Genomic DNA, 101,940 nt, shown 5'->3' with positions numbered 1-101,940 from the left:
CTATCAAAAATATTAAAATTATAGGTTTATGAATTTTAGTTTTGTATGCTCTTCAACTTTTTCTATCCAAAATATTCAAATTATAGGTTTAAATTTTTTATTTTTTATGCTCTTCAACTTTTTTATCTTTAACATAAGACTTAAACTCGTATATAAATTTCTTAACATCAATTTATTTAGATTTTCCTTTAAATATATCAAAATTATTTACTAATATTTTGTCATACAAATTTATTTTAATTATACTTTCAAATAACTTTATTATCATATTTTAAAAAATCATATTTACACAAACTTATTTAAAATTAAAAAATAAAAATTATCTCAATATTTATGGATAACTACAAATTGCAAAAAAAAAATTACAAATATTTTTTCTAGATAACGAAAGAGTAATGGAGGACATTTTTCTAAACAATATAAATGAAATCATGGTATTTTGTTGACATTAACAAATAAAAAAAAAATGAAACATTAGAGATGTTCCGAATCGTGTATATAAAATGTCAGAAAATAAATACAAAGAAGATGTAAGTATATAAAAATTGAAGTCTAGATCTCCACACCCAGAAAATTAATCTTACAAAAATAAAATTATCTCTACATAACAAACCATGAAAGTATGTAATACACATAATCGTTTTCTCCTATTTTCGCTAGTATGAAATAAAACAATAACACCCTTTAGATTATTGAGGAAATGTTGAAGATTACATTCAAAGTGTAAGAACGGCTAGATAAGAAAACCAAGTACTTTTATTCACCAATATTTTTCAATTTTCACATCAGAAAAAATTGATATGAGTCTTCTATCTTTATCTTTACCTGTTCATCTTATTATCAATTAGTTTACGCAATGGTTAATTACCTTAATTCATTCGTTATAAATTGAAATTATGATTAAATATTGTGTGTACACGAAATCTAGATTTTTTACTGGTTTTGTTGGTGTTGTCATCTGCTGAACATTAAAAATACACTATATTGATATTTTAAATATCTTTTTAATATATTTTAAAATATTAAAATTAATAGTAATCAATGTATTATAGAGATGCAATAGAGAAACAACATAAGAAAAATCAACAGAGAATCTAAATTCGTACACAGGGATATTCTACGTAACACAAATTCGTGTTTGACTTTTATGATATGCACACACAAAAAATCATATTAGTAAGAATTATAGGATCAATAAATGAAATTAATGTCCAAATTAATCTAATAGATTTTGAGAATCATACAAAAGAGAGATTAATACGAATCCATAGAGGAATCCGATTCACTCCTCCACTACTTTGTGCATCAGCTACATACAAGGAACAAGAAATAATTGACGGAGAAAAAAGAGAGATTAGACTATGTGGGTTGAAAATGGGCACTTCAATTTTTTTTTACTTTGTTGGGTCAATCGTGAACAAAGAGTTAGAACTAATAGCATTTAGGTTTAATTGCTTTCTACCAGTTCACTTCATTTTTTAATTCTCCATTTGCTATGCATAATAATAGTTGTTTGCACTTACATATAAAAAATAATGGTAACAATAATTGTTTGCACTCATAATTTAATGGGCGTGCCACTTCATCCACAAGTCGCAATTACTTTTACACTCCAAATTTAAACAAGAAATATACATTTGAAAAATATTTTCATAAACAGGTTTAGAAGAAAAAATATCATCCAATTAGGTTGCGGTTATAAAAAATAAATTATTTACTACATATCTTTAATTGAATTATTTTTAAACAAAGATACACATGCGAAACAAAAAAAAAAAAAAACAATGTTCAAACTTTCTTTTTGAGAATATTGACTGATAAGATATAAAGATTCGTATAAATGTTTGTCAAAAGAATCTCCAACCTACATCTACCACATATATACTAACATAAATTAAGATGTAATTACGACTGTGTATATATTTTTTAAATATATGTAATATTATATTAGTACGTGATGATATTGTAATGTTATTAAGTTAAAATATAAAATAAATTATATTTATTAAAAATAAAGTGAAATATATTAAAAAAGATGAGAGAACAACTATTGATAAATAGAGAAAAAGAGAAGAATTGAGATAAACAATTTTACAAAAATATTTGTAAAAATAACGGTCAACTTTTAAAAATATAATAAATAATTATATTTTGAAAGATAAAATTGATATTTTAAAATGTGAACATAAAAATAATCTAAATATATATTATATATTATTATAGATAAAGCCTTCTGCGAAAGTCCATTGATCCAATAACAAACTAATTGAGAATTGGATAACAGGGTCCCTCCACAACAAATTCTTTAGTGGGCTCAATCGGCTATTACGAGGCCCATTAGTAGAACAGCGACCCTTGTGTTTGTGCATTAGAAAAACAAAAAGGACAAAACAGGAAACAAAACAAAAACTATCACACAGAGGATTATAGATCATAAAAGTTTTTTGTATTAATTATACACTTAGAGCAGCTTTCAAACCCACAAAAACATTACAATATTTCACTAGATAAGTTGGTAAAAAAAAAAAGAAAATAATTGAAGAGAACGTAAAGACTTTCTTCAATGACCTCGCCCTTTGTGACTAGGCCCAGAATAAGCCCGATTGATGAATAAATCAATGAAGGAAGGCGAAGAATATTGATCTCTAAGAGATTTTCTGGCTTCTACACAGTTAGAGTACGAGAGCAAGAACATGAAGATGATGAAAAAGGTTGCGTTAAATGCCACTACAACACAGTAACCCTTCATTTTTCTAGGTGCTAGATATACCAAATGACATGGTCTGAACCAAGATTAGTGCCATATTTATACATAGGACGTGTGCGTGAGAAGGTTGGAAAAAAAAAGTACGTTTTTGTGTCTTACTTCATTATTGTGGGGACCTAGGTACGGTAGCGGAATTTGAATGTTATTAGTATTTGCAGTGCATTGAATTAGATATCAGACAAAACATATAAAATACTTCGGTCTTCAAACAAGACTCAGTAAAAGGTATGGAAAATAAAATTAATTAAAGGAGTTAACATTGTTTTAAAAACTGTATATATGTTTTCTTTTTTTTACAAGAACCAAGAAAGTTTTTACTATATCAGATATGTCCTCTTCTTTTAGGTTTGAATACATGCCTAAAAACAATATTACTCTCTTTATCACATAGCCATGCATTTATTAAGAATTCAAATGTGATACTAAGTCCCACAATGATTAGAAATGAGAAAATAAAACACTATACAAGAATAAAGACCTATAAATCTATTGTCTTAGAATTTTGAATTGAAAGTGGTATCAATGTTTTATGTGGTTGAACTCAGGTCTCATCAGTATTGTATCTCTTCAATGAACCCCTCTACAAATCTAGCAGTATTGATCTTATTTTGTGACAAAGCGTGGTACTCGAGTATTGAATTGAAATCCTTAGTTACTATTTTGCTGAGACTAAAATGAATTGTTAATTAGTATTGGGAAAGACTGGGAATTGAGTTTGAATCAGTCTGCAGTTTATTCTCAGAATTTTCATAGATTGATGAACATCCCTATTTATTGGTCTAACACCATCTCAAAGTCTTTTAAGTCATGCTCATCAATACATTCTCATTCTTCATATATATATATATATATATATATATATATATATATATATATTGTGATATTGAGAACAATTCTTTTAAGTCAATTCAGTATTCACATCTGCATTTACACACAATGAATTGGTTAAGAGCACGCCAATCCAAATTGAATTAGCAGTTGCTGACTCGTGAAAATGGGTCAAATTTCTTGGCTTGACGTTGCTACCACTTTCTGATGCATGCACGAGAAATGTATAGTTATTATTGCAACTGTAGCAGAAATCTCAGGAAGAAAACCACTTTTTTCTGTGCACATGATTTGAATTTGAGTATAAGTTGTATTTATGGTCCAAACATTACTGGTTTTTTTCACCGATTGAATTAATCTTCGGCCTTTTGTATCACTAATCCATTACAAAATACAAAATGGAAATATTTTCTCTGTTCACAAAAAGATTATAAAAACAATATTCTTATATATGTTTTATTTATTTTCCATAAATTTCATCTCTTTTTCTGTATAATTTTTATTGTTGTGTTCAAGAATGAGTAAATTATATCTTTATGGGAATAAGGGAAGTGACTTTATAACCTTCATTACAATTTTTATTCTTTTGTTTTTTATTTTAATTAGCCTGAAATTTAAAAGTATTCCGGGAAATATAAAAAACTAACCAAAAATATTTTTAGACGTGCTTAGGAATAAATTTTAAATTATGATGTTTCTATCAATTACATTATCAAGAATATAGAATATTGAAACAAAATATTTTACCTACACAAAAAAAAAAGAATGAAGAACGTTATTATTTACGTGCTTTAAGTTATAATATAAAAGTATATGAAAGATGGACTCGGTCTCGTAAAAAACGATGGGTTTATATGGGCCTTAGGCCCATATCAAAACATTAATGGGTTTTACCGCTAATGGGTTTTCGGTGTGGTAAAGCAATGATAAAGGCACCATCCCGAATTGTTTTGAATTATTTAAAGAATGTTCACAAATTATTTACAACGATTTATAATTCATCTTAATATCGTGATTAAAAAGATTATTTAAAGCTAACTAATAAAATTGTAGAGGTTCTCTTTGCAGAAAAAAGTTAGTGTGGCAGTGGCTGTGATTTTTCAAATGTTTCAACTAGATTAGTAATTTTTTTTTTATCAGCAGATTAGTATAAATTGTTGGTTTACACATATTAACCTAATTCAACTAAAAAAGCTTACTTAAATTGGGTTAACCTGAATTGAAAACTCTAATGCTCATCTTAACTAAAAACATTTAATTATAAAATATGTTGATCTATTTACATCACCGACGACTTTTGGCATAATACGACTTCTTCAATCTAATTATCTTTGTCTATATTTACTAATGGTGTGAAATGTTTATCAAATTTTGAAAAATATAAATACATGATTGAAGAATTTTATTTCTATATATTTTGAAAGTGTGTAATACATCAATTATGTAAAAAATAATAAGGAAGAAACCATTATAAGTTAGTATGGAATTTTTTAAACAAGATCTATATGAGAACTTTCAAATTTAATGCAACTGAAGTTTTTTCTGATAAAATTATTCAATAAAAAATTGAAAAAAAAGGTGAATAACTACAAAAATCCCAATACAAAAAAAAAAAACATATATTTAGCCAATTCTCCTACATGTGAAAAGTAAATGTTTTAGAATTATAACAACGATTGGAATTCGAATCTTTAAAAGAATAAATAAATACCAGAGTAGATTTTAGTATTTCTCATCTTAGGATTAGAAAATTAGAAATCTGAGATAAAGAAAATAGAAAAATAAAGGTTTAGATAATAAAATCAGAAATTTTTTAATAATAGATTTTCACAAAATGTTAGTTAAAGAAAATTTTATATTTTGGATACATATATGAATAAGGAAAAAAGTACAAACTAGAACTAAGATGAGATGACAGTATGTATGATATCGAAATTTTGAATAAATTAGAAGTTATTTATTAGAGAGGAACTTATATTGCACAATCTTATCGGATATGCATAAAAATAAAGATAACAAGAAATGTAGAAGATATGTAGTGTCAGACAACGCTTATAAAGGATAAAATAGTTTTAACCTTCAATGTAGTCTTTAAATACATCTTTCTCAAAGTGTTTTCTTTCAGAGTTGAGTCAAGAATCAGTGTTGTTAGTGATTAAAGATTATGCATTTATTTGTTGCATATCATTTGTTTTTATGCAAAGATAAGAGATACCCACTCGTATTAACTTATGATTATTAAATAATGAAATTTTATAATTTGCATAAAAATTGAATATTAAAATTACTTTTAGTTTGAATATATTATTTTGATCTTTCAAATTATTGATCAAAATCCACAAATAAACATGTATACTTTGGATGAAACAATATATTATTATTAAGTTAATTTTGCATATAGATATATAGTAAAAAAAAAAATTGAAACTAAAGGTAAAGATATTGACATGGAGAGTAATGTTAAATAGAATACCAAACAATGATAATAAATAATGTTTATGTTGGGTTTTTTCATGGAAGATGTTCCTTGAAAAGATACAACATTAATGAAATTTAATTTACATTTATTTGAGACCCTCTCACAAAGTGAAATTTTATATTTGAATCTTCAAAATGAAAAAATAAATTAAATTCTCTCATATGCTAAAAAAGATATTGTAAAACTTACAAAACAATTACTTAAAAGTGAAATCTACGTAACAATTGATTAAATAGGTGTTAGGAATGCATTTTTATGCAAGTCAATTGACAAAGCATTCTTCTATAATTGCAATGAATTGTTCCATTACAAAAAAACACGCGCACCCAGGTCGAAAAACAACGTAATTAATAACTCCAACAACATGCTTAGTTTAAAACAAATTCTGCAGATTCATAAACAAAAACACAGACAATTAATTTCCCCCAAGTTACAACTTCCCACCATCTATTACTACGCTCTCTTCAAATAATTGTTTTGATGTTTGAAATTCCATTCTTTTCACCAACTTTCCACATTCCTAATGTTAACCATTTTATATACAAATCTAGGGAAATTCTATCACTTGTTGCTAACTCAGTTTTTTTTTTGAAGAATACCTTCAAGAAATCAATAAATTTAATATATTTTTAGTAGAAGTTATAAGGGTTTCTATTTTAGCTTCCTTATTTTTATATTATAATAATGCTTATGTTTAAACTGATTAAGTATTAGACGAAGAATAAGGGTATAATTGAGAAAAAAATAAGTGATTAAGATAATCTTGTTTTGAATTTTGAAAATAATAGCTAAAGAGGAATATATCTATTTTTAAATCCAACAATTAAAATGAAACTGAGAAAATATTTTCTATTTACAATTTGGGATGGAAATGCATTCCATATCTGGACTTAAGATCGAGTTAATTTATTTTCATCATCTTTTGTCATCATATTTTAGAAACAATAACATAGATAGTTGTGTTGTGTCACCTATTTTATCGCCTACCTAACTTCTCGATTAAATATTTTTATTGTTTTCTTTCTTCCCTTTCTAGAACTGTATTTGACATATTACCTTTCTTCAAATTATCCCAAATTGCCATTCTTTTTTCTCTTCTCTTTTTAGAAGTGCATTTCGTGTTATCTTATTACCTTTCTTTCAATCTTCTCAAATTTCCATTCTGTTGTCTTTACATGATTAAAAATTAATATAAGACATAATATAATGTACAATGTGAAGCTGAAAATTCTAGAAGAAACGAAAGCTAACTGCATAAAACCAAACAAGAAACTACGTGAGTGTTTAGATAACAAGAAGCAAACCAAAGATGTAAAAATTACAAATCGAGATTTGCCCTTTTCATAATGTTGGAAGAAAATTGCTATGTAACTCGGATATCACATTCATACCCTGTTACGAGTGCTGTCAACTGGTGTCATAATATCACGCGTATTTGGATATTGCACCACCATTATTTTGTACAACACTCCAAACACAACCTCAAAAAACCCCGTCACATGTGACGACACCCACAATAAAATACCTTAACACGATTGTTTCAATGGACACATTCATACTTGAATGTCGTGGACATGCTATGTGGTTGATGAAGCGAAATTTACAGAGAAAATATATAATAAAAATATAAGGAATCCTAGAGTTGAAGGCCTACATAAAATATTTGGTTGCTTCCTTGTATAGAATAATGATAATATATAGATATAGTTGTTGTCCTGAGAAAAGGACCTCCAAAACAGATGTTACATATTTAAGGACAAAATCATGACCTCTGAATTGTACCTCATGTGTGAACTTTGAACCACTCTTGTTAATTGTTAACCCTCTTTGCCATTTCCTGCACTTTACCTCCTTACCCATCTATCTCCAGATAAGCTGTCATATTGAGTACAACTCCAATTTGGGCAGACATAGGAACCCATTTCCCAAAAGCCTACAAATTTTCAAAATCATTCATTCATCTTCCTTTCTTTTCACTACTTCCCTGATGGTGAAACCCTCTTCCCTATTGCACCAGGTGACCAGAAATCAGCACCGTTGCTACTCGCCACGTGTACGGTGCATCCCACAGGGATCAGGCACAGACCCCTACTCCTCAAGTCCTTCTTCACTTCCCCTTCGCTGTTTTCTCCTTCTTCTCCCTGAAATAATGCACACACACCAAATCTCTTCAGTCATCAATACCTACCTTATATGGCAATGTGTCACACTGTTCACTCTGCTCACTCACTACAAACAAGGATCAGCATTTTCAAGTAAGCTATAATATCTGCAGTATTGTCCCCATCAAGCGGGCCCTGCAACTCCCACCTTTGCTACTTATACATTTTGTTTACTTCTAATAAATCAAGCTTTTCAATTGCATCCACAATATCGGGGTTTTGCAACCACACTTGTGACTGCTTCGTACTACGTTTGTCTACGGTTTTTCACAACATCAAAGGTTTAAGGTTGTGACAAAATTGCATGTAATTGTGACATCAGTTGCATTTATCAACAGTCTCTCGTAAAGTCAAAGAGACAGAAGCGTGAATCGAATTAAAAACCTTGCACGATAAAGAAGAATGCGAGAATGATGAAAGATGGGATGGGACTCACGTGCTGCTGTTGGTGGTGTGAGGAAGACAGGCTTTGCAAGTAAGGAGAGCACAGGACCTGAACTTGGTCATGAAGAAATCTTATATATCCCATGGCCTCGTGAAGCACCGATGCTGTATCTGTCTGCACATGCAGTTTCGATCAACACTCAAAATCTCAATTCAATCAACCCCTTTTCAATTTACAAAACTCCAATTCTGAAAACACTCACCTTGCCGAAGGGAGAAACAAGCTGTTGTAACGCTGCGATTCTTTCCCCGAGCTTCTCCTTCCTCTGATATTCCAAATAACTCGTTAAACTACATGAAACTATGACAATAACAACCTTTTTAAAAACCATGCGACATTTTTTTTTATTAGAAAACGACAGGCCGTGTATCTGTGACCGAGAAAAGTTTGAGTTCGAAGTGAAGACAGAGAAGAAAACGACATGCAAACAATCCACGGTCGATTATTTTCCTTACCTTTGCATGTCCGGTTGAGGTGGGGTTCTCTGCTTTGGTCTTTTTAGTTTGTCTCTGGCCTCCGACACCCACCTTGGCCACTGGTTCTTGTCCCAACCCATTCCGCTTTTTCTGCAAACTCTTGAGCAAAAGACAAAATGAAAAACGAAAAAAAGAAGATAGTAGCCAGAAAACACACAGAGAGAGAGAGAGAGAGTGACATACAGTGGACTTGGGTAGGGAAGTGAAGGCGGTGTTGGTGTGGTTGGAGGATGAAGCAGAAGAGGAGTCACTGGAAGTGATGACAGATTTCTGAGGGGTGACGGGAATGTGGGGTTGGGTTCCGAAGCATAGCATCTTGGGTGGCTTGTGAAAGGAGAAAAGAGGCGAAGCGGAGAGGTTGTGTTGATCGTAAGAGCAGTGGTGGTGAGGGAGAGACAATGCAGGTGTTGTTGCATCATGGTCATCTCCGAATAGTAACTGAGAAAAAGTGGTCCCTGTGAGTTCAAATTCGTCCTTGGGGTCCATGGTTGGGAGTTGGAAATGAAAAATGAAGGGGAAAGAGAAAAAAAGAGGGTTGTGTTGTGTTGTGGGAGAAAGAGAAAAAGTGGAAGAAACAAGTGTCGAGTGAGAAAGAGTGTGGAAGGGACATATGTAAATGTTAATGTCTGTCGTGGTGAGAGTAGTAATTGGTGAGAAAATGTTGGGAAGAAAGAAGAATAGAGCGATGGGCTGGGTGGGGTGCGGTGTGGTGTGGGAAAGTGGGCTCTTTCCGAGGACGGCTTCGGTTTTCGGCAACCAATGGTCAAACCCACCTGGCCCGAGAAAACCGTGTTTGAGCCCTCCAACGCGTTTTTGTTCCTCTCACCGCTTCTTCTTCTTTCTTACCTCACCAGATTACCAGTGTTAGTTACTGCTCTACTGTTCAATATTTGTACCAATTCATTTGTCATCATTTTGCAATAGAATTTCCTTCCTAAACTTTTTCTAGTTTTACAGTTTTTTCAATTCTTTTATAAAATGGTTTTAAGACTGTCTTTATAATACACAGGAGTGGTTTTAATTTTTGTTTTTTATTACAATTGTTTAATAATGAATTAATAAAGTTTTCCGAATTGTGCAAATGAAACAAAAGTTTAATTCTTTATATTCATATTTAATTATATGATTCATTTATATTTTTATATACATTTTAGTATATATTTTTTATACGATTGAGTTTTCTTTAACCGAGTGTATTTTGTCAAATATTCTGACATCTAACATCTAATAATTTAATATTAATTTTATTTTAAATGTAAAGGTGAATTATTGATTTAAATATAGAAATTAAATTACTTAGATATTACTAAAATCATTTATTTTCTAAGTTTGTGTCTCGATTATAATATCAAAATCTAGTAATTATGATTATGAATCTGTTACTGAGCCTTTCTTAAATCGACCATTGATTAAGAAAAAACTTGATATGGGATATATTAATAAATGAACTCTAAATTTAATTTAATTATATAAAAATTATAAAAATTGTAACGTAAGATTTGTCCTTTATTTATATATTCTAAATTAGTTTTATTATTAGACTATGTGGTACTTTTGACACACATCTCTTACAATAAAGTATATATACTCGATATGTAAGATTATGTATTAATGGTTGATCTCATAACGGATTGAATAATATATCCAACAAATAACATAAGATGGTACAATAGGTCAAATAAAAGACAAATCTTGTTATAATAAACTCTAACAAATATAAATTTTAAGACTAACTCAATATCATAAAACTAAATTATAAATATATTTCTCCACCTCCAAAAGATAGAATCTCTTACGTTAAAATTAAGCGTGAAATTTGTTTTGTGCGTGTGAGAGTTATAGAATCTTCAAATCTCCTTTATTTTGGATAGTGTGAATTGATTAATCAAATGGTGTGGCTTGTACCGAATAAATTTATCTTGGATACACGTGTGGTTTAACAATACAAAGGAAGTTGAACTTATTATATCTCCTATTGGGATTTTTTTTTTTTTCTTTATCAACATGACAACTAAGAACTGGGGTGAAAAGAAAGCAAGGACAAGAGAAGCATTTGATGATAAAATTATTTAGTTTTGTTCTATATTAAATAGACTTTATCTTTTATTTTTTATATTTTATACCTATTATCTTAATTTTTTTTAGTATATAGGGCTTTAGATAATAAAGACTAGAGAGATTAAAAATATGTGTATACAAAAAAATATATTTACACACGATAATTTATAATTTATTTTATGAATTAATAGATTATACACTGCAGACTATTTTAGTTAGATTATAGGTTTTACTGGGTGATAACTGTCTTGAGCTATTCAATGAATCAACATAACTAGATGGAATCCAATTAAATGAAGTTGATTTTAATTTATGATTAAAATAAATCCGACATAATCGATTTTTATCTGGGTTTAATAAAGTGACTTTTTATTTTACTTTAAATTTTAAATTAATTATATTATTTTTTAATAAAATTAATACTTAAAAATAAAAAAATTTATTAAATAAATAAAAGTTTTTAAAAATATTTATCTCATTAATTCAACTCAATCTAATCATTCATTAATTTGAATTGGTTAGCTTCTGTATAAAAAAAAGTTAAATACCTATTTAATTCATATTTTTGTTCATGTAAGATCATGATTTTTTTTTATAGCTTTTTCTTTTTAATTTGAAAAAAAAATTATTTTTGTGTCAAATTACTATCGTGTCATGTGATAGTAGCATAATTATATTAGTATAGTGTCGATTGTTAATTTCTTATATTATCTGTGGGTGTTTTAATATCAGTTTATAAATGGGTTGGATGTAAATATCATACCATCCTTACTCGCGAGTGTTTTAATATCAGTTTATAAATAGTTGGATGCGAATATCATGTTATCCTTAACTGAATGTATATGTTACCCACAAAAAATTAAAAAAAATTAATTTATATTTTATTAAGTTAAATTTATAAAATTAAAATTTAATTTATATTATTTTAGATTAAATTTAATGAAAATGAAAATTTAATTTATATTTAATATAACTTATATTTTTTTGTAAATTTAATTAAATTTTCTTTTGAAATTTTATAAAATATTTGTTTTTTAAATATTAGTAAGTATTCACGGGTATCCGCAAAAGACCCGCAAGTATTTTTAAACGGGTTCTCGTGTGGGTAACGGGCGGGTAAAGGGGCGGGTAACGGGGCGGGTAGCAGGTGGGTTCTTTTGTTACGAGTCGGGTTGCAGGTATGCATTATTTGCACCCGACCTGACCCGACCCGACCCAACCCGTTGTCATCCCTATTAGTTAATATTAGTGACCAATTTAGAGATCAATTCATAATAAAAAAACTATTTTAGTTACCAATTTAGAGAGAATTATAATTTTTTGAAACTATTTTAGTTACCAATAATTTATAGCTTATACTTTGGTATATAAATTTGTCAATCCCTGTATGGATTGGGCTCATGCTCATTGGTAATGTATCTAAGTAATTCTCTCTCAAAAGATCCAATAGTGGTATCAGAGCCTAGTTTGTGGACGACTTAGGTAAAACCCTCTATTGAAAGTCTTGCTGACAGTAAGTCAGGTAAGCGTGTCCGTTAAGAAAAAAAAAATGGCGGTACAAAAAAGGGGTACTTCGTAGTTAGCTCGAGAGGGAAGTACCAATGTGAAGGGACTCGTACTTGATGGGAGATTGTTCGAAATTCAAGTGTGAGTCTAAGTACGACATTGAGTAAAAATGAGAAAGTTGAACATCATACAATGATGAAAACCCATAAACTCATCGTCTTAAGATTCTAGGTTAAGAATAGTGTTAATCCCTTGTGTGTGGGTCGGACTCATGCTCATTGATATTGTATCTTTCCAATGATTTTCTCTTGAAAGACCCAACACTAATTACTAATTCACAAAAATATATCTAAACTACATTGAACAAACTCAATAAAAATAGGACTAAATTATTATTTAAATTTATAAAAAATAAAACAAAAATTCAAGCCAGACCAATTAATCATACATTTTGTTTATTTTTAATATATTTTACTTATTATTATTATTATCTATTTTTAAAATTATATTAATGCACCATTTTGAATATTTATCAAGATATTTCAACTTTCTTTATGTAGCTGTAATCGAAAAAGGTTAACATTAAAAATTTAAAATTAAAGTAATATATTATTTGTATGATAATATATAAAATTATATTCCATAAAAATTTGTCAGAAAAAACCTTATTGTAACATTATGTTAAGTTGATAAATAAAAAATTTCTCAAAAAAGGAAAACAATTAATACTCATTAGATATAAAAGTTCACATAACATGACATATTCAAATAAAACGCAAATATAATTAAAAAAAAGTACTTATTTTATTAATAAGAGTTATTGAGTTTTTAAAAATATAAGATTGCAATTATATAATAATATATTAGAAGCTAACTTCATCAAAAAGAACCTTAATAGTGGTAGGAGTTAATTTCGTCCATCATGAAAACAGATGACATGATAATAAAATTTTAAATTTTATTTTTATATATAAAAATAAAAACTAATAAGACGATCTAAGTGTATTGCATTTTATTAATTTGTCAATATTCTTTTAAAATGTCTTTCTCTCAAAAATTAAAAGATATATAAATGATAATGAATGATATAAAAGGAGTTGGATGGCCATTAATAATTTTAAAAAACGAAGAAAAATAATTAAAATTTGTTTATATTTTATGAAATTTTATAATTATTAAAATACTTACAATAAGTAATGGAGGATGGTAGAAAAGACAATAAATAATTTGGTTTATATGTATGTTTGTGTGATTCATAAAGCTTGTTGGAAACTTCACTGGGCCACACGTGGCCCATAAACTAACCATGACAAAACCTGAGTCTACGTATGCAGTTATCACATGGACAAGAGAAATTAGACAGAATTCTATAGCCATAGAAGAAGCAGAACATGAGGACAGAGAAAATGAAAGAAAATTGGCGCCATCAATGAATCCAACCTACAACCTCAAATACGACACAAAGCTGCACTTACAACCACCAGTTCCTCATCCCTCCGTGGCTTAAACTGCTTCCAAGTTGGCAACCCCGTTATCATTCGTTCGCTCCTTAAAACCCCGTTCCCTCTTCCACATAACCTACACTAACATTTTCCCACACACTCCACAACACACAAGAAACACCATGGATATTTGGTCATGGATATGTGAGCTCCCAAACTCTGTGGAGTGGACCGAGTCTGACTCGCCACTCATGTTCGAACTGGCGAGTGAAGAGAAGGACGAGTCAGCTCGTTCCATCCACCTCAAAGCTGAGAGAACCTCCGGGTCTGACTCGGAAGCGGTGGTCACCTTCACCGTATGCTTGCAGGGTTTTCACCCTCACAACGCCCACAAGCCTCTGTGGGTCTCCGAAAAGTGCCACCTTTCATCACAAAACCCCTTCCTCCCTCTCCTCCTCCAACTGCTCCAAGAAATCATATCCAGCTCTCCCACGGCGCACGATAGCACCTGCCCCCGCTCCCAGCTCCAGAAACTCAAGCCCGAACCCATCGCATGGATCATGGACTCTCACACACCCGAGTCCCTCTCCACCTTCTTCAACCTCGTCTTCACCATGCGCCTCTTCTGGCTCTGCGCGTTCCAAGCGCCCCCCGAAGCCGGCTCGCTCTACTTCCACTCCCTCCTCACTCCCACCCTCGAATCGGCGTCGTCCAAACTCGCCTCCGTCCTCCGCACCTTCTTCATCACCGTCGGCGTCGACACCGAACTCTGCTTCATGCGTACCCTCGGTTACATCATAACAAAACTACACATGATAAAAGAACTGAGCGTAGGGTTAGGTTTAAAAACGCTCGTGCCTTCCCCCAGATTCTCTTACGCGACGGAGGCTCACGGTCTCTGGATCCTGAAGGGTTACTCCCCGGTAATGAATATGAAACTGGTGCGAAGCAACGCTCAAAAAAGTCAATTCTGCGGCATCGACGCGAAGGAGTCCATTCTCCGTTACGCTCTGGCGCACCACCAACTTGAGGCACACGTGCAGATAGAGTACACCGTTGGATTCTGCGAGGGGTTCATCCAGGTTCGTGCACGTCTGGATAACATACGCCTCCAGGTGGCGAGGCTAGGTTTCAACCAAAACGACGAAGTGGATTTCATCGAGGAGAAACACTTTCCGTCCCGGGGTAGGGTGTGGGTTGGCCCGGAGATCGGAGCGACTTACTGTGGCGGGCTGAGCTTGGGGCGGTCGACGGAGAACAGAGAGAGCGAAGTGGAACTCCAAAAGGTGGTGAAGGGTAATTTGGAGAAGTCGGAGGGTTCTAACGTGACAGCGTCGGCGAGGTCGTCGAGGAGGACGCGAAGTAGGAGTTGGAGAATGGACCAGGACGCGGAGGGCAACGCAGCCATATTCGACGTGGTTTTGCATGATAATGGTACGGGCGTGGAAGTGGGGTCGTTGAAGGGCACAAGTGAAACGGGTGATGAGCGTGTTCATGGACTGAGAGGGCGATACGTGAGGGGAAACAGAGCGTTTACCAAAAGCGGATCGGTGGTTATTGCAGGAGATGAATATGGAGAAGAAGTGGGGTGGAGGCTGAGCAAAGAGATGGAAGGGAGTGTGTTGAAGTGGAGAATTGGTGGAGAGTTTTGGCTTACCTATTTGCCCAACCTAACCAAGGGTTCTTATTATGAAACTAGGTATATTGAGTGGTGTGATGAAGTTGACTTGCCTCTTATTCATGCCAAAACACCATAGCCACGCATTTGTGAGCAGCAGAAGTTTGGGTGTAGATGTATGTACAATAAACTTGGAAATTAGTAAGGTTAGTTAGTGTGTCTGTTGTGGTTAAGAAATATATGTTTCTGCATACTTAAACACAAACGTCTTATGTGTAAGACTCATTTCCTAGTTCCATAGCCTCTATGTACATACAGTAAGGTCATATTCATGGCAAGTAGTTGTAAGACTCATTTCCAAGTGCTTTTATAATATTTAATTTCTACGAAATTTTAGTTCATTTTTTATGATTAATGGTATTATTTAACTAATAATGCAAAATAAAGATATTACAAGAGATATTATATGGGTTTTTGAGAAACATTATGATAAATTGTCCGATAGTAATTTGGTATGGAAAATGATTTTTTGATTATTAAATTTTGACAACTTTCTCTTATAATATGATGTGTCATTTTTTTATTTTAAATGGTTTTTTATTTTTTTATTTTTTCATTCTCTCATTCTCAATATTCTAAAACCACTTAAAAGATGACACTTCATATTATAAGAGAAAGTTGTTAAAATTTAATAGTCAAAATATCATTATCCATTTGGTAAATACTCAAAATTATATTACTGGCTAAGGAGTGCCAATATGAGGGAGTTTTTTTTTTTTCGTATTTCAGGTTGGTTTCAAGTTTGAATTTGTAAATATGAATTATTTGACTTTTTTGGTAAAGCAGGAGGAAGTCAAGAGGAGTGTGAACGACATTAGGATTAAAGTCGTCATTGTATTAGAGAAGTAAAATCATTGTGATTCATGACAATTTCAATATAAAAGAAGTGAAGTCGTCATGAGTCATAATAACTTTACTACTCTATATTAAACTAAAATCGTCATAACTCATGATGACTTTATTTTTAAAAAAAGAAACAAGAAAGACAGTCCTGTATAACAATTTCACATGTAAAATCGTTCTTGCTCGTCACGATTTCATTATATTTTACAAAAAAAAAATAATAAACCGATCCATATATACAATTTTAACTTCGAACAAACCTCCAAATAAATAAAAAAAACGTATAAAGATAAATGGGTCTTCCGTTCATGACAAGGCTTGAGGGAGAGTTCTTCTCTTCTCCAGCTCAACTAGTTTTTGTTTAGCATTTGAGGGTTTTTCTCTCCAAGTCGATTAACTTTTAAAATATGAATTTTATATTTATATTAATTAAAATTTAAAATGATTACAATTTTATTTCTGTTGCAATTTGTTCGGGCCCTACCTAGTGTATATATATAAAATAAAATAAATTCAATCTCACTTTTGTTTTTTAATAGTAGAACTTGGGTTTTATAGTTTTTAACTATATACGATCTTTCTGTTTGATCTTTGGTAATTTTCAAAACTATTTACTTTAAAATTTACAGGGATAGCTTTTAATCTCGACATCCAAATTTTAAAGAAATAAAAGAAAAGATAAAACATATTTTTAGTTTCTGTTATTAAATAAGTATTTAAATAGTTATAAATTTGTCGTCTAAAAACACGTATAAAATAAAATATGAGTATATCGTTATATGTATATTACATATTTTTTCTATTTTTATTACTCTTGACTATTAATTTATATATTGGTCGATAATTTACTCTTTGCTATTATCTTGATAAGATTCTTTAAAAGAAAAATGTTTTTTTTACCAACTAAATCTTGATAATTTTTTCTTATTTTTTGAGGTGTCATCTCCTAAATGATTTTTTTTTTTATATTTCAAAATCACTTAAAAATATTATTTTATAAAAAAATTATCAAAATTTAATTATTAAAATATCATTTTTACATTTGTAATGGTTGTTGGTTAGTATAAAAAATTGGATAACAAGCGTAATGTCATATATTACAGTCATAGTACGACTATTATACACAATAATGGCTTAACTAAATTTCTTTATACGGTTATATATATTTTAATTTGATAATACAACTATAAAATAATTAGTGTCTATGTATTATTTTTAGATGTTAAAAAGTATTAACATTTGATGTCTAAATCTAAGAGTTAATGGTTCTTAATACTTACTGCAAGATTTTTTTTATATGGGCGATGAAGTTCACTTGAGGTATGTTGTAATAGTTGAATACATCATTTAATCAATTTTAAGAATTATAACATTATAGTTAAAAAAATATTAATTGGTTATATAATATGATTAAGTTTAAATGTTTTTCTTAACTATGTTGATATACATTTTTTTTCATATTTACATCGATTTATTTACTTATACTTAAATAAATCATAAGTAATGTATATACATGTATGACAACGACTAAAATCAAAGATTAAAATAATTGTTTGCATAATTAATATAGAAATACAGATATATACTACCATGTTCAAACACAAAGGATTAGTACAGTACTCTTATCCATTATTAAATGTTCCACGATTTTGTGATATGATCAATACCTTATCCTGTACCCATAGTTAAACCTACCACGAGTTAAAGCCTTTAATTATGATTGATCATTAGTAATTATAATTTCCATTATCACATTCATGCTACCGGATTCTATTCTATTCCTCAAGACATTACTTTATATATATATATATATATATATATATATATATATATATATATATATATATATATATATATATATATATATTTTTTTTTTTTTTATTTTAATAAATTTATACGTGATAACAAATTATTGACACAAATAAAAGATCAAAGTTCGTAATAATACATACATAAAATTATTTGAAAAGAAAAGGAAGAGATTATGTATTAAAATACATAATATATTATGTATTAAAGTAAATAATGTAATTGACAAAACAACAATATTACATAAATAATACTGGTTTTATAAAATGACACGACAATTCACAATTTAATACATCTTCTATTTAATTTTTCCAAACATGAGTTAGTTGAGTATTGACTTGTTGCAAATGCAAAACTGGTATATAGTGTGTACACGTCCTCTTGTTCCTTATAGAATTTATAATACGGCAAACATTCATAAAGAAAAAACTACTTTATCAATACTGCGAGTAAAAAATAAATTATTTTGTCAATCCAATTTAGACAAAACTTTTTAATCGATTATTTGAAATGAAATGCTCATAAAATAATTAATTTGATTTAAAGATTCATAATTTTATATTGCATCTCAAACAATAGGAAAAAATTAACATGATTTTATAGAACATGTGATGGAGTATCCCTCAAAAAAAGACACGAGAGTGAATATTGGATAGCTGTCATCGCCCACACCTTTCTCCACTCACATCACGTGCAAATCATAAAATATCCCATTTTTAAGCCAACAACAAAGATAGAAACACCATTTTTCGAGGTTGATGTCATATTATGTATCACTGTATCAAACTAATTTTTTTATTAGTCCCAGTGTTGGACTCTAAAATGTGGGAATTTTTTCTAATCACCCATTATTAAATTTAAAATTCAAATTTTGTTTTATCTGGTATTTTTTACTGTTAAAGTTATTTTAGTCGTTTTTCTATAAGACTTGATTTTTTTATAAATTATTAGTTAATTAAATAAGACATTTTTAATAACATATAAGTCAGATTTGTTAGGTTGAGTAGTTGCTTTGTAGGGTGGGTTCCAGGAAAAAACGCCGTCAGCGTGGGCCTGCAAATGCGTGTATAATTTAAAGCGGTCACTGTTACTTCTCTTCATTTACAGCTAATTTTGATTAGTTGCTTTATCATTTCATACCATATTATTAGCTATTAATGTAACATATTTTATTTCAAACAAAGCAATTAAAGAAAATAAAGTCGATTTTAAATGTGAAAAAAAGTATATTCAAAAGGGAATACGATATTGTATATTTCTGATTGCGAATAATCTTTCAATCAAAAATATATCATCTAGACAAGTAATAGATATTTTTATCCTTTATATTTATACTTTAACATCATGAAATGCTTTTCTTTAATTAAATTATAGGAACTCTAAACAAATTATTCACCTAACAGTCTAAACTTAACAAGATAAAATTTTATAAATTTACTATAAATAGCATTGTTTATGAGATAATCAATTACGACACCATAGTATTTTTATAGGCATACTTTTTCTTATATGGGAATTTAATCTAATCCTTATCGCATCTCTAATTAAATACTAAAGAAGCATAGAAAAGTTTCTTTAGTCTTTGTACTGTGGTTTAAGTTATATAAGAACATAATAAAAAGAATTTTTATTTCTTAGAATATATAAATTTTTATAATATTTATATTTTAAATGATTGTTTTTGAAAATTTAATTATTTTTTAATTTAAAATGATTATTTTATCTCTTAACTACTTATTTATTTAAATTAAATATTTATTTTAAACTAAATTATTATATGCAATAAAAAATAAATATAATATGTATTTTCACTAATATGAGTAAAAGATATAATACGCGGAAAAATACATTATATTATTTATGAAAGTTTGATCTATATAATTATTTTAATTTTAAATTTTATTTTGCTATAGGAAGTTACAATTTTAGTATCTATTCCCGATTTAAAATTTATTTCTAGTCGTCATTGGTAATCTTGAATAAGAAAACAAAAAATTATTAGTCTCTAAAACGCGTAACATTATCATAATAGTTTTTAAAATAGAAAATTGAAATTAATTATTTTAGTTCCCAGCATATGTGCATAATGTTTATTTATTTTTTCTTAGAAAAAGCTTAAATAAATTTTTGTCCTTCAAAAGTTTGAATTTTTGTGATCGAAAATATTATTACGATAAAAAAATCGAAGCACGTAAAGGAAATTTAAAAATATTTTAAAAATCAACATAAAATAAAAATGGAAGGCAAGTAAATAAATATTTTTAAAAAATATACAAGTTATTGGCCTGAGCGAGAAAATAATTTATTTTTCCTAAAGAAAATGTTATTTTAATTCTAAACATTGAAATAAAAAGCGTACATAAAATAAATTTGCAATTTCCTGTGTCTGGGGGAATGAATGTTAAAATAGTGAGAAAATCTGTAGAAGTAGATGACAAGGTACAATAATTTGTGGTATAAAATAGTATGTAGAAAGTGAGTGTGATGAGGTGCATTCAGAGTAGAGATGCCAACAGCTATGAGGCAGAGCAATCAGCTTCTTCTCCACCGACTTCTTCTCTACTTTGTCTTCTCTTCCTCACTGTGTTGGGCAAGCCAAGATGGAGAACGGGTTACAGTGCGCAACACCCCACAGAGTACGTGGTGGACGCCACTTTCAGGCAATGCAGGGGATGATGATGACTCTCCTCCAAGGCCCTTGAAGCTTACTTTCGCTGGGCCTGCGACGCACTGGACAGATGCCATCCCCATTGGCAATGGCCGTCTCGGTGCCATGGTTTGGGGTGGTGTACCCTCCGAACTTCTCCAGCTCAATGGTATTCTTGCTTTCAAACTCTAATCTGGCAAACCTTCGCTTTTTTAATTGCTGTTACTTCGATCCAAAGGCCAATGAAAGTGATGTTGTTGTTACATGGTAGTTGTAAGAGTTATAAACTACATGTTTTATTCCCCGTTTGATAATTTTTTATGCCCTTTCTCACTAACTCACCCTGTATAAGTTGCATTCTTAAAATTCACCGAGTTTGTACCCGCATATTGTCCTTAATTCCTTCAAGATCTTTGTTGGGATCCAATTGTACGTTTGGGACTTGAGTCCCGATTAGAAGTATGGTATTCTGGTGTGGGGTTTGCTCTCCACCTAGAAAGGGTTGTTTTTTCTGGTGTAGTTTTACTGAGGTTCTTTTCTTTGGATATATATATATATATATATATATATATATATATATATATATATATATATATATATATATATATATATATATATATATATATATTGTTAAAGACTTGTAAGAATAAAAAATAACGAAGAAAAGTGATTTAAGCTTCTTTCATGAGCTCAAACTAGCTATCAATAAGTTAATTTATAAAAAATTTCTTATTAGTTTTGCTAAAAGTTTTAATCAGGTGGAAACTAGAATTAGCTTATGAGAGGAACTTAGTTATTTTTTTTTCTCCTTATTTTCTTCTTCTGTAAGTATTTTTTTTTTTTTCATCAAATGGGTGACACTATAGCCATTTGTACTTGTGAACTTGTATAAGTGGGACGAAATGTCGAGGACATGGTCATGGTTTACTTTTTTTATGCAAGGTGAAACCAATCAACTATGTCTCTCTCTCTTTCGTGAAGCATTCTAATGTGAAGATTTAAATTTTCTTGTAGAGGACACACTCTGGACTGGGATCCCTGGAGACTACACCAACAAAAGTGCTCCACAAGCGCTGGCTGAAGTCAGAAAGCTTGTTGATGATGGAAAATTCTCTGAAGCTACAGCAGCAGCTGTCAAGTTGTCAGGAGAGCCTTCCGATGTATGTAATATGTCACCATTCATATAACCATCCTTGCTCTAAGTTTCGAAGAACTATACTATTTACTAAACTGATTTCAGGGGTTGACAACCCGGTAATATGATATATGAACAAAGGGATCTGATTAGGTGCTATTTTTCTACAATACAAATCTCATAATTTTATTATTCAACTTGTATTCCATTCATTCCCCCAGGCCTTCTTTTAAATTTGTGCTTATTCGTGCTCTCATTTGGACTATGGATTGGTGCATGAGTCAAGGAAGCTTTATACAAACTTGGTTTTCATTTTCCTGACTGTTATTTCTTTATATGAAGGTATACCAACTTCTCGGTGATATCAAGATAGAGTTTCATGATTCCCATCTTAAATATTCAAAGGAGTCTTATTACAGGGAGCTGGATTTGGATACTGCTACCGCAAAAGTAAAATACTCTGTGGGTGATGTAGAATTTACTAGAGAGCATTTTGTTTCTAGTCCAGACCAAGTAATAGTGACAAGGTTGTCTGCAAGCAAACCTGGGTCATTATCATTTACAGTGTATTTTGATAGCAAAATGCATCATGATTCAAGGGTAAGTGGACAAAATCAGATAATAATTGAAGGGAGATGTCCTGGTAGTAGGATCCGACCAAGACTGGATTCAATTGACAATCCAAAGGGGATTCGGTTTTCTGCAGTTTTTGATATGCAGATTAGTAACGGGGTTATACAAGTTTTAGATGATAGGAAGCTAAGAGTTGAAGGTTCAGACTCGGCTATTTTTCTTTTGACAGCTTCTTCTTCCTTTGATGGCCCATTTACTATGCCTGAAGACTCTAAGAAGGACCCTACTTCTGAGTCCCTCAGTAAAATGAAGTCTGTGAAAAGTTTTTCTTATGCTGATCTTTATGCACGACACTTAGATGACTATCAAAATCTATTTCGTCGTGTCTCATTGCAACTCTCCAAAAGCTCCAAGACTGTTTTGGGAAAATCTGTTTTCTACAAAAGGCAATCGATTTCCTCCCAAGCAAACCTCTCTCAAAAGGAAGGTGACACCATTCCAACTTCAGCAAGAGTCAAATCTTTTCAAACTGATGAGGATCCTTCCTTTGTTGAGCTTTTGTTTCAATATGGTCGGTATCTGCTAATCTCTTGTTCACGTCCTGGATCTCAGGTGGCAAACCTACAGGGTATCTGGAACAAAGATGTTGAGCCTGCATGGGAGTATGTTTTTCGTTCTCTTTTCATCCCTCAGCTAGCAATAAATAAATAAATAAAAAGGAAATTGTATACTATAGTTTCTTGTTTATAAGGTTGCTTAGAGTTTTGACATGGATATGGAGTATTAAATATAATATGTAGAAGTACTTTCACGAAGCATTGCTGAGAGTTTGTAATTTGTCTCCTTTTGTACGTCATCCAGTGGTGCTCCTCACTTGAACATTAATCTTCAAATGAATTATTGGCCAGCCCTTTCTAGCAACCTACATGAGTGTCAAGAGCCCTTATTTGATTTCATTTCGTCTTTGTCAGCCAATGGTAAAAAAACTGCAAAGGTATTTTTTCTTTTCCCTCTTGCTTTCATATTATTCTTGGCATTGTATTTAAGAAAGAGATCCATCCTTTCTGCTATCAGTAACTTTATATCTTGTATAGCAAAACAAAAAGACAAGAAAATATAGTCTACCATATTACCATTTGCTGTCCTGAATTTTATGTGTTCTATCCATATTTTCCTTTGATCTTTTGCATACAGGTGAACTATGAAACAAATGGTTGGGTTGCACATCAAGTTTCTGACATATGGGCTAAAACATCACCAGATAGAGGTGAGGCTGTTTGGGCTTTATGGCCTATGGGTGGAGCTTGGCTTTGTGCCCATTTATGGGAGCATTATACTTATACAATGGACAAAGTAAGTTCATATTTTTCTGAAAAATATCTAAGCCATGATCAACCGTTATACTTGTAAAGTTGCCTATTTCGTGAGTGCAATTGTCTGCTTCTATTTTCATGGCATAACTATGTGTTGGACCTGAAATATTGAATGAGGTTATTCATCTTCATGTCATGATAGGGTTCTCTATATGACCAGTTGATGTATTTTTTGTCATTATGATTTATGAACTCAATATAATTTCAAAATTGATACAAATCCAAATATTGCCTTGTTCAGCTATGACAATTAATAATTCCAGGGAGCAACATAATGTTTTCAAATGGATTTTCAAACCCCAACCAAAAACTTCAATTATAGATTTCAAGTTTCATCTAAGGATAGAACTTATTTACTGCCATTATTACCAATGAACCTTTGAGGTTATAAATATAGACTAGTTATTAGGTACCCATACCAAGGGATGGGGAATCTAATGTTTTATCATGGCACATACAGCTATATTTTTACTTGTAAATGCTATTTTCGTAAATTGTATCTGTTTTGTGTAGTATCTTTTGTGTGTATTAATTACTAGGTAAGTGATGGTTGAATTTTCTTTTTTTATATTAGGATTTTCTTAAAAATAAAGCATACCCTTTGTTGGAAGAATGTACATCATTTTTGTTGGATTGGTTGATTGAAGGCCGTGGTGGATTATTAGAAACTAACCCATCAACTTCACCAGAGCACATGTTCACTGCACCAGACCGAAAGCCTGCTAGTGTGAGCTACTCATCAACCATGGACATTTCAATCATAAAAGAAGTTTTCTCCATAATCATTTCTGCTGCTGAGGTGAGAATGATACTCACACCAATACTAGTTTCATATTATCCCAATTTTGCCTAGTCACTAAATATCTGAAAAACAGGTTTTGGGAAGACACAATGACACAATCATCAAAAGAGTCACCATGTATCAGTCTAAGCTTCCTCCGACAAAACTTTCTAGAGATGGTTCCATTATGGAATGGGTAAGTAATTATATTTATTATCTGTATTCCTTCCCTCCATCCATTTAATATCCATTTGGCCAGTTCTTGTGATCTGATATTTTGTTCTGATTTGCAACGACCAAGTTTGACTGTTTGCCAGCAATTCCATGTTAACTATAGCGCCTTACTTATTTTGCAGGCAGAAGATTTTGAGGACCCAGATGTACATCATCGACATGTTTCACATCTGTTTGGACTATTTCCAGGACACACGATTAGTCTTGAGAAAACTCCAGTCCTCTGTAAAGCTGTGGAATCTAGTCTAATTAAAAGAGGTCTTTTAGGAGAACTTTAATCTTTCAAGAGATAACATTTTTTTTTTCCATGCAATATGTCTGGAACTTATTCATTATGTTGAAATTTCATATTCTTAGATAAGTTGGAACAGCCATATATAATTATTAATAGGTTTAATTACTCATTTTTTTCCATAAATTTACAACTTTTAGTCTCTATACTTAAAAATGTTTCCATTTAGTAACTAAAGATATCCTTTTTAATGATCATTTTAATTATTTTTAGTCTCTAAGACTAATACGGATTAAAAATGGTTGTATAGATATTAAAATACTCTCTAATGGTTGTGTTTTTTTGCTTATGAATAGCTGAAGTGATCTTTTGTGTTCAGACTAGAGAGAGTACTTTCAACTATGTGTCAGCTTATAGCCTCTCTAGTTAGTTTAGTTGACGACTGTAATGGTTCTCCAGGAATTATTTTTACTTCTACGAAAGCAGGGATTAGTATGTTTATGTTCAACCTTATATATGACAACATACATAGTGTAAATCTGTATTCTTTTTCGTTCAACAGTAGTTAACATTCTCACTCTGTATTACAGGAGATGATGGCCCAGGATGGTCGACAACTTGGAAAGCGTCATTGTGGGCACATCTTCACAATAGTGAGCATGCGTATCGTATGATAAAACACTTGATTGTCTTGGTAGACCCTGATCATGAAAGTGATTACGAAGGAGGACTTTATAGCAACCTGTTCACAGCACATCCCCCTTTTCAGATTGATGCTAACTTTGGGTAAGGCTCAATTTTTTATAAAGACTGTAAGGTATCTTGTCAATTTCACTTTCATCACTTTCATGCGTTCACTGTTTTTTGATAAATCTGCTTTCTGATGCTAGTTTTTTCCCTGTTTTTAAACATTTTTGCAGTTATCATATCTTGTTGAATATATTCCATTGCATCTTATCAACATTATAACCCAGGACTTCGGCTCTTAATTTCTTCTATAACATCTTACACAGCATAACTGAGCAATTCCATAACTGTGAAAAAAACCATTACATTCTAAGTATTGAAGTGGACCCTCGGGAATAGTAGTATTTTTTTTACTTCACCCATATTCTTGGTAGTTAAATGCAGAAATAGAAACGTGGCACGAGATTAAACTATTGCTTTAGCTTTAACGACGAGGTGTGCTCCTGATAATTCCTTGGCTGAAAAAAAAAACACTTTTTGGTGGCAGTTTTTCTGGAGCAATAGCAGAAATGCTTGTTCAAAGCACAACGAAGGACCTTTACTTGCTTCCGGCATTGCCACGCGATAAATGGGCCAATGGTTGTGTGAAAGGATTGAAAGCTCGTGGTGGGGTGACAGTCAACATTTGTTGGAAAGAAGGAGATCTTAGTGAAGTTGGGCTGTGGTCAGAAAGGCTGAATTCTCAAGTAAGACTACATTATAGAGAAACCGTGGTCTTAACAAGTTTATCACCTGGCAGAGTTTACTCATATAATAACCTATTGAAGTGCGTGAAGACATACTCTCTCCCTCAGAAAAGTTAATCCTTGAATATTCTTGCAATACTTCTAAGTAAGAGACATTGTTTTTTGCAATTTGTCATGGGTTCAATGTTGGATGCAGTTTGCGGGATCAAGATACATTTATCTTGCTTCCTAAGATTATTCTTTTCATATAGCTGCTGAGAATGTAATTTAACCAATAATTTTGTTTTCATTGATGCATTTGTTTTACGTTTTTATGCGTAAAACCTGTGTAATGCTGTTGTCATTTTTAGTATTCAACTTCACTCGAATTCAATGGATCATAGATATTCTGCTGATCGAGAATATGTAGAGGGATGTGGTCTAGGTGTTTATGTTTGAATATGAATTGGGAGAATTAAAAAGGCTTTATTTTCAATCAACATATTTTCTTTCTTCCTCAATGTGTTTTGGAATTTGCTGCATGGAAGTTTAATAAGAACATTTTTTTTTTTTTTTATCTAAACTAAACACAGGTCAGGCTTTCCAAATTAGAGTACAGGTTGAGCAATGTGACTTTGCCATGGCTCTCATTTTCCAAAGAGCATAGAATGTTAAATAATAATAAAAGAAAGATTAGAGTGAGCTTCTACCCATGCAAATAATATATATGGAAGTATAATAAATGAGAGGTTTCACAAGAAAATTGTGGAATGTATTGTTAAGAAATAAATTTAGACTTAATTTTACAAAATTAGTTTGAAAGATAAGATTATTATCTATTTATATTTTACAAAATGATGTATGACTTCCAACATATATAATTAAAGTTTTTTTTAGATATTAAGTTAAATAGATTAAGAAAGACATAATTTAAATGCATGATAAATCTCTCATAATTTTTTAGTTTTTATATTCATTATCCTCATTTCAAGAAACATATATACTCAGAGATTTTATTTTTAGATGTTAAGTTAAATAGATTAAGAAGGACATAATTTGTCCCTTTACATTTTTCATTATTGCTTTATATTTTATACTTATAATTTATCGTAGAAAATATTAAAATAAAAATTAAAAACACTAACCACCATTCGTTAGTAAAAATTCTTTCTAGTAGTTTTTTCAAAATTATATTGTAATTTATACATAAATTAATTTAGGTTATGAAAAAACTTTATTTCTTTTAAAAACATTTATGTAGTTTATAAAAAAAATGTCCAAAAAAATTACAAAAAACGGTTACATACAATACAGGTTAAAAATTGGAAGCAGCTAAAAGCGACATCGTTTTATCTGCTCCATGATATACCTAAGCAAAGCAAAACCTACGATTCTCTCACTTACTCAGTAGCACCAGCCACCAACACTAAACCCTTGCAAAGCCCTAAAACAGCGTTCCTCGTCTCTCAGATTGGATTGCAATGGCTTGGCGTTCTGGTTCTCTCTCTCGTTCCTTAGTATCCACAGCTAGGGCTTCTCTCCGGCCGGCGGCGCCGTCAGCACTTCCCCGCATCCGTCCGCCACCGGTGACTGCCCCTCGCATCCAGTCCCGCCGCTTTTCCATGCCGGCTACCAGGTCTCGATTTTCACCGTTTTTCTGTCTCTGATTATTTAACGATAGCTAGAAAGACATCGTTTCAGAACGAATTGCTAATCTGCCGTCGTTTTAATTTCTCTAATTTAAAATTATTTTTGTAATTTGTTGCATTCTGAATTATATTGAGAATTTGTATTTTCCTTTTTACCAGGAATCTGGGGCAATTGGGCTGCACACAATCACTTTTACCTCTACAAAGTACAATGGCTATTACCTGCATGACGTCACACATTGTTGTCAGTGCTCGTGCCTGTTGCGAGCTGTCCCATGGTACCTTCCGTCGTTCTTGTCAAGATCGCTAGTAGTCTCTTTGTGAGTCTTGCTGGTTCTAGGATGCATGAAAATTGAGAATGTGAAAATGGTTTATGCTGTTTTGTCTTTAAGCTTATCATTCCATTGCCTCACCCAAAAATCCCTTTTAAAAAATCTTACTAATGTGCTGGATTGTATAGAAAAACCTTATATTATAGGCATGATAGATGGTGAATTTAGGTAGTCCTTTGTTGCTTTATGCGAAGAGATGAGTTGGGTAGAATTTGTGAGTTTGTCTAGCTTGGCTCATAAGAAGGTATTAAGATTTAAATTTATAGGGATGAATGGAAAGGATGGGTGATGCGCCAGGACATTGATCATCTTCCAATGGCGAGAGAAGAATGCTGCATAGTAGGTTCCTTTTTTGTTTTCCTTCGTTCAAAATTATAAATTCAGTAATGTTTTCGGTTAAACCATATATATAACCAAGTGATTGGTTATTCTTAGAGATGAACTGAACCAGTAGTCAGATAAGCAATTGTTTATTTTAATTTAAGTTATTTTCCTTGGCCGTGCATTTTGTCTATCTATTGCTTGGATAATTAATTATTAATTTCAGTATTGAAAAATCTCATGCTTTGAGCTGTTATTGTATCCCCTCTCATTCTACTTTTGCTGGCTTTTCATTTTCATTCAACTGTATTTAACTTGTACATTTTTACCTAAATATAAAATATTTTATGGTTTCCAACAAGATTTACGGGGCCTTCCCAAAAAAAACTCACTTGAATGAACTATTTGAGCATTTTAAATTCCATGCACACATTTGCTTAGTTTACCAGAAATAAAATCCATGCCAGAGTCATCCTTGAAATGGCTGTATGTCCAGCCCTTTCATCAGTTTTATAATGCTACTAATGAGTAAACTACATTCCTTTCACAGGTGATCCTGATTCCTGAGGTGAGGTTCTAAGTCCCCATTTATTATTTTGGTTAAAACTTAAATACCTCCTTGACCCAACTTCAAATCCTTTGCTCTGAAAGATGAGATTTTTATGCTAAAGAGGTTACTGCCTTGAAAATCTTCCTACGAAGGCAATTTGAAAGTCTCGGCAGCCAGGCATGGTTGTCAAAAACCACATTCTGTCCTTTTATGTAAAGGGTGATTACAACCTTGGCTTTCTCCTTTATATGACAAGTGTTCTACAAGTGTTCTACAAGTATTTTTATCAAAAAAAAGAACATGTCGAGATTGTTTACTGTACTACTTTTAGTGTTTGCATTCTTAGTCTGTCAAAGAATTTGCTGGCTATGGTTGTACGTTATTACCACTCAGGCCTTTTTGGATATTCATGCTATTTTGGTGGTTTCAATATAATTTATACAATGCATGCACGTGGATATATAATTTCCGAAAAAAAAGTCCTCTGTGTAAGAAAACTTGTGAGCAAATAATCTGAATGTCTGGTTGAGCAATATTGTCCAAAATCTTTTTAATGCCATGAAATCTCATGCTTATGCTATTATGATTTCCTTTGCTGTTGCAGGTACGTGAGGAAGCTGTTGGATTTTCCCAGTTGGCTGTTTTGGATACGAGTGACCAATAATCAGGAATAGTGTTTTCTGCTAAGTAACAGTTGTAGGAATGTCGAATTAGACTCATCGGTCATGTTCATCATTTGTGCTACTTATTCAACAGAGAAAACTATTTATCTTCCCTAACTCGGAACAACTTTCGTGATTAGTTCTTGATTCTTCTTGCATCTGGCATTGTTTAAATGCTGTACATTTGTGGTCTTTCTTAAAAATATTTGCGAAATAATGTCTGTGGTTTGTCACTTATCAATCAATGCACTAAATTAGCCCATGAATGGGTTTTTCTGGTCCTTATTATTGCAGAAAACTTTATCAAATTATAAACAAAGTAGAAGTTATGTTGCTTGAGGTTATGGTAAGATAAATGGTAGTTTACAGCATTGAAGACTTGTAGTTATGCAAATTTTTAGAAGGGAGTTTATCCCTTTATACAAATTTACTTTGAGTTGTACAAATGTTTTTCATTCTATGTTTAAAATTTTGGTTGGACATGTATGTCATTTGTGTCAATTGATTCTAGTTTCAGACATGAATTATTTTTTTTCTTTTGAAATTATTTAGTTTAATTAATTTATATTTAATAGAACATTGGCATTTGATCAATCAAGTATAAGTTTAATACATAAAAGCATACCAAAGATGTTGATTTATAAATATGATAATTTGTTTTTAACTTTATTATGTTTTCACTTTGCAAATTTATACGAATAGTAATATGGAATTAAGCTGCAAATAAGTATTATAGTTTGCAGTTAAGTTTACTCTTAATTGACATTGTGACGCCGCAATTGTCTCTTTTTGATATTTGTATTTTAAATGTGTCTACGTATATTTGGATGGGTAGTAACTTTGAATGGGACAAGTATTTTGACATCTAATAAATATTTATGCATTCTTTATATTCACTATTTTACTTTTGATTCTTTTTATAAATGTAAAATTTAACTTTTATTTAATAATAAAAATAACTCTAAAAATGGGTTATTGACATTGTGTATGAATAATAAAATAAATAAAACAAAAAATGAATTATTAAGTTATAATTAATGATCATTGATTTTATTATTTTTATATTAAAAATTGGAATAGTTAATTCTATTAATTAGTATTATTATAAATTTATATAAAAAATTGTATAAAAGTAAAAAAACTTTTTGAATTTCTAAACAAATATCTCTCTAACACAAAATAAATATTTTAAAAATTTAAAATTTCCACTAAATAGTAAAAAAAGAAAAATCCATTTGACACTAGGGATGGCAACTGGGCGGGTACGGGTATCATGATCCCATCCCCATAATAAAAATTCATCCCCAATCCCAACGGGTATACAACTTTTGACTCATCCCCATCCCCACCGGGTAACGGGTATTTTCTTATACCCATACCCATACATTTTTTTATTGTTCCATATATCAATTAAATATTTTTTATAAAAAAAATTTAAAAATCACACCAACGGAATCATGATACTATCAAAATATTCAATATTAAAATAACATACTCTTTTTTATTTTCATGATGTCAAATATTAAGAAAAATATTATAATAGTATAAATCTCAAATTAAAGTATCAAATAACAACTAAATAAAATTCAAATAATTATATAAAAGCTAAAAAATTACACATTACTAAAATTTTATAATAACCAAAATATTTATTAATTTTACAAATGATCAGTGATTTCATTTGCATTCGATCCACCTACACATAGAAAAAAAATGAAAAATTAGATATGATATAATAATTGAAATTGAAAATTTTAATTACTAGAATATAATGTACCTTCTTCATCAGATTCATTTTCACTCATGAGAACATCTTTTCCTTTTAATTTTTTAACACCTACAAACACCAAATGTAGAATATTAGATGAGAATTCACAAAAAATACTAACAAAAAATATTAATAAATTTGAGTAACTTACCTAGATGGTTTGAGTTCCATATCCAACTTCTTGTACACATCAAAGCCTCTATAGTAATATGATGAAGTCGACTACGGTGAGAAGTTAATATCTGACGCAGATTCAGAAGCTACAGTTGTTATTGGAATAGCTAAAACATCCCTTGCAATTGCTTGAAGGGTTGGAAACTTTAACCCATTTGTTTTCCACCATGATAGGATATCAAATTCTTGTGTAACCGGCAAATTATCTTCTTCCAAGTAATAATCCAACTCTGTTTTCATAACTGTAGTTCTTGATTTTTTCTTTTTTGCCATAAACTCTAAAAATTCATTCGCATCATTATCAACATCCTTTCCCAACTCCAATGATGTAGCTCTATAAGAAGAAGTTTCATTCTTTTTTGATTGATATTCCAAAACCAAATCATAGCACATTTGACGAATCCTACTAAGTTTCAGATCAAAATCATTACCATACAATTTATAAAAATAATATTCTAACATGTCCATCTTGTACCTTGGATCTAAAACTGAAGCAATTGCCAATATATCATGAATAACACTCCAGTAACTTTCAAATTTCTTTAACATTTGTATTGCCATATTTTGAATGGTTATCTCAGGAGATTTAACCCAATCATTTATTGCAATCTTGATCTCACAAATCTTTGGGAAAAAGATGTTGGCAGTTGGGTATTTGGAGCCAGAAATGATTTCTGTGATGTCATTAAATAATTTTAGCCTTCGACAAACATCCTTTGCAAATTCCCACTGCATATCAGTTAGCAAAGAAGTGTATTGAGCTTCACGTTGCTTTAACCTAAAAAACACATCCTTATAACATATGGCAATATCAAGCATCTTGTAAGTAGAATTCCATCTAGTTGGGCAATCCAAACTTAACTTTTTAGTGAAAGAAATTCGCAATTGTCTAGCTGTTTCCTCAAATTTTTCCATTCTTTTAGGAGTTGCTGTCCAATATGCTACACTTTCTCGAATTTTTTCCACCCCTTCTTTTAGGACGGCTAACCCTTCTTTCACAATCAAATTAAGGATATGTGCTGAACAACGCATATGAAGCAAAGACCCTTTCTTAATGAGTGTGTCCAACTTCAACTTATCCTTAATTTTTTCAATCATGCTATCATTTGTGCTGCAGTTGTCTAAAGTGATAGTAGACAATTTTGTATCAATATTCCAATCGAACAAACAATCAACTAATACATTGCAAAGTCGATCAGCTGTGTGAGGTGCAGGAACATAAATGAACCTATAAATTAAGAAATATTTTGTAAGACATATAATCTTTCTAGAGGTGCATAAAAAAAATTACTGGAAAATTTATAAATTAAAAAAGGTGTACCTCAAAATTGTATTTTGCAATGTCCAATTGTCATCAATATAGTGAGCTGTGATAGACATATACCCTTTCTTTTGATTGCTTGCAGTCCACATATCCGATGTAATTGCTATTCTTCCTTTATTTGTATCTATCAACTTCATAACAACTTGTTTTTCATGTTCATAGATGCCGAGTATCTATTTCTTTATCGTATTTCGTGAAGGAAGTTGAAATAATGGTTGAATTGTTGTCACGAATCTAATAAAACCAATATGGTCCACTATTGACAATGGATATTCATGCAATATAATCATTGTTGCAAGTTCCCTCTTGGCATTTTCTTCATTATAAGCTCCACAAGCCAATTCCTTTTTGCCACTTGAAATCTTAGAAAAAAGTGTTTTTTGTCCCCCTTTTCCTTCAACTTTTATCTTTTCAAAGTGTTCCCACACAACACTTTTCAATTTCCCTTTCTCAGGCTCTACTTGTGTTGTTGAATGTATTTCATCATGAACTTCTGAAGGTGTTTGCGTAGATGAATTCAATGGAGATTGACTGTCATTATTGGAACTTTGAAAGGGAGTTGGTTGTTGTGAACACTGTGGTGGACTTGGTACCTGCAAATCTTGATCTCTTGTGCTCATTTTCTCTAGAAACTAACATACGTAACAAAAAAAAATCAAACAAAGTAAAAAGGTTAATTTCTTTTTTAACAAAATATAAAAGGAAAACCAATAATCAAGTTTAAAAATATTTCAAATATTTTTTATACTATTAAAAATTTATATTATACCACTTAAACGAAATAGCACAAATAACAAAATTAAATTAATAATAATTCAAATTTAAACATAGATTCTTCATCTTTTGATCTTGAATTAAATTAAGGATTTATGCAATTGAGCACTTAAAATTGAGAATTAAACATTATCATGAAACAAAAAATAAATAATAAATAAAAATTATCATAAAGGAGTAAAGATAATTAAATGTGTGACCCAAATTTGAGAATATCCATTTGAACATAACATAACGGAAAAAAAAATGTATAATTAAGATTATGATAAAAGGAAAAGTACCTTGAAGATCTGCTTAAACCTTAAAGAACAAGTCAAACAATTAAAAGAGAGTAAAAAAGTGTATAACCAAAGTAACAAAAAGAAGAGCTACAAAATAAGAGTCAAACATTTTCATGAAAATAAATAAATAAATAAAGATAATCAAATGTGTAACTTAAAAATTATTTCATAGAATGAAATTGAGGAACACCTATTTGAACATAACCATGTACAGAGAGTAAAAATTATGTAATAAGAAGAAGAAAAATTACCTTCAAAATTAAATCTTGAAAAACAAACCAGACAATTGAGAGAGTAAACAAAGTGTATAACAAAAAACAAAGAGAATGAGAAATATGTTATATATATATATATATATATATATATATATATATATATATATATATTATATTATATTATATTATATTATATTATATATTATATTACTATGTATATATATTATATGTGTGGATATCTTATGTTTATATATATATATATATATATATATATATATATATATATATATATAATTATTTATATATATTATATTATATTATATATTATATTATTATTACTATGTATATATATTATATGTGTGGATATCTTATGTTTATATATATATATATATATATATATATATATATATATTTATAGATATATATTTATTTTAAGTATATATTATATTATATTATATAATAATATAAATATAATAATATATATTATATTATTTTGTATATATATTATATGTATATGCGTAGATATTTTATGCTTTTATATATATATATATATATATATATATATATATATATATATATATATATATATATTTCTTTTAAATTTTTATAAATTTGTAATGTTATAAATTTGTTTATAAAAGATCTCACTAGTTAAATGATTAATTTGTTTTATACGTATATATTATATATATTATATTATATTATTATGTATATATATTATATGTATATTATATTATATTATATTATATTACATGTATATGTGTAAATATATATATATATATATATATATATAAAAGTATATTTTATTTATATGTATATATACTATATTATATTATATTATATTATATTATATTATATTTTATGTGTAAATATATTATTTATTTATATATATTTTTTAGATTATTTAATAAATTATAAATAGTTTAGTAATTTAAGCTGGGACGGGTATTTGGGCGGGTATATATATATCCCCATCCCCATCCCCATCCCCAGTTGAAAATTTCGGGTATTACCCATACCCATACCCATATCCAGTCAAAGCGGGGATTCCCCGTCAAAACGGGGACGGGTTCGGGTGATACCCACGGGCACGAGTTTATTTGCCATCTCTATTTGACACCTGAAAAATCTCTCATTTGTGAATATCTTTGAAATGTTTCAAAAGTACAAACTTTTGTTTTTCATAAAAGAAAAATCTTTTTAAAATTTCTCGTAAAAATAAAATATAATTATTTTATTATTTAATTCATATTTTAATTGTTCTTTTATAAATTTTTTAACTGTTTAACATTATGTGTTTGTTAATTTAAATTCTTTTATGTTTAATTATATTTTAATTTTTTAATAATATTAAAATATAATTATCTAATTATTTTTCAACCTTTTATTGATGTGTACAAAATAAAATATTAAATAGAACTCTAAAATGTTTGTGAACATTTTTTTTCTCTAAATAAACTAAAAGTATATTAATAATTATTAGTCAAAATTCATTTAATATTATAGTTAATAATATTTTTTTATAAAATTTAATGTGTATTAATTATTTTAACATGTAAATACAGGTCAGCATGACCCCATCAAATATTAATTAAAATGACACAACTCAATTAATAAAGCATTCTTAATTATCCAAATATCCTTACAAAACATTAAGTGCATAATTCTAATAGTACAACTAATGGCAATAACAACACACTTGTCAAATTAGATGTCCAAAGAAATGTTTTTTATTTTCAAATTTACCGCACACAACTAGAGATGGCAAATAAATATGTCCCTGTGGGTATTGTCCGAATCCGTCCCCGTTTTGACGGGGAATCCCCGCATTCACTGGATATGAGTATGGGTATGGAAAATCTCCGACTTTTTCAATTGGGTATGAGGATGGGTATGGGGATGTACATATCCCCGCCATAATACCCGTTTCCGTTTAAATTATTAAAATATTCTCAATTAATTAAATAACCATATATATAAGTATATTATTTTTTATTTCTTCTAATTATTTGGTTTGTCATGAAATTCATTCATATTTCAATTATATTTTTCATCTTATCATAACCTTTATGTAATTATGTTAAAAAAATGTATGTCAATTAAAAAATTTTATGTCTCACATTTGAATATTTCTATTATTTTTTAATATTTTTATTTATTGTATATTTTTCTTTCACATGAGAATGTTTAATACTCTCAATTTAAGTATTTAATAGCACACAAACCTTTCGTTTACTAGGTAATATAAAAAAAATCATTTACTTATTATTCTTATTATTAGTTTTTGTTTCATTTGAAGAACTCTTTTGTTTTACTAACACAATTTTTGTTATTTGTCAATCACTGAGTATATATGTTGATATTTGAAAAGTTTTTTAAGATCTCAAAGATATTTTTCAACTTATCATACCCTTAATTATACATTTGTTTTTCTTTGTGTGATTTCTTTCAATAGTCTTTCAAATTGTTTGTAAACATTTGTTAATTTGTTAATATTTTTATTTCTTGTTTATTTTCATTATGTAGAATACTATTTCAATATATTTTATCTAATTATTTTTTATTTTCTAACTCATTATCAATCATACTGTAATGTTTTTCACTATAATTGTATAAATAAATTTTATTTATTACAATATAAAAATTTAATGTAATTGTCATGAATATTTTGTTATCACCATCCAACATAATTGAAGTTCAAAAGATACAAGATTTATGTTAAAATTTTATTATTATGATTATTATTTGTTCTTTGTATCATTTTGATCAAGTAATGCATTATAACTTTTATTAGTGTATAAAAAAGAGATTCATTAGAATTTAAAATATTGAAGTAAACAAACATTTAAAAAATATTTTAATTTGAATATTTGTTTTCCTTTTATATTTTTAAAAAAATATTTTTAAATCTTATCAACTAGGTTTCATTAATGTTTGTAAATTTAATAAATGTGTTGGTTCTCATGAAATTTTATTTGGTATTATAATCTAAAATGTAAATAATTATAATTTATTTTAAACTTTTATTATGATTATTATTTGTTCTTTGTATCATTTTGATCAAATGATGTATTATAACTTTTATTAGTGTATAAAAAATAGATTTATTAGAATTTAAAATATTGAAGTAAAAAGACATTTAAAATATATTTTAATTTGAATATTTGTTTTTCTTTTATATTTTTTAAAAAAATATTTTAATTTGAATATTTGTTTTCCTTTTATATTTTTTAAAAAATATTTTTAAATCTTATCAACTAGGTTTCATTAATGTTTGTAAATTTAATAAATGTGATGGTTCTGATGAAATTTTATTTGGTATTATAATCTAAAATATAAACAATTATAATTTATTTTAAACTTTTATTATGATTATTATTTGTTCTTTGTATCATTTTGATCAAATGATGTATTATAACTTTTATTAGTGTATAAAAAATAGATTTATTAGAATTTAAAATATTGAAGTAAACAAACATTTAAAATATATTTTAATTTGAATATTTGTTTTTCTTTTATAATTTAAAAAAAATATTTTTAAATTTTATGAACTATGTTTCATTAATATTTACAAATGTAATAATTGTTTTGGTTCTCATAAAATTTTATTTGGTATTGTAATCTAAAATATAAACAATTATAATTTATTTTAAAGTATTTGATATCGAAGAAACAACCATTCTTCTAATATTGAATATTTGATAATATTATGTTTTCTTTATCATAATTTTTTTATTATTTTATAAAAAATAATAAAATTAATATTGAAGTAGTAAGAAAATGGGTAAGGGTATGGGTACGAGATTATACCCGTTACCCGGTGGGGATGGAGATGAGACAAAAATTTAATACCCGTTGAATTTGGGAATGAGGATGAATTTCTTTTACGGAGTTGGGTATGGGATAGCAAAACCCGTGTCCACCCCGCCCCGTTGCCATCCCTACACACAAATAAGTTTTTTGCAACGCCAATTAACATAAAAAAATAAAAGAAAAAAAGACAAAGACTAAAGATACAACTTAGAACAACGTATGAAAGTCTAAAATATGACATTAATGTCATAAAAAATTGTAATTATTGAAAATGGCAACTTAAAATTTGATATTTCAAAGAGAATTTCAAAGTAATTTTACAGGATAATTAGTAAAACATATTAATCATCTAAAATATTCAATAAAATATATACCACGCAAACTATATTCTTGTTTGCATCCTCAAAACTATCTATCACTCTTTAAAAGAAAATCATTGTCCTAAAGTCGAAGATTAGTTGTGTAGCACATATACTCACATGTATTTGTCACTTCACATGGGGAAAGCAGGTCATGTTCATCTTTAAATAATTCTAATGAAACCTTTGATTTTTAGCAACATTAATTCATCTAACTGAACATCAACATGTGCTGCTACACTAACATGTAGTTGTCATTTAGGAGATTTTGTGCTCATTTAAATATATTCTCATTTTAATGAAGCCTTCAATTTTTAACAACATTAACCTCTCTGCTCTTTATTTTGCTCCTTTATTGCTAAGAATGTTTTGACCTTGAGGAAGGCAATTATTGAAAGTGACATTGATCTAGGACAATTCTAAAACCTTTAAATGCGAGTATCTCTCTTGCTAGAAAAAAAAAAAAAAAACTTATTCATCAAACTTTAAGAAGTGAAATTATCTTAAACATCGTGCCTAATACACAAAGATAAGTGAAATAAGATAAACTCGAGAATATAACTCGTCATTCACAACAATGTAATAATTTTACCTTCGTGAATTTGTCACAAGGACAATAAACATCTTATACACCAGAAAATTCCAACAAACATCGTTTATTATTCATGCATCACAGCATTCATATTAAAATCAAAATGCTTTAAACCATAATCTTCTCTTTAACTACAATAAACCGTTAAAGGCATAAACACCGAAGAGTTTACCTTTAAAAAGGGAGAGATGAGAGATGAACGTATTAAAAGCTCATACATTGTTCTTTATAAATTCCTGTTCTTTATACTTGTACCTTAATTGAGAGCAAAACTTTAAACTATCATTAAATATCATTAACCAACAATAATTCTTAGTTCTTTTATTACATGTCTTTGGTGAGTAATGTCTAAGGTGCCTAAAGAGAAGAGGGTATGAATACTTTAGTTGTGAATAATGGGTTTTCTTAGTAACCACTCTTTGGTATGATGAAAAATTTAGTGATTGCTAAGGACTGGACTTAAATGTCATATTGTACAGTAAATAAGTATTCAGTGTTGTTATCTCATTCCTTTACCTCTTCTACCTTCAAATATCAAAATTTAATTTTGTATAAATTGTATTCTAACTTCGTAGGACCTACCATAACCTAATTCTTCATCTTACAATCTGGAAAACCTTTTTCTCGTATTCTTTTTAAAGCTTCTGAAAAGGCTTGTGTCCTTCTTTTATGTGTAACAGATAAAGGCAAATATTTACAGTTTAAAATCTTCCGTTTTTTTATTCCTGTCTTTACACAAATCTTTTTTATGTAAAGTTCAATTAAACTTTTCTTAGAATTTTTTTTAATTTATTTTCAGCATTATCAATATAAAAATCTTTAAATAGTTTACTAATTAGGAAGTATCGCGCGTGTATATATATATATATATATATATATATATATATATATATATATATATATATATATATATATATATATATATATATATATATATATATATATATATATATATATATATATATATATATATATATATATATATTCAATTACTACAATTAAAATCTTTAAAATTTGTGAACAGAATATATGATTTAAGCTTGAGGTTAACCCTAAAATTTAATATGATAATCTGAGAGAGAGTGAAGCAACAAAATTCCTAAATTTTGGCCTAAGTCTGAAATTTAATATGTAGTTCTGTTATATTCAATCTTTCAGCGTGTAGGGTAAGTATCGATGAGATTGTTATGAAAAAGTGGTGTCTTCTTTTATCGGATCATGATTAATGCGGACAAAAGAAGCAGTGGTTTCTTGCATGTTTAAGCAGACAAATCTATCTCATCTTTTAGTTTACACAATATTTGACATCTGTACTATCTTGTTTGATCAATTTAAGTTGGACTCTGTAAATAAGTATCCATCCGAAAATCCGAAGATAGAAATTATGAGACGTAAATATGTGTAGCGAGAAACACAATCTGGAAATATCTCTTGCTACCCCAAGTTGTTATCGAAAGTGGATACGAGACAGAAACCATGACACTGTTCCATGAATTCGGTGTTATGCAATGCAGGACCAAGGACCAAACACTTTTTATCTTCAATCTACATACACTCCACAAAGCAGAGCTGGGATTGGTTGGTGAGGTGTCTTTTTCCATGATCTGTATCAGAGAGAAAGTGTGGTGAACTGTGGGCAACTACCTTTACAAAACAGGGAAACAAAACAATGGAAATTTCCTGTTATGACTCGGTTTAATGAGGGAAAGACCAAGTACAAGTGGCTTCTTTTAGGACCATTGAAAAAGATAAAATAAGTGCATGTGCAAGTGGAACTTGGTGCAGTTCTTCCAAAAAGCCCCAACAAGAAAACACCCACGTAGATGCAGTGGTTCAACAGGGGAAACTGTTCTGAAATAGCAATGGACCTAGCTATGTACTGTTTGCAACTTTTTACAACCATTATTGGAAATAAGAAGGGTACTGTTCTTCCCCACAGAACATCAAATCCAAAAGCAATGAAAAGCCAACCCAACCCTACATGACATATGCTTAAACTCAGAAGTCAGATCCTACTTTCACTATCAAAAGGAATATAAAAGGTGGGAAATAAAGAAATGAATTAATATAGCAGTGAGCTAAGTGGATAACCATGACATATGCTTAATCATGAATGCTTAAACCCCATCACATCTAATACCTATCCTACTAGAGGGAAAAGTATAGCATATAGGATGGTGTTAGGAGCACACATGGCAGGCAGTTCAAATAAAATGAGATTTGATTTTGACAAGAGATGGAATGATTTAGCATTGTCAAACTTATATTTCTATGGGTATTCCTAAGATAGCCAAGAAATGATAGAACTTTGTAAGGAGAAAAGAGGAAAAAGAAAAGATGATAGTGGGGAATCCGAAGCCTGAAGGGAGCCAACAGTGAGATGACATAAGCATTGTTCCCTACAGAACCAAGCATCAACAGGTGGGGTTACTGATTCGGATGACAAAAAATTAAAAACATCCCATCTCACTTCCATTACACTTTGATACCCCTTTCGGTTAGTTTTTCTGCTTTTGATCTAAACTTAAAAGGACTCCAATGAGCCTTTTTTCATGTATTCAAATTCAACTCCCCTTGGTCATCAGAGATATCAGAGAATTTAGGGGAAATGATGATCGGAGAAGATGAAACAATCGTATCAACAGCCAAAGAACAACCAGTTGAAGTGATGAACGGAGAAAAGGACAACTATGGAAGTGAAGATGACAACCCCAAAGAGTGGTTGAACCTGAACATAGGAGGCACTTCACTCTCAACTTTTGGAGACCCCGATTTTCAATCAAGACCAGCCACTGCAAAAGTTTTTTCATGCAACTTCTGCATGAGGAAGTTCTTCAGTTCACAGGCATTAGGAGGTCATCAAAACGCTCATAAAAGGGAAAGGGGAGCTGCAAGAAGGTACCAATCTCAGAGGTCGATGGCAATGATGGGCTTCTCCATGAACACACCAACTATGCTTCGATCACTCGGTGTCCAGCCCCATTCACTCGTGCACAAGCCATGCAGAGGTGGTACTGTGGTGGCACCCAGCTTCCATGATGCACGTGCAAGGCTTGGGATGGCTTGGACGCCTTTCTCGTCAGAGGATCAAAGAGATCTGGTGTGGCCAGGTAGCTTTCGCTTGGTTCCACAACAGCCACATCCATCACAGGAGCCACTTAAGCTTGATTTAGACCTCAGACTCTGATAGTTGTTGGCCTCACCTTTGAGCTTTATCATCTTTTTTAGCCTCTAGAGCCTGATCTTTAACCTAAGGAGGGGAAAAACACAGGTAGAAGACACTTGACCTGGAAGAGTCGATAACTATTATGATGGTACAGCATAGTATGTGCTAGGAGATTTGTAGTTTCCACTGTCTATATTTGACATGTTAAGCACCCGAAACCCAAATTATGACACCCTGGCTATCTATTTCACTTCTTTTTAGTTTTGATATAAATCCCGATATGCAGTGCTCACTTGCCATGTTACTGACAGATACTCTGCTTTTCCACCTTAAAACTCATTTTCATCCTGCATGTACCACAGACACTTTGTGGGCGCTAGGTACGTTCAATATAAGGATGCTTCCACATATTTAAAGCCTCAATTCCTAATCTTAGATTTTAACTAAAGATGACAAATTCGAATGAAACTTTCCAAAACAAGACAGTCGTTACTACCAACGTCCTTGTACAGAGAAAATTCAGGAGATTTTCATTCAAACTTTAGAAAACGCATTTTTTAATGTCAAAATTAAAATATGAGATACTCCAGCTTTGCTCACCCTACGTGATGATTTATTACATCTATCGCATACTTACTTTGAAATAACAATCCAATTGGGTAGAAAGGGACATGTACAACAACCATTTCTCTTGTTTAAGAATGGTATTTCGTGAACAAAATTCACGAAAGTGAAACAGCCAGGAAAAGCTTAGTGAATGCTAGTGTGAGCGGCTGCTCGGTTCCCAGCATTTCCTTTTTCCCAGGGAGTTTAGCTTCTTTAACATGAAAGAGAAGAAAGTGAAAGTTGTAGCTGTTATAAATATAATAGTTAAAAGTGTGACCAAATGCACAAGTTTGAGTAATAAATTATAAAGTTGCTTAAATGTCAACCTATAAGTAATAACTATAACATCTCATTTTTTTTTTTCATGTGAAATGGGTCCTTCACATTGGATCCCCACCTTTCGTACAAAAACTAAACACCCAGAGCTTATCTCATAAGAAGCAATTTATGGTTTCTAACAGCCAGGTAAAACCATGAACAAAATATGAACAACATAAGAATTTATCAGAAACCCTTATCCGCTACGCGAATTTACAGTCTTGTAACTTAAGAGGAAATTACAAGCTTTTTGGTCGTATGCATTATGATGGGGAGCTTCTGGCTGATGAAGCTTGGATCACCATACGCACCAGAATCAAAAGGGTGTTCTTGCTGCATCAATAACAGAATCAAATGCAATGAGAAGGCACTCAACACTAAGTTGTAACTCGTAAATTACAGCCACGCCAAAGAAAACTTACAAGATAAAGGCAGTTAAAGAATATGAGGAAAGCATGGGAACAAAAAGCTAAATCTAATTTGATACAAGAAAAAACTAATCAAAGCAACTAAAACAGAGTCTATCACAGCGACCAGTCACTAGCTGGCTGTCATTGTCACAAGGCTTGAAAATAGACACATATAGGATCTTGAAAGTTTTTAAAAGGAAGGAGAAATAACTGATGAGATATTACATGTTTTCTCAAGGGAAAAAACCTCTATAAAGTAAATAAGAAGAGATATATCCATCCTTTACATTTAATTGATCAAGACAATGTTGTATTTTAAAATAAATTATGACAGATACACCCGTTGCTCACTAAAGAAGAGCCTATTTCGAGGAAAAAAATACCACATTAATAAAGATATTTCGAGGAAATGCATGGCCACGTATAATCGTATTCCAATCTGTCCAGACAAACAGGGCCATGACAGAATAAACAAGAAAAAATGACAGTCAACGTGGGACCAGCATTTTCATTTTATTTTACTATTTTCTTTAACGAACAAAATGATGATTGTATAAGCTTGACGTTTCCCTTCTATTATTTACACATCTAACAGAACTTAAAAAATCATCTTTCGTTTTTTATACTAAACCAACAATAGGAAAATTTACTTTGCATTTCTATTTCATTCCCTTCTCCACACAAAGTAGCTTGCCCTCGAAAGTAGCTTCACAGTATTGCTCTCTCCCAATTAGTTATTTATTGCATTCTACGTGGTTACTTCTTTGACAGAAGATCCACCAGAAGATACCATAAATTCATTGGAGGGAATATTATCTCTTGGAAAAGCAAGAAAATATGTGTTGTCGTTTGGTCCAGAGCAGAAGTTGAATATAGATCCATGGCTTTAGAGACTTGTAAACTTGTATGGATTAAACAACTCCTTCAAGAGTTGTAGATTTGTGATTTAAACAGATGAAATTGTACTATAGGCAGCCCTTAATATCACATCCAATCCAGTGCTTCATTAGAGAACCAAACACATAAATCAGTTGTCATTTTGATAAGGAGACACTGCTGTCCAAGGAACTTAAAACTAAAATTTTCAATTCTAACTAAGTTTTTGAGAGGGCCTAGAGTTCAATTTATATGTTACAAGCTTGGTGCATACAATTTGTATCATCCGGAGAGGTGTTAAACATCTGTTTATTGTTATTGGTTGTACTACTTTTATAAATATACTTTTCGGGTGTACCTAGCTTAAGGGATTAAGTGTCATAGACTGTAGCCTTTTTTTTTAGCTCGTACTTGTACTCACTATACACACACACACACACGCACACAGAATATACATCAGCTAAGAAAGTGAACTTGCTGATTTTTTATCATTAATTAAATTCGAGGCAAACACTTTCACAAGAGGAAGATTTTTCAAAGAATCTTGGCTTCACAACCAAATTAACCCTCCTTTTGAGTTCTTGAAGCCATTAGGTTAAATATTAGCACTTCATCTAGAATCTCAAACAACAAAAGAAAGAAACATAGTGAAGTAAAAAAAGAGTAGACAAACAACCTAAAGTCCTTATTATTGACTAGATCAGCACAGAGCAATAGACAAGCAACCTTTTTACTTTCTTTACTGTGGCCGCTATCAACAGAAAAAGAGAGTAATGTTCAGAATTAATGTAAAGAACGAAGCACAAGTGCATAGCAGAAGCTTACTGCAGACAAAGCTTGAAATGTAGATTCTCTCCAGCAGCTCTCTCGAAGTATAATGGGACTTCTATTTCCACTAAACACACAATGCATACGTGTTTCTCTCAATCTAATCAGCACTCCATCAACTCTAAGCTGCATCAGTACCAGAGTATTCAGGTAAAATTCAAGTTTAGGGAAAGTGGTGATGATGCTAGAAAATGGGATGCTGACACAAGGACCCTAATCTCAATGTTTATCAGAGGTATAGGTATTATAGATATTTGGCAATAACTTCCTTATTTTATAAGACCAACATTACACTATCAACAATAAGAGTACTAGTAAAAATGAAATAACTAAATTGCTAGCGAAACATCACTTATGACTGAAGGAAATTTCTGATTTAGGATACAAACAGAGTAGCTCACCCAGAATCGCAACAGAAGAAACCAAGAGCTTGGCATTACTCTCTGTAAAACCAAGAAGCAATATCATCAGGCATTGGTAATCATATTAGTTTGCATAACAAAAATCAAATCTCGTATCAACAGAAGAAACCAAATTAGTGATTACCACTTTTACAGTAAGAAGTGATACTCCATTATCAGCAAGTTCATCCTCGTATAACACCACCTGTTGTTCACAATGAGGATTCATTTATTTAGGATGGAAGTAAATAACATCAAGGAAGATAATATCGATAATTTGTTATATGTAAGGCACTCAGAGAAGTAAAACAAGAGCATATTCATTTAGGATTTTTGTTTTTGACTATCATTAATATATAGCAGATTTCAGTAAACTATTTAACATGTGCAGATTAACAGCATGATCAATTTCTGAAAAAGAAGCACTATAGTAAAAGAACTAATAAGGATGTTATTTATATGTTTTTCCTTTCTTTCACTTACGTTCTTGCCTCATGAACCACGAAAAATTGTTTCTCACAGAGACATTACAATGCAAAAGCAATTCTGTCACAGAAACTTGCTAAGCAATCATTCAATGTATTCATTACAGACCTCATCATAGAAAAGTATGGGCTCTTTGGATGCAAGTGCTGCTACATCAATTTGATCCTTGCAGTCTTCCCAAAGGATATCACTGGTTTCCTTCGAAATCTCTCCCTCATTCTACCATAAATAAATATATCTTAAATAAAACATAAATAAAATATTAATTCAAGTTTCCAGGTTTTCTTATAACAAAAAATATTCAATATCTAGCTGTGGGCATGAAAAAAATCATGTAGAATTGTACTCGTGACTCCTATATGAAAAATGGCATTCAGGATGACAGATTAGTCTGTAGAAAAACAAAGCAAGAATGCGTACCACATCTTTATCAATCTCAATATTGCCACTTCCACAATAAGGTGTTGTAAATGTGTAGTCGTAATCTAGTATTACTTGCTGAGAGGGCTTGCTGCACATTTCCCCCAAAAGAATGTGAGACTAACTAACACAACGGTCATTCAGACATTTACACATCCTATTCAATGGGAGGGGTAGACTGCACAAACAATTACCAGGCAGTTTCATACTAGATACAAATCTCTTGCAAGAAAGAAAAGACCAAATGAACCTAAGCAATGTCATTTGAATTTTGAGCAATACATAACCATGAAAGTAAATATGCCAATAGCTTACCTTCTAAATTTCCACTTAGCAGCTGCAGGAACTTCAACTGGCGGCAAGGCTTCCTGTTTCCAGCCACAAAGAGCATCAAATGCATTAAAATGAATTCTGGTGCCACTGCTCAAGTGTCTCAGAATTAAAGTGTTCTCCCCGAAAACCATTTCCGGTAAATGAGACGTGTTGAGTTTCTGTTCCCACCTGCAAGGCACACATCCATCATCAAATCGAAGTTCTTTGATGTTTCTTCCAAAATATCAACGGGCAAAACATGATGACGACGCTGAAACTTGTAAAAGCAACACTAAAACACAACTTCTTCCATAAAATAAATTACTACGGAATAAAAACGCTTTCCGAATTAGAAATTACAGAAGCTAGGGTTAAGTGTGATGCGAGAATCACTCACTCCTGGATGGTGGAAGAGTTCAGTATGGAGTGCCTCCGAGTCTCGATCAACCAACCACTGATGCGAATGCCTCGCCGGCCATCTTCGGCGAAGAGTTCGGCGCCGGCGGTTTTCAAGTCGTTCTCGTCGACTTCCAAATCCATCTTCGCCTTGGGTCTCAACTCACCGGGTAATTCCCGAATTACAGTCACAGAGACTCTCTTTTAAGAATTGGGTATTACATGTGGGCCTTCCGGTCAGCCCCATAGGCCTTTTTGTACTTCCATAATTTCTTGCTATACAGAAACACAATCAAACTAATTTTTTAAAATATGGTATTTTCTGAAAAATAAAACCCATAATATTTTAAAAAATTTAAATTATTCAAAAAAATTTTAAAAATGATATTTTAAAACAAATATTCATAATTTATTCCAAAATACACGTAAGAAATTAATTTTTAAACAATCCAAATCTAAATAATGGAATGTGAATATCCAACCCCAACCCATCTATGTTCACTCATAAAATTAACTATTTTGTTACTACTACTGAAACAAAAATTGAAGTTAAGGAAAAAATAAGTATAATTTTAAAATAAAACAAATCTTCTCTAAATTCAATTCAACAAATAAAAGTATTTTAAATTTTTTAAGTATAAAATATATTATTTTACAAATTTGTCTCGCTATAAATCTACACCCCAATGATATAAGCCTCATCAAAATTAATTTGTATAAAATAAATAAATAAATTATAAGTCGTCCATATTTTACTGATTCCACAAATTAATTTATACCATTATATAACACGAACTCATCTTTTTGTGCCACATTTTATTTTTTAATTTTATCTAAATAATATTCTTAAATTAAAATGATTATCATATTCTAAATTTAACCAAATTTGATCGTTTTTTCACTTACCAATTTTTTTAAAAGTAAAATAACTATTCACAATAAAAAAATACTTATAAAAAATAAGAATTGTTTTTTATTATACTAATTATTTATATTTAGTTTCATAATTATAATTTAATTATTTAGAAAAATATAAACACATATGTGAGAGTGAATGTATTTTTACTAGTACCAATAAAGTCAGTTTTTTTATATATTTCACCATGAATTTTCTTTGACTTAAAAAATATATGAATGAATTTAATTAAAATACATAAAAAATAAATTATCGTCTCCCCTAAAATAAAATTTATAAACTTCTATAATAATCGCTTTAAGTTATACATAAATATCTCCAATAAGTTAGCAGTGTAATCAAATTCTAACATTGCATAAAATTAAACTAAAAAAACTGGATCTTTGACTAACTCATTGTAAATAAACTAATATTAATAACACTGTTAAAAATACTATATAATATCAAAATTCTGAAAGGTATCTTATTAAACCAAATTCATATATTTAGTATTTAAAATGTATTCCTTTCATTATTTCTTTATTTTTAACTAGTACATATTAACACTTTTATAAAATTCTATAATTAAACAATTGTAAAAATACATTGTCTAAAATATATTTTCATTAATCTTCTTTATTTATTTGTTTAATATAAAAGATATTGAAAAAAAAATTAAATGGAACAGTTCCCAACAAATTAACATTACAATATGAAACGTATAAAAGTTAAACTATCTGGAAAAAATAATGTTTAAGGACAATCTTGAAAAAAATTATATACACAAAAAGTGAAAGTTTATCTTAATTTTTAAATTTCCACGCCCAATATCAGTGTACAGTAGAACCCATAAACAAGTTCACACCACTTTTAAATTGAAGGCATAACACATCTCCATGAGGCAGTTTAACTCTTGCCAACATCATCAAGTTCGTAATCCTCCTCCCCTTTGATGTTGGCTCATTCCTAATTTCCACAACTACAATATATCACAAATCCAACTTCAGCTCATACAAATCACTACCTAAATCAATTATCAATCACTTGTCCCTCAATGTCTCATTCTATTTCCATTCCTCTTAGCATTCCCCACATATACACAACAGTCCACCAAACAACAATTAACAGATAGCTTATCATCATGCGTCAGTTCCAGGGCATTCATTTGGACAGGAAAAATAGCTTCCCAACGTTATAAGAAGCCTGCAGCAATTGAAGTATACGATGCCCCATCCCGCTATAAGTAACAAAACAAACATCTTAAAGAGACTGGGATTACCAAAAAAAAAAAATCAACCCTGAAAATCAATCAAAGATTAGCATCTTATCCATATATCCTGAGAACAGTCAAACAAATGAGCAGCTATATTTACTAGAGATTGCCTGCAGGTTAATTAAGTGATGACATTGAATGCTGACGTACAAAGATAAATAGTTGCCCTATTCTCATTGTGTTTTTTTTTTTAGCTTTTTTTGCACTGTAATGGAGGAAAAACCATTGGAACAAGTAATTGAGTCTCTGTAAATAAATAAAAAATCTAAAAATTGCAAAACTACTGAGTGAACTATTTTAGTGCTTGCATGAGGAGCAACACTAAAACAAAATCACCAGAGATCAATACCTGAAAAGCTATCCTTAAAAAATACAAACAATATAACACATCTTATGATTACCTGCCTGAATGGAAACAAATCCATCGAGATCCGAGTTGATCATCTCATGGGATCTCAATCTCACAAAAGATGGACAGTTTAATTTGAGGCCTTAAAGAAGGTTAAAACCGTATTAACATGTCATTTCCTTCTCCTGGTCTTCATTCTCTTGCCCCTTTGGGTTTGATGAGCATTGGGTGAACTTGTTTCCAAGCCATTGATATCTAGCTGCGTTTCAGATAGTTGGTGTTCTGACAATTTCTTTCTTTTTCCAGAGCTTGGGGCTTTTGATTTTTCTCCGCTGACCTCCGGGGACATTAATTCACATTCACCCCCTTCATTTCTCCCTGAATTGGTTTTCATTAGTGATGAGTGCCGGAAGCTCCATCGTGTATTGTCAAACCATTTGGCAACCTGAAAGTGAAATAAGAATGAGAAATTCAGAAAGTCACAAGCGAAATTCGGAAAGGGTTTCAGAAAGTTCACTGTTAAGCGTAAAGCTAAAAGATATGACCTGCTGACAAGTAAGTCCAAGTTCTTGTGCCAAGCTTTCTTTAGTAGCTCTATCTGGATACTGATTTTCTTTAAAAGATATGTGAAGTCTCTGAAAATACAAGAGTCGTCAATCTTAAGACAAACCCTTTACCAGACAAACAGATTATTTTAAATAAAGAGATGCAGGGTTCAAAGCATCCAAGAAAAGGTGGATGATGGCTTGGTGCAGCATAGAGGTGGCTGATTGCAGTTTGACTTTAGGAAAAGATTATATACACACTGGATTGTCTATCATTTTTCTTTCAAGTCTGGACAACACACTTGATTATAAACCATTTTCTCCACTTGTTTGCACTTCACTTCCCAACACTTTATCTATCTACCATTAAACAAGAGTAATTATAGTTATAGTTAGGTAAAACTTTCCATGGCTTTGATAGCCACTTTGAAAAAAGTTACACCCGAAACCCTTCTTCATTTCATCCACTCAACCTTAATCACATGGAAGAGTGGCACTCTTGATACTTCATAATAAGAATCTAAACACACCTAAAAAATGTAACTTCTGCAATATTGATAACTCGTGTTACTATATTTACATAGAAACTGAAATGAAAGATTCTCGAAACAGAAATTAAATTTAAAAACCAAATCTAGATGGAAATGCATTACCTGAACTACTGCTTCACCTAGTCTTTTACAAGCTGGAGATCTAGACTTTTGTTCACTAGAATCAAATTTCACAAGGCCATTGAGTGATTTGGCAGGTGAATTTTTTGTATTTTCAAATTTATTCTGATGGCCATTCCTCTTAGGAGTGTGCATGGAATTATTTGAAGCATTTCTATTTGGTGACACAGGATTCACATTCCCTTTCTTCTTTCTACTAGGAGTAACAGTCGCTGTCCAATCTTCATCCTCACTAGTATCACTGTGGTATGTCTCCTACAAAAGAAAATAGCTGCTTAAAATATTGGGAGAGTAAAACCAAATAATGGGACAATAAAGATTGTTGACTCTACACACTCACCCTATTTAAACTTCAGATACAAGCATTATCATGTTTCAAGTTTTGCAATGTATATGTATAACCTACTTCAAATGGGAAGCAAACCATACATTTAGAATCAGAGTAGTATTTTAAACCACGTCATTAAAATGAACTTACATCATACAGCTTTTTGTAGTCCAACCTTTCCAAATTCCTTTTCCCAGAAACAGGTGTAGAACCTTCTTGACCAGCATCTGGCTCTAGTAAAGACGACAGTTCATCAGCCATAGATAGCTTCTTACCAGCTTTACCCCTTTTTTTGACATAACTTTTCAAGTACTTAACATCATCCAAGGATGCAGATCTGATTTCATCATCCTGTCCAGGGGACGTGCTATCCACAATTGCAGCAGCAAGATCCTCAGAGTCAGATGTGAAGTCAGAGCTTGAACTTTCTTCATTGACTTTATTGTCAGCATCTGGAGCACCAGGGTCATAATCACCATCATCAGAATCTTCAGATGGAAGGCCCAAGTATTGATCCCCATGCGAACCCTCCAAATTCTCAGAAGCAGAAGCATAGTCAGATTCCTCAGAACTTGATTCGTCTCCTTCACCTTTCACATCCTCTGGACCATTAGGATTGTAATCATCATCATCAGAATCATCAGAAGGGAGTCCGAAGTTGTCATCCTTATTATTTCCAGCAGCTGCTGCTTCAGGAAAAACCCTCTAAACAAGGATCAGAGACATGATCAGGAGAGAGATCCAAAACATTAATGATTTACAGAGAAAACACTAAAATTGCCCACTGACCTCCCAATTGTCATTAATAGTGAGACTTGTTCCAAAGGAGTCATTAATAAGGTCCATGCAATCATCTTTGCAATCACATCCAGGGCATAACCAACCCTCGTCACCAGGTGGAACTGTAATTCACAGAAGTAAACATAAATCATAAATAACTAGGAAGAACAAAGCGACTAATCAATTAGGTAGACCAGGGATTACTGTCTTCGGTTAACAATGGAGGATATAAACAATGCTGGTGAAAGCCACGGTCACAGACACCATCACAGAGAATTATATCATTATTAGAGCTCAACTCTTTGGAGTGGCATTTTGCACAGAATATCTGCACCATAAACTTCAAAGTATTCATATCTCCTAAACCCTAGAAAAGCAATCCAAAATTCAGGAACTAAAGATAAAAAATTAACCTACATCCTCACTGTCAATCTCTCCCTCAGAATCGAATAAAGACTCTGGTAGCTTTCCTTCAGCACACAATGAATCCAAATCTCGAAATAGATCCCTAATGTTCAATTTGCGTCGAAGAATTTCAGACTTGGCCCGTTGAAGTTCTTTCTCAGGCTTCAATTTTTCCATACTACAAAGTAATCACAATCAAACCAATAGCCACAAATTACCCATATTGAAAACAAAAAATGAAAACACATTTCTAGCATTTGAAGGTTCACAAATGCATGAGAAGACTTTTTTAGCAGTACAACTAGCAATCCTACTCAGGTTTACAAGAAAACAGGAGTGAGCAAACTCCTAGAAAACAAGAACAAACAAACTCCTGCCAAAGACTACAACAGAAGTTACAGAATGGTCTAGCACAATATCTTCAGCTCTACAAATACAGAAAGGGTAGGAATAAAGAATATAACTATAAGAAATACTGAAAAAGAGGTCATTCAATTACAAATGCAGCATATGAAGTGTGTTTTGATTAAAGTGCGTACAACAACACAAATAAAATGTAGCACATAGGTAATAAGCTTTGAATGACTGATCTACTAGCTCAGTTGCTTAATCCTGCAGTAACGTTGTGAGATTCCACAAAAAACTAGTTTCAGGACAGTCTCGTCAGAGATAGAGAGGTGAGAGAAGAAAACAGCAAGGGACCAAATTGAATGAATCCCAAAGCACACGAAGAATTAAAAATAAAATAGAAATCATACAAAGTTGTTCATCATGATAGACATTAATAATTGTGTAATTAAGATAAACTTCAAATGGCATACTTTTGTCAATCTCAGCCAAACCAGCCATGGATTGTAACGTTATCAAAAACCATATCCATTGAGATCAAGATGGGGTGAATCATAGTAAATAAAAAACTTGTAACATAGAACATAAAACAGACCATGACCTCCCAGAAGATGCAAAATTAGACGTAAAGATAAACACGTGATAAAAAAGACATAGATAAGGAAAAAAGAGGCAGTATCAACAATGCAACCCTACCTGCTGAAATATTTTGTTCAGAAAAACATAGGCAAACTGAGTTCGAACAGAAGCAGAAGAAGAATAATGTCCCAGCACAGTAGGCACAGAACACTGTTAAAGGAATGAGAACTACAACCAGCGCAAATAAAAATAGAATCCCAGCAACCCAACCAGAAGATTGGAGACAATGTTGGAGCAAAGAGAAAAAGTTTTGGACAAAAGAAGACGAGAAGTGAGAAGAGACTTGTCAAATGTCAGGCAAAAGAAGACAAACGAATACAGGGAAAAAAATATTAATTCTAGGGTTGCAAAACAGGCTGGAATCTCAGGTCCAAATATACTGGGCAAAAAATCCAACCCAGAGAACCACTGCCTGGGACCAGAACAAATGGAGATTCCTTGATTACAAGATGAAGATTGAGATCACGCTTTTTCCCGATCATTTGCCTGATTCAGCACACAATTACAATCTTAATCGTGATCCTGACAAGTTCACACGCCTTTTAGCTGCAAATTTATGTACCAGAAAAGTAAGGAATTCGTAAAATTAATTCCATTACATTTATTTTTGGAAAGGATTTAATAATCAAAATAACATTTGATATAATATCTAAATACAAAGTCAAATTCAAAGATCCCATTAAACTGTTTTATCCAAATGCAACAAAAGGAGAGTCTTCGTTCAGCACAAAATAGCATACTGCTTTAGAACTCATAATGAGACTTCATGCAATAATAATCCTGATACCCGAATACAACAGCTTACGGAATACAATCATTTCCCTGTAAAAGGTAAGTTATAGAGCATCTTGCCATGAAATTTTATTGTAAGGCCTTTGACACACTAATGACCAGAATATTTCAGATTTCCATTTCAATTTCACACCGATTAACCAACAGAAATTAAATCTATAAATATAAGCTAATATCTAACATAGATCAGGATGCAAATGCAAATATGCAAATATAGATTACAAGTCAAACAAGGCACAAGGTAATGATAAAATCTACACACCTGTGTCCTTTCCAGCCCTCGCCTGAATAAGCATCAATCAAGCTTTTCTCGTAGCCTATTCTGTTTAATAAATATTTTAAGCGAGATTTGATTCTGGAGAATTGATCAGTAATTCCAACCTCTCCACTCTTTCTCTTCTTCTTACGAGCTTTCCTCTTCCCTCCATCATTGCTATTATTATTATTATTATTACAATCAACCAAATTACTACTTGGTTCAGGTGTCTTGGGATTTTCTTTTGTTTTAGACCGCAAAGCTCTGTCACTGCTTCCTACCGATCGTAGCATATATGTCTTCTTCAATAATTTTGAGTTTTTTTTACCCTTGCGCCTCAATTGCGAATTAGTGGGGCTATTAGACACTTTTTCTGAAAAATTGGTCACAACATCTCCAGAAGGTGGATCCAACAATTTATTTACATAACTTGTATTCGCTTGAGCTGGACTAGATTGCTGTTGGCCATCCTCGGCAGAGGCAGGAACGGATTCCACGGGTTCATTCTCAGACAATGGTTGGGATGGGTTTTCTGGCTTATCGTTAGATAACTGTAAAGAAACTTCTTTATCAGTACTTTGTTGCAGGTGTGAACCTTCTACAGTTTGACAATTCTTTTCTGAGTAATGTTGAGGTGGTGCAGGCAGTAAAATAACAGAATTCTCTGTCGCATTAGCATAAACTTGATTTGATTTTTCATCGATAACTGAACGGGTTAACACAGTGCCAGACTCCCGTTGTTCCTTTAGTAAATGCTCAGTCCCTAACTGTACTTTTTCAGACAATTCAGATTTTTCAGTACGCATTTCTCCGGCGGTACTTTTGTTATTGCTTGTCAATTCTCCAACTGGACTAGTCATATGTCTGAGGAAAAAACGCACACCGCAGCATCCACCACTATAGTCTAAATGTGAGCCAAGTAACTAAAAAAAAAATAATCTTGACATTATCCACTAAGTATCTGGAGCAATAACATAAATATACATACGATACGGAAGTGGGAGAGTGAATCAAACATTAAAACTAAAAGGCACAACCAAAATACTCATTCATGCAGCACATATACGCCGATTAGCCAATTGTTAATAGATTTTGACTACTAATAAAAACCAATAGCATTGGCACAGTGTAAAAAAATTTCAGTTCCAAATCTACTTCCTAACTTCAGAAACAATACCTACAATAGTAGAACAATGTCACAGAACATTCAAGCATTTGGCTCCACAGAATGAAAGAAACAAAGCCCTTGCCTAAAAATGAACAAAAAAGAGGGAGCTGTTTGGAAATGATTCACTTAAGCTATGACAAGTTCAGATAAAATATTGAATAGGAGACGGAAAGTTCAAAGAGGGAAAAGCAGACGAAGTCAGAGAAGCTGACGGTTAATACGAGATGAGAAGAAAGTTGTGCGGAAGAGGAACTTACTCTTGGTAGTGAAGATGAGATAGCAGTCACCACAGCGAATGGTAAAGGGTGGAGGAAGAAGAAGGGCTCGATCTGAAATGGGGATTGGCTGCAGAGGGAAGAGGGTGAAGGAGAGAGAGAGAAAGAGAGAGTTGAGTTTCGTGAGAGTTCCCTTTTCTCAATCTCAGCGCCAAAGTGAGAAAAAAACGGTGCTTCGTTTATATTTCTTACTCCTCCAAATATGGGCCACCAAGCAAACAACGGCGGGTACTGGACCTTCGTGGATTTCAACTATGGGTCTTCCTTATTGCACTCCCATTTTTTCTTTTCTACACCTCCATAGTCATCGATAAATTTCATTTTACTCAGAGAATGCATATGGAACCTAGTGTTAGTTTGTTTGGAGATTTTCTCCATGGTTGTGGGCTTTATTCTTGATTTAAGATGGGGAAGTAGGTATTAAGAGAATATTGGAGTTACATTGAGGGGATATGTCTCAAAATTTGAAGCAACATAGGGAGGGACAACTATGGAGGCCATATGAGAAAGAGACTTTTGCATTATGAATTTTACAATTAAAAACGTAATTTGTATTCTTATTTTACAAACTTGTATTATTAATTGTATAATTAAAATATAATTTACATTTTGAATTATCTTTTAAATTTTTATTATGGATTTTACAATTTAAAATATAAATTTGTATTACTAATGCAAAATGTAATTTATATTTTGGATTATATTCCAAATTTACGTTATGAATTGTATAATCTTAAATATAAATTTATATTACAGATTGTATGATCTATAATACAAATCTATATTTTGAATTATACAATTCAAAATTTATAAAAATAATATTTTTGAATTTAGTATTGTGTAATATAAAATATCTATATAAATTGCATAACCAAAACTATAATTAAAACACGAGATAAATTTACGGTATCCTTTCATATTGATTTCAATAGGTATGTAATTTGAATTTTAAAAGGTATGGGTGCAGGAAGAAGACATGGAGGTCCAAAAAGAAATTATCTTTAACTAATGGGCCATTTCGGGGACTGACCCACTGTTGTCACTGAAAAAGATATATACAAATTAATACACCATAAAATAAATAAAAATTTATAATTTTATGAATTAATATAATATGCTAACTTATTACAATAATACAAATTAACACGACAAAATTTATGAATCGTTAAAATTATTATCTTTTAAGAGGGTTGTAACACATGATATTAAAAGTAAGATTAAATATGTTTTTGTCTTTTAACTTTTTGTGAGAATTGAAATTAGTCATTTTTTTGTAAATCTTGAACTAATTTAGTTCCTAAATTATGTATATGCATGGATATAGTCATTTTAACAAAATTTTATATGTTTCAAACACATTTCATTATAATATTTTAGTTTGTTTACATCATTTGACACATTTTTCTCTTCAATGTTAATCGAAAAACATGTTTAAAATATCAAATAAACTTTTAAAAATTTGGTTTAAAGGACTAAATTAGGGATGACAAAAACACACGTGCCCATGGGTATTCGCAGATAAAAGTAATGATGGATAGTTGGTATCTGCGGGTTTTTGTTACCCACGGGTAGCGGGTAATGGGTATTTTAATACCCATTTATAAACAGATTGGGTGTGGATATCATACTATCTGTACCCGCGGATACCGGTTACCCGTAAAAAAAATAATAATGTTTTATTAAGTTAAATTTAATGAAAATTAAATTTTAATTTATATTTATCAGATTAAATTAAATTTAAATTCAATGTAATTTATATTTTTTTGTAATTTTATTGAAATTTAATTTTAAATATTTATACATTTTTTTAATATTTGCGGGTATCCACGGGTATCCGTGGTTTTTAAAATATTTGTGGGTCTTTTTTAAACGGATACCTGTGTGGGTAGCGAGGCAGGTAGCAGGTAAATTTTTTTGTCGTGGGTTGGGTTACAAGTAGGTATTATTTGTGTCCGACCCGATCCGTTGTCATCCTTAAACTAAATTTACGCATTTTTAAATATGAAAGACTAAATTGGTTCAAAATTTTCAAAATGAACTAATTCTAATTTTTACTAAAAGTTAAAAAACCAAAAATATATTTAACTCTTAAAAGTTTGCATATGTATTGTTAGGGTAACAAGCGGACAATAGATAAATTATTTTAGACTAGGTAGATAATAATAGACACCACGTGTCCTCAACTTGACTCATTGTCATTTTTATATGCTTCAGTGGTCTCAAAAATAACCATGATCTTAATAGAAAAAATATTTCCATATGGAATCATAAATACCTATGAAAGTGAAGTTATATATATATATATATATATATATATATATATATAAATCAAATGTAGCTTTTCAATTTGAATCAAATCTACACTAGTGAAAAGTTTAAGAGAAAACACATTACTTTACTAAAGTAAAATTTGGAAGAAAAAAAATTGTTGTCACTAAAAAAAGAAATTAACATATTTATAACAAAATATGTACCATCAAATTATTTATGACAAAGTATGTGTAAAACTATACAATTATTTTTAAGGAAGTTTTTTCTTTCTCTTGAATTGGTTTTATGGGATTGGGTAGACGTTTAGAATTAAGACTTTGCATGTAAGGTTTGTGAGTAAACATAATCTTTTATTAGTTTAAAAAGTGTAATTGTATGTTTAAATTATTGATCAAAGTAATTCATATACAAGCGTAACCTTTTCATGAGACCAGTGGGTTTGGAAGTGAGTTAGGAGGTTAAGGCTTGGTTAAGCAAGTTGTTATAGTGAGAAAAACTAGTTAAATTTGATAGTACTTTAGGATAATATGGATGATGAATATAACTTGTTAGAATGTTGAGTTTTATTATAAAAACAAAACTATATTTTTGGACAGTATTTAAAGGGTTTTTGATTTTGTGTGGATAATATATGCGGTGATTATTTTTTAGATATTTGTCACTGTGATTATGTATTTGAAATATAGTTAATGTTTGCCATAAACATTAGTAGTTAGTAATGTATTGTATAAGTGGGTATTAAATTATTGAAAGTTGTGAATATGATACATTTGTACCAATTTGTGTGTATCAAGTTCTGAATTATTTGTAATATCACATACATGTTGGTAAATAAATGAATTTTATGATAATTCTCTTTGCTATTGTAAATAAAACTACAACAATACGTGAACTAAAAACATGCATTACTATAATAGTGTTTGACTGTGATAATCTTTTTAATTAGCTGGGATATGTTGTAGTTTTTACAGTTAAAATGTACAGTGTGCAAGTGTGTCAAGCTGTACGAGTTGGGTTGGCTGTGATTTCAAGAATGTGTCAACTCAGTCAATTATTTTTTAAAAATTGTTTTTCTTTTGTCACAAAATTACAAAATTTAAGTATCAATTTCATTAAAAATTAATAACATATTTTTTTACAAAAATTAAAGGTCTCAAGTAAACCAATAAAACAATTTGTAAAAAGTTTGCCTAAACTAATTTAATACGTGAAGAAAAAAAAAAAACATAACACACTTGTTCATAATATAAGTATCAGAGTGTGTTTAACATTACTTAGGTTTGAGGTTACTAGTATAAAATTCAACACTCAACCCATATAAGAGTGAGCTAGTTTGGGTTGGATTGGGTTTGACCCAATCATAAGTGAAACCTAATCTAATTGGATAGGATTAGGATGAATTGGGTCAGCTAGTATCTTAAAGTAATGAATATCTTTGGTCAAATTAGTTCAATAGGGTATTATTTATAAATCTTTGGATTATCAGACTTTTAAGTAAGAAACCATACTAGTTAAGTAAGCATACATGGTGGTTGAGCCGAAATATTATTTTTTTACGTTTTAAATAACACATTCTTAAGTGTTATATTTATCACTCCATTACACTTAAATATTATCATAGTGGAATTATTGGAAAATTGAAATTTACTAGTAATTATTTTTATGATGGAATATATGAGATATGCAAGTATATAAGTTATTATATGATTTGCAATGTAGATAGGAATTACAACAAATTGGGTTGGGTAGAGATAATGTTTACCTGAAACACTATATGCAACGAAAAATTTAAAAAATCACTTATTATCGGCATTGTTATTCATTGAATACTTACTTGCTTAAAAAATATCCACAAATTTATTAAAACTCATGGGTACCCGAGATATCCGTGGCTATTTAAAAAATAGATATTTTATATTTTTTAGAATAAAATTTAAATAAAATTATAAAATATTAAATATCAATAGAAATTTAAATTAATTTTGAATTTTAGTTAAGTTTAATATAGTATAATATAAAATATTTTTTAATTTTAATTTTAATCTTTTGTAAGTAATGAATATTCGCATATATAGATAGTACGATACTCTTACTCGACTCATTTATAAACGATATTAAAATACTTGCTTTGTGAGTACCATTTATCCACCGTTGATTTTATCCGCAATTACCGTGGGCACAAGTATTTTTGCTATTCCTATATGTGGACAATGAGATATGGATTTTGAGATGTATGATGTGAAATGAAATGTGAATTGAGTTAAAAAGTATATGGATAAAAATTATACAATTAGTATGTTGTGATATAACATAGGTTAATTTATAATTGTGGGTCATTTTTTTCTAGAAATTACAAAACAAGGTTAGCTGACAAAAAAAAATTATAAAATTGGGTGAAGTCGGCTGGACCCATAATAACATTTACAAAGAGGTCGCTATAAATGATATTGTCTTCTGTCAAAAAGTGAAGTCGTCATGTATCATGACGACTTCTAGATTTGATAATAAGGAAGTTATCATGACTCATGGAGACTTCATCTCAAAGTCGCTAGGACTCATGCCGACTTCATCTGAAAGTCATTAGAACTCATGACGACTTCGTCTTGGCCTAGGAAAAAGAAATTGTTAGGACTCCTAGCGATTTTGTCTCTTTCATGATTCATGTAGAAACCGTTTTCATTTATAAAGACATCATAAGTAAATTCGTCAAGAGTCAGTCCAACATGATCCTAATTTGTAATAAGCTGGTCAAACAATCCTATTTTATAAATTAGTGTTCAAAAGTGATTGAGAATTGAAAAAAAAAAAAAAAAACTATTACATACGTGATATTAAGATATTTAAGTTGTATATTGATTATGAGATTTTGAAGGACATGTATTGATTCTAATGATAACATACCATATAAAGAAAATTAGTAGGTGATAAAAGCTAAATGGGATTTTTATGACATGATATTTGATGTGAAAAAAAAGGATATATGTATAGATATCATATGAATTTGACTTGTTATAGGAGGAGAATGTGATTTAATTTCCATTTCAACCTAACCATCATATATTTTCATACATCTATTTTTACTCCATTGTTACATAAAATAGACATGTTAAATCAAAATTTACTGCACATCTATTTAAAATTTCAACATATGTGCATCGATTATATTAACAATCGGTTTAATATTTATATATTACATAATTATTCAGCAGCTAGTTTTTTTCCAAAAATTTATAATCAAAACAATGTTGTGAAAATCCTTTACGAAGCAAGTGAAAATAGGAGAGTTGTTTGTGACTGGTATAAGTGGAATGGTACAAGGGTTTCATTTGCTTTTCCCCAAAATAGCAATGGTTTGCTTTGTACTTCACTCCATCACAATGATGAGATGGTACTCCATAAGTACCTTCTGTCAGTTAAACCATGCAGATTTGGTAACACGTAATTGAACCTGCTCGTGATCAGAAAAGATTTTCTGTTATTTTTTTCAGAGTTGAAAATCTCCAAGATCATGAGTTCAACAAATTAATGGCGTGCTGGGTTTCTCTTTACCGTCAATATATTTTCTCTTTACCGTCAATAAGGTGGGCCATTCTCTGAGACAGAAGAAAAGAAAAAACGGTTATGCTGCACAGGGTCACGGCTCTGAGAAAAGAAAATGCAGAAAACGTGTTTGTTTCCTACATTCTTCGAGCATCCAGATTTTACACACAGAATTGAAGAAAAAGAGCAAGCTCAGAGGAGAAAAGTTGTTTCATCTTCAAGGTATAGATCTCCTTCTTAACCTCTTTTAACTCCATGTAAATTGTTTGAGTTGTGTTTTGTTTTAGCTGCATTATGTGTTGTGTATGATCTTCGCATGAAATGATTTGTGCACCCTTTCAACGCCATCATAATCCATTCTTCCAACCAGATTCTCACACACATAGAAAATACCTCCAAATCCGCCATTCCATCTTTCAGCTTCTTCATTAACCCTCATCTCCTGAAACCAATCATCACATTCGTCATTTTTCTTCTCTATTTCTCCTCCATTCGATCAACCACATTCATGAGTCCAGCCTTCATCCGTTGTTCATCTCCAGCATCGCGAGCTGTGGTTGAAGCTCGTTTCGCGAGCGAGAGAGGAGAAAAGGGGAAGGTTCACGTTGACGCCAGCAAAGCCGCCGGTAGTGACTGGCGTCGCCGGCGATGACCATGGCTGGCAAGTGAGCTGCGGCTGGTTCGGCGTCGCTCGTTAGAGGGAGAACGAAGGAGAGAAGCTAACGTTGACTGGCGACACTTCCGACGGTAACAGCGGGGCCGGCTACGGCTTCGAGCGGTGCGGTGAGGAGGAGGCTCGATGTGGGCTGCGGCTGGAGTGTGGGGAGGAGAGAAAGGGTTGAATTAGTCCTCGGTTGCCTTTTTGATTGAAAAGAAATTAGGGCCGGATTAGGGGAATTGCTTCCTGCACCCTAACAAAATTCTTCTGTTCACACACCTCTTTTACCCTATTGGACCTGGACTTTGTTTCAGCTTCTTTTACTTCTTTTACCCCTCCTTACTCATTTTGTTTTTTTGGACCTTTACATCGCGCACACTTGTTTACGTGATGCACACCCCATCATGTTTTTGGGCTTTCTACTGCCTACATCCACTTTTCCACATACACCTCTATTTTAAATTTTTCTCTTTTATTTTTTCTTTTTTTAGGCCTTTATTTTACATTTTTAACGTTTGCTTCTTGATACTTAACTTTTTCCCATACACCCTTTTTTCTTAAAAATAATAAAATCATAAAATCATAAAAAATTAAAAAACCAAAAAATAAAATGAACATAAATGATAAAAACTTCCTTTATTTTGTTATTGGTGTTTTGAATAATTAATTAAATTAAAAGTAATTTAAATATTAAAATAACACAATTGAATATTGGAAACCAGCTCATAGAATTGGAAATCGAAAACATTATCTTAAATAAGAAATTTAAAATAAAGCAAAATAAGATTATTAAATATTTAAATACATGCTTTAAAGTAGTTTAAAAAGTATCGAAAATATATTAATTAAAATAACAGTATATTAATAATTGAAGAGATAAATATAATAATAAAATTCATATGAGAAAAATAAATTTATTCTTTTGAAAATAAATACTAATTTAAAATTGATTGACATTATTTTTTATTACTGATTATTAATATAAACTAAAAATAAATTTATTTTGATACTCGACATGATATTAATACAAAAACCTGATAAATGTATATGTTATGTTAGTTAAATGCAAAATTAACTTTACTTAATGTAATTGAATTAAATTTACTATTAGGCATAATACTTACAATCTATTTTCAAACCTAAAATTTATATTTACCACCTAAATATGTATTCGATAATAACAATAATAATAACAATATCCTGGAAAATTCAAATTCTTACTTTATATCATTAATTCTACATTAATTTTTAATCATAAATAAAATTAAGTAGGAATAAACATCAATCAAATAAGATACGTAGAAAAAATCATGGTTAAGAGTAAAACTTAAAGCTAATATATGACAATTTGTTAGAAAAAAGGATTTAACATTTGAGACAGTTGTTTAATAAAAAGAGAAAATTAAAGTTAAAAAATAAAATAGACATATTAAATCAAATTTCACTTCCATCTATTTAAAATTTAACATATGTGCACAGATTATATTAATAATAGTTTTAATATTTATATATTACATAATTATGCAGTAGCTAATATTCTTAAAAAAAATGATAGTTTATCAAAGTATTTTTTTTACAATTTTTGATAAAGTATCTATTTAAATAAAAAATACTACTTTATTACTTCATTTTAATTAAAAGATAAAAGATTAATCTATTTTAATTTTATTTATGAAAATTTTGTCACATTTATAAAAAAAATTGTAATAAAATAATTTTTCAATTCTTTATTAAGCATCAAGTGAAAACACAACACTTGAACAGTTGTTTCTCTGTCTCTGACTAGCATAAGTAGAATGGTAAGAGGGGATTCATTGGTCCTCTTGCTGTTTCCCAATGCTGTTTTCCAAAAGAAAGGAAAATGAGCTTTTGTCATTTTTTTTTAACAAATACAAACTTTTTATAAATAGAATTAAAGTAAATTAATTTTTTATTTTTAAATAAAAATTAAGTAATAATTTTTTTTTTTTTAACTTATGTAATAGTTTGTCAAATTTTATTAAAAAAGACTCTGTTAATATATCATTTTCCTTTCCCAAAATAGCATAAGTTTGTTTTGTACTTCAAAAGTAACTCCACCACAATGATGAGATGCTACCCCTTCATCGGTGCCCTCTGTCACTGTTAAGTCATGCATGCAGATTACACTTCCACTCGTAGTTGAACCTGCTCAGGATCAGAAAATATTTTGGTAAGAGAAGATCATCATATCAAATTAATGGCGTGCTGGTTTTGCCTCACACAAAGGCTGTGTTTGAATTTGAAGAAAATGAGACCATCGTATGAACCGATAATCCTGTTAATCTTTGTCTCACAAAATCCCCAACTCCTCAATCACAATTAATTTATATTTCACACCCATGGCCTCCTTCTTCTATTTTCTTTCCTCCATCAAATCCTTCACTACATGCAATAATTTCCATAGTCACCTGCAGCTACAAAATGTTCAAGTACTCCAATAGAACCCGTCTCCGCAGCAGGCCTCTCCATCGGACATCAAGGACGCATTCTCCCTCTTCGCCAAAGGCGCAGACTCCATTTTTGCCGACCAGCTCCTCTGCTTTATGCATAAACACCAACACCACCTTCCTGGTAATCCGATTCTCACCAAGCTTTCTTTTTATGCAAAAAAAAAAAATATATTTCATGCTTACCAACTCACAAGCCAGGGATTCCAACAACACCAAAGCACACGAAGCTTCTTCAGGAACCAAAGCTACTCTCCACAGCATAACAAAAGTCTCCGGTTTTCAAGATAAATGCAGTGCAGGAAACAATGAAAATAATCAGTTAAAATATAAGTCCAAGACTAGTCTTTCTTCCCATATCTCCTCATTAGAGCGAGAAGTGAATGGATGCCTCTTCTGCATTTCTCCGCATTCAAATCCACACAAATTGGTGGAAACAAACGCAATCATTGCTTTTCCTTCTTCGTAAATAGTAAATAGGTGAAAGCAAGCATAACCTAAGAAGAGTGATGGATAAATGCATAATCATCATAAGATATTTTCTCTATTTCCTGTCAATAACAATGCTTTCTGCTCTCACCCTATTTATTCTCTTGTATAGATCACCGAACAGTTTGGATTAGTTATGTAAGGTCCTGCATTGCATTGCATTGCATTGATGTCTTGTTATTAGCTTCTTCACTTTTATTTTTATTTTTCATTTCTTGAATTTATCTTATGTTCTATACTTGGTTTAATTCTTGAATCGATTTAATCGTTCTATAATTCCTCCTCTATTACCAGTTATAGTTTTCTTGAAATTCTCGTTGTTTACATTTATGTGAAAACAGTGGCTGGTGATTAATTGTTTTTTCTTTTGCATAAATTTGTGATTGGCTAAACTTGTTGGTTGTATTTTTATTTTTCTTCTTAGGCATAACCAAATTTCTAACGGAGGACCAAAGAATGCCCAATTTTAACTGACGATCAAGACAAAGGGATTGAACTATGATCTGAAAGTTTGAATTTATGCTAGTGTCTGTGCATTTTGGTGATCTTAGGTGTGAAAATAATTAATGTTTCTGAATTGAATTTGTTTCCATTTTTCTGCTTTACAATGAATGTGGGTGCCATCTCTATGTTAGGTCTACCATTTTCACTCTACCGTGCTAGCTGTTTTTGTGATTTTTATGTGTTTTTCTTGGCGACTGATTCATTGTTTCTGATTCCACTAGTGCTAGCTACCTCCTCAGTTGCACGGAACCTCTTAATCCAACCAACTCACATCAGTCATGAGTTCCACTTGCCCAGAAATTGATCCTCTTTCCTCTGAGATCAGCTTCTTCAAGATTATTGTGCATACTACTCTTCAAGAGGGAAAGATTGTGAGCATTATTTCCTTCACCTACACTTTCTCTATGTTCCTTTCCGTTTCCGTTGAAACTTTTGTCATGGTATATAAATGTAGGAAACTTGTGAATTTCTTCGTGTGTTCTAACATAAAGTTTTGCAGATGATTCCAAAGAAGTTCACTATGAAATATGGTGCTATATTGTCAAACCCAGTGTTTCTCGAGGTTCCCAATGGCATTGAATGGGAAGTATGTTGGACTAAAGACGGTGCTGGTCATGTTTGGTTGGAAAAGGGTTGGAAGGAATTTGCCACTTATTATTCCCTCGGCTACGGTCATCTTGTGGTATTCAAATACCAACAAACATGTACATTGGAGGTACACATATTCGATGCAAGTGGCACAGAAATAAATTATCCCTCCAACAGCACTCCAACATCACCATCTCTTCCTGGGCCTTCTAAAAAACGAATGACACACTCAAGTGGAGTTGTTGGGCAAAGCTCCAGTTTACCTCAGCACGTCCAAGATAAAGTTGATCAGGTTCAAGGTACTAGATTTGTAGATTTGTGGAGTTATTTAAAAAGGAAACGTTCATTATCTATTTCATGATCATCCTTTTCTTTATATGGATCTTTTGAGCTTTCTAAGTGATTTTTTCATTACATATCATGTTCATTTGTTTCAGAGAATAGTAGTTGTTCTATCAGATCTGAAACTCCTTCTTTTATGGTTGCCATGAAGGATTCAAACGTGTATGGATATGTGTTGGTGAGATAACAAGCTTCTTTTTAACCATTAAAATAGTTTTGAATGTTTTTGTTTGAAGCAGAAAAAAATTACATTATGTTTATATTTCCTAACTTTTTGTGAGAATAAACTCAGGTCATTCCGTCCGTCTTTGTTAAAAAGTATTTGAAGGAAATGGCAACACAAGATATCCTCCTCCAAGTCTTAGATGGGAGAACTTGGCAAATGACATTAAAGCATGGCAGAATTATCAAGGGATGGAGGGCTTTTGCATCAAATAACGATTTGAATGTTGGGGATGTTTGCATTTTTGAGCTAACCGATAGCCAAACTCCATGTTTTAAAGTGTCAATAATTCCAATTTCACAAGGTAATGTTAAGTTGTTCATTCTTTCAAATTACTCTGTACTATTTGTGTAAAGTAATGACTGTAGTTTTCTTCCTTTGAATCAGGTAGAGAAGATGTTGACCTTACGAAAATCCGAGGCTTGAAATGTATTAATACTTTTCCCATCAATGGTAAAGAATAGCTTTAAATACTTTTATAACATTTTCCAAGATATTTGAATATTGTGTAGGGTTAGGGTTCATTCTAAATTCATGTGGTTTTTCTGTCATGTCATTCACAAATGGAGCTATGCTAGAAGCAGAAAATTTCGCATCCGAAAATCCCTTTTTCGCCCTCCATATAAGGGCAAATGATAGGGGAGATTGCAGACCGGTAAGGTTTAGTTATGAAGCAAATTAAGTTGCTATTATCACCATATGTGATCGGTTATAGTTATTTGTTATAGTTTTGCTGATAGTTATAATTGATGTATCATATCGAGCTGATGAAAATATAATTTGATGCAGCGTGTACCACTTGATTTTGTGGAACAATACTTCAACAAGAAACAGGTTGTGATGTTACAATTTAGGAATAAATTATGGCGGGTAAAACTGATCGGTGATGTTCCAACAAAGCTGTCTAAAGGTTGGGGCCCATTTGCGAAAGCATGTAAGTTGCAAAATGGAAACGTTTGCGTCTTTGAGTTAATAAACAAAGAAGATTTAGTGTTTGATGTTCATATTTTTAGGGGACAATCTTAGAGAATTCATTTTAAGCATTTATTGTAAAATTGTCCATTCACTGTAACTTTTATTCCTCAAACTTAAATAGTGCTATGAATATGTGAACTTTCGTATTTTTGGTACAGTGCTATGAATAATCTTAGAGATGAAACAGTGATTATTCTATTGAACCTTCGTATAATTTTTTAAACTAGAAATTAATTGTATTTACAAACAGATAGGTGAAGACTTTGAATGTTAAATCTTAGATGCACCCAACTTGCTTGGTTTGTAAAAGGGAAGAAAAGTAAGCACTGAAGCTTTTACTTTTATTTTTTCAGATGAATTAGTAATTTGAAGCACGAGTGTTGTTCGTTTGAATATACGAAACTTGACTTTAATTTGTATAACTTGTTTACAGTGAAAAGTAAGTAAACAATTTTTAAATGAAGACGTGCCTCGATCACAGGAAACATTCTGTCTTCTACTGATGTAAAGAAAAGTAAAAATTTCAATAAAACACTAAAGCTTTAAAATTGGTTTGCCATTTTTACACAATTAACATAAAAATTGTATCTTCTGGTATAGCTGATATGTATATAGGGTAAGAGACAGTCGTGGGGAGAAGTCTATACAAGTTATGTGAATTAAATAAATTAATATTTTCTGTATTATTGTTCTGAATTAAAAATAATCATGTAACATTTTCAGTCCCCATAACTTAATAGTTAAATGTGTTCATTAGTTTTGGTAGGTGGCTGAAGCTTTTTTCTTCTGTGAAGTGTTACTAACAGACAAAGGTGCAGTAGCAGAGAGATCTTCCAATTAATTCATGAAATGAATATGCATACAAGTGTAAAACAGTACCTAACTAAAGTGCAAGACCTGGAAACTAAGAGCTATATCTATAATTGAATGCAGAAGCATGAATCTAATGTAGAAACAATCATGAAACAGTAATTGGAACTGGAATTTTGCAGCAGAAATCAAAACTCAACATTCAAAGCAAAATTGGTGTTTCAAATGTTTGGAATGAGTTTCAAATGATTAAATTGCATGGTTGAAAGTAAAAACAACTTAGAAAGCAAGTGCTGGAATTGAAATCAAATGCAGAACTGAAAATTTAAAGAAAGCATCTAAATGCAGTAAAGAAAAGCATGTAAAAGCTTAGAAAACCACTCTCAATTGATGTCATTAGGTTTTACTTTTGACGGCCAAGGATCATTGTTGATTCCTTGGTGTATAAGTGGTCACTTTGTACTCACTAAGCCTCAACATGAATCCATAACTGAGTTTAGTATGCTACAAAAGTAAAAACCACATGATCATGAACAGAAAAATGAATTCTGATGTAGAAGCGAGAAAGCATTGTAAAAGCCTCAAATGTAAATGTGCAAGAAAGCAAAAGACAGTAACGTAAAGGCAAAAGCAGTAGAGGAATCTGTAAAAGTTTGCAAGAAAAGTAAAATTACATGTAAACTAACTTGAATTTGATGTAAACTGGTGTGAAAGTACAAAGATTCTGAAGCACTTGCTAGCTAGCTCACTTTGGGATCTAAGGCAGCAAAAGAACTTCAATAGTAGAGCTTTTACTACTATTGAAAACTATACTAAGGAAGCTGTATTGCAAACAAGTAAATCTGTCTATGAACAAGCCTTGTATATACTGCTGTGATTTAAAACCGGAAAACCTATAAAACTTCCTAACAACAGTCATAGCAACTGCCAATGACAGGTCAAAAGTATATACAATCTGTTAGACTAGTTAAAACACAATTACAAGACTAATAGGTAGCAAGTAAAACAAGTTTCTTCAGCTCCGCTCCAGCCTACTTCAAGTCTTGTTCACACTTCAGCAATGACTACCCTTAACTGTACTGGACTGGAACTACAGGGTTTATCACAGCACCGAATTACACAATCTTCTCCTCTCAAGTTCACTGCACCAGCCAGCTAAGAAAATGATCTGCACTAAACTCTAAAAGGTTAGCACCTCTGCAAACTGTGTCGCATTTTCAAAATTAAACTGCAATTACCAAAAACCTTTAAAAATTACGTTCTTACACTCAAGAAAGATAACTGAATCAAGAATGTAATGCAAAAAGAATCAAATCAATTGAATAACTGTAGATAAAGTTACGGACTAAACATGCAGCACAAATCAAAGCTGTCAGAATTTACTTTTACACTTGTAACATAAAATCTATCTAAAAACTCAAAATTAACACATTTTCACTCAAACAAAGATTTTTACAAAGACAAAATCTGAACAAAAAAGAGAAAACTAGAACTAAACAAGGGTCAAAATGAATGCTATTAGCTTTGAAAAATACGACAAAATAGAGACTTAACACACTCTCACCCTTAAGCCTCTGCACTCCTGGACAAACATAAAAGAAAACATAACTAAACTATTCAAAAAGCATTTTACAAAATCCGAACAGAATCACTAATATACTGCCTAGAGGACCAACAAGTAGGAACTTTTAAAAAAATTGCCTAACCACAAATATAACTTTTTCAATCGTTATTTAAAAAAAGAAAATATTGCAAGCACGAAAATAATTCAACTCATATTCGTAAGTGAGTATATAATGATCATATCATACTCTTATCGTGTTTCGTAAGCTTTGTAATGGAAATGACGAAAATAAACCATTTTACAGACTTAACATGGACTAAATTGAAATGTGTAAAAAGTTGAAGAGCCAAACTCAATATATAAAATAAATTAAAAAACTAAAAGTTTAATTTTACCTTCAAAATTTTATAACTAGTAAAAATTATGTTGGCACTTGAAAGTATATGTATTTTATGGATTATTTTAAGAAATATTTTGATAAATTCGACAAATTTCATACTACCTTCTAGTAGAATGTATAAATAATATCACACATTTTTTTAGTTGTAATTTTACAGCTTTATTCACTTACCAACATTGACAAAAAACTGAATTTTTTTATATATATATGAATGCAAGATATATATAATTAATAAATTATTCATAAATGAAAAAAAAAAAAAACTTAGTTACCTTTAAATGGTCGCGTATAAGTGGAATGTGACCATAGAATGAACATCTCATGCAGGAGGATGCTAACTAATTACTTGTTATTCACAACAGAATCTACAACCACCCAGGGGTTTAGTCTGAAAATTGTCGTCACGCTGATAAATGGTCAAAGATCAAAAAAACCAAAATTGAAGTTCAATTCCCACAAAATATTCCTTGCACAGATAACCAAAGGTGCAAGCTTTGACAAGAAGTTACTTGCGCAATTTCCTGTTACTGCAATCACAGCTTATTTAACAACAGCACACAAGCTGGCAATGGCTTGCTACTTTCATATGCTTCACCAATCCACCCAATGTATGATATATGCTCTCAATTTTAGGATGTGACAAATAGCCAACGAGAAACTCATGCACAACTCCATCCACAACAATCCAACTACTTCCTGGTTGCTTCTTGATTCCCTTTTCTTTCATTTCTAGCCGCAGCTCCGAGACATCACTCCATTGATTCTCAGATGCAAGTGCATTTGCCAACATAACATAGCCTGCAGAATTGTCTGGGTCTACTTCAACAAGCCTCCTGGAAACCTCTTGGGCCAACTCCACTCTAGAATGGAGCAAGCAGCCTCCGAGCAAAGCACCCCAGACAAAATTGTTAGGCTTGAAAGGCATGGAACTCACAACCTTCATAGCTTCTTTTATGCATCCTACTCTTGCAAGAAGATCAATATAACAAGCGTAATGCTCCAATGTTAGACTAGGGGAAAGGGACACTTCTCTGAATATCCGGCGTCCACTTGCCAACAGTCCAGAGTGGCTGCATGCACTTAAAGCACCAAGAAACGTTCCAGCATTGGGTTGTAAACCGAATTCTGGCATTCTGTAGAAGAGTCTCAATGCATCCTCTGCTTCACCATATACTGCAAGACCCATGATCATCGCATTGAATAAGACCACATCTTTGCTGACTGTATGCTCAAAAACTTCCTTTGCCTTATCCAAATTGCCACATTTTGAATACATGTCAATTAAAGATGTGGCAAGAATCTTGTTTGAGGCAATGGTGTCTTTATGTCCTAGAGATATTAGGTGATCGTGAACCCAACTTCCAAAACTCAAATCACCAATTTGAGCACATGCTGAAAGCACACTAACCATTGTGATATGGTTAGGTGTAGTGGGTAGTTCTTCTACCATCATACGGAAAAGACTTAAACCCTCCACAGGATAACCGTTTTGAACATATGTACTTATCATAGCATTCCAAGGAACCACGCTTCTTTTTCCTATTGCAGAAATTCGATCAAACCCTTCTCTACTCTTCTCAATCTTCCCCCATTTACCGAACAAATAAACCAGCGCCGTGTTAACTGAATCACAGGAAGTTTCTCTAGTACTCACTCCATCACCAATCAATTCTGAAAGAATGTTAATCCACTTCTCAATTTTTGGCACCTCAAGGCTAGAACAGGCTGATAAAACACTGACCATAGTATCACTTTGGGGAAGCAAGTTCTGACTAATCATCACATGGAAAAGCCGCAAAGCCTCCTCACTCTGTCCAGACCGAGCAAAACCAGAGATCAAGCTAGTCCAACAACTGACTACCCTTTTGTCAGGAATTTCATCAAACACTTTTCGGGCAGATGGCAAGTGGTTGTACCCTTTCGCGTACACAGAAACCAAGCCATTGCAAACAGAAGAGTCAGAGAGGAAACCCATCTTCTGAATGTGGACATGAATCTGTTCTACGTGACGGAGATCTTTAGACCGAAAGCACGCCTTAAGGAGGAAAGAGAAAGTGAAGTCGTTGGGCGAAAGTGGATGCCGTTTCAAATCGTTGAACAGCGAAAAGGCGTGAAAAAAGTTACCCTCTTGGGCGAGGACTCTGATGATGGCATTGAAGGGGAAGATGTTTGGATTTTGGAGATGGTGAAAGACGCGAAGAGCAATGCGTGATGGGTAGTGCCCAATGAGGCGCGTAGCAACGAGGTTGTCTTGGTGTGCACCAAGTTGGAAGATGCGTGTGTGGATTTGGTGAAGGTAAGAATACGGAAGGTTGCCTTGTAGGAGGTCGGCGAGGTTGGTGGGTTCTGCAATGGAACATGAACAGCGAGAGTGAAGAACTGCAACGATGGGTTTGAACTTTTGGGTTGTGGGAACGACCAACTCGTGAGACAGGGTGAACATGATGGTTTGATTCAATTTTCATTTCAAGTACGTTGCAATTGTTACATGTTTGATGTCAACAAATTTTGTGTTAACATATGTTCCTTTTAAGAGTCTTCCTCCATCGTTGCAAGCTTGCAGCAGACAAGAACATATATAGCAGTAGTTTTGGACATTTTTAAGGTGGTTCTGTTCAAAAGATATCAAGATAAAATGTGTACAAAGAGAAATATGAATGATAAATAACAGAATGTGTCTATTAATTCATAAATAAATTAATTTATAAAAACTTTTTCAACTAACCTCTATTTTTTTAATTTATATGTATATTAATTTTAACTTAAATAAAATTCATAATACACATTTTATTTTAAAATCAATACGTAAAAACTTATCAGAGTAAAATTTACAGCTCCACACAGGAACTTGAGACTTTTGACAAAATGTTACCATTGGCATGCGTACCTCTTTAGACGTATTTCCAAACACAGAAAGTAGCATTTTGATCTTGCCAGTGAATTTATTTTTCTCACTAAAACAATTGCAGAAAATTTTAAACATTTGATCTTCGCAATGTCTATATTACCCGGACAAAGACTCAAATATGAGACAAGTAGAAATATAAAATCTAGATCACCTAACAAATAAATTGGTACAGCATAACAGCATTTCCATGTTCTATAACATATCACCCGGCCAAAACAAATGTCAACCCTCTTCGATTCTACTATTGGTCTGATGACACTGGAAGAGACTGAGATTTGGTAAGTGCCAACGTTGTACAGTAAGCATAGATAACTCCTTAGCAGAAGTGATCAGTACTTGAGTCTGTATCATAATCTCCTGGTGTTGAAAGCAAAACTCACATCTATATACAGATCGAACCACTGAATTTCGAACTTCATTCAAGCAATTGGTTGACTTCCAGAGGCATCATTCTCAGCATCACTTGTCAAGGAAAGCAAATCCATCAATTCCATTCTACACTCCAGACCTCTTAGATAGTGTCCCAGCAGCATGCACCTTTAGGAGGAAACAGTAAGAAAATGTTAGTTTCGGTTCATAACTTGTTAAGATTCCAAATATCGAAACCATTCTTTGTCTCCTTTACAGCAGTATTAACCCTGATTAGTCGTTCTTGCGAATAAAAAAAAAGATAGATGTATGAAGGAATGTGATCAAAAGCGGGGAGGAACTAACCAAAACAGCAGACGGGCAAGATAGTCCCGAGTCAATGAAATAACAGGCTGAAAATGAAGAGCAGAGTTCTCAACAACCTCAGCACAATCCTCACTCCTAACATTTGCTGGCCCAACTGTTGTATTTTCTGACATGGTGGAAGGTTTAGAATGCATTTTAGGAGAAAGGGTAGCAAGAAGACCATGGACAACGGAGAGGATGATTTCCTTCAGCTCAGGGGACGAAAATTCTGAAAGCTGAGCTACCTGCTCATTAGCCACACACCCAACTAAATTAATAACATAAATTAAAAAAAAAATGAAAATATAGTTAAATGAACAAGGCATGCACAATTCAACAATGTCATAATTAACAAGGAATAATGTGATCTTCAAATGTTTTGAATGAAAACTTGAATTCATCAAACGTCCAGTGTCGCAATGGAAAATAATGCAGGTATTGAGGACTAAGGCACAAAGCTATGAGAATCTTACAATTCAAGATTAGAATCCTATAATTCAATAAATTCAATTAACTATTGTGGATGAATCTCACGACTCTGTATCTTACTATACAAAAATGAACCTAATCAATTTTGTATCATGGATATGAATTACACGATTCATTTTCTTTTTTTCTCTCATGAAAATGAAAAGTTTTATAAGCTAAAATTGTAAAATGAAAAGGAATTAAAGGAGAATTTTTAAACATACAATATTTCACTATTATTCCACTGCTTTATTTGTCATTCATTCATTCAATGCATGTGTTCTACTGAGCAATTTCTTTGCTTTGTTTCCATTCTTCTAAAAGAAAGGCTCCACAAAATCAAATATACTAATAATTTTGTTCTACCTGTTTCTAGTTTAAAATCATTAAACATCACCTATACGATAGACTTAAAGTAAATTTTCATTATCTATCTCTAAACATTACAATTCGATTAGATCAAACTCCACAGATTATGATTGAAAAGTTAGTTTCACAATTAACAATTTGAATATCAACTTGACAACCTTCAGAACAACAAAAAACCTTCTCACCACTTAGGTTCGGTTAAATGAATAAAAGATTTCCAAATATCATATCATTGACAGCATTTTAAAATAAGCAAGAAAAATAACTTGATTAAATATGAAAATAATTATATTAGAAAAAATCTTGTTCATGATTAAGAGAATGTGCCACAGATGTAACATAGCAAAAGACACTAAAGGGGAATGGGACCAAATGCAAGGAAATTCGGAAATTCCAGAAAAGGGGAAAACCTGTTCAGGTTTAAGAGATCTCAAGTAATCCAATAAATCATTCTTTTCCTCTCCGACAAACTGTTGCATTTGAAGAGCAGCACTTTTCCTCTTTACTTCATGTAGCTCCTTTAAAAGTGTCCCGAAAAATGGAAAAGAAATCCGAATGAGAAAAATAAGTTAAATATATTGCTGACATATTGCAATTAAGGATCTTGAACGCAAATCAACATTATCAAGCACAAAAAAAATCATGAATCCTATGCTTAAACTCTTTCAGTTCAAATATCAAGAAACCATCCCTAATTTTACAATGTACCTTTTTCATGGAAGACAAACGAGATTGCAAATCGAAAATATATTGCTGAGCTTCTGCAGATATTTCACCAAGGTCTTGATTGTCAACATCCTCATGATGCTTTTCAACTTTGGAAGACAAATTCTTATTTCTACCAAAGTCAATTACATTTACACTGTCATGCATTAACCCTTGTAAGTCCATCTTCGTAGTTTCTGCCTTTGGCTTCTCTATATCAAACATATCAACATTTTTCTCAAGGAAAAGCCTATATTCAACGTTGCGTAGTGTATACCTGCAATAAAACATTACTAGGTCATGCATAAAAACTGAACACAATAACATACTTTAGAAATCTCAAATAGTGTGGGACACTTGTTAATGTATATTCATTCAAGCTGTTGGAAAATATCCCCACCCCATTTTTCAAACTGCTAATCCATTTATGTACACAAGTTGTTGGATAAGTGACACTAATTACAGGTTTCAGGAGACTAAAATAATACGAGATTTGAAGACAAACAATAATGCAAAAACATAAAATAATAGCCAAACGGATTCCACATAGAAAATATATAATTGAACATACCCAGTCATCATTGAAGAAATCAGCAACTTGGAGAGGGGTTCCCACAAGGCCTCAATGATAACGTGAAATTGATCAGATGGAAGCAAGCCCAACATTCCAGATATAGTCCTTTTCATGGCATCCGCTGTTGTCGGCGGAACATCTTTCTGGATGTTGCTAACATCCAACGGTTCTATCTCTTGTATCAACTCAGTGAGCACTGATTTCTACAAGTACAACACTCAATGGTCAAATTCGTTATTCTACTTGCCAAACATCCCGAAGCAATTTACACTTTGTACGTCAAATGCTAAACAATACATATAGATATATCGGATGAAATGCCACAAGGTAAAAAGTTTACACTAGATTATTGCAAAGAAAGACTCTTTTTCAACTCTAATTGTTTTTCACAGCACCTGTGAAAAGGGCTTGTGTAGAAAATAGTTCACGCCAGGAAATTAAAAACAAATTATTTAAAAATTGAACTCGGTAATAAAAAACGCACTCCGATAGAGGGGAGAAAGAATAATCAGCCACATCAAGAGAAGCTATGCTAAGAATAGCAAGAAGAGAAATATTTATGGGGGGAATAAAGGAATGGAAAAAGGGTACCTTGGATTTGGAGGTGAAATCGTCGAAAGAGTGGGCAGAGGAAGCAAGAAGGAGAAAGGGAGAACGAGGTTTTGTGCGAGAGAAGGATAGAGAAACAGAGGGGTGAAAGGGTGAAAGAGAAGGGTGGCGACGGAGAAGAGGAAGAGAAGAAAGGGAGAGGATGGAGGAAAGGGTTGCCATGAGGAAGACAACCACCAACACCCACTCTTCCTTCCCTTCTCTCTCTGTGACGTTGTCTTGCAGCCACAATAAACACGAAAAACAGAGTAAATGTATGTGGGTGATAAAAATAAGGTCAGAACAACACACGATAGCGATGGATTCCTCCTCCACCAATTGAAAACCTACGACCACATTTTCCTTCTCTTAGGTTTAATTCTCTTATCTATGATTTTTCTTATCTCTGATAACTCTGTCCTAGTTAATGTGTGAAGGTTTTGTTTGGGTTGATGACAGTAACTGAGGAGTTAAAACTGAGAAAATAAAGTAAAATAAATAAAAATTCAGATTGTGATTGAGATTGTTTGGATGAGATAACAGAAAATGAACTTAAATAAATTTGTTTGCAATTTTAATATTATTTGTAAATTTGTAAATTAATTATTATTATAAGTACGAAGTAAACATAAATAATAATAAAATATTTATGATTTTTGTAATATAAACATTAAAAGAATATTGATGATATATAATCAATCATAATATATGAATATTGTTTAGATATATGATTATGTTAGATAACACTTTTTTTAACTTTCTTTTTTATTTTTTATTAAGTGAAAGATATTTATTTTTTAAAGTTGTGCTATTTTCTTATCTTTTCAAGAATAAATCAATAAGGAAGAGAAAATAATTTTTCATGCACAAACTCACTTTTAATAATTAGATTTAGTTATATATTTTGTCCTCGTAATTTTTTTTGTTTAACTTTTGTTTTTCTTTAATTTAGTTTTCCTACTTTTTATAATCGACTAATTTGTTGATTTTTATTAAGTTAAAATTAATGTTATGTTGGTATATATCACATGTTAATTAGTAAAATTTTTATTTTTTATTTTTTAATTTAAAAAGAAAAAACATAAATTGTCATATTGATTGTTTTTAATTTAGTTTATATATTTAAAATTTTGATTTAATTTAATCTTACTTTTTTTTTCAAAAAATAAAGTAATTTTGTATTTTTTCTAATTTGAAATTAAATTAGTTATTTTTTATATAAGTTGTTATAAACTTAATTACTAATTTGATCTAAAATTAAAGTGGACCAATTTGTTATTTTGATATAAAAAAAAGTATAAAAGGAATTATACTTATAAATATTAAGATGGTAAAAATCGAGTCAATCTCACTCATTTTGGTCTATCTCGCATTTTGGTTTGCAAAGTGTAGGTCAGGTTGGTCTGTCCCACAAATTGAAGATGGATTTCCTTTCCTGACCTGTCCCGCCATGTTGATTGGTCCGTATTTATAATGAGAAAAATAAAAACTTGTTTATTTTTTCATAATAATTTATATTCATTTTCTATCAAAATAATTATAATTAGTCTATCTAATTAAAAATAATAAAAAACAATAACGTAAATTATAGTTAAAATATAATAGTAACATATTACCTAATAAAAAAATATGTACACATTTGTTAATCTAAAAATACATTAAAAATATATTTCATAACAACTAAAATCTTATAATAATTAGAAGAAAAAAAAAAACTTACATAATAAAAATGATGAATTGTGTAGGAATTGAGAAAAGAATATCAGATAAGTTTCGTAATTTTTTTACACCACCACCACTAGTGTCTCGTTAAATCTATTTAACTTTTAAATATCCAATTAAATTATTTTATCCAATCTCGTTTTATTTTAAATCAATTACACTTTTTCTTTATAAAAAAAATCATCTAAGTTTTATTTTAAATAAATTTTAACTAATTACAATTTATTTCTATTAATTTTATACATAAGAGTAAATATATAATTTTACCGAATTCATCCTATCATTCAAACATTAATCTCAAAATCTACCACTTCTCACTTTCCAAATCATTTAAAATAAACAACTCTAATTTATCCTATATTATTTTTCAAATCCATCCGGCTAGAGTCCCTTAAATCATCTACGAAAAATGAACATACGACAATTGGATGCTAGAATTCGGCCCAAGCGGAATTCTATGAATTTTTTTAATCTGTTTTAAATATAAATTTGCATTTAACAAAGTATGGAAAATAAAATGAAAAAATATTTAAATTTTTTTCTTTTAAATATAACAAAATATGAAATTTTTTTATTTTAATTTATGAGATTTTTAAAATAGAAAAGGTATAAAAATTGATTACAGAAATTTTATTTATAGAAAATACAAAATAGATGTCGGAGCTTTTAAAAAAATAAATCAAAGATGTCAAAGTAGATATAATTTAGTCTAAAAAATTAATATTTCCGGAAAATCATTCTATTGTTTTTAGTTAAGTTTTCTATTAAATTATTATTTGGGGGAGAGATGAGAGTCTAACTTTCCCAAATTGATTATATCACTATAAAAATATCATATTACCTTTTATTAAATAATTTAATGTGACAAATAATAAAAATTTATGATCTAAAAATTCACGTTTCTCTTTAACTTCCAGGAAAATTTACATAACTATTGGAGGATTTGAGTTAATAATTGATCAAGAGGAGGACAAGGGTAAGACAATCTATGGCCATTGAGAACAAATGCACAGGACAAAATAAAAAACAAATTTTCTTTAATGACAAAAATAAATAATATAAAGATTGTAATGATTTTCTTCTAAAAAAAATATAAAAATATTACAAGAGATTTTAAAATTCAGTTTTGTTTATCTAGCATAATCTCTCTTTTTCTCTCTCTCTCTCTCTCTCTCTCTCTCTCTCTCTCTATATATATATATATATATCAAGAATAGGGTAGATACAAAAAGACAATTAATTAAGTGTAAAATTTATGTTATATACATAATTAACACGAAATTTAATGGTATATAATATAACTTTTAATACATTGAGAGTATTGATGTTTATTAAGGGATTAATTTTTTTTAATATACATTGTTATTTTCAGTTGCTAACTACATATTTAATCTTTTACAAATATTAATAATATTATATCTAATAACTGTTTTTGAAAATGTGTGTAAATATACTTTATTAAAGAATATGGTTATTTAGAAAAAAAGAAACTAAAAAAATCACAACTATGAAGAAAAGATAAAGATATTTGGTTATCTATCTAAGCACATTAAAATTTAAATTGAAAAATAACAACAGAAAATATACACTAAGATACCCCATCAAAATATACTCTTTGAGATGTATATATATATATAGAGAAAGAGATGATGAAAGTGATTTGAATTGAGTTTGGATTTTGGATGAGAATGGCGCAGAAGGAGGAGGAGGAGGATCATCCTTTTCCCTTCATGCAAGAGCAACAGGAACAGAGTGGTGAAAGAAATTCAGTTTCTTCTTCTTCTTCAAGAAACCTGCAACAGTTGAAACTGGGTTGGGTGAATCGGCATCAGAGTAATGTGCGACACCTTCAATTTTTAATGCCTTATGGTATCCGTTATAATGAAATCAACCATACGCATCAACCTTCGTTTTCTCAGGTATCACTGCACCATTCATCTCTTATTTCAGTATTTCTTACTATTTTTTTATTTTGTTTTGGACTAGAAAAACATCAAAAATTAGTTTATGATGATTTGAAATTGGAGAAAAAAAACAATTTAATTAAGATGTTTTATAGTTAATTTGCATATTGTTATAAAAACTCTTTAGAAACTTTTAGTTAAAAGTGTCATAAATTTTGAATATAATATGTATATATATATATATATATATATATATATATATATATATATATATATATATATATATATATATATATTTAAAAAAAAAACAATTTTTGGATAATTTTTTAAATTTATGAATGAAGTTTAGTGGTGCACTCTTTAAAAAAAGTAATTTGAAATTTTTATTGTTTTTAATATTATTTCTTTATCGTGTTTTTACGACATGATATTAATTTTGATGTTTTGAAACATTAAAAAAAGAAGAAGATTTAATCAGTAAATTTGTTTTTACACTTAATGTTTAATTCATTTTGGTTTTAATATATATATTTTTTTTATTAAGTTTCATTTAAGAAAAAAAAAACTTAACTTGTTATTTTGGTCAAATTAACGTTAGTATCTTTTGAAAGTATTACAAAATTTTGGATTTATTTAAAAATGACATGTGTCAAAATTAGTTCCATATATAACATTTTATAACAATATTAAAATTAATTTGACTTAAAACACTAATTTTTTTTCAAAAATAAAAATATAATTAATAACTAAATTATTAATTAAACCTTAGATGAGATCACAAAATATTTTCAAAAGACATACCATTTTCAAAGAATATTTTATCCAACGGACATTTTCATAGTCTTGGTAGCTTTTGTTTATTTTAAAAAAAAAATCAATATAACATATTTAAAAAAAAAAACTAAATTAAATTAATAATAAAATTTGAAAAAAAAAAGAAGATAAAAGCTCACAAAGAAAAAATATTTACTTGAACTACTACGAATTGAAAAAAATATTTGGTATAATTATTTGATATGATGAGAAATAAACTGAAAAGGGAATCTATATAAGAAGTTTGTTACAAATTGTTTTCGTGGTAGTCTCAGTTGTTTCTTGTTATGCAGGTTCAGATGGCAAGCTCTTCTTCTTCCTCTTCAATAACGCAAGACTCTTCTGAAGTCGAAAACCTTGCGTCTCGAATGGAATCACTCACCTTCTCCAATCTTAATGCTTTCCATGGTTACCATGAACCTTGTTTGCAGTGCGTCAGGAATATTCACTCTGCCAACGCCACGCTTCCCACGCGCCATCACCATCACCATCACCATCACCATCGTCGTCTTCATGCTATCGGAGTATGGCTTTCAATGGCAAAAGACCCACGTGGATCTCGTGTAGTTCAACAGAAGATCGACGAGGGCACACGCCAGGAAAACTTCCACATAGTCAAAGAACTCGAGCATCATTTCCACGAGTTAATAAAACACCCTTATGGCAGCTTCGTCATTCTCAAGCTTTTTCAATCAAGAAATATCACCGTTGCTCAAAAGAACTATTTTATCTACTTGATTACCACTGACCTGTCAATGCTCAGAGATTTGTGCATCCATGATCTAGGGTACAGCTCTTGAAACTTCTGCACTTTAATTTTATGTATTAATTGTTGTTTGCTAATGAACCTCAATTTCTTGTTACAGGGGTCGGGTTATTCAGCAGATTCTTGAGATTGAAGATGTTCTGATCGCGATAGATCAAATAACATATGCTATGAGCCGTGTCACTGTTGCACTTATGAAAAATAATAATGGTGGTTATGTTATTCTACAGTGCCTGAAGGTTTTCCCACCCGAGCATAAAAATGTAATTCACAATCTTGAGTTTTTACTAATCAAGAAATAATGAATTTCTTGATAAATTTGCTCACATTTCTTAATGGAAAACTTTCTTGCAGGTTATTTTGGAGGTTGTAGCGCGTAACTGTTATGATATTGCAGTTAACAAAAGCGGATGCTGCAGTATTCAAAAAGTTATCCAGCACGATGATGTTCCAGGTTTCTATGCTCTGATCGACAATCTAATCTCAAATGCTGAGAACTTGGCAAAAGATCAATACGGGTTTGTCTCTTCATACTCGTTTTCTTGATTTGAATTATTTTTTCCCTTTGATCAATTTCTAACGTTTTGTTTCATTTTATTGTTCACAGAAATTATGTGGTGCAGTTTTTAGTTAAAAAGAATATATTGGAAGTGAATGCAATGTTGGTATCAGAACTTCAGTATAAATTTGTTGGTTTGTCCACAGACAAGTATGCCAGCAATGTAGTGGAAGACCTTTTACACTATTCGAGAACTGAGTATGCTGCTATTATAGTGGAGGAGATAATGGAGAGCCCTAACTTTATACAAGTTGTTCAGGACCAATACGGAAATTACGTTCTTCAGAGAGCTCTGCAATACACTGAGGTTTGACATTGTTGCACACAATCTTTTTTTTTTTTTCTCTCTGGAAGAACATTTTGAATATCTGTCAGATAAAAAAATAACATATACAACTCCAAACTGCTATGATGTTTCTATTTAAACCTCATTTATGTATAATTGTCGAATACAAATATACATGGTTAAGGTTCTGTTTTCATTGCAGGGCCTTTTGTATGAAAGTCTTCGTGCCATCATTTTATCCAATCGTGACAAACTGAGTAGCTGTCTCCATGGAAAGAAGGTTCTAAATGTTGCCCAAAAGGGCAAGTGAGAGGATAGAAAACAGCGTCTGAAGAATTTCTGTGTCTGGGTTGTTGTTTTGTTTTGTTTGATTGAGTTTTAATTATGCTGGGTTGTTATATATTACTATATTAGATATGTGTTGTTGTCAAAAAAATGATCGGTGCTTGGCCATGATAGTTCTGATGCTGCTTTGTGTATTTGTTGGCCTCGTCTTCTATTATTATCAGTGTGTTTGTAGTAGTTGTGTCTTTGCACAGTGAAACATTGAATCTATGTGGTGGTTCTTAGTGTCTAAGTCTTATTCGTAGAACAATTATATCTCATTTCTGACTTTATCTACCAGAGTTTTTAGATTTTTACGTTATCTGTTATGATTTTTTGTCTTATTTCTCGCTCAATATTGTTATGTTGACGCTATTCTGTTGTAATTGAAATCTTTAGTTACTTAACTAAGAAAATAAATTGCGAAGTGTTTCAAATTCTTATTTATTCCACATTTTAAGATGCCGTTATAACAAATAATTTAACACAAATATTTGTAGTTATGATCACGAGAAAATTCACTGAATAATAGTATCTATAATAATATATACACATAAATTACCTTTTTTTCTCATTAAATTTGAATTTCAATATGTGAGTCTAGGAGAGTCGAAGCTTGCATATAAGAAGGAAAAATATTCAAATATACTAAGAAGGTTGACCAAACACTTAATATACATTTAAATATATGAGAGGAATGGTGGGTTACATCGTGAGGTAAGAGTTGATAAACAGAAAATCATAGGTTGAGAAGGAGTTTCATGATTATTTAGTGGTAAAATGTGATTGATTTTGTAATTTATATGATACAATTACAAAAAAACAAAAGGTTGATGACAAAATTAATGAATCAGAGTTAAATGGTAGAATTGTAATTAAACAATTGAAACAAATCTAACCGTTAGATAAAATAGTATAATGATTATAAATTTATATCGAACCGTGAGAGTTTTGATTAGCTAATATATGGTAGCATCTACCATAGCGAACTAATAAGATATTTAGCTAAGAGATTTTAGAAAATGTAATATGTAAATTTTGATTTTTGATGTGCCATATTATCACTAAAAGTTTTATCCTTAAATTTGCTTCAATAAAAGAAATTTTTAAAACTTTAATCAATTCATGATTTTTTATTTTTTAATTTAGGTTTATTAATTATTGTATATAACAAAATTTCTTCCTTCAATGAATGCAAAACTACTTTTTTCTAAAATTAAAGTTGATTTGCTTAGAGTTGATTGAGAAGTTGTTTAAAAAAAAATTAAGTGTCACATAAAACCTCTTAAATGGAAAAATATCTTTAAACAATTCAAAATAACTGCTAAGCATCTCGTATTGAAGATGCTTTAAGAACATACCCTTAAGACCTTTCTTGCATAGTTTTTTTTTTCCTTCCAAGTTTAACCCATTTATTTATGTTTAATTAAAAACATAAGTTTAAGCCTGAAAAAATAATTAAGTTTGAATTTATCTTGTTTGACTTATTTATAACTTATTTAATCTTTTGCTTTTATAATTTTTTAAAAACTATTTCATAACTTTATCGATATAATATCTGAAATTAATTTAATATTAATCTAGTTATAAAAAGTTATGAAAAATGATTCATATATTTCTTCAAAAAATATTATTTTGTACAAATAGTTCTCAATATTACTTAACATAATCACACTGATTCATATATTTTTGAAAAAACGTAAGCTTTGTAACTTTAAAACATGTGTGTTAAAAACTTCATTAAAAAAGCTACTTATTATCCATAAAAGCTTTTAAAATTGCAAAAATACCTAAATAAGTAATTATTAATTTATTAACCCTAATCGAAAATCCAAAGTAATTGACTAATAACTCATTTTATGTGAATATCATGTTTCTTTCATGATTCGCAATTTTACCATCTTATCTGTGTACTGCATTAGGTGAATTTGATAATCAATTTCGAACCATTTTATCCAAGAGTTAAGGAGAGAAGGCGAAGTGATGCACACCCAAGTCAATATTATTGATTGAGGTCTTAGATGATGGTTTTAGGTTTTCAAATTTGTTTTTCTAAATGTATTTTACCTTAATTTGATTTAGGTTTTAAGAAGCCTATGAAAGTAGCATGGAGCCATCTATAGTTGGCAATTCGGTTTTAATTTATTGGAATGTGTTTGTTTGTAACTATGTTTTAACTGATTAAAATTTGTTTTAGTATATTAAAATATAATTGATTAAAATGTGTTTTAACAATTTTAGTTTTGTAAGCGCTAGAGACTAAATTAATAGATTAGAATGATGAATTAATCGATTATGATTATCTCAAAAACAAAGATGAATGAAGTTAGCATAAACAGGGAACTATCTCAAAAACATTATACTATAAAAAGGGTTGATCTCAAGAAACATGTGCTAACTAGAATCAAGATGCATTCTTACAGACAGAGGTACACACATGGCGCGCAAGACTGAGTTTAGAGTGTAAATCAGAGTGCTCAGGAGAACATGGGAAATAAAAATCATCAGGAAATGCATGTTACTCAGAATCTGAGGAGTCTGCTCTTGAGCTCTGCCGAACACTTCTTGTAGTTTTGGCACTGGGCCTTAATGATGATTCACCCTCATAAGAGATTACTTGAGCTTTAGCTAATCTTTCTTCTAGCTCCTCTGTGCTAAACTCGTCAGTCCCACCAAGTTCATCAAACCCAACCTAATACCACACAAACCACCATTATTATATTGCTTCTGCAAAAATTGAATATACAATTCAAAATTCAATTTTTGTTCAGTGTCATTGTAAAACCTTCTAAATGACCGACAATTCACAATTCATGATGAGAGTGCAATTTTTAAGATAGTGAGGATAAAATTGAATAAACTTGTTGTGATAATAGAAAATCTCTTCATACTGTTAATCACAGACTATTTACTGAAATAAGTAAACAGACCATTTAAAAAATCCCCAAAGCTTGTTGAACAGGAACCCTACTCGAACCATGGATTCCCATTCAGGGTGCTCTGACTTAGAAACAAACAGCACATTAATAGTTTAACCTTTATACAACTTTATTACATGACTACTTTAAGTGTCAAACAATCAAATTTCATGATAGATATGATTTTTAAAACAATCAGGGTGATATTCAATAAACAAATACATGACAATTGAGATTGGAAGGCATCAACAAATAGACTAATTACAGACGAATAAACAGATAGCAAAAACCCTATCCAACACAGCATTCCCGGCAAACACATCACAGCCCTCGTATATACACATACCACATAATCATCGACTTTGGCATTCTTTATGAGGGCAAGAGTTGGAAGAACGATGATCTTAAGCTTCTCAGCCAGAAACGGACTTTTCTCGGCGTTGATTTTCACAAACCGAGTCTCGATATGTTGCTTAGCTAACAAATTTAAATGTTTGTCCATAACCTGCAAGCGAATCGCGAACAATAACATTAATGTTCCTTTTCAACTCGGCTTAAATTCTGAGGAAGAAATCAACGTAATAGGTAATTCAAATTCCAATGAATTGAAAATGAAAGGTGAGTGAGGATGTATCTATATATGTACGAACCTTACAGGGCCAGTTTTCGCGGTAGAAGTGGCAGACGACTCGTTCGCTGGCCTTGACGACGGAGAAGAAGTCTTTCTCGGAGGGAATCTCGGTATATTCGGAGTGGCCGAGGGAGATCCAACGGGAGCGATTCTCCGCCATCTTCTTCATCTGCTGAAGGCGGCGCTCACGGAGAGCCTCGATGTCGTCGGCGTCGAGGCGCTCGAGGGCGGCGATCTCGTCGTCGATCTTGTCCTCGACGGCGCGCGCCACCGTGAGGACTTGCTGCTCAATTACCTCTTGGATCTTACCCTTCTCCATCTTCCGCTACCACTCTCACACCAGATCTCTCTCTAACCGATACGACGCCGTCTCAGTTCGTCGGCACTCCCTTCTCCTATAATCTTTTGAATCAATTCAAGATCTAAGAATTGCCGCAGATTTCACTTAAAAACACCAACAAGGGAAATATCGATGGTGTAGGTTACTGCAAGATCCAACTACATCAACGTTGCCTTTTAGGATTTCAAAACTATCTACTCATTTTTGGAGGAAAGAAAATTTTGAATTAATTCATATATTTAAAATTAGCTTTTTATTTTATCATTATTTAAAGAAAAAAGACAATATACTTATATTTTCTATGTTCTTTGCCGTAAGAATTTTAATAATTGTTTTTAAGAAATGAATATAACACTCCTTGATCATTATCCCTAACTTTGACAAATTATCCAAAGCTGTGTGAAAAAAGAGAGACTATAATCAAAAGAATCACGGTATAAAAATATATGTGTGGCGGATATTCACAAATAAAATCTGTATAGTTGATATTTGTGAGTATTTATTATTCTGTGAGTAATAAATATCAGATTTTTTAAGACTTATTTATAAATAGATCGAGTGTGGATATCATATCTGTATCTATTATTTGAAAAAAATAAAATTTATATTTCATTAAATTAAATTAAATTTAAATTTGTTAAATTTAATTTAATTTACATTATTGTTATATAATTTTATTTAAATTTAATTTTAAAGAATTATAAATATATTTTTTAAAATATTTGTAAATATCTACGGCTAGTTTTAAAATATTTATAAATATTTTTAAAATAAATATTCACACGAGCGACACTGATAATGAATGAATTTTTTAATCCCTACTTCAGCTTCTATTCAGCACTTAGAATTTACTATTTATCTTAAAATAATTTATTTCAAGAAATACATCACTTAAATATGGCCTGGATATTATTTATTTAAAAAAAAGTTAAACAGTGTGTTGAATTATCCTTTGTTCTAAGTTAACGGGCTTTTCATGGGCCTTGGGCTTGGGATTTCTGATCGTTTTCTTATGCACCTCCATTATTTTTAAAATATCCATTTTACGCTGTGTTTTATTATTTATTTAACCTTCACTGTTGTCTTGTCTTCCTGATGAATGACGTTCTTACTTCTAAGATCTTGCTTTGCTTTGGACAAAAACACTTAAACTTCTCAACAAATAGCATAAGCAAGAAAAAAAAGTTTTCAAAAACACAATTCCCATTACCAAAACCACCTAACACGCATCATTGCTACCTCCACTGCTGCAACACTCACATCATCCCACCACAACACACACCAATACCAGCCCAACACCTTCTGTACTTGTTCTCTGTTTATTAACACTAAACTCAATACCATTTTTACTAAACAGTCCAAATCCTAATTCAAATTAACCAAATTTGGAGATAAATTGAAATTTCAGGTGAATTAACTGAAAAAAAAAATTTCATGAATTGCATTTTAAACTAAAAATGTCCTTTTAGCAAGATGCATGGCAAGTATGAGCGGTACTGGCACCTTGTTTGGGTAGTTTTTACTATAATGTTACAGACATGTCACATGCGTGCAAGTGCGCAGTGACATCATGACATCATGACGGTGCTTTAAATTTTGAACTTCCATCTAGGAATCACATGTGGGAGAATCCGAGGTATTTTACCTTAAGAAAAATATTTCTTTGACATGTCAGTAGTTGTAGTTGTGTACATGCATCATCACTTATATCTTAAAAAATATTAATGGAGTTCATTTTCTCGGTATGAATTTTAAATCTCCATCAACCACATAGATTAATTGTCATAAAATCTAAATCATAGTTTTAACTAATTACATTCATCCAGAAGACAGTTTGCGCGGAATGTCTAATTTATTCGGATTCAGATCTAACATCCAACAGACATTGGAAACCTGATGTTTAGGATTATGCAAAATCCAACACATGCTTAGAAATAGCTGACACAGATAACATAAAACTCAACACCAAAACTTAACCTAAGAACTAACGTACACAACACAACACACATGAGTTGAAGGAATCAAGGGCATTTGGGTTTGCCCTTCTTGTTGAGCTTGTCTCTGTAGCAAGGACACTCGTGCTTGTTCCCATAGGTTCCAGAAGGAACGCATTTGCACTCCGAACAGCATATTCCACAGTACTTCAGACATCTATCTCTAACCCCTGCCACAGAGCACCTATCCGAACACTTGCTGCTGCAATAAGCTACCATCAACACACACATCACACTTAGTTTCAGAAAATAGTTCTTATTTTACGTATAGCAGTAACTGAAAATCTTACATGATTCTTCATAAGCCATGGCTGTCTCCGAGAAAGAGGAGCTTAGAAGAAGAGAACAAAGCAGTAGAGTAGCGAAGAGAAGCTTCATTTTGCTTTGTTTCTGAAGAGGTTTTGTGATGGCACTTGCAAGAGAGTGTGTATACTTATAGTGATGAAGCTTGAATGGAAGCTACTAGACAGTGACTTCTTTATGAAGTTGGTAGCAATATAAAGTGATATAAAAATGGGGGATACTAGTTAGTAGCCTTTTTACAACCAAGTCGAGTTCTATTTTATAGAATAATCGACAAGAGTAGATATTATTTTAGTTGATTATGATTTTTGTTTCTGAAATTCCAAATGAATTTTAATTATTTCTATTCTCTAAATTCATTTTTTTTTAGTTTCTTCAGTTTAAAAATAATATCTTTTCTTTATTTACTGTTGGAAACTAACAACAATCTGAAAGAAATATTTTAAGTCTTTAAATGCAATATTTAAAAAATTAATGGTATGTTTGAAACTCGAGAAAAGAGAATAGACGAGTATATAAAAAAAATGATAGTGAAAATCGTTGATCTTTTGGACGATAAAGTTTAAAGAAGTAAACTGTTATTAATATATAAAAAATTAGTAAATCATTGATTGTGTAGAATAATTATATATAGACATTATTCAAAAAATAATAATTAATTTTTATTTTAATTATTATCATTTTTAATTAAATATTTTTATTTTATTTTTCATCTATTCCTCTTACGTTCTCTTATGGTATTTCTTTTCCCTCTAGTAAACAAAACCTAAAACAATGTTTAATTTCTTTTTTTTTTTTTGTGTTTTTAAGATGTTTTGAGAATAAATTGAATTCACTTATAGTTTATAAACTAAAAATATAAGTTTATGGTATCATTTCAGAACAATTCTTTTTTTATTTGAATTATTCATCAAACGAATTTGATCTTCAAACTGAAAAGGTTGAATTTATGTTTATTTTTCAAAAATAAATTAAGTTATTTGTTTAATTTTTATATTTATTAAAAAAAATTATTTTTCTATATCTCTTTTCAATTCCTCCATATGTTGTTTTTAATATCTCAGTTTTCAAATATATTATTTAATTTCTCTGACGGAGTTTAAAAGTTAAACAAACAAAAAACATGTTAGATATAAATGCTAAAAGGAAACTCTATGACCATAAAATTGCAAAGAATTCTAAGTTAAATAAAATTAAATTGACCAAAATTTATAACAGTCATACCTCACAAAAAGGTAAAAATTCTAAAAAAACGTTATTAATCGTTATCACTGAATTAATTATTTTAGAATTAAACATTTTTAATTTTTAAACTTTAATAATAAAATTATAATTTCAAAATTTTAATATAATTTTATTTTAAAATTTTAAAATAAATAAATATAATCTTTATAAATTTAATTTTGTTAAATTATATTAACGTTCAAATTATATATTATATTGGTTAGGATAAAAATAATAGAAACAGAATATATTTAACTTTTTATTTTATTTATATTAAAATTTATTCGTCTTTGATATGAAAGAAATAAAAATTGTAGACATAATAGAGTATAGAAGCAGGAAAAAACGCGTTTTCTGACAACCTGCTTATGAAGCTTTACACTTGTTTGTCACTTTGTGTGTGTTGTCCTCTTCTCTCTCTTTCTGTTACATGTAAGCTGTATCCCACAACAACAACTTCACAACTATTCTATTCAATGCTCTTTCACTTATTTCATATTTTTTTATTATATTATTTCATTTATTTTATCAATTATTTATTTATTTTTTGTTTTTCCATGTCTATCCTTATTCAGATTATATTAGAGCATTTCCATATCAACATTTTATTCTACTTCTTGTAAGCTGGTTAAATGGATTTCACAATTACAACTCATTTATACTTTTTACAACTTAATAACTCTCTATCCCACTCCAATTACTTTAATTCAAACTAAAATAATTTCTGTATAATTTTGTAGTCCTATTAAAATAGGAAAGTTTTGATTTTTTGTCTTTATAAAATTATTTCTGTATTTTTTTGTTTTTATAAATTTGGAAAATATCACTTTTGATTTTTAGTATTACAGTACACTAAATAATTACTTATGTAATACAAAAAGTTAAACTATAATTCTTATTACTGTTATAATATAATGTCCACTTATCATTTTCAGCTATTGAATTTAAATAATTTATAATATAATTAAATTTTAGTTCTAAATAAAACTAGACAACACAATAATAAAATGATCAGCGACATACTTTTTTTTCTTTTTCTTAATTGGATTTACCTTTTAAAAATCCTGCATTCATTACCGTTATAATGTGAAAAAATAATCATATACGTAAAGTAAAATTAAATATCATGTACATGCAAAAATGACAGAAAAAAAAATCACTTACAAAGATATGTTAGTTTGAAAGAAATGATGTTATGACTATTTTTTTTATTTTCATTCTTTATTTTCTTATTTTCTTATGTAACTTAGTATGAATTATTAGTTAATATATTACTATATTTTTTTTGAAAAAGAACCAATTATCTACATTCAGTCATGTTAGATAATAAAGAATAAGAGTCCAAAAATGAAAGTCATAATATAATTTTTTATTTTGAATTAACTTTAAAATGATGCAAAATTATGCAACAGTGGCATGAAAATGGTGCCAAGAGAGATGGAACGTGTTGAAGCACTTGACTCAGGTTGCAGTAAAAAGAAAATTGAAATAACTGGAGCAGTTGGGTTTGTTGCAAAAGTGACCTTGATTGTTCGACAAATTTTCCTATTTATAATTTGTATAAAATATTACTGTTACAACATTTTGAACATGTTTGTTCCAATTCTAAATGCAAAGCTGGAAATTAAAGAAGCTCTTGTAACAAGGAAAAAGAAGCATGTGAGACTGATAATTTCATTTTCATTTAGTGTGTTGTCCCATTTTTACTAGTACTAATATAATTATTTTAGATCATTACATGATTGAAACATTGGACCAAAAAAGTGACTGGAAAGAGTTAGAGAAAGAAATAGCTGAAGAAGATTCAAATCCATGTCAACAAATATCATGAAAAAGAAAATACGCTTAAAACCCACAAAATAAATGTTATTTATTTATCTTAAAACATATACACGAGACTAAAATCAGTTAATTAAAATTTTAAAAGTGAAAAACTATTACCAGACACTAAACCAAAATTAACAAATTTTATAAAGACAAAATTTTAATTTTGAATTTTGTAAGTAAAAATTATAACAACCAAAATCAATTATTTCAGATTGTTCAATTAAAATTTTGAAGCTCTGAGTTAAAGTACAATGGTTGGTCAATTTATCTCCATCTTATTTCACCATGTTTAAAAAGTTTATTCCCAGCTGGCATTGATTTAAAAAGAATTTCAACAACCACATGAGATGTTAGGTTTCATCATATAACATCATTATACAACAAAAGTTTTTACAAACACTGAATGCAACTATTGAGTCATTACACATGCTTTTTATTTAGACTAGTTAAATTTTCATTACAAGCAAGCAAAACTATGGGTATGCTAGCTCCAAAATATAACTCTATGAAACAGACTGTAACTAACCTCTATACAACAAGTACAGTACCTTACATCAAGCTCCCATGCTGTGAAATGGGCAAGGGTGCGGATTATCAGAATCATCCTTGTTGGTATGGCCACTAGATGCTAGTAAGTTGATCTACAAAAATAAACAAAAAATCAAATTTGAGAACACTTATCTCCAGCTTAGTAAAGTTCAAATAGAATCTTCGAGTCCAGTCCTGTGTAAATTGAAAAAATGAACATGGAAAAGAATACTATTCCTGTGACGAAAGAATGAAGGAGAAAAACTTAACTGTTGTATTAATAAATGTAGCTTTGTTACATTTAGATATAAAATGCATTTAATTTTCAAATATAACAGAAGAACAATTAATATCAAAGGTAAAAATGACTACAAAAACACTACTTATAGAATCCTTCAAACTATAAAAGAATATTTTTTTAGAAATATTTTAATGTATGTAAAATATTTAGTTCTTGAAAATGAAACTTGGTCAATTTAAAATAGAAATGTAGCATTCTACTATCACTATAGTAGTCATTATCTTCCCACATTCAGATGCTCGAACTCAATGGATCCATCAACCTCGATTTATTTTTTCTTCTTTTATATTATTCACACTCTAGACAGGTAAGAGAAAACTGAGAAAACAGCGAACATATCATTGAGACTGTCGTGCTATATAGAACAATGCATATAAGAAACAATAAAATATGGTACAACCTTGACAATTTTAGACTTGGAGCCTGGCCGCATGTAAGCTGCTAACACGCTCAAATTGAAATCCTGTACACAACCCATTTAAATGAAACAAGGAAAACTCAAATTACAGAAACAACAAGCTGGGAATATTTTTCGGATCAGCGGCGGAAAAGGATAAAAGTACATGATGCACCGTAAATGAAAATATAAAATAATTGTTTCCTTCCTTTCTGAAGAGCATTTCCCAACTAGACAATCACCTTTAATCATGTTGAAGCTCACAATAACAAGGCACAACAAACAGTGAGGAATTTGCAAGTATAAACTACTAAAAAAAAACAGCAATTTCAATTTTCATGCCGTGATTAGATCTTTCGAAAATGGTTATAGGCAAAACACAGATGCCGAACGGTCATACATATAGGTGGCTGTCATAATATAAGGAATTTCAGAATAGCTATCATGCCATAATAATAATAATAATAATAATAAGCAACTGGAAGTCATCTTTAATTAGAAAAACAAAAATCCGCAAGAATACTGTAAGAAACTTTATATTCAAGCTACTTGAGATTTTGAAAGTTTCAAAGTTTCACCCCGGAAACAATTAAACATAGGCGGAAATTATGGAGAAAACCTAGTAAAAAAACGAAAGAGAAAAGTCATAAAATATCCAAAAACTATATAGTAGAATACATTTAACTATAAAAAACCACACATTGCTCGTAATAACCAGTTTAAGCCTTTTCTTTTTCCTTAAGAGAAGGCTAGGAAAAGCTTTCAAAAATAACTTACCCGGAAAGGATCACCCCTCAAAGACTGAACAAACACGGAACTTCCTAAGTTTCTTCCCTGCATACAAATAAACCACTAATCTTACCACAATGAAACAATAATTCAATAGAATGAAAACACGGTAGCCAAAGTTAGTCTGTGTTCCTTTTTTTTGAAGGCTTCTGAGACAATTTTTTTTTTTATCGACAATTATTAGTTGTTAGTTTTTGTTAGAGGGAGAGTTGAATCTCCAACATCTCCCACCCTTCTTTCTAAACCCCACCAAATCAATCTTATTTCTCTAAATTCTAAGGCACGGCTTGTTTCATAGAAAAAGAAAATATGGAAGGGAAATTAAACATACAGGTAAGTGAGGGAAGTCTAGCTTTAAAAAAATGGTCCAGCTCTATCATGTAAGTGCATATTTGTAGTGGTTGATTTCAGATTTATTTTATTTTTTTGGAAGCTTTCTAGGGATCTTTTCAAAAGAGAAATAATTTTCTAAAAAATGCTTTAGATGTCTATCCCTGCCTCCTGTAAATGTAACCTTTTGTTGATGTATAAAGGAAAAAAAAAATGGAAGATTGATTTACCTCAAGGGATATATCTCTCAGGCGCCTCCCTGTTTGAGCACAGCAAATACGAACGTGCTCATCACAACTCCCACTTATGATGTAGTCCCTCCCATTCATGTAATAAGAACGGGTGTAATTTTGAGAACTTTCAGTGGGAGCTATATCGAAAACCAAGTGAAGCCTACCATCAATAGCCAGATATTGTCTAACCTGAATAAACTCATGTCAGTCTGGACACAAAAAATGTGCTCTGGAAATTTTTTTAAACTGAAAGACAGACAAGTACTAAATCAATTTAAGTTCCTTTACTACATAGACAACAGAAATCCATTGGAACCAGTTACTAGTTTTAAAGCTGAATCAGATTTTTCATTGTTTCAAATCCTACTCTACTGAGCCATCAAGCGGTAACCACCAACTAATCACATTACTGTATTACCACTGACACTTCAAATGCGGTCACCAGAAATCAATCACACAACTGAATGAAAATTACCTCATTATCAACAGCTGAAGCAAGAATATATTGATCATCTGGAGAAAAGCAAACCATCACATTTCCTCTGGAGCTTGAAACTGTAAAGCAGGGGTGTATTGGTTTCTGTCTCAAGTCCCACATCTTCACATCGTGATCAAACGATGAAGTTGCAAAAATTGATGGGGAATGATTAGCAAACTTGACTACATTAATATGTCCACGATGCATATCTGTGAACACTTGTAAGCGTTTCCCACTGTTGATGTCATATAAAGCAACATTTCTTGAGTAACCACTCGCAAGAAACAGTTCATCCGTAGAGTTAACATGAACAGATGTCAACTGGTCAAATTCATCAAACGTAACACAGCCAAAATTCCCATGTATGCCAGTAACTTTTCTTGGTATGTGGTGGATGTCATACAATTTCAAGGAACCATTGTCTGATCCTGCTATAAGCTGACATGCAATAACAAGAAAATAAAAGAATAAAAAACTGACAACCAAATAAAGAAATGCTGGATTAAATTGTATAAAACTAACAATGCAGAATAGAATAGATTTTGCCTTTGATAAATAATCTTTACACCCATTTTTATTTCCGTAACGAAATACCCAATTATCCTTACAGCTGGCAAGGTTGTTACTGCCACTCTAGAAGGCTATGTATAACAAACAACACATTATGTAAAATCTGATGAACTGCCAATACATGTTGCTGCCAGCATCCACTAGAGAAGTTAATACCCATACTAAGCATAATCTACAAGATCAATTTTTATGCAATAAGCACATACCTTAGAGGGATATTTTTTGAGCCAACAGAGACCCAAAACACTATTCATTGCTCCAAGTGATGGAATATAACTAACAATATGTTCATTCTCATGGTTGATGACAACTACTTCACCATCTAAAGTTCCAAAGACCATCAAACTGGAGTCAGATGGATGGTACTCAAACTGCCTTGGATGAAAGCCCTTGTCCAATTCACATCCTAATAGAGAAAGGGGATGCAAGAAAGGCCAAGTTGAGGATCCCAATTTAGCAGCAGAGAGAGACCTAGCATAAAAATATTGCGATTGTCTAGAAGGATATGATGTCCTATTCTTGGAAGAGTGCACCTTACTCTGACCTGATTTTATTTCTCTTTTCTGTAAGATACTTACAACACTCTCTTTGTGCTTCCATTTATATGGAAGATATTCAAAGTATTGAGAAAATATTCCAGTAGCCCTTTCCTTGTCAATCTTTCTGATACGCATATTATCTAAACTTTTCAGATTTGGCAATGAAGCAATCATGAACTCTCTGTAATGCTTCTCATAGCATATTGGTGATGCATGACGAGACATATACTTCATAGAAACATCAGTAATAGGCTCCACAAAAGTGCCTTGAGATGAATCTTCTTCCTCTTCATTCTGTAACGTGAACCACTAAAATTAAAGATCAAGAAGGACCAAGAAACCACAACTTGGATAATGTGATCAGAAGAAACTTACAGTAACATGAAATCATTTCTAACCAATTCAATATCAAGCCTTTCATTCATGTTTTCCTTAAACCAAACATATTATAATTATAGTCCAAATTCAACAAATAGTGCCATTTACTAAACTTTCAAAATACAGTATTCCACATAATCAATGTGGATATAGGCTAAACAGAAAGCCTACTTCAAATTAATATTACTATTTCAGTATCCAAGCCATATTCATTACCACAACCAAATGGCATTCTAAACAATAGCTAAAGGAATATTAAATACCGGGTGACACCATAACCTCACAAGCCTGAACTTCTAATGACACCGCTATTGTAGAACCCAAACTATTATCTTTTTTTCACTAACTAGTGGCATGCAATTTACTATCACTTACAATAATGAAAAACATATTAGCTACAAAGAGAGATTTGTCACTGTTATTATATTATTGAAACCACTATAATACTTTGTTTGGATAATGGAAGAAATAAGATAGAGATGGAGTTGAAAATATATGTTGTTTGGATGAATAGAAATGAAAAAGAATAACAGAGAATTCTACCTCTACTTATGAGGACTAGTGGTAAAGAGAGTGAAAAAAAAAATTAATATATGACATAAAATAACCTTTTGTATAATTTTTTTATTTGACCAAACAATGATGATTCCAAATCTTTTACAAGATAATGCCAAATTAAAAAAATAAATAAATAAACCTGTCTCCCACACAAATCCCTCCACAATGAGAGAGTATAACAATCCAAACTAGAGAATTGACTATCTCATCCTTCTAATTCTTTCAACTCTAATTCATCCAAAAGAAACAGAGTGTAAAGAAAATCTACTAGCAGGGGAAAATGGCTTAGTTGACTACCTCATAAAGAAGAGGCACTTCAGAACTCCACCCAGGAAAAACATCTGACAACCAGTATCTATGATGATGACTAGTAAAGTCAACTTCACTGTCATCTGACGAATCCTCAGCCATGCTTTGAACATCATGATTTACAACTTCTTCATCCAAGGAATAAAAATTCCTTAGTGGGTCTTCAGCACTAATGTTGGGATCTGCCAGTTCAGTTGTATTGGTGAAGGGTTCAACAATAAAAGGAATTCTATCAAGCAGGCTAAAATCAGCAGTGTCATCAGACTTCCCACTACATGAGGTAAAAGATATCCCAGAATCATTGCAATACTGCCAATATTGAAACCTTAATTCAATTAAAGAAGGAAGCTTAGAGAGAGCTGCAACAGTTGTCCAAAGATTTGTAATCCTTGTATCACACATTGACAGGCGCATTAGATTAGGCATACAATTGAAACATTCCTCCTGGAAACTGGTAAGGGAAGAACTGAAATCCAGATTTAGGGTATGCATATGCATGAACTCCCCCATTAAGTTCAGCTTCCGGAAACGTGAGCATCTCAATGTCAAAACTTGGCATGCCAAACCTCTTTGCGAAATATTCCTAATGATAAGATCCAACATAGTCATGAAAAAGAAAATATACAACAAAACCTATCAAATCAGAAAATAGAACCATGAAAAGCCAGTTCTCCCAATGATGAATTATCCATTCACGTTTTAGACTTTTTGGCAAACATAAGCCAGTTTGGTATATGTCATTAATAGGAACATAGCACCACATGTAATTTATGTTAATTGGCTACCAATGACAAAGGTAATCCTTAGAGAAAAAAAAGAGCAAGTAGCAGGACAATAATGTCAGACATATTGATATAAAAACACCTGGCAAGATATTTTTCTAGTCACTCAAAAACCTAACTCCCATATTCAATAACAAGAAGATTGTTAATTGTTTGGAATTGCCAGAAAATTTCAAAGGCTAGGAATTCCGTGTTACCATTTGAAATTTGTTAAGGAGATGAAAACAAACAAGAAATCATAAACTATGTCATTTATACAAAGATAAATCATCATAAATACCATAATATACCGTAAGAAGTCTTTCCCATATGACAGATCCTGTAGATGGACTACTCGAAGCTTTTTATTAACAGCACGCATCAATGACAATGCATGTTCTCCATTTAATACACATGATGATTCATTACGTACATCAACAGCTTCTATTTCAGAAGCATCGAAGTTCATGCACAAGTCAAGAAGTGGAGCAATATCAACATCCTTTAGGTCATCAATTAAAATCTCCAGCTTGCACAGTTCATGATTGGACTTTTTTACCTCAGCCTGTTTGATCATGATCATTCTTAGATTCTTGTCTCCATAATAAATATAAAATTGAATACATTCGCTGCTCCCTACTCAGGGAGATTAAACACAGTAAGAAATGGAGTAATAAACATATACACTGCTTTATACACAGGGCCGACTCATGTGAAAAGCTCAGTAATTGTAAGAATATAGAACTACAAATTTGGACCACAGATGGCATGTTTTGAATTGAATTGGGTTAAGCATAGACAACTTTACTTTAAAAGTACCAGCCTTGATGATTTTACTTTTGTAACTTGGAATGTGTGATTTTCACGTTGAACAGAGGTTTGAGGGAAATCTAAACATACTAATAATCTTACATGGATGATCAACACTATAAGTTAATTGATAGTCATTTAATCTAAGCTGTTTAAATAAGATCTAATATGGTCTATATTAACTGTTCTCGTTTGTTAGAATAACCAAATGTTCTTACTAGAGTCACTCATTATACATTTATAAGTGTGTGTGTGTGTGTGCGTAGCTCGTAGTTGACGCACTAACCAGGACGAGCAAAGCAGCATATATTTGATGTAAAATTGGTGAAATGTTTTCCAGTGATCTAGCAGTAGATTTTGTGATTGAAAATGACAACTGACCTTGAAAAGACTTGACAAAATAGAAGAATTAGGCAAAACACCCTGTCTCCTGCAAGAATCAATATACCTGGAACCAAAATCAATATTAGCTAATTAGAATGGAATCAGTAACACCGAAGCCAAAAAAGAAAAAAGAGTAAACAGTGACTTCACTGCCAATTACGAAAACTATCAATGAATTTAAGCATAAGGAGTGACACAAATTACTAGCAAGTTTGCCATTGCTCATATTTTCTCTTTACAGTCCAGATATTTTGATTCAACAAGACAATGCAAAGGGAGCAGGAATGATTATTCAGTGTATTAAACAATACAACCGAAAAAAGCGAATTCGTTTGAGAACATTAAGTTCCTCATTTCAACAAGCAACGGCCAATTCAATGGAAATTAAGAGCGAAGTACTGAAACTAACCACCAGCCACATTTTACACAGCCAACGGAAATCCGAAAATAACAAAAGATTGACGAAGACAAACGAAAAATTAAGAACGCATTTTGTTGAGTTGATGAAGTGTACCTGTCTTCCAAGGTCTGGATGTCGATGGTCATTGGTGATCGCACAGCACAGAGTGATTGGAGAATATCTCCGATCAAAACTTACGGAATCCAAAGCGAAAAACGAAAATTTACAAACAAAAATAGATTGCAGTATGTATTTCACAATGCAAACCACGCTCTGATTCAAACACTTATCTCTTTTCCATCTTTCTTACTTTTTCTTCTTTTCTTTCTTTTTTTTTCTTTTTTCAAGTTTCTCTTGCGGTCACCATGGCTATTGATTATTCTTCTTTCAGTTGTCTTTTTTTTTCTTTAGCCTGTCAATGGGTCACGTTTTGGAATATGTCCAAGCCCAACATATGTTTTCTTTATGCACCCTGTTAGTTTCTTCTTCAAATTCCACGAGTGTGAGAAATGTGAAAATTATCTCTTCTCTTCATACACTTTTGCCATAAAAAACTCCAAATTAATTTATCTCTTCGTTTTATATTTTGGATTCTCTGTATTTTTTAATTCAATGACACAATATTCTTATTCATTTTTACACGTTCGGGGGTGTTTAATGGATAACTCATGTTGATTATGAGTTTTATGTAATTTTTTATAATTTTATTTTAGATTATATAATTTGAAATGTAATTTTCATTTTGGATCACACGATTTATAAATAACAG

At 31.1% G+C, this 101,940-nt stretch overlaps 14 protein-coding genes across 24 annotated transcripts; 6 read left to right on the top strand and 8 right to left on the bottom strand.

Moving 5' to 3' along the window:
* Positions 1-7,363: 7,363 nt before the first annotated feature.
* On the bottom strand, positions 7,364-9,913 carry LOC114190713 (basic helix-loop-helix (bHLH) DNA-binding superfamily protein). Its single transcript, XM_028079694.2, is given in 6 exon segments — positions 7,364-8,074; positions 8,077-8,215; positions 8,673-8,795; positions 8,884-8,946; positions 9,137-9,256; positions 9,341-9,913. Coding segments are annotated over 6 exon segments (795 nt in total). The 5' UTR covers positions 9,644-9,913; the 3' UTR covers positions 7,364-8,027.
* Positions 9,914-14,293: 4,380 nt separating this feature from the next.
* Positions 14,294-16,172, top strand: LOC114190374 (uncharacterized). Its single transcript, XM_028079225.2, has one exon. It carries the CDS (start codon positions 14,346-14,348, stop codon positions 15,918-15,920), a length of 1,575 nt encoding a protein of 524 aa, XP_027935026.1. The 5' UTR covers positions 14,294-14,345; the 3' UTR covers positions 15,921-16,172.
* Positions 16,173-20,954: 4,782 nt separating this feature from the next.
* FUC95A (1,2-alpha-L-fucosidase) lies at positions 20,955-27,294 on the top strand. Its single transcript, XM_028080709.2, has 10 exons — positions 20,955-21,309; positions 22,155-22,300; positions 22,618-23,510; positions 23,710-23,842; positions 24,043-24,201; positions 24,796-25,020; positions 25,097-25,198; positions 25,359-25,494; positions 26,059-26,254; positions 26,703-27,294. The coding sequence occupies exons 1-10, from the start codon at positions 21,000-21,002 to the stop codon at positions 27,016-27,018; spliced, it is 2,616 nt and encodes an 871-aa protein (XP_027936510.1). The 5' UTR covers positions 20,955-20,999; the 3' UTR covers positions 27,019-27,294.
* Positions 27,295-28,248: 954 nt separating this feature from the next.
* LOC114189674 (uncharacterized) lies at positions 28,249-30,675 on the top strand. Of its 7 annotated transcripts, none has more exons than XR_014996541.1 (5): positions 28,249-28,516; positions 28,689-28,849; positions 29,128-29,200; positions 29,733-29,750; positions 30,337-30,675. XR_014996541.1 is itself a non-coding variant. In XM_028078305.2 (4 exons), exons 1-2 carry the CDS (start codon positions 28,362-28,364, stop codon positions 28,837-28,839), a joined length of 306 nt encoding a protein of 101 aa, XP_027934106.1. In that variant the 5' UTR covers positions 28,249-28,361; the 3' UTR covers positions 28,840-28,849; positions 29,733-29,750; positions 30,337-30,675. The 7 variants fall into 7 exon arrangements, 3 of the variants coding, with proteins under 3 accessions (XP_027934106.1, XP_027934107.1, XP_027934108.1); XR_014996542.1 differs by having other exon boundaries at positions 28,250-28,516; positions 28,689-28,807; XR_014996540.1 differs by lacking the exon at positions 29,733-29,750.
* An 11,197-nt stretch (positions 30,676-41,872) lies between these two features.
* LOC114191736 (zinc finger protein 7-like) lies at positions 41,873-43,164 on the top strand. The gene has a single exon (XM_028081103.2). It carries the CDS (start codon positions 42,303-42,305, stop codon positions 42,879-42,881), a length of 579 nt encoding a protein of 192 aa, XP_027936904.1. The 5' UTR covers positions 41,873-42,302; the 3' UTR covers positions 42,882-43,164.
* A 566-nt stretch (positions 43,165-43,730) lies between these two features.
* On the bottom strand, positions 43,731-48,160 carry LOC114191734 (TIP41-like family protein). Its single transcript, XM_028081102.2, has 8 exons — positions 47,915-48,160; positions 47,521-47,706; positions 47,206-47,296; positions 46,894-47,004; positions 46,445-46,504; positions 46,300-46,341; positions 45,896-46,024; positions 43,731-44,117 (listed from the first exon to the last, which is right to left on the bottom strand). Exons 1-8 carry the CDS (start codon positions 48,055-48,057, stop codon positions 44,013-44,015), a joined length of 867 nt encoding a protein of 288 aa, XP_027936903.1. The 5' UTR covers positions 48,058-48,160; the 3' UTR covers positions 43,731-44,012.
* Positions 48,161-49,599: 1,439 nt separating this feature from the next.
* Positions 49,600-56,789, bottom strand: HAT3.1 (Homeodomain-like protein with RING/FYVE/PHD-type zinc finger domain-containing protein). Of its 4 annotated transcripts, none has more exons than XR_014996765.1 (10): positions 56,620-56,789; positions 55,201-56,117; positions 53,172-53,337; positions 52,959-53,082; positions 52,764-52,876; positions 52,125-52,679; positions 51,629-51,901; positions 50,976-51,065; positions 50,483-50,875; positions 49,600-50,106 (listed from the first exon to the last, which is right to left on the bottom strand). XR_014996765.1 is itself a non-coding variant. In XM_028080055.2 (9 exons), the coding sequence occupies exons 2-9, from the start codon at positions 56,052-56,054 to the stop codon at positions 50,603-50,605; spliced, it is 2,448 nt and encodes an 815-aa protein (XP_027935856.1). In that variant the 5' UTR covers positions 56,055-56,117; positions 56,620-56,789; the 3' UTR covers positions 50,177-50,602. The 4 variants fall into 4 exon arrangements, 1 of the variants encoding a protein (XP_027935856.1); XR_014996764.1 differs by having other exon boundaries at positions 49,600-50,045; XR_014996766.1 differs by having other exon boundaries at positions 49,600-50,011.
* Positions 56,790-66,792: 10,003 nt separating this feature from the next.
* On the top strand, positions 66,793-68,850 carry LOC114189663 (B3 domain-containing transcription factor VRN1-like). Its single transcript, XM_028078294.2, has 7 exons — positions 66,793-66,938; positions 67,067-67,454; positions 67,593-67,675; positions 67,790-68,024; positions 68,108-68,173; positions 68,290-68,375; positions 68,510-68,850. Exons 1-7 carry the CDS (start codon positions 66,846-66,848, stop codon positions 68,744-68,746), a joined length of 1,188 nt encoding a protein of 395 aa, XP_027934095.2. The 5' UTR covers positions 66,793-66,845; the 3' UTR covers positions 68,747-68,850.
* A 2,915-nt stretch (positions 68,851-71,765) lies between these two features.
* Positions 71,766-74,040, bottom strand: LOC114190290 (putative pentatricopeptide repeat-containing protein At3g08820). The gene has a single exon (XM_028079117.2). It carries the CDS (start codon positions 73,910-73,912, stop codon positions 72,014-72,016), a length of 1,899 nt encoding a protein of 632 aa, XP_027934918.1. The 5' UTR covers positions 73,913-74,040; the 3' UTR covers positions 71,766-72,013.
* A 346-nt stretch (positions 74,041-74,386) lies between these two features.
* LOC114191966 (MAR-binding filament-like protein) lies at positions 74,387-78,137 on the bottom strand. Its single transcript, XM_028081444.1, has 6 exons — positions 77,799-78,137; positions 77,205-77,410; positions 76,637-76,910; positions 76,339-76,446; positions 75,092-75,336; positions 74,387-74,914 (listed from the first exon to the last, which is right to left on the bottom strand). The coding sequence occupies exons 1-6, from the start codon at positions 77,976-77,978 to the stop codon at positions 74,797-74,799; spliced, it is 1,131 nt and encodes a 376-aa protein (XP_027937245.1). The 5' UTR covers positions 77,979-78,137; the 3' UTR covers positions 74,387-74,796.
* A 4,393-nt stretch (positions 78,138-82,530) lies between these two features.
* LOC114191430 (pumilio homolog 11-like) lies at positions 82,531-84,422 on the top strand. The gene is made up of 5 exons (XM_085675466.1): positions 82,531-83,021; positions 83,101-83,263; positions 83,355-83,518; positions 83,608-83,866; positions 84,048-84,422. Exons 1-5 carry the CDS (start codon positions 82,534-82,536, stop codon positions 84,153-84,155), a joined length of 1,182 nt encoding a protein of 393 aa, XP_085531592.1. The 5' UTR covers positions 82,531-82,533; the 3' UTR covers positions 84,156-84,422.
* Positions 84,423-86,513: 2,091 nt separating this feature from the next.
* LOC114189907 (thioredoxin domain-containing protein 9 homolog) lies at positions 86,514-88,248 on the bottom strand. Its single transcript, XM_028078634.2, has 3 exons — positions 87,738-88,248; positions 87,434-87,592; positions 86,514-86,861 (listed from the first exon to the last, which is right to left on the bottom strand). Exons 1-3 carry the CDS (start codon positions 88,035-88,037, stop codon positions 86,688-86,690), a joined length of 633 nt encoding a protein of 210 aa, XP_027934435.1. The 5' UTR covers positions 88,038-88,248; the 3' UTR covers positions 86,514-86,687.
* A 1,544-nt stretch (positions 88,249-89,792) lies between these two features.
* LOC114192219 (Gibberellin-regulated family protein) lies at positions 89,793-90,517 on the bottom strand. The gene is made up of 2 exons (XM_028081861.2): positions 90,343-90,517; positions 89,793-90,264 (listed from the first exon to the last, which is right to left on the bottom strand). Exons 1-2 carry the CDS (start codon positions 90,428-90,430, stop codon positions 90,080-90,082), a joined length of 273 nt encoding a protein of 90 aa, XP_027937662.1. The 5' UTR covers positions 90,431-90,517; the 3' UTR covers positions 89,793-90,079.
* Positions 90,518-93,749: 3,232 nt separating this feature from the next.
* Positions 93,750-101,541, bottom strand: LOC114192413 (transducin family protein / WD-40 repeat family protein). 2 transcript variants are annotated; one of them, XM_028082126.2, is made up of 10 exons: positions 101,286-101,541; positions 100,769-100,835; positions 99,889-100,142; positions 98,805-99,399; positions 97,239-97,865; positions 96,460-96,900; positions 95,982-96,173; positions 95,410-95,466; positions 94,636-94,698; positions 93,750-94,047 (listed from the first exon to the last, which is right to left on the bottom strand). In XM_028082126.2, the coding sequence occupies exons 1-10, from the start codon at positions 101,315-101,317 to the stop codon at positions 93,961-93,963; spliced, it is 2,415 nt and encodes an 804-aa protein (XP_027937927.1). In that variant the 5' UTR covers positions 101,318-101,541; the 3' UTR covers positions 93,750-93,960. The 2 variants fall into 2 exon arrangements, with proteins under 2 accessions (XP_027937927.1, XP_027937928.1); XM_028082127.2 differs by lacking the exon at positions 101,286-101,541 and having other exon boundaries at positions 99,879-100,142.
* Between the last annotated feature and the right edge of the window lie 399 nt (positions 101,542-101,940).

This window comes from Vigna unguiculata, chromosome 7 (assembly GCF_037176805.1).
Source record: "Vigna unguiculata cultivar grain cowpea cultivar isolate G323 ecotype 2 chromosome 7, ASM3717680v1, whole genome shotgun sequence".
NCBI classification, from domain to species: domain Eukaryota; kingdom Viridiplantae; phylum Streptophyta; class Magnoliopsida; order Fabales; family Fabaceae; genus Vigna; species Vigna unguiculata.
The sequence above is the reverse complement of the archived record's forward strand: the minus strand, read 5'-3'. Positions and strand labels throughout refer to the sequence as shown.

Coding starts and splice junctions, on each gene's coding strand:
- LOC114190374 (XM_028079225.2), top strand. CDS start 14,346: ATGGATATTTGGTCATGGATATGTGAGCTCCCAAACTCTGTGGAGTGG.
- FUC95A (XM_028080709.2), top strand. CDS start 21,000: ATGCCAACAGCTATGAGGCAGAGCAATCAGCTTCTTCTCCACCGACTT. Junction 22,301..22,617: donor TGTCAGGAGAGCCTTCCGAT/GTATGTAATATG, acceptor CTTTATATGAAG/GTATACCAACTTCTCGGTGA. Junction 25,199..25,358: donor ATGGTTCCATTATGGAATGG/GTAAGTAATTAT, acceptor CTTATTTTGCAG/GCAGAAGATTTTGAGGACCC.
- LOC114189674 (XM_028078306.2), top strand. CDS start 28,362: ATGGCTTGGCGTTCTGGTTCTCTCTCTCGTTCCTTAGTATCCACAGCT. Junction 28,517..28,688: donor TTTTCCATGCCGGCTACCAG/GTCTCGATTTTC, acceptor CCTTTTTACCAG/GAATCTGGGGCAATTGGGCT.
- LOC114191736 (XM_028081103.2), top strand. CDS start 42,303: ATGATGATCGGAGAAGATGAAACAATCGTATCAACAGCCAAAGAACAA.
- LOC114191734 (XM_028081102.2), bottom strand. CDS start 48,057: ATGGATTTGGAAGTCGACGAGAACGACTTGAAAACCGCCGGCGCCGAA. Junction 47,297..47,520: donor GCTAAGTGGAAATTTAGAAG/GTAAGCTATTGG, acceptor GGAAATGTGCAG/CAAGCCCTCTCAGCAAGTAA. Junction 46,025..46,299: donor TTCTTCTGTTGCGATTCTGG/GTGAGCTACTCT, acceptor GTACTGATGCAG/CTTAGAGTTGATGGAGTGCT.
- HAT3.1 (XM_028080055.2), bottom strand. CDS start 56,054: ATGACTAGTCCAGTTGGAGAATTGACAAGCAATAACAAAAGTACCGCC. Junction 53,338..55,200: donor GAGGGCTGGAAAGGACACAG/GTGTGTAGATTT, acceptor ATTACTTTGTAG/TATGGAAAAATTGAAGCCTG. Junction 51,066..51,628: donor TAGGTGAAGCAGTAGTTCAG/GTAATGCATTTC, acceptor TTGTATTTTCAG/AGACTTCACATATCTTTTAA.
- LOC114189663 (XM_028078294.2), top strand. CDS start 66,846: ATGAGTTCCACTTGCCCAGAAATTGATCCTCTTTCCTCTGAGATCAGC. Junction 66,939..67,066: donor CTCTTCAAGAGGGAAAGATT/GTGAGCATTATT, acceptor AAAGTTTTGCAG/ATGATTCCAAAGAAGTTCAC. Junction 67,676..67,789: donor ACGTGTATGGATATGTGTTG/GTGAGATAACAA, acceptor GAATAAACTCAG/GTCATTCCGTCCGTCTTTGT.
- LOC114190290 (XM_028079117.2), bottom strand. CDS start 73,912: ATGTTCACCCTGTCTCACGAGTTGGTCGTTCCCACAACCCAAAAGTTC.
- LOC114191966 (XM_028081444.1), bottom strand. CDS start 77,978: ATGGCAACCCTTTCCTCCATCCTCTCCCTTTCTTCTCTTCCTCTTCTC. Junction 76,447..76,636: donor GTTTGTCTTCCATGAAAAAG/GTACATTGTAAA, acceptor ACACTTTTAAAG/GAGCTACATGAAGTAAAGAG. Junction 74,915..75,091: donor CTTGCCCGTCTGCTGTTTTG/GTTAGTTCCTCC, acceptor TTCCTCCTAAAG/GTGCATGCTGCTGGGACACT.
- LOC114191430 (XM_085675466.1), top strand. CDS start 82,534: ATGGCAAGCTCTTCTTCTTCCTCTTCAATAACGCAAGACTCTTCTGAA. Junction 83,519..83,607: donor TTGGCAAAAGATCAATACGG/GTTTGTCTCTTC, acceptor TATTGTTCACAG/AAATTATGTGGTGCAGTTTT. Junction 83,867..84,047: donor GAGCTCTGCAATACACTGAG/GTTTGACATTGT, acceptor TTTTCATTGCAG/GGCCTTTTGTATGAAAGTCT.
- LOC114189907 (XM_028078634.2), bottom strand. CDS start 88,037: ATGGAGAAGGGTAAGATCCAAGAGGTAATTGAGCAGCAAGTCCTCACG. Junction 87,593..87,737: donor GCGAAAACTGGCCCTGTAAG/GTTCGTACATAT, acceptor ATTCGCTTGCAG/GTTATGGACAAACATTTAAA. Junction 86,862..87,433: donor CCAAAGTCGATGATTATGTG/GTATGTGTATAT, acceptor GTGTGGTATTAG/GTTGGGTTTGATGAACTTGG.
- LOC114192219 (XM_028081861.2), bottom strand. CDS start 90,430: ATGAAGCTTCTCTTCGCTACTCTACTGCTTTGTTCTCTTCTTCTAAGC. Junction 90,265..90,342: donor CATGGCTTATGAAGAATCAT/GTAAGATTTTCA, acceptor TGTTGATGGTAG/CTTATTGCAGCAGCAAGTGT.
- LOC114192413 (XM_028082126.2), bottom strand. CDS start 101,317: ATGACCATCGACATCCAGACCTTGGAAGACAG. Junction 97,866..98,804: donor AAGTGCCTCTTCTTTATGAG/GTAGTCAACTAA, acceptor TTCACGTTACAG/AATGAAGAGGAAGAAGATTC. Junction 94,048..94,635: donor CCAAGTCTAAAATTGTCAAG/GTTGTACCATAT, acceptor TTATTTTTGTAG/ATCAACTTACTAGCATCTAG.